Genomic DNA, 139341 nt, shown 5'->3' with positions numbered 1-139341 from the left:
TCCGTATGAACTCCACTGCGTTCATTTGGATAAAAGACATAAAGAAGCACAAAATCACATCAATCAAGTGCTAGAAGTGAAATAAAAGAAGATGAAATCCATCTTCAGCAATCTCACCATCCAAAATCATTTTTTAGCATGTCTTGGCCATTTGCAGGGGAGACACCAGGATAGCCAATTATACGCAGCAGTGGCAGCACCCAAAATGGATCACCGGCTCTTGTCCCTTCAAATTCAGCTGGTCATCCACCCAATGCCAGAGCTATACCCCGTATAATTTTTCTAGACAGCTCTGTCGACGTTTAGCATCCAAGTCACATTCAATGGACTGGAGTCAGAGATAAAGCAATAACCCAGCTAATGGTATATAATTTCACTCAAAATGCACCTGTGCAAAGGTTGACATACTCCTCCATCAATTTTTTGAAATTCGGCAGATGACTTGGCCTACAGAAGGTAACAACGTGTCATTCACACTAGGAAAGATACTTGTTACCATGTGCAGGCAGTACTCATGCTTCCATAAAAATAACAAGCTTACCAAGTATGTGAATACTAGAATGTTGTGCCTGTGTTTTTGGATGAGAGAGAGAGAGAGAGAGAGTGTGTGTGTGTGTGTGTGTGTGTGTGTGTCTGTTTGATAATATAAAAAAGTGTTAAAATTGAATTCATTCAGACATTCAGATGTTTTGGGTATTTGATAAATAAAAATTTTTCCCCTAAACTTATTAAATGGTGCTGAATTTGTATGTATTTTTTTGAACACAAGAATCATAACTGAATGTTTAATTTGATAAGAATCCAGAGATTTACTTCAATTACTTTAGCTTATATACCAAATTTATCCTTGTTTATTAATTACATTCAAAATCCTTATCTAATTAAACAACCTAATATTTTCTATTCAAAATTCTTATCTAATTAAATAACCTGACATTCTCTGTCTAATGGCTTTCTACTTCTATTTTCTTCCTATTTAATGACTTTTTTACAATTTCTCCATGTTTCTCACATCTGTTTACTCCTTATCTTTTTCCATATTTCTACTCTTTCATAATTTTGTCTTTTTTTCCTCCCATTTTTTTTATTGCTACCGTACTCACTGATCTCAAATTTATTATTTCCAATTGATTATTTGTTGTTTTGCGTCAACATTTTTCCATTGAAATAATTAAATTTCTATATAATTTGGTGTGAATTTAAAACTTGTTTATTGCAGCTTCCTTTTGCTTATATTTGGACTTTTCTTATCAAACTCTGATTTAAAAATATATTTGCACCGATATTTGAACTTTTCCATAATATATTTCTTCTTTTATAGTACTTTGATTTAAAAATAAATATTGTCATTTTCATACCTAACAATTTTAATCTAATTAAATCATAGGTTCTGTTTCCCTTTTGGATTAAAAGATAGAAGGGCAAAATTGTATAATTTAGCTATTAAGCATTAAATTATAAATGTTTATCAAATAGTATAAATATGTTCAGCATTAAGATTCAGATATTCATATATCTCTTTTCAGTGTTTAATATTCAGCAAATTAATTGTTTCAGTATTCAAAATTCAGAATTCATATTCAGTTTTAATCAAACGGAGCCTAAATTGTGATGGGTTCTCGAGCACCTTTTAATTGATAGAGTAAATATCTATATCTATATCTATATGTATTGCAGAAAGGGTTTTTAACAGAGACCTTTTCAATGACTTCCAAATTTCTCATCTTTTTTTCTAGATTTTTGTATTTATTTTAATACATAAAAAGTAGTGGGTTATAACCAACCCTATCACCTATCAAATTTAAAATTTAAAACATTTTCACTATCTATTTCATAAATCATTTATAGTTTGTTATTTATACTTTAAATTCTTTTTACTCCTTAATTAAAGACAAATGCTCATTCGTATGCTATTTTAATACAATATTACATTTTTATAATTAAGAAATATTTGTTATCACACAAACCCTATAACCACTCCTACAAATGAACTTTGCAAATTACAATTACATTTCAAAAAAATCACAAATGTGCACCTAAATGTAAAATTAAGGGGGTAAAGTGCAACTAAATGTAAAGTTAAGGAACTTACTATATTTAACCAAAAAAAAAATCCCAAGAACATAACAAGTAGTGGGTTATAGATTTTTATATTTATTTTAATACATAAAAAGTAGTGGGTTATAAACAACTCTATCACCAGTCAAATTTAAAATTTAAAATTTATCCATAATCTATTTCATAAACCGTTTATAGTTTGTTATTTATATTTTAAATTCTTTTTACTCATTAATTAAAGACAAATGCTCATTCACATGCTATTTTAATACAATTTTAATTCGCAAGCATACAATATGATCAAAAAACAGTAAAATCAATTAGAACTAGATTTTGACAAAAAAAAAATTAGACCTAGATGGCACTGGCACATTGCCGTAACTTGCGATGCCAATTAGGACTATTTAGTGTTTTTTTTTTACAAGGAGTTAGGACACTGTAAAGATTATTTAGACAAACTTTGGCTCATCGGTGATTTGAATATCAAGTTATTGAATATACTACAAATCCTATAATATCAATCTGTTACACAAAATAATATTTTATTAGCATATGGTATTTGCGTACGAAATCTCAGAGGTAAAACAAATGCTTTTACATATACTCTATATAATTTGACTAGTTTTTTAACGAATATAACTATACTATGCAGGACCATCACTTTGTACAATTGGAGCTAACAAATTGTATATCAATCACAGTTTAGATTTTGCTCGACACCTGCGCAATTGGTGAGTTACAACACTACATCAAACTTTTAATGTTGTTTCATACTTTTATCAATATGTATTTCAAAAAATTGTAGGTTTGAAAATGATACATGTGCTCGAAAGTTAGTTATGTGGTTGAAATCAAACAATTTTACAACATCACAAGTATTGTTGATAGTAAATTCAAAGAGAATATGGATATCCGAATATACAATTATGCATACGGTAAACTTACTCTATTTAATTTAATTACTGCACAAATATTTTAAATTTATAATCATAACCTATATCTTCTTTCATTCTTACTAGGTTAAATATTTTCGAATACTTGTTTACATTCAAAGCATTAACATAGAAAATATGTTCTATGAACTATGCAAAAATTGTGAATAACTATGTGAAGGTCGTTTTTCAAAAACAGTATGTATGCATTGTAATGACATAGTCGACACTGTTATTAGGTAATTAATTTCATGTATCTTTAATTTCAACAAATTTTTCTGTATTGTATATAATATTTTATTGGTCAAACAGGTACAATGTTAACATACAAATCAAAAATTTCAGTGGTAACATGCATCTTAATCTACAGGACAGACATGCACGATTCATATTTGATTGTAATACTTCTTATCTCAAAAAATTACAAAGGAAGATAGAATTTCTTGATATATGTTTATTTTTTATAATGCTATTTATAAACTATGTATAAAAAATACACTAATTTTGAATTTCACACGTACTTAATTCTCAGAACAATGGTGATAGATTGTTCAACCAACGAATCAATTCATGCAAAGATCGTGCATTTTCATTTGTAGTATGCATTCCACAAAATTCAACAGAATTAATTAAATCACCAATTTTGACTTTCGTACTAAAAGTTGATTGGTGTGAAGAGTGTTCGCACCTTCATGCAAGATTATTAAATTGAATGTATCATATTTGTAAGTATTTTATTTTAACAACATTTAATTACATTCATTTTTATTCATATATCATTCATTTTCTAATATAAATTTCTATTATTTTTTTAGGGTCTATCTTCCGAAAAAAAGATAATTTTTGAATAATATACACATTCTATCATATTTCAAATTATTGTTAGACAACTATTATATTTTAATTGTACTGGTACAATTTTTTAATCTTTTTTAATTCACTTTTTTATTTTTATTTTTTCAATAATATCAGCACCGTGCGTAGCACGGGTATTCACACTAGTTTTATATACTAATAATGTATATATAATATTATATGTGATATCCCACATCAGAGATAAGAGGTAAAAAGGAAATGATATCTATCTATATCTATTGCATAGTGGATTTTTAACAGAGACCCTCTCAATGGCTTCCAAATTTTCTATTTTTTTCTAGATTTTTGTATTTATTTTAATACATAAAATCTTATTAAAAAATTTAAAACAGTGGGTTATAACTAATTCTATCACTAGTTAAATTTAAAATTTAAAACTTTCCCACTATCTCTTTCATAAACCATTTTATAGTTTGTTATTTATGCTTGAAGTCTTTTTTACTCCTTAATTAAATAAAATATATTTGTCAAGCCAAAATTCTCAGGGATAATTGATTAGTCCCATTTTAAAATTATTTACCCTATTATATCTTTATCACTCTAACCCCTTTTGTTCCTTCATTAAAGAGGATTAATTTATTTAGCCAAATCCTCGAGATAATGTGATTAGTCATATTTTTTAGTTATTCACCCAATTATTTCTTTATCGATTTCCTTCTGGGTATAATAATCATTTGTCAAAATCTTCTAATGATATACTCGCTTACTCTTATTTTTTAATAATTTATGCTACAATTACTAAATCAATTTTCGTGCAGTCTTAAACTTATCCCTTTTTTTTTATTCAGCAAGCTTAGGGCATTTTAACAGGTTTGCTTTTTATAAATTTTATATTTTTATGTTGGATTTTATTCAGTAGGTTTGTTTTTTTAAAGTTTTAAAATTTGAATGTTGAAATTATACTCTAACATTAAATTGGAGTATGTAAATAACAATTATGACATTTTATTTGCATTTAGAATAAATTCAATATTTATATCGTGCAAGCATCTAGATGACTTTTCATTTAGCACATGTATACCAAAAAGTGCATGTAAAGAAAAATTTATGTATGAATTTTAAATTAATAAAGGTGTATTTATAAGGTTGCTTTTGGTGGTATTTTAGCAAAATTTTGATAAAAAGGTTGTATTTCACCAATTTTACATCCGAAAGTTTACTTTTTCTCGATGATTGCAATTCTAGCTTTTTATTTGATTAAAAACACTTAAAAATGAGGCAGCAACTTGGAAAAATAATTCTAACTTTTTATATATCCAAAAACACTTAAAAAAGTGAGCTGATGAATTCTAAATAGTGAAAGTATTAAAAAGATAGAACTGTAGGGTTAGCGAAGGTAAAGATTATAGGACAATTATCAAATTTGATGATTCATATGAGTCTGGGCAAGTTATAATAAGGTTAATCTATATATTCCTACTTAGTTAATGGTTCAAAATAGACGAATCATCAATGAATATAGTTTTTATATGGGTTTGGATTATCCAATCATCCATTCACAGCCCACAACCAAATTTTATTTAATTTTTCATCCATATTTTGTATAACAACAAAATAGTAATTCATATCAACATATCAAGTTAATAAATCAATTTTTATCTAAAGAAAAAGGAAAAAACATAAAAATTTGCTTAAAGGAGCCTAAAATGATCATCACAGTGAGTTTCAAATTTTATCACTATACGACAATCTAAAAATAATTTAGATATTAATGCAAACAATCAATTAATATTCACGAAATTTATGAAACTTTATGCAAGGAATTAAGGAAGTAGGATAAATTTTAAAAAATAAAATAATAGAAATTAAAGAAGAGGAAAAAAGATGAATACATCTTTGCAAAAATTAGAATATAAATATTAGAGTAATTTAGATTTACCCACTAATGATTGAGTTTGAATCTACATCTAATTTAATTAAGTCAAAATAAGTGATCCAAATCTATCAATTTCATACCCACTAATTAATGGGTTAATTTGGTCACCCATTTCAATCCAATTAAATTACACACGCAAATTCATTTGTTAATAGGTGAGCCAAATAAATAGGTTACCATTTACATTTATAAATAGATGAAAATAATAGTAGAATAGGAGACAAGTGGGTTGTAAAATTAGATACGAGATAGGATAATTGGGTAGCAACGAGATAGAGCAAAGAGAAAATAGAATTTGATAAAAATAGAAAGGTTGTAGGAATACAAAAAAATTGGGTAGGATTTCAAAGAATTACGAAAGATTGTAGGGATGCGAGGAAGTTAAATTCAGAAAATAAAAAAGAGAGTAGTGGAGAGTAGGAGGTTTAGAGGTGGAAAAAGTGGCATAAAGAAGAAGAATATGAGGGAAAAGGATAATAATGTTGTATTTGACCATATTTCTCTTCCTTCTCATATAAATCCGTGCATAGCACGGATGAAAATACTAGTTGCTATGTAAGATCAAGCCTACAAGTTATTATGTAACTCGGATTAATTGTCTTGAGCTTGTAATTCGGCTTAAAAGTTACTTAGTATGCATCAATTTGGAGCCTCAACTCCAAAAACAACCCTATCCTCGTCTGAAGAAAAGATTTGATTTTTTTGGAAGAGGGGCAAGAATGTCTACGCCGTTCCTGACAGTTCATGGTTAAGATTTGATCAAAAAAAATTAAAAGATTCAGATTTTATTTTACACCTCATTGTTTACAATATGTGTGGGATTCAAAAAATTCTGTGTCAGAGTTACATGTTATTGTAAATAAATTGTAGGTTTGTTTGGATTGTAAGTTATTTGGAATATTTTTACTGTAGCATTTTTTGTGATGTGATGTATGTGAGATAAAAAGGTAATTGGGAAGATAAAAAGGTGCGATGGAAATTGTAATGATGATGTAAGCAGATATAATTTGACAAATAATGCTCAATCCAAACAAACCCTGTATCTGTGTACAAATCGAGTTACAAAATACACGTGACCTTCCTGCCCCGGATCCGATTTTTTTCACCCATCTAAAACAGCCATAATCCCGCGGGGTCCCCGCCTCCTCCCTCCAAATAAATTGAAGGAAAAATTTCCCCACCAACTTCCTTCGCAACGGATCTTCTGTCCCACATCCTATGCCACTCTCTGTCCCATTTTTTATTATATTGCTATTTCTCCTTCACAAACATCATGTTTTAATTCCTTTTTATTTCCTTATGATCCAATAACTATTAATTGAGTAAAAAATAAATACAAAAGCTTCAAAAAACTAATATATAATAGAAAATTAAAAAATACAACAAAAAATTCATAAAAAATCTCATTTTTATGCATTTTGATTTTTTGAGTTTGTTAAATTTTGTGTATTACTCAATTAATAGTTATTAGATTTTAAGGAAATAAAAAAGAATTAAAACATGATGTTTGTGAAGGAGAAATAACAATATAATAAAAAGTGGGACAGAGAGTGACACAGAATACGGGATAGGAGATCCGTTGCGAACTTCCAGGGTGGTCATGGGCTGCGTACCCTCCCCAGCCTTCATCGCCTCCTTATGAGATTTATTAGGAAGCCACTCTGCGCCACACGTAGTATTTGCTCACAGCCGCCCAATTCATCGTATAACTTGATGGCCATCCAAAACCTAACTTCCTCTTCATCGTCAAACTGCAACGTCGCCGTCAACCAAGACGGCGGCGACGACGACGACCGCCTGTGTTCCGAACCACAAGGAGAACCAGAAGGAGAGACAGCCCATTTGGACGGCCTCCCGGCCCCAAATCCAAACGGGTACCTGAGCAGAGAGTCGCGGATCGAGAGAGCCTGGGCACACTGGAAGAAGCTTGGGCAACCTAAGTTCATAGTGGCCCCCATGGTCGACAACTCCGAGCTCCCCTTCCGCATGCTTTGCCGCAAGTACGGAGCTCAAGCTGCTTATACCCCTATGCTTCACTCTCGTATTTTTACCGAAACTGAAAAGTACCGCTCTCAAGAATTTACCACCTGCAAGGTAATTTCGGGTCTTGTTTTTAGTTACTTGTCTTATGCTTCGTGTTACTTAGTCTGTGAAGTTGTATAGTTTTGAATTTCATTAAGGAGAAGTTTGCTGAGAAATAATGACAGGAGGACCGTCCGCTATTTGTGCAATTTTGTGCGAATGATCCAGATATATTGTTGGAGGCTGCGCGGAGAGTAGAACCCTACTGCGATTATGTAGACATCAATTTGGGGTAATGCCTTCTACCCATGTTTTTCCTTCCTTGTTTAGCTACTATTGCTAACTACTGTATAAAGAGGAACTCCAGTAATGAATGACATAACGGGCATTTTCATTAAGCTGATATCGCACCTAGTGCTGCATATTTATCTCCATATTCGCTCGTACATGTATTCTAGAACAGTTTTTCCATATTGACTCTAACTATACTGATTGCTCACTTTTTGTCGTGGCTAATTCTTTCGAGTATAATTTCCTTGCAATTCCATGTAACTGGCATCTGGAAGTTGTCCTGCTGTCAGCTTGTATCATTACAATCACTTTTCGTTGAGTTTGGTTGAAAGTAGCCTTAGTTAAGCGTTGTATATTTGCCATCCGTGCAGATGTCCGCAGCGTATTGCTAGGCGAGGGAATTATGGAGCTTTCCTTATGGACAATCTTCCTTTGGTTAAATCTATGGTAGAAAAACTAGCAAACAACCTTAGTGTTCCAGTCTCCTGCAAAATACGACTTTTCGCGAATTTTGAGGACACAATCAATTATGCCAAGATGTTGGAAGATGCTGGTTGTGCTCTTTTGGCAGTACATGGTCGAACTAGGGATGAAAAAGATGGGAAGAAATTTCGTGCCAATTGGAGTGCCATCAAGGCTGTTAGAGATGTCATGAGAATCCCTGTTCTGGCTAATGGGAATATAAGATACATGGAAGATGTGCAGAGCTGTTTGGAAGAGACTGGGGTTGAGGGGGTACTTTCAGCTGAGTCTCTGCTGGAAAACCCAGCCCTTTTTGCTGGATACCGTACTGTCAAATGGGTATCAGGAAGTGATGATATCTGTGTAGATGGAAAGCTGGACCAGGCGGATTTACTAGTTGAATATTTAAAGTTTTGTGAGAGTTATCCAGTGCCATGGAGAATGATTCGTTCCCATGTGCATAAGATGCTAGGAGATTGGTTCAGGGTGCATCCAACTGTAAGAGATGACCTTAATGCACAATCAAAACTCACATTTGAGTTTCTCTACGACGTGGTTAATCGACTTAGGGATCTTGGTGTGAGGATACCACTCTATGTGAAGGATAGCAGAGTGGAGAGGGTATCTGCAAATGGATTTGCGACATGAGATTTATGGTCCTGGAAGAGATTTCATATTTGAGGCTTGCTGTTGTATAGAATTCTGCCAAAGTGGTGTCTGAGGAGGTTGAGTTACACTGTTATTCTTTCTACTGCTAGTCAATAGCTGTTAGCTTGCTACTAGTGAAAGTAATGTCCAAGTAGTTGAATGAGGAGGTTAACAGCATGAGAGTTGATTACAACACCTCAGTGTACCTCTTGATTCTTCCTGTGACATGTGATGAGGTAAGAGAAGTTACTTTATCCTTCTTCTGCCATTATTTGGCTTTTGAGCCGGAAAATTTTGTTAATCATGGTCCTAAAGTATCATGAATGTACTTCACTCTGTTGCTTGGTAATCAGCACTTTAGCTTAAAATTTTTTACAATCTTTCGCCTGAAGAGTTGCAAGCTAATGAAGAAATTTATTTGCTTGATCAGTGCTGTTGGTGAGGTAATAGTGCCTTCCAAGGGTAACTTGTTCTGAGTTGATTGTATTAGCTTTTGCATTTCTTAGACATTTGCCGGTGTGAAACACTGTTTCACTATATGCTTCCTCAGTGTCATTCTGTTCTTGGCTTCATTGAATTTGGTTAAAGATTGCTTAGTTTTCTCACCATAGCGCTCTTTGTAATCATAATGAAGTTCCATCTTCCTTCCTTTTGCAGAGTAGTGGTTTTCGTCTATCCTATCAGTAGCATTTAGACATCTCTTTGTAGACAAAAGTGCAGTAAAATCTAGTGTGTTAGCAAAACTGTGCGCGCCAGTGTCGGACAAGTTAGAAACCATACGAGTGCCACTGACAGTTGAAATTTCATGCATCACGTTTAGCTGCCTTGTTTTCTACTTTCCTCTTTTATCTTTTTGCTGCTTCACTATCTGACATAGGCTGCAGATTGGATGGTCATCATTGTTGAAGGCAAAGCTTTAGGAATTTTAAAGGAATACTTTGGTGGTGAAATTGTGCCAGAAAATTTAAATACCTTAACTTGGTGGATTCATGAACCCCTTTTTTTTTTGGCCCAAGTTTGCATTAAAATAGTAAAAGATGGAATGAAAATAGAACTCGTCCAGAGAAGACAGCAAAAAAGGGCAGTTATAGAACTGTGGGAAAGGCAGAGTGGAACCTATTGTTCCCTCTTGAAGATATTTAATTTTCCTTGGCATCTGAGTAGCCTGTAAAGATATATTAGGGGAACAGTTTGTTAGTGCAGATACAAAATTGAGTGTAAAATGTTTATGCCGGTGAGAATAGACGAATGGGGATGCACACGTCAACTGCGACACAGTAGGCCATCAAGGAGGAAGTGCACATGCACAAGATTGGAAGTAGGATGTATTGACGATTGGGATGGCTCCTCCGGAATTGCATTGGGAGGGAAATAATAGTAAGAGGACAGATCCTCGTTGAAAGGTCAATCATGCGAAGTTTTGTCCTACTGGTTACTATCCCCTACTTGCTGCGCCGTTTGTGTAGGTATTGCCTTTTGTGAAAGCGGAGCGCTGGGGCAACTGACTTTTTGGTTTTGAAAGGGAACGGATTCACAGCCGTTGCAGGTGCTAGCTAAGTGCGTCGTGTTATCGACGTATTATTCTTTCTTTTTTCTTTTTTTTTTTTTTTAAGTGAAAGTGTCGTTCTTATTTCTAAGTAGATCGGAGTAAAGATAGCTGTAGCTAATGAGTTGTAGTTTTTATTTTTTTTTTCCGGTAAATCTTAAATATTTTCGGAACGGGTGGGCAGGTTTACAATCAAAATCAAGCTTTTGAAAAAAAAAAAAAAAGACACTCTTCACGTTAAAGCAGAAAAGAAAATAGAAAGAATAAAAGACGGCCTACCTTTTTTAATAAAGAAAAAGCGGAGAACTTAGGCCTTGCTTGGATTGAAGGTTTTCGTCGGAAAATATTATCGTTTTCCGTGATCACATTTCCCTATCACCTTTTTCCCTCACATATATCAAATCGCTACAGTCATTTTTCATGCAATCCAAACATAACCTTAGCATTTGAAACGGCTGATGTCACTTTGGTGGCCTACCTTGCTACAAATAAAAATCCAATACTATCTGAGAGTAGATCACAATTGCAGAAATGGCATTTTACGATTAAAAATGCTTATTTATCAAAAAATTATTTACTTGTATTATTATAAACACATTTTTTAACATATTATTTATCTTTTCGATCTTTTTTTTTTTTTTTTTTAAATTTATGTATGTATGTGAAAGAATCTACATATTGCATGAGGACGCCTCCCCACTCATGGTGCCCAAAACAACAGAAAATGGAATATGGAGAATGCATTAAACCTCTTTATTGAAGGACCCGCATTAAGCCTCTTTATTGGCAGTATGGATCAAATCACTGAACCACCCGCATTAAACCTCACCGATCATTGGGTCCTCCATTCCCTCCCCATCAGCATATTATATATACGTTGTGCCTTCTTCCTGGTTCAATCATCAGAAGTGTTGGAATATGGAGAGGGAGAGCACTTTCTCACTCACATTTCCTCTTCTTGTCTTCTTTGTTATCCTGCACTCTTGCTGGTTTTATCAAGTCGTTGGTAATGGTACTCCACCAACTACCCCCATCAACAGGGAAACACTCCAAATCGTCATAGGGGGTGGCAGTCCTCCCTATTCCCCTGCCTACCCTCCTGACAATGGAGAATGCCAACATTGCCCACAGCCCCCTCCCCCTCCCCCTCCAAAGCCCGCATATCCTCCAATGCATCCCCCCAAGGCCAAGTGTCCACCGCCTCCGCCTCCGCCTCCACCCCCCCCTCCACCCTGTCCACCTCCACCACCTCCGCCCTGTCCTCCACCCCCGTCGCCACCGCCCCCTCCTCCTTGTCCACCACCACCCCCACCGCCGCCACCACCGCCACCACCGCCACCCCCGTCGCCACCACCCCCTCCTCCCTGTCCACCACCACCCCCGCCGCCGCCACCACCACCACCTCCGCCCCCTCCTCCCTGTCCACCACCTCCACCGCCACCGCCCCCTCCATTTACTCTTTCCAAGGAACTAAAAATGGCCATCCAAGTAATCCAAAGGTTCAAAAGGAGAATAAAGTACGACCCTTTTGGCATCACCAAAACCTGGACGGGCAAGCGCATCTGTTTCGACAATTCCAAATACAAAGGCTTCGTATGCGACAGAAGCACCAAAGACAACAAGTTTAGAGTCGTTGGCGTCAATTTCAATGGCTACAACTTTAACGGCGGACCTGGCTGCCCACTCGTTGCAACAGACTTCATTGAAGATCTCAAGGACCTGGTAATCTTCCATGTCAACTCCAACAACTTCACAGGTGACATTCCCTTTGGAATATCCAAACTTCCAAACTTCTTCGAGTTCGACCTGAGCAACAACAAGCTCGTAGGAGCTTTCCCCGCTGCAGCCCTAGGGGCAACCAACTTGACATACCTGGACGTCAGGTTCAACCAGTTAACGGGGACAATCCCGCCTCAAGCCTTCACACTAGACCTGGACGTGCTCTTCCTCAACAACAACGCATTCTGCGGAAACATCCCCGACAATCTTGGCCAAACCCCTGTACTCTATCTCACCTTTGCAAACAACGAATTAACCGGCCCAATCCCCAGGAGCATTGGCCAAACTTCCAGAAATCTCCTCGAGGTTCTTTTCTTAAACAACAGCCTCTCCGGTTGCCTACCGTGTGAGATTGGGTTTCTGAATAAAACACATATTGTGGATGTCAGCATAAACCAATTGACAGGTCCCATTCCACAATCATTCGGGTGCTTGAAGGATATTCAGCAGCTGAACTTGTCGTACAACCAATTCTACGGGGCGGTTCCAGAGAGCTTGTGCATCCTGGGCGACCTGGAGGTACTGGACCTCAAGTTCAATTACTTCACTCAAGTCGGACCAGAATGCAGGAAGTTAATCGAGAAGAAAGTCCTGAACGTAACCATGAATTGCATTCTAGACCTTCCTTGCCAAAGAAGCCCCGAGGAATGCAAGGCTTTCTTCTCAAAGCACTGGACTTGCCCGGACCCGAAATCGCTCAACTACGTGCCCTGCGGCATTAATGTTTCTAAGGGCCCACCACAGGCATCCGATCATGTGCCCAAGCGGGCAAGGCCTCCATCGCCGACATATGCTGCTTTAAAAGAGCCCGGCTCGTGAATTTCGGTGTCGGCAGCCAGCCGCCTGAATGCCTACCTTATCATTACGCTGTAATACTAGTGTGTGTATGTATTTTGTTGTCAGAAGCTGGAGGAGAAAAATCTTCCTCCGTAAGCGAAATTTTTTACAAGTGTATACAGTAAACCATCGCTGTCATTAATACATATAGTTAAAGCCTAAGCCAACCAGCTTATATTTATGTTCCAAAGTTGAAGGTGCTTTATGAATACTGATACGCCAACATAATTGCACAATTCAAGGCAAGACCAAATGAAAGAAACGGGCATCAGCTAGGTACAGAGTTCAAAAAACTCCGAGAACTTGATGAGGTCATGTCATACTGAATCAACCGACAACTTATTCCAATAAACACAGATATTATTGTACATTCTTTCAACGGCTAACAGATGAAATCCCCAAAATTCGTGAATGTGAGAGATTCAGTCGAAACAGACATAACGGGGAGAATCATTCCTCAGTATATGAAATTTGTCTGGACTTTACTGACCAAGTGTTTACTGTAAACAGCAACTTCAAACCTTGTGGTTCCACCAGTTTGTTTTACGCATGCATCCAATGGCTCTATTACAGCATCATAGTTTGGCTATTCATGTGAAAAAAACCAAGGAGATTGATTAAGAAGCTGAATCAAAATAAAAAAGGAAAATTAAGAGAGAGGATTACCTCATAAAAGTAGGCCACGCAGACCCGATAAGTGGGAGAGTTGCTAATCACCCGATGCAAAGTTGATTCATAAAGGCCATTGGATAGAATCTGAAGATTCCCAAATATTAACAACAGTTATCGGATAACAGTATGAAAACCACTGGAGAATCAATTATTGAGATGCATACCTTCAGCATGTCACCGATATTGCAAACAAATGTCCCAGGAATGGGTGGTGCTGATATCCACTCTCCGGAAACGTTTTTTACCTACAAAGGGACTAGTTTAAGAGTGCAGAGTAGTGACAATGAATAACCAGAGAAACATGCATATTTCAAGCAGAAACTAATGAAAGTTTTAAGAGTGCAGAGTGGCGTCAATGGAACACAGAGAAACATGCATATTTCAAGCAGAAACTAATGAAACAGACCCAAGTTTAACACGAAGAACTTCAGGATACACACTAATGCTAAAAAATGAAGGCAAATAAAGAAGAAAGTAGACAGGAGGGCGATACCTGAAGAGCAGTAATACCATCATCTTGATTGACTAACGTCAGCAGACCTGGTATAGAACAACAGATCATCTTCACGTATAAATAGGAACACCTCATGCTTACACCAAACAAGGATGGGGAATCTTACCATAGTCCGTATGGGCTCCACTGCATTCATTTGGATAAAAGACATAAAGAAGCACAAAATCACATCAATCAAGTGCTAGAAGTGAAATAAAAGAAGATGAAATCCATCTTCAGCAATCTCACCATCCAATATCATTTTTTGGCATGTCTTGGCCACTTGCAGGGGAGACACCAGGATAGCCAATTATACGCAGCACCCAAAATGGATCACCGGCTCTTGTCCCTTCAAATTCAACTGGTGATCCACCCAATGCCAGAGCTATTCCCCGCATAATTTTTCTAGACAGCTCTGTCGACATTTAGCTTTCAAGTCAGATTCACTGGACTGGAGTCAGAGATAAAGCAGTAACCCAGCTAATGGTATATAATTTCACTCAAAATGCACCTGTGCAAAGGTTGACATACTCCTCCATCAATTTTTTGAAATTCGGCGGATGACTTGGCCTACAGAAGGTAACAATATGTCATTCACACCAGGAAAGATACTTGTTACCATGTGCAGGCAGTACTCAATTCTTCCAGAAAAATAACAAGCTTACCAAGTATGTGAATACTAGAATGTTGTGCCTGTGGTTTTGGATGAGAGAGAGAGAGAGAGAGAGAGTAAATTGTGATAGGTTGTGGAGTTCCTTTTTTAATTTTTTTTTCTTTTTCCCTTTCTTTCTTGTTTGGATAAGCACTTGTAACCCTCAATGGTGTTTCAACTTCATGCCATATCCATAAAAGACAACAGTTTGGCTTCTCACATACCATATATTAGAACCTTGCATAGTTTCACCAAGAGCTCCATACATTCCTTTTTTGACTTCTTTATAGCACTGTTATCCAAAAGCAAAAGACTGAAAATGATCTGGAGGATTAAATTGATGAGGAAAGCTGCAAGAGCTACAAGAGCATAATGATAGCATATAAGCTAACACGAACCACATCCATATTCTTTGCTTGCAAAATATAAAGCTACAAAATATAGTTCACTATATCATTGTGATCACCACAGATATTCTCCAAAACAAAAAAAAAAAAGGAAAATGAGAAATATAGAGGTTGAAAATAAACAAAAAAAGATACAGTTTATATTATTCTAAAATTTTCCAGAACTAAGAAGCAGAAGAAAACATCTAGCTTCATTTCAGTTTTAGTCTCATTATTCATGTAATTGAGGAGCGAGTTTTATTTGATTCATGAATACAGAAAACATAATTTTCCGCATAAAAATGTTAGAAAGGAAAGATAATGCGTACTTTGAGATGTTGAATTCATGAAGACACTATGTACAACAGATGCAGCATATGTATGATGCCTAATGGCTTCAGCATGTCCCTCTCCTTCACTAATTTCAAAAAATGACCCTGGAATTATCATATAAACTTAGTACGACGCATTAAGTCGGTAACAGCTTGTTGTCAAGGAATATTCGAACCCAAGCATCCCCAGTTCTTTCCCATGGCAGTGTTTATTTGGTTTTTCACTATGATAAAAACATGTCCAAATAACATCTAGAACAGCAGGTGTAAGATAAAGTCCCCAGCACAGAAAGCCTTAATAAGGTACAGTTAGGCAGGCAAATTCAACTCAGCTTGAACTTGCACACGCATTGGCAGGACCGATTGAGTGTTCACAAGGCCCTTCATTCTACAGATAGATTACCAGATTTATAGCCAGCAAAGGTTTGTAAATATATGTTTTACAAGGTTAATGAAAGATTAAAATTTGTAATTACCAAAAATTCAAACTCAGCAAGACAAAGTACATATATAGAATAATCTCCATGATAGTATGACCTAGAGCAAAGTAAAACCTACGTCAATAGCTTCATGCATATCAGGTACTCCTTTGGTTATATTTTCTCCAACATGCTGATATCCTCTGCAATCAAAATGTTAAGTTATCCTAGTAAGAAATAAAAGGATGAAGCCTGAATCGGAACTAAAATATTGACCCTACATATACCCTACTAGATATCAAATCATTCCACAAGAAGCAAACCTGTATCCAGTTGTTGCAGAGAGTTTGATCTTGATTTTCTCCTCATAAGGTAAATCAAAGTATCTATGTGCTATGTTTCTGACCTCTTTGACAAGGGAATCAGGGATCCCATGGCCCTTCTGTGCAATCCAAAGTCAACTTTAGGCGTATATACAAACACTTAGTAGACAGAATGAGAAGCAGAGAGGTTGAAAAGAAGAGGTTGTAGGTATTCCAAGTACCTTGTGAGTGACTCAAAACTAAAGTACCGCAAAAAAAATCAAATTATACTTGTGAAGCAGTTCAAACAGGTGGAGATGAACTCTAACAGGACCATCTTCTACCTACATGCCTAGGTAAGAAACAGAGATGAAAATATTCAACTAGTAATGCAGCCTCCTAAATTCATGAACCCTAGCAGTTCTAGTTTTGCATTCGTATGCCAGTAAACTAAAATTGGTTGCCATCTAAGCCACTAAAATAAACCAGCGTAGAACAATCTAAGTGTCTCGATACTTTAATCAAGAAATGCTACATGCTTTCTTGTTATAAGTATGCATGGTCAAAGACCACGAAAATGTCATTTAAGCATAATAAATTACCACGTAAAAAAATCCTGCTTCTTTACATGCCTGACCCAACTGTCGCACAACATCGGCCACGCCTTTGTCTTGAGCCATGCTTGGATCATCCCATTTCTCCAAAAGAGGACTAACATCTAGGCAAGATTCAAACAAAGAAGCAGAAGAAGCAAACAACTTAGACGAGCAAATGTCAGTTCTCATATACTAGTAGTACTCAACCAAGTAGCGTGACCTTTATGACCAACATCCAAGAGTTTTTTTTTTTTTTTAGAGACAGAAATTGAAACTTTAGGACTTTAAATGGTGATAATACAATTTCCCTTTAAGTGAAATCGTAAAATATTCAGCAGGGATATGTTCAACAATGGCAACAAAAAGAGACCAAAATAGCAATTTGGATATTCAAAACCTTGCGCTGACAATTACAGATAAATACAACAGTCAAGATCCTTTTTCCTCCCAGGGTAACGAAGCCGGAAAACGACTGAGTATTCCCGTTCCCTGAATCCAATCAACGTAACTAAACTACTATAACATAATTAGCTTTTTCCCTGCCACTTTTGTTCTGTGTTCCTCAACTTAGGAAAGAAACTGCATAAAAGAAAACTATTAGGAAAGAAACCATGGTCATGTTTTTTCTTTAATCTCCTTATCTTTGCAGGGTGGCTAACTATAGTGAAGAAATTATGCAACAAATGGCAAAAAGAAAATGACGGGAAAAGAATTCTTGGGTTTTGTGAAAGAAATTTGTTACCTATAAGGGGGAGGGTTTTAAAGTCGGTGGTCATTGCGATGGTGTTGTTGGAGCTCTGTGGTTCTCTTTTCTATCCCCCGACTACAACTCAAGGAGAAAGATGCCAACCGAGTAAACATCGTCACTTGATCATTGGCAACACATGCCATTATGATAACGTTGCGGCCTGCAGCTTCGCACTTGTCACATAATAACTATGTGTAATTTCACTTTAACCCCCGACCTTTCCCCCTCCCCCCAAACACCCCCCAAAACCAAGGCCCCAAACTTTTAATTAACTCTTTCAATTTTTTTTTTTTTGAAAAACAACTCTTTTAAGTCCTCTCTCTCTCTCTCTCACACACACACTTGGTGGAAGAGAAGAATTAAAGAGATTTACTTATTCCTCGTGAGGGTAAACGGCATTTCTAAATTGAGCCTACTTAAAAATAAAATTTGTTATGTCACCCAATATTAGCGTAGTTACAAAAAAGGATCAATATTTATGATTCTTTGCTAACCTAGTGCCCATTGGTATTAGAAAATCAGTTCCCCATTTTTATTCACGAGGGATAAATCCACTGGAGTAACTATATCATTCTATTGGATTGAGATTCCAGAGTATTCTGGACATCTTGTAAAAGAATTGAATCGAATCCAAATTTTGAGGTATTCAAATTGAAATGTAGCCTCACAAAAAGAATTGCTCGACTCAACTTCAACAACATGTAGGAATCCCATCACATGTTTTTAAGAAGCAATTAGGCTCTGAATGGAAATGGAATGGCAGTTTGGGCCCTTGGCGGTACTGGAACGTTAAAAAAAAAAGCCCAGAAATTAATGTCTTCCAAGTTGAACTTTTAAGTCATTGGTTTTAAATCTCAACCCTACCCCTTCCCCTTCCCTTCTCAAAGGATTATGACTCCATTTGGATTGGCTGTTTTTGGAGGTAGTTTTGAAATATTTTACTGTAGCAACGTAAGTAAAAAACTTTTTGCTGTAAATGAGGTTATTTTTTAGGTTATTTTTTTGTGTTTTTGGTGTTTTTTGAGGTTATTTTTTATATTTTTGAAGTTGTTTTTTATATTTTTGATGTTGCTTTTTTTTTTTTTTATGTTTTTGGTTTTTTTTTAAAGTTGTTTTTGATGTTTTTGAGGTTGTTTTTCAAAAAATGACCAATCCAAACAGAGCTTATAGTATTCCTTGAACCTTATATATATATATAGTACCTGCGATTTGTTCAAAATAGACATTTTGTTCACAAAATGTCTATTTTGAACAAATTGCAGGTACTTCTCTAACGTACTGCCGCACCTTCTCCCCAGAGATTGTAGAGTAATATATAGGATATCAATGGATTAGGTACAGAATAATAGTAATCTGTATGCCAATCCAGGCAGCACTTTAGTAGTTTCCAAGTTTTTATCTTCCTCGAGCAGAAATTAAAACTTCCACGACACGACTCAAATTGTTGATTCCTTTCAAGTTTTCAGGTTGCATATGAAAATTATAACACAAACAATTAACATTTTACATGCCAAAAACCCAAAAAAAAAAAATTTTATTTTACATGCAACCAACAGCAGCAGCTGGTGGAGCGAGCAAAATGTCAAAATTTGAAAGATGGATAAATAGGAGTAATCTAATTGTTCGCCTCCTGATCATTGGCAAAGGACTAAACTTATTTGTGTTGACACGCACATTACCAACTAAGATGACGACGACGACGACGACGACGACGATGATGATGAAGAAGCTGGTGATGAGGTGTAATTGCTGCGACAGAACTGAAAAACATTCGCATCCGCTCTTTCCAGGACAAAATGTCCGAGCATATCTTTGGATTTCACCAAATTTTCCTTGCATAAGTACTCATAACTGGTGGTTCTGTCCACCTTTTGATTGAAATCATGCACAAAAATATGCGTTTTTGTATTCCCGCCTTTTTTGCTCCTAGCCAGAACACCTGCCGTGAAGATGGCCGACATCCGGCCAGGCGCTTCTGGCCAGTACCCTCGAGGCCCGTCTACCAAAATAACATCCCAATCAACTTCGTAAAATTGATTAGGCAGATCATTCAGCCCGAGCTTGCACTCGGAAAATAGGAGATTTTGCACCGGCCTGCATTCATTCATAACTTGTTCCTTCACTGCTGCAATCAATTCATTCGCTTCTGTTATTTTGGTAGTGTACTGCACGTCGTAGGCCTCGACTTCTGGGTATTTTTCTTCAATGTACGCAGCGTAGTACCGATTCTCATCGATGAATACTGTTCTCCCGTTGTGATTCAGGGCTTTCCAGAGAAGGGTTTCAGGAGTCAGGCCGAACACCAGGAAATTACACGGGCTCCGGCATTTCTGGAGGACATCGGATATCTGTTTGATGTCGGTGTGGGACATGTGATCGGTGTTGTTGGAGTTGGAAGCATAGTGAACAAGCGCCCTCACGACGGAACTCGACAGCGGAAGATTAATGCTGGAGCCAGTTGTAGCCGAGGCAGCCGCAGCTGTTGTAGCTGTGATGGATTCCCTGGTGTAAATCAGGGTGAGAAGGAAGGCCAGAGTGAAGAATGAAATGAATGCAAGAAGCCATAGCCTATTGGAGCTGCCCTGCTTTTGGATGTAAGGATGGAGGAGGATAAGCTTCGTGCTGCTGCTGAGATTGTTCTTCATTTCCCCTTTGTCGGTTGAGAGATTCAGACAATATATTCCAGATGGAGTTCTGAGTTCTGAATTCCTCCCCCGTGGGGATTAATGAGAGAAAGTTGTGTGATTTTAAAGATGCCGAGAACTAAAGACAGGGCGAAATAGACGTTGAAGCAAGAGGGTACATGTCAAACATGAAGATGACAGTCCAAACCCCACCCAATACAGCTAGGATTGGCGGCTATATATTTTGTATCTTTAATTGGTTCACTTTCAGTGAATTGAAGCAGATACGACTCTAGTTGATTGGGGCAATGATATAAAGTTTCACTGATTTTGACAAATGCTCTTCATCTGAGAGTGGATTAGCAGCTCCATCATCTAGATCTATGGATGTTGTGGTTTAGTGGAGGTAGAAGGAAGGGGTGGTTGGACTTTGGAGCAGGTGGAGGAGAGGAGGTATTTGGTATGGTTCTAGCGACCCGGTAACTAATTACAAGCCAAAAGTCGCTTTTCCTTGATGATTCTACCATTATTTTTCAAGAAACCTCTCTATTATAAAACGGTAGCATCATCTTATGGAGTTGTGAGGGGGACCAATGAACTGCTAGATTCCGTTTTGTCAAAGAAAACGCACGCAGGCACCTTTCATGATCTTCATCTGAGGAGTTGGAACCCGGAATTACCTGCGCTATTTTACAAATGGAAAACAGAAAAGAAGGTAAAGATTACAGAACTCATTCCAAGAATCCAAGTCTGTTAGTAGAACTTTGAAAAGGCGGGCGGGGCTGGTTTATTTATTATGCATATGGAGTGGAATCAACGAACAGATTGCCCCCGTGTGTGTGATTTTAGGTTAGCCAGTCCCATACAAAATGAAACTTGCCTAGTAATCTGAATTCAATCATGCAAAGTTACCGGAAAACAGATTTTTCCGATGGAGTTAATAAAAGGGTGTTAGTTCAGATACGAGACGTCACATCAACATAATTCTGATAGCGTTGGGTGGCTAAATTTCCGGTTAATTGCCATTAATTAGCCTGATGACCTTGAGAAGAATTCCGCCTTAAGCGATAATTGGGTTGCTCGTGTAAGTAAGCTACTCTTTGTCTCTTTCTTACTCCCCCCCCCCCCCCCCCCAAAAAAAAAAAGATAGGAGAACGATGGGATTTAAACCAAAAAAAAAAAAAAACGGAAGGAAGAAGTGGATTTAAACCTCTAAATTTTTGGAATTTTAACCTTAGTTACTAGATAAAAACTCTCTTTCTTCCTTCAGAGAATGCTTCAATTTATTATTATTATTTTTTTTAACTTTAATCTTATTTCGATCCCCACTAGGAACTTGGCGATAAAAAGAATCATTAGATAGATAGAAGTTCCAGTAGGCGCTCTTTTCCCAATGAAAGTCAAAAGAAAGGAAGAGACAGCAGCTCGCCCATTATGAAAAAAGCAAATGCCTTACAGGATGGGCGCTGGCTAGGCTGCTAAATTTGATCGTTGTACACAAATTATTGAAACCCATGAAAGTTGGTTGCTTTAGGAGAACTGGTCGTAGGAATCAGAGGAAAAAGGTTTATGCTTTACCTAATTACCTCCCAATAGTTACTTTAAGATCCAAAAACAAAGCTGAGTGATCACTTTCCTCTTTGCACCTGAATGATAAGCTTGGTCTTTTAAGGCCGGGCCATAAAAATTGCAGCCCTTTTTCTTTCTTCTTTAAGCGTTGAAAACTTTTCATTTGTCTCCCAAGTTACTTGGGAGGCAAAGTAACTTCCAACTGTTTGCTTAATTTGAAAGCCATTTTACTCTCTCTGTGTGTGTGTGTGTGTAGAGTTCCCTGATGCTCCTGATGGTATAGTTATAATACTGGTTAGGCAGATTGTTCAACAAACTTGGATTTTTTTTTGAATCAGGTATGTATATATTCAGGGATTTGAGCCCGCTCCAACAATCCGTGTTTATATGGTAGCTGAGGGGTGGTGATGCATGGAGCAACCCCGAATGATTGATTATGCTTTTTTCTGTGTGGGGTATTAATCTATCGAAAATACTTTTCAAATGTTATATTTGTGAACGTGAAATTCTAATTCTCTCCTCTTATAGAGATTAGGAATGTTGGGATCCAGGCGCGGAATAACAACTATGGAGATATCAAGTACACAACAATTTAATGAGAAACAAGTCACAAGCATGAAAGATAAATGACACACAATATTTAACGTGGTTCGGCTTCACCATTGAGCCTACATCCACGGAGAGAAACCTGTTCTTTATTATGAGAGGAAAACCCTATACAATAATACAACTTGAACCCAAACCCAACCCTTGTATACCATCTCTCATCTCCCAAGAACCCTCTCTCACACCCCATGTATAAGGCTACATGATGCCTCTTGTGTCCCTTGTGTGTCCTCGTGTCTCCTTGTGTGGTATGCCAACCCATCTATTTATAGGGAACATTACTGCCAAAAAATCAAATAAAATTGGAAACAAATATTATTTCCTAAACTAAATAGAATTTCTTGGCTACTATTTCAAGTAACTAAAACCAATTAGGAAACTAGTTACTTCCACACAAAATAAGAAATCTACCTAAAAGAATTTAAGCCAATTTCCTAACAAATCTCCACCTTGGCGAAAATTTCTTTTAGCAACCATTTGTCTTCAACTACCAAATAATATGGTACCAAACTACACACCTGAATCAATACAGCCCTGACACCAAATTGATTCAATCGGCAAATGAACATGTGTAGTTACCCCGAGTCCAACCTCCAGTTGACTCGTGAGAAGGTGCATCAATTCACCATTTCCCTTTGCAGGATTTCTTCTCACCACCACTTGCAATCTGGGATTCCCTTCTGTGAGCTCTAACCCTAACCATTGAGGCAATCAAGTGGTAAAGTCACCATACTTCTTCCCATCCTCAGGACTGCCTCGCCACATGTGGTTTCCAAGACTCCACCTAAAACGAAAAACTCGTACCTGTCAGAGTCTTCTGGCGCATAGAAATTAGATCTCCTTATTTCTTTGGGACACGTGCCACACCACCCAAAAAACATAACCAAAATCTAAAATCCACCGGGATGAAGAATCAACCGTTGGAGGTGTGAGAAAGTCTCCACCGATTCACGTCCAAAATCAACATTGGACTCCACCTTTTCCTTGACCCTTGAATCACCTGCTTAGATTCACTGTCAAGCATTTCCATGCTTTTCGACTTCCCATCCTTCACCATTACTGGTTTTTCCCAAGCCATTGAAACAAGGATACCACCTATTAAATTGTTCAATTGGTGACAACTACCAATCCACTTGATCTCAATAGTTAACTAGGATCCAACTATGAACCTTAAGCAGCCCAGTCTCACAACCAAACTCTGATACCACTTGTTGGGATCCAGGCGCGGAATAACAACTATTGAGATATCAAGTACACAACAATTTAATGAGAAACAAGTCACAAGCATGAAAGATAAATGACACACAATATTTAACGTGGTTCGACTTCACCATTGAGCCTACATCCACGGAGAGAAACCTGTTCTTTATTATGAGAGGAAAACCCTATACAAGAATACAATTTGAACCCAAGTCCAACCCTTGTATACCATCTCTCATCTCCCAAGAACCCTCTCTCACACCCCATGTATAAGGCTACATGATGCCTCTTGTGTCCATTGTGTGTCCTCGTGTCTCCTTGTGTGGTATGCCAACCCATCTATTTATAGGGAACATTACTGCCAAAAAACCAAATAAAATTGGAAATCAATATTATTTCCTAAACTAAATAGAATTTCTTGGCTACTATTTCAAGTAACTAAAACCAATTAGGAAACTAGTTACTTCCACACAAAATAAGAAATCTACCTAAAAGTTTTTAAGCCAATTTCCTAACAAGGAACGTGTTCTTAAGTTTAAGAATTGGTCTCGAAAAATATATAGTACATGGAGCACTTCTTTCGTCACTGGCCATTTGGTTCAGTGATCATCACCCTCTTCAGTGATGCTGGAGGTCAGAGTTCAACCTCTGCCTCCCTCAAATTTGCCACAATACCCCTTCCCATTTCCCGTACTTTGACATTGAACATGATCGTCAAAAGACAACAAGAAGGGAAAATTGAGAAGGAAAGTGGCAGCGTGCTTCTTAAAAGAGAAATTTGTTTAAATAAAGGCAAAAAAATAAAATCAGTGATACGCCTTATGCATACGTATAGGATTATAAAGATGAACATGCATTACAGATAAAAAAGATACACATGATTGTCTGAACCTTTTCATTTGGACACTCATCTGATTGAACTTCGCTATTTTCAAAAAAAAAAAATTAATATTTGAAACTCATGTTAAACATTAGATTAATTCCAAAATTATGGAATTGTCAAAAAATTTAATAGCCTACCGTACAATATGATACAGAAAATGGTTAAAGTACAATCTTACTATGAGGGTAATATACAATAAATCACATGATTATATATATTTTTTTATAGGTTTTTCTAGTAAGTGCTCTATGGGAATTCGTAGTATAAGTAAATCACATCTAACTTATTTTCAAGATTCAATTCAACTCGTAAGATCCATGGCTTGACTCTCAAACACTTTTCATTCTCCTTATAATTGTGAATTCACACACTTTTAATTATTTTCATCTCATGAATTTATACTATTTAATTTTATTTTTTAAAAAATGTAATGTCTAAACTGCATTTCGATGGTTCTCACTAGACACTTGTTAAACAAAACCCTTTTCTTATAGCATAATGTTTAATATTGCTACCTATCCGTTCAAGAAGCTCTCTAATGTGCACAAAGCAAGCACGAGTTAAGAAGGAAATTTATGCATTTTGTGAAAATTTTGAAATTAAGTAGGAAAGGGTTTCTCTACTAAGCACCATTAGGTACATGTCCATATGCCTAATTTACATCTATTTTATCAATTTAATGGATATACTTATGTATAATGTTTCTCTTTGTATTTAAACACTTACTAGATATAATTTCACTCTTGGCAAACACTCAAAACCTATTTTAGATCATGTTGATTGGGCATCCATGGAAAATGGCTAAGTTTAAGAGCAAATGTGAATGTGTCTATTTAAATACTGAATTAGATGCAAATTAGAAGTATTAACAAGTGGAAATTAGGTATTCGTTAAACAATTATTTATCAAATAATATGCATAGTTTATTTATACTTTGAACAAATTATCCGAATGGCCACTAAACTTTTAGAATTGTCAAATTTTGGTCATTGAACTATCTAAAGTTTAAATTTCGGACAATTTCATTAGATTTGATCATTAACCATGCCAAATCTGAGTGCCCGTACGATTCACGAGACAAAAGAAAGAGACATAGTTAATAATTAAATCTAACAGAACAACCCGAAATTTAAACTTAAAATTGTTTAGTGGTCAAAGCCAGATTTTTAATAGGTCAGTGGTTAAAATTTGATGATTCCAAAAGTTTAGGGGTCATCCTAATAATTTTGCTTTTATACTTTTCCAATTTGGAAGTACCCTTGCTTACCGTTCCATAACCAAGAGCCACCCTGCAAATAATAGAGAAAGAATAGCAGTAGTATGTTGACAACTTTTTCCCTTTTTTTTGGGGGGGTGGGTGAGGGGGGTTTATTTCCGAGAAAAACGCTCAGCTGTCAAGAAAGAAATGAAAATGTTCATAACAATTGATTTAGTTTTAGGCAACGCTTAAATAATTAAGAAAAAAAAAAGCAATCCAACTTGATAGGGTAGTGTCGGTAGAAGCGTAGAATTAGGAGAGAGGGCATTAGTAGAAGACACAGAGAATGAAACTCATTCCCTTTCCCAATTTGTAATTGAGGAAATTGGACGGGAGACAAACGTAGATATATTTATATACACAGTTTCAGCGTCCGTGTTAGTGCGAATTTAGACAATAAAACCGACGAAAATACAAGAAGTTGACAATGACATGACATGGCATCTTGTGGAACCGGTACTTAGTAGTAGTTTTATATGCTGGGACTTTCCAACTTTTAACAAAATATGCATCAGGAATGGATTGAGGTTGATCAAAGTATGCATGAGGTATGGATTGAGGTTGATGAGCAGAGCAGAAATTCGATGCTTCCTGAGGTGTAATAATAGTATGTGGATTTTGCGTTGGACGGTGTCCTCTGCCACCCAAGGATTTTGTGTTTTCAGTCAAAACCAAAATTAACAGCAGCAATCAGACTGGGTGGCGGTGGCCGGCGGGGTGCCTATATTGGACAGTGGAAGACAACCATCTATAATCCCAGGAAGGCACGGCATGTAACATGGAATCATGGATAAGAGGAAGGAAACTGGCTGAAGACTGCTGCTGTGTCCAGAGCTCACATGATCGATCAACTGGTAACTCTGACAATATATATGTTAATAATGTCGGGGATATTATATAAGTTTTGACGGCAGGTCGCAAATAGCACTGCAACTTGAAATTGATGAGCAGAAGAACAAGAAAAAGTGAAAAGAGACCCAGCCAAGGAACAACGGACAAATTCAGCAGCTGCAGGATCCTCCTTCCTCACCAGTAGAACTACGACTCTTTTGACATATGCTAGTGGGGTTTCTTAACAAGGCAAAGCAGGTAGGCCACGGTTACAAATGCAAGCCATACCTACATCCTTCTTTTTGAGCTTTTGGATTCGGCTAGCCCGTTTACCACACTGCATCCTGATTGACTTCCCCTCCTCCTCCTCCTCCTCCTCCTCCTCCTTCCCGCCACCAACCCACCCCCCACACAATACCAAAAAAAAAAAAAATAAAAAAAAATTCTTCAGGAGAATGCCAAAAAAAGAAAAAGAAAAAAGAATAGTACAATTTACATTTGGCTTCCAAATGAGAATCAATTCCTTCCATGCTGAACGCTGTAGTTCTATCTATGTCTCTGCATCATCCTAAAGTCATAACTTATAGCTTAGAGGAAGAAGAAAAATTAGTGCTGCGAGGCCTTGGCCACCACCTCGACGAACAAATACCCTGTTTCTCAAATGTGGCTATCCCATATTATTTTTGGCCTCGACATGGTGAAGCTGGGACAAGGGGCACGAACGGTTGCAGGTGCAACTGTTTCTGTCGGTTGTGTGCATTTTTTACTGTGCGTAATTTTGATTGTATATGGTATAACTTTTTTTGCACACGACGTAATTTTAAAACAAATTTTTATGAATCTCACATACCACGTGAAAATTGAGTTATAAGATGTGATCCCATTTCCGGTGGAGCTGCACATCTAGTCATATTGTGGTTGACACATTATTCAGCCGCTTGATGTGATAGCAATCCGAAATTATCAGTCACCCTGATTTTCCGAAAGCCGTACTAATACTTGGAGTATAAACGCCTCCCATTTTCACAATCAAAAGTAACAAATTCTTATCTGCCTCCTATCTCATCTAGACTCCCAAACAAAAGTCATTTTGAGAGAATCTCGAGGCTGGACCTGGTGCCTTCTATTTCCCCTTGTGGTCGCAGGCAAGAAGCTCGACGGGGACAACTCTCGGCTCTGTTATCTTGCCCGCACAAGCACTATTTAGGTAACTTTTCCAGCACCTGCAGCGAATTTGGAGGATAATTAATGATTCGTAAAACCACAGATTACTATTGATTTGTAAACACGTTAAAAAGCTAAAAGTACGTAAACCCAAAAAAAATATTTTTTTTTTAAAGCTTTGCAGATTTTTGTGTACGTATTGACTTTAGCAAACAGGTGACCATGGGAGAGGGGCAGGAACTAGTGCGGCACACGTCCTACAAGGAAAGGAAAGAGACACAAAAGCCCAAATGCATTTCTATTTTCTCCCCCTGATTTGCCTGTAAGTTTCAACCCTGCTTTCACGTGACACTGACCCATGATATGCTACTGGTATTTCACTACTATTACAGCCCAGCCAGCAGCCAGCTGCTTCCCATTTCGCTTTCTTCTTCTCTTTCCCCCCTCTTTTCCTCCACAGCTAGTCTTCTGCTCCCACCACCAGTCCACCCCTCCGCCACCATCAGCAGTCCCACTCCCCGCCACCCAAGTTCTCCTCCCTTTCCTCAGCTCCAATGGATCGAAGTTTCAAACTCCGGTCCCCGTTGTCAAACCACAAATACACCATCAAATCAGATGAAAACGAAACACTCTACTACTCGTAGTCCAATAACCAGTCCCACGCCTCTTCTCCAGCAACAAGAACAACAGCAACAGCATGCATACTCTAATAAAACAATGTGGGAATCTTCTCCTCCGTTGTTTTCTACTCTTTACTAGTAGTGCTACTTTATTCTCTGCCACTACCATTTCTATTTCCACGACGCCCTCTCCATCCTTGGTCCTACTCCCTTCCGACGCCGTTTCACTGCTCTCATTCAAGTCTAAAGCTGACCTGGACAACCACCTTCTCTACGCTATTCACGAACGTTTTGACTACTGTTCGTGGCAAGGAGTTAAATGCGGACAAGGCCGAGTCGTCCGTTATGTCCTCCAAGGTTTTGGCCTCCGCGGCCAGTTTCCCCCCGACACTCTGACTCACCTCGACCAGCTCCGAGTCTTGAGTCTCAAGAACAACTCGCTCACCGGTCCGATTCCTGACCTTTCTCCCCTCCTCAACCTCAAGTCCCTATTCCTCGACCACAACTCCTTCTCCGCTACTTTCCCTCCTTCTCTCCTCTCTCTTCACCGCCTCCTTATCCTCGACCTCTCTCACAACAACTTCACCGGTCCAATCCCCAGTGATTTGACCGTTCTGGACCGCCTCAACTATCTTCGGCTCGATTCCAACCGGTTCAACGGCTCAATCCCTCCATTGAACCAGACCGCGCTAGCAATCTTCAACGTCTCCAATAACAACCTAACCGGACCAGTACCCGTCACTCCCACTCTAAAAAAATTCACCATTTCTTCATTCTTATGGAACCCTGGTCTCTGTGGAGATGTCATCAACAGACCATGCCGCGCTACTCCCTTCTTCGACGCTGTTCCGGTAGCCGGAGACGCCGCTGCCCCGCCTGCACCGCTCCTCCAGAGCTCGCAGTCCCAGGGAGAAGTGCTGATCCCTTCTCCGTCGCAGAAAAAAAGGCACAAAAGAGTTGGCGTGATCCTAGGGGTTATAATAGGAGTATTTATCGTGATTGCAGCAGTTTTATGCATTTTCGCTTACTTCAAAACGCCAAAGGAGGAAGAACAAGCTGATGCAAAGAAAAGAGCATTGTCACCGGAGATGGGTCGTAACAATGCGGAGATATCTACGCAAATTGGAAATGTCGAGGATGGAATTGTGAAAGAGAAGAAAATATATCAAGTACATGAAACTAACAGTCATGGTATCAAGCAGGTGAAGAGTGGGAATTTGGTGTTTTGTAATGGAGAGGCGGAGTTGTACACGCTGGAGCTGCTAATGAGGGCGTCAGCTGAGTTGCTGGGGAGGGGAACCATTGGAACTACGTATAAAGCTGTGTTGGATAACCAGTTAATTGTATCGGTGAAGAGACTGGATGCTTGCAAGACTGCTATTACCACTGCGGAGGCCTTTGAGCAGCATATGGATGCCGTTGGTGTGCTTCGGCATCCCAATTTGGTTCCAGTCAGGGCTTATTTTCAAGCTAAACAAGAAAGGCTGATTGTCTTTGATTATCAGCCCAATGGCAGTCTCTTCAATCTCATTCATGGTAAGCTCGCCTCCCCCCCCCCCCCCCCAAATTTTTTTAAAATTTTATTGTTATACTTAAATTGTACTCCTTCTACTACTGGTTTTTGTTTTTGTTGTCTTGGCTTTTAGTGCCAAGCGTTTGAGCTGTAGCTGTGGGGTGAGTCGTGTTGGGGGGTTTTTTGCGATGACAAGTTGTCGGCTGCCAGAGCTTTTTATGGTTGTAGGTTTTTGTTCAGTTGGTTAGTGTTGCAGAGAAGTGAGAACCCCTTCTGAGCGGAGCTAGGTTCCCACCGCCGTATTGCCGATCATCTCGGTGGTTCCCACTTTTAGTCAACACTGGTCTATGGCTAACAGGTCACCAACAAATAACAATATGGTTGTTTGGATAAGAAATTATCTCAAATAATATTTCGCTTGCATCATAAATACATTTTTAATTCACCTTTTTATATTTTCAACCATCATTATATCATTATATCATGCTACGGTAATTATTTCAAATAATATCCGCCCAAACTGTAAATATGGTTTGTTTTGGCAGTTTCCAGTTCCCAGTTTGGCATCTGTCTGTTAGTGTAAGTAGGTTTGGTTAAATTAATATTCAGTCCTCTGCTCACCGATGACCTCTAACGAGTCAATTGCTTGGCTTATTCCATTTCCACCAATTGGGCTTGGCCCGCTTGGGGAATCAGTGAATATGGAGAGTCGAGAATGCGAGCTTCGGTACATAATGATGGGACAATAATTGAGACGTTTATTATGGTTGTTATCGCGGAGGCCTTAAAGCTTATGTACGTTGGGTCAGATTTGTGGCTGTCATTTAATGATGGACTTGGTACTCGCAGCACATTCATCTAGGAGTATTTTATTTTCTTCAGTTATCTGTAGTTTTTAATAAGCTAGTTCCGTTAAACATTTCCCCTTCGGACTACCCTTAGGCACAGGAAGAATTGAAATTGTAGGTACTGTGTAGTAGTAGCAGCATCACTCCATCAACAATGACGTGATAGGTCAAACTTCTCGTTCAAAAATGGTGGTGGCAGCTGGAAACTCACACTAATAGCTAGACTAGCATCCGTGCCCGGGATGCTCAAGTTGGGGAACTATGCACTTGCTAAACTCAAATTAGAATTAGATGTGTTCTATGTACTTCTGGTATTGCAGACCAAGGGCAATATTAGATGCCTCGGGGAACCATGCATGCTACACAGTGATCACTTACTGGTATCTCATAGCTGAATTACGATAGTAGTGAATAACGGGGTGTCTATCAGTTTAGAATTGCTTTCCCTGCTTTTCTGTTTGGCACCGGTGACAGCAAACTGATTGCTGTACTATTAATTGTCTTGCTTCTGTACTGAGATTATATCCCCTCTCATATCGTCTGTATCTGATGTTTTTCATAAGTTTGATGAGCTGTTTTCTCCGTTGTTAGAAGTAGATGCTACATTTTCCCATTGAATTGATGCATGTGTTCTCTCTTTGATGTCCTTTTCCCATTAACACATTGATGCAAATGAAGCTAGATAATGACTCTTTCATGGGTACAGAAAAGAACAGTGTCCATGGCCAATATAAATCTGAGAATGCATTGCACGTTCCTTTCTTTAGAAAGGCAAAAGTAATTGTCTTCGATTTATTCTTATTTACTTTGCCATATCTCGTTGGTAAGGTTCAAGATCAACAAGGGCTAAACCTCTTCACTGGACATCGTGCGTGAAGATTGCAGAGGATGTGGCTCAGGGCCTTGCTTACATCCATCAAGCATCAAAGCTCATTCATGGCAACCTGAAATCCTCCAATGTCCTTCTTGGTTCTGATTTTGAGGCCTGTCTAACCGACTACTCCCTGTCCATCCTTGCTGATAGTTCTTTAATTGATGATCCAGAATCTGCAGGATACAAAGCACCTGAGATATGCAAGTCTGTTCGTCGAGCCTCTTCAAAATCTGATGTATATGCCTTTGGCATCCTCTTATTAGAGCTTCTGACTGGTAAACCTCCATCTCAGCATCCGTTCCTTGCTGCCCCTGATGTGCCGAATTGGGTCAGAGCAATGAGGGATGACGATTCTGAGGAAGAAAAATGGGTCGGAATGCTAGTTGAGATTGCTAGTTTGTGTAGTGTGACTTCACCCGAACAGAGGCCAACGATCCGGCAAACACTGAAGATGATACAAAATATAAAAGACACTGCAATGGTAGACAACAGCGCAAGGGATTCGTACAATGGATATTCATAGTTTCCAATTACATCTACAAAGCATGGATATTGGATGGAGCATAAATTTTAATGGATTTCGTACTGAAAGCCACGCTGGAATGGGATTAGCATTTGTGGAATAAGCACGCTTCCCTCGTGGGATTTGAAGCGATTGGCGTGAGTATGTTCATTCACTTTGTTAGGAGGACGGGCTTAGATGATTAAAAAAAAAAAATGGTGCATTTGATGTCCACTAACCTGTATCTGATGAAGTTGTGAACTTCAGGAGCGCCAGTTCTTGTAAATGATTAGGTAAAAGTTAAATTGAGCTGAGATTAACCTATCCTGAACGCGGTTCTTGAATCATTTTGTGTTAGTAGCATGTTGTGCGAGTTGAAGGTAGTGTAGTATCTTGATAGGGTTTCTGGCGAGAAATTGGGAGAAATGCATTTTGTTTTGTCATATCTTTCTAGACCTATCAAAACAATTTCTTAAACGCCATGTTTGATCTTCAAAGCAGTTTTGTACATTCGGTTTAGAGAGGGTTAACTGCGTTGGAAACAAACACATAAAACTTCTGCTGAAAGGGAAAAGAAACTTCTTCCATCCCCGCTGCGAATTGTCTTTTTGATTTAATTTTTGGTGTATATTAAGATAGATCGAGCTGGCTTCACAAGATTTCTTTTAAGAATTCTCATAAATTTCCGGCTACCAGATGTCCGGAACAGGGTATGAAGCTGATTTGAAGGATTAAAAGAGCTACCCATCTCTCTTCTTTTCTCTACTGAAACTGAAAGGGGGAAAAGAACTCTACATTCCTGAAGGCTAATATCTAGGGATGTAAACGAACCTACTCGCGAGCAGCTCGGTCAAAAGTTTGACTCAAACTCGGTCAAATTCAATTCGAGTCGAATTCAAGCAGCTCGATAAGGTTATTGAGTCGAGTTCGAGCATTCAGAAGCGATGCTCGAAGGCTCGACGAGCCTTATCGAGCATTTTAATTTTAATTATTTAATATATTATTATTATAAAATTACCCTTATACCCAAAAAAATTGTCGAATTTATGAAATATTTCAAGTCATATAAAAATTTTAAAAGGGCAATAATGTCTTTTCGCTCAAAAATTATCAAGAAAATGAATTTTAATAACTCGAGCTCGACCGAACTCAAGTATTACGAGCAAGCTTCGAACTCGAGCTCAAGCTCCAATAATACTACTCACTCGAGCTCGAGCTCAAACACCATATCTATATGTCGAGTCGAGCTCGAGTATGGTGATACTCGAGCTCGACTCGATTACAGCCCTACTAATTTTTCATTTTGGAACAAAAAACAAGAAGGCTCGTTTTCACATTTGTCTCAAAAAAATAAAGTGGCTGACACGTCCTCAAGCTTATGGCCAAATTAAGCTATTAAACCCATAGATGGAACATATCTCATTAGTGATCATAATCCTATATAGCATATGTTAGGTACAAATTAATTGTTTGAAATCTGAGTTTTAACATAATGAACTTTAGTCTCGTAAAATTATCATGCTTAGCTTAGGGCCTTGGGCCAATCGACGTACGTCGAACGCTGTCATTGACCAAGTGCCTCGTGTGAATAAATTATACAAAGTGTGGACTATGGAAAGAAGCTCATGGAACATTTTTCAAAACATGTATAATTTTTTTTTAAAAAAAAAAGGAATAATTTCACATAACTCCACTGAGATTTTTGATAATCACAGAAAGCTCCCCTCAATTTTTAAAAATTATGCATACCTCCCCTATTTTCATTGTTTAAGCAACATTTTAGGTCTAAAAGGCTAGACTTTTTCTCAAAAATCCTATAACGCCCTTGATGTATAATTAATAGCAAAAATAAAAGGAAAAAAGTAGTTCATAGTTTATATTTCATTCATTCTTACTTGCTATCACTACTACCTATCCATCAACATCCAAATCACCATTAAATAAATACTTATCTTTGTTTTAATGTTTATTTTTTACCTAAAAATTTTTTATGCAAATCATTATATCAATTATAAACACTACATCAGATATCCAAAAATTTACTTATAGTTTCATATCAATATTAGATTTTGCATAATACACGACAATATACATCGATATCTCTAAATTTTAATTCCATGGCTATCACTTTTTGAATACAAAATAATTTAAGGCATCACTACTATTATCAATGTCTAATATACTCTATTGGCACAAAGTTCAAAATCAATCAAATTTTCTCTATAGGAATAACATTAATAATTGTAAATAAAAAATAGAAACACAATGCAGTTATAAATATACTGAGAACATTTTTTTTTCATAACAACCATAATAGTATAATCTATATTTAGTTCCTATTACACTTCCTATTCTTAATTTTTATTTTTCTATCACTGCTACTGTTTTTATCTCCATCTAGTTTAATAATGAAATTATCATTCAATTTGTCATTTGACAATTTTAATTTGCTAATGCCTATCAAAAATTGAAAACAAATATGGGGGTAAGAAAACTATTTAATAATAATGATGAAAAGGGAGAATTGGGAATAGACACCAAAATAAGTAAGCATTGGTAGTTTTGGTGTCTATGGTGGTTTTATTATGGGCAAAAAATTGCAGCGGTCACTAAACTATTGGTCGGATCATGTTTTGACCATTAAACTACCTTTCATCAATAATTGGCTACTAAACAACTTAATCAGAAAACTCATGGTCATTTGATCAATAATTACTCTTAATTTGTGATATTAGCAATACACGTGGCAAAATACGGTGGCAATTTTGTATAGCACCTACGCAACCCATTCCTAATCCCTGCACTTGTCCATATCCGCCATCAGCTGGGCAGTATAACCTCCGCTCCTCTTCATGTTTCCGGAATAAGCAGCAAATGGATCCCCCGTTTGTGGCATCGACTGATAGCTCGCAACATTGGTAGAAAGTACCACTGTAAGGCGGTTACTGCTGTTGAGGCAGCGGCGGTAGCGGCGCTTGAGTCTATTCTCGTACCACCCCTACTCTAACTAAGAAGCCTACCAAAGTCATTTCCCCAAATGTGATCTGCTGCTGCTGAGAGGAGCCTGTATTTTGCGGATTGATGCTATTACTCTGGGGCTTGTATTCTTATTGAGACTTGTGAATCTCTGCCCACACCTCCCCAACTGTTTTTCGCAATAAAGGTCCTGGAAGTGTGAGAGAGCCTTGCCTTGGGAGGGTTGGTCATGATGCCCTTCTGATCTATCGAAGCATCGTTGGCTTCACTAGCCATTGGTTCCCAAGGAACAGGCCCAAGCAACCACGATTTGGGGAGCTCCCTGGGAACCACGACTTTCCCTTCTCTTCCATCTGCAAAACACTAAACCTTGAGATCCCAAATTATTTACAACAAATTTGGAAAATGGAAGTTTAATAGGTTTACACTTCTTTTTTTCTTTACTTCGATGGGTTTATGAAAATTGAGTTATAGGATTGCGTAGTTGTTGGACAAAATTGCCCCCGCACTTTTCCACGTGTATTGTTAATTTTTCAGATTAAGAGCAATTACCAACTAAATGGTCATGAATTTACTGATTAAGTTGTTTAGTGGCTAATTATTGACGAAAAATAGTTTGATGGTCAAAACATAATCCGATCAATAGTTTAGTGACCGTTGAGATTTTTTACCCTTTTATTATTGGCGATAGTACACATTTGGTTGATAAGAATAAATACATGAGTTTGGCAGGAAATCAGATGTAAAAGAAAGGGGATAGAGAGTTAAATGAGAAAATCATAGTTTGAGTTATTGGTTGACAATAATTGAGAGAACTTTAATATTTAGGAGGGTTTTTTTAATGAGTTGACAATTAATGAAGGTATTATTGTCTTTTTATCATGTTAAGGGAGGTCATTGTAATTATGTAAATCTCAAGGGAATTGAGTGAAATTATCAAAAATCTCAAGGCAAGTTTTTGAAATTATCCCTAAAAAAAAAAAAAGAAAACTCAACTTAAAGCATGATTGAATTGGAATTTGTATAGTATGAAAAGTAAGAATCGGTACGGAATGTAAGAGGTCGTTGAGTTGCAAGTTTCAAGAGTTCGGGACAAAAAAGCAGCACTGTTGCATTGTATTTTTGTAGAACGTTATATAGATAAAATAAAAAAGTCATCGAAAATGTGTAAAGCGAGGTTTGGGAGCGGCGTCCCAGAAAATTTACTCATTCTTTCTCATTTTCGTGGGGGCCACAAAAAATATATATTTTTTTGGTAGAGCCACAGCCACCTAAGGACCGGTTGGCAGTTGGCACGCATTTTCCACGTGAGGACATGAATGGCGTGGAATTCACGCTATAGGCTGGGAATAAAGAATCCATTTGACTTCCTATCCCCTGAAATCCCAATATTCTAACCTATCAAAAATCCATTATTAGACTAATCATAGTTATTAATTAATTTTTTAAAGCCCAATTGTTGGTTGGTCGATTGTGATCAGTACAGTCAAGTTGATGATCCTTAAAATAAAAATGATAAGAGAGAAAAAAAATAAAGCATTAATTAGATCGGTACTCCAAATACACGATCGCACGGGCACTCTCAGTCCCCAGGCCTCCTTCTCTCCCTCTCTAGTCGTCTCGTCGTCTACGGTAGCCGTGAAATCCGAAGGCTACTCATTTTCTCTTCTTTTTTTGGTAAAACAGAAATCTTTTCGGAGGTTTCAATTGGCAAAATTGCGCGGAAATGTCGGGAGGTATAGCGCGTGGACGTCTCACCGAGGAACGCAAAGCCTGGCGTAAAAATCACCCCCATGTTTGATCATGCTCCCTCTGTTTGAGTCCTTTTTTTTTTGCCTCCTCCCTGTTATCCTTATACGCAGCATAATATGAAAATTTAATATTTATATTAGCGATAAATTCACGTCTTGAATTGTTTTTTGCTCAACAGAATAATTAGAGCTCTAATTATGTTTATTTTTACTGGTTTAGGGTTTCGTGGCCAAGCCGGAGACACTTCCAGATGGTTCCGTTAATTTGATGGTTTGGCACTGCACCATTCCTGGTAAGCCTGGGGTAAGTTTCTTAACCTAGAATCACTTTTTATTTTGTAAATTAAATTTCGTATTCTTTTTGTAATACTGGACAAGAGTTAAAACTAATGACCAGTGCTGTGGCGAAGAGTTGTTGCTCTTTTTTTTTTTTTTTTTGCCTGATTTATTAATCTCTCTCTCTCTCTCTCTCTCTCTCTGCTATAGCACAACTTTGTTGTGTATTATTGCCTGTACCTTCTTCTTTTGTTTTATAAGCTTCTTTGATGAAATTTTAATGTCTTTGGTGTCTAAGCATTGTTATGGTCTTATGGGTAATTTGGCTACGAAGATTAAAATGGGGCGAGTTTTTGCTTTGCAGTCGATCTTAACTTGGGCGTTGGTCCACCAAAATGACACTTCTAGCTAGGAAAAAATGAATGGATGATAATTCTGAAGATCTAGCTTGAACTTAGTGATGTCTGTAGCTATATTGCTGGAATTTAGGATTCTTACCATGCGTTTTACTCGAAGCACACTATCATCAGCAATTAACTAGAAAAGAATCCATTCTGTTTTCTCTAATGAAGCAAGTTTATTGGGAAATTATATGATCGATAAAACAAGCAGTGCAACACTTCTTTGTTTCCCATCGTTATAGATGAAATATCTTTCTTCAGAATGGAAATAAACCTTAACTCTGGTTTGTCTCGTTTGTAATAGCTACTTAAAAATTTCTGAGTAGAGGTGAAAGGGCACTATTGAACCATTAGTTGCTCTCCTTCTCTATGTAGTAATAACTTTTCTATCTGATCCTCCTTTGAAAGGTATGTTCAGACATGGCAGTTACTAGAAGTGATGGAAACTGGGTTTTAAATTCCTTTCGATCGCATTATCAAGGCTTATTGAATGTTGGATGTCACTGAAGCAGTGTTTAGTGGATCAATTCAGTGCAAGTTTATAATGGTTAATATGTTTATATGTTAGCTGCTTTACTGTTTCGACCCGTGAAGCTACTTTATCTCAAATGATCATGATTCTTATTGCAAATTGAGTATCATAAATCTTGTATTACCAATATTGGCTGCAGACTGACTGGGAAGGTGGTTCTTATCCACTTACGCTTCACTTCAGTGAAGACTATCCGAGTAAACCACCAAAGTGTAAATTCCCTCAAGGTTTCTTTCACCCTAATGTCTATCCTTCTGGGACCGTTTGCCTCTCAATCCTCAATGAAGATAGTGTATGTACCATTCTGCTTGGCATATCAATCAAATCTTTTACACGTGACTTTTGGCTCCATTATAAGTTGATGCATGCTTTTTGTCATCTCCAGGGTTGGAGACCAGCCATTACAGTGAAGCAAATCCTAGTAGGTATCCAGGACTTGTTGGATCAACCGAATCCTGCTGATCCTGCGCAAACTGATGGTTACCACCTATTTATACAGGTGACTTGTCTTCTCTGGAAGCTGAATTTGCAAGTTTTTCTCTCTTTTAGGATCTTCTTCTGTTAACTGGATACCTTTGACCAAAGAACATCAAAGTATAGCGGTGCTCCATTGGTATTGACATTGTTGTAGGATATTCGCTTTATTGAGAAAAGTAACATTTTGAAACTGCATGGTTCATCTCTTCTTTTGATGTCGCAGGTAATTTAACATATTAAAAAAATAATCATTCATAGCCACTCCATCATATTTTCCATGAATTTGTTTGGCCAGGCTCAATATTTTAGTTAGAGTTGAAGATAAGTCATGATCAAATAAGATGGCTGAAATATGTCAGCCACTGTGTTGCTTTCTCTTCAATTTATTAATTACAGATGTGCTGAAGTGGATTCAAGGGTATGTGTTACGGAGCTAGGTTTTGCTAAATTTTGCGGCCATTGGTTGCATTTTACGTCTAATCAGATGGTGACCTAACTTACAGTTCTTAGAAATTATATAGTCGTTTGATTTAATGTATTCTGGTGGGAGCATAGCTGCTTTGAAAAGGTAAAGATACAAATGCTGAATATAATAAGATGCCACCTGTATTTGCAGGATGCTCTGGAGTATAAGAAGAGAGTGCGACAGCAGGCAAAGCAATACCCACCTCTTATCTAAATAGCTTGCGCATTTTGGTTCTTGATGATTGTTTCAGTTGTTTTGATGCAAACTGCATTCTGAAGTGTTCTGTTTGGACTTCACTAATATCGAAATGTGGAAGTGTTCCAGTCAGCCAATATGCTCATTGGTAGTTCTTCTCATGATAAAGCACATTTCATCGTGTATCTGAACCTACTCGTTGACGTTCTTGTGTCACAAATTTGTGTAGACAAGCTGACATTAAATTCGTTTGCTGTTAAAAGATCCTGTTTGCTGGCTAATTTCTTGAATGTGTAGTGTTGCTTTAACCTGATGATTGAGGTCTCTTTTGGTTGTGGGTAGAGTTTCATCTCAGGGCATTGGGCAGATGGCCTTGGATTTCAAGACTTTCTCCTTTTGGTGATCAGAGCAAGATTCGAGTAAACCGTTGCTAGTGAAATTTCAGTCATCATGCCTTCTTTCCACCTTAATTGATTTGATTTTGAACTCAATGAGCTTGCCCATTCGACTAGTGGACATTCGGCAAAGCAGTCTTTCGAACAATTTTCCATTCAATAGTGTGAGTGGTCAGACTTTGATGTCAACTAGTTGAATTGGGCCTGACGCAAAGTGTGAGGCTGCCCAGATTTTATGTGATGTGTGCTTTTGAATTTTTTTGTTAGATGATAATTTAAATGGTAATATAAGTATGAGAGGATATTACAACTTGGAAGTATGTATAAAATAGTAGAGGAGGCTTTGGTCCAGGTCCTAGGACTTAGAGGTCTGTGTTTAAATCTCCCTCCCCTTTTTTCGCTTCTTAAATCTTACTCTTCTTTTGTTAGAAATTTCTTTTCCAAAAAACTTATATATAAAAGTTTACTACAACGCAAGATGAAGCTGTTCAATTCTAAGCTTTACCACATTGCAAAAGAAGTGCATGGAAATCAATAGCCTCATTTGGATTATCAAGATGTAGCAGCATTAGTTCCCATGGCATTTTAGTCTCCATAACCGAACTTGACCACTTTCGCAGAGAAAGCACGGGGGCTGTTGGTAAAATCTTTTATCTAGGAGGAATGTATACGTTTTCTTCCTTGTCATTGGGCATGGTAGGAACTCAAATGATTAACGCTACTTCAGGATTGAGAACAAGTGGCCGTTTTAGTATTTGGAACAGAAGGGTTCCTTACTGAAAACTAAAAGGGAAACGCAGTACGTATATAGCAACAAAAAATTAACAATTTCAACATTTAAGCCATGAGTTTTCATTATAGGTGAATTTTGACTACGAGTCGACCAAACATTTGATTGCTCGACCTCTAGTGGAGAGCAATTAACATTGATAGTGCCGAAGCTAATTGTAAGACGAAATTTAACATTAGTGGTGTGGATGAACCAATCCAACTTATAGAGGCCAGTCAAAGGTTTCTGGATTTTGGTAGTATTAATGTTGCCATTGCATCTCCCGGGAAGACGAGTATTAGTTTCTTTGAATCTATGTAATCTAGTTAATGATGCATTATCTGCATGACGAAATCTAGCATTTTCGTTTTGATTGAACAAAATGGTATTACAAGTATTCATGATCTTCCACATGATATTCATTTATTTTATTCTCCCCTTTCTCGTCGCATCCTTTCCGTTCCTAACTCTCAGATACAGAATTCAAACCAGAAACGTGACAGTAAAAAATATTTCAAACCCATTCACTCGTTCACTTTTATATTTAATCAACCAATTTATCCAATTACTTTATAAGAATCAAATTGACTTTTTTTTTTTTTATGGTAACAGTTGCACAAGGAGCCTGTTCTCGTGGAAAATTGAATTATCTCGATGGGGGTGGTGAGGCTGATCCAAAATCTATTGTCATTATTGTTTCGCACGAGCTGCAAACGTGCACGTAACTTGGCTTCGTAATATTTGTCATTTTTTGTCGCTTTAGAGACTTATTGTAAATGCTTCAAATCCAAAACTTGCCTCACCCATAAGTCTTCCAAACAGAAACCGCCATTTTCCATGTAAAATGCAGAACTAACTCTACAAGTATGTCGTCTCTATCTCGTACCCATCCATTGATCTAATCTGAGTTTTTATCTAACACTCTCGCTCGCAAACTTTGAGTAGCATTTTTCTTTTCTTCTCTTGGTCCCTCCCCGAATATAGGCGGCAACAATCGTGGCGATCTTCCAAGATAAGCAAACTGAGTTGGGGATTAAAAAAAAAATAGTTAGTAGAGAATATATTACGAACAAATAAAAAGCGAAGAAAGCTACCTAAAAATAAAAAGGGAAAGAGGAAGAACCAAAAAAAAAAAAAAAAAAAAAAGCGAAGAGAGCTACCTAAAGAAAAAAGAAAAAAAAAGCCCATCTGAAAACCCGAAAAAGCCCATATGAATCCTTTCGCCTATTGGGCCCAAAAGCATCCACCACTGGCCGACTTCCTAGCTTAGTAAATGAAAACGCTAAGCTCGTATTCAGAAAAATCACAGTATAGGAAAAAACCAGGCCTCATCGAAGTCTCTCCTTGGACGACGTCGTCGTCATGGCGGCATACTACCCTCCTCCGCCTGCCCACTACCAATATTACGAAGCTCCACCACCACCTCCTCCAGGAGCCGCTGCCCATCCTGCTCATCCTGCGGTAGCTCAGCCGCTACACCACCAGCAATACCTACCTCCTCAAACCCAATTCGTCAATTACGCTCCGCCGCTTTACCCTCAATCCTCGCACGACGAGGTCCGTACTCTCTTCATAGCTGGACTTCCTGAAGATGTCAAGGCTCGAGAAATCTACAACCTATTTCGCGAGTTCCCTGGTTACGAGTCCTCTCATCTTCGTACAACAGCCAGTACTCAGGTGATTTTTTTTCCCTCATTTTCTCAATTATTTGTTTGTTTTTATGTTTATCGGATTAGTTGATGGTCTCTCAGGCGTTTCAGTCTGTTTAATGTATGCATATATGCATTCTTATATGTTCTTTCTTTGGTGGTTGTTTACAGCCATTTGCTTTTGCTGTTTTTGTGGATCAGCAGTCAGCTGTTATGGCATTACACACGCTCAATGTAAGGACATCTTTCTTTGCATTTGTTACTAGTTCTAAGTTACTGAGCTCCTAGTAACTGTGGTCAAACACTCTAGTATTTTAGACGGGTTCGGTTGATTTGAAATGAATCGATCATCAATAATGATGTGGAGGCCGGCAAGTAAGTCGGTTTTCTGTTTTCAAAAATTTGAAAAACTTACCGGACGGGTTTAGAGCCTGGCGGGAGCACCTGCCCTTCCCACAAAGGAAAACATAATTATAAATCCCATTTTGGAATGGCTTTGCTACTCACTGATCCTTAGTTCATGCAATTCTAGGATCGTCTCTCATTCTTACAACTTGTTGATTTTAATGTTGTGGGTTTGTGTTGTGTATGACTAAAAATTGGAATGGTGGGGTTTTCCCTAAATTCTGTATCTTTATATTGTAATTGTTATCTGTTTCTGCATAAATTAGCATTCTTGCCTTATGTAGTTGGCTCCCTTCATTTTCATATTCACATCTTTGGTTTTACTGAGAAAATATCCTCAGCACTTGTTGATTTTAATCCTTTTTTTTCTTTTTTTTTTTCTTCCCAGGGAATGGTATTTGACCTTGAGAAAGGTTCCACATTATATATTGATCTTGCAAAATCTAATCCCAGGTCTAAGCGCTTAAGAACAGGTACTTTTGCAACATTTTTCCTGCCTGTCATGCCTTGTGTCCTGCTTTTTTTAACCATTGTGTTTGACTTGCAACAACCAGATGATGAGAGTGCTGCATCAGAGAAGAGGATGAAATCTTCTGCTTCTTCCAGGGGCACAGATTCGGGTAAGGTTTTTGCCTTAGTTTTCCTGTGCATATTGTGGATGAAAATATCTCTACAAGCAGTCTCTATCTTCTGCTTCTTCCAAGGGCACGATGTTTAATTGTGTTTTTATGCTTTTTTTTTAAATCCAAATTAGTCACATGATACCTACTTGATCTCTTACAAAGAATATTAGCTAGTCAGCCAAGCGGAGAGCACGTTAATATAAAAGCTCACCTTGCACATGTTTTGCACTGTTGGGCACTAGCAGGTGTTGGCAGCATTCACATGCCTGGAACGGGTAATTCCGCTCACAACACGATTGGTTATTCATCCACACAAAGGTCATCTGCACTACTTAAGCACACTTTAATTATTTGGAAGTGCTTACTTCTTGCCGATATGCACGTTTAATTTACTCATATTTGATTACTTCTGGCTGAAAGGTCAAGGGCCACATTGAAGCAGTCACTATATGCCCTATTCCCTGAAGTTAGAGAACTTTATCAGTTACAATGTTACTGAAAAATCTTATCTGATTTCCATTTTCTTTTTTCTCACAATGTAGTGAGGGAAGCTTTGATGAGAGGGCTGCAAATGACTCTAGTAAAAAATTGGTAAGATGTTCTTGTCCCTGAAATTTTATTTAATGATACAGTATTTTACAAACTATTTCATAATTTTTGTTTGGCTCTTTAAAATTTTAGAATTTAACTCCTGCTTTGGCTCATGATTTTCGAGCTAGAAATGTTAGTTTTCTCCTTAAGCTTTTGAAAACCTGGGCCTTTTCATGAGAGAGGCTATCCATTCCAAATTGTCCTTGATATGGTAAAGTCTTTATGAATATACGAACTGAATACTGATTCTGAGTATTTTGTATAGCATTTATTTAAGGCATGAGTTAGGGTGTGTTTGATAAAATTGAAGCCTGAATTCGTTAAGTTACTGAATTGTTAAGGACTAAATTTGATACACTTGAGTGTATATATCATATTAAGTGATAATTGAATAGCTCATCACTTTTTTTGGGAGCAAATTTTGCCTAGAAAATTTAGTGCCACTTAATTTTCTTCAGATGTTCTATTTTTGGTTATCAAATGCATCTGAACATGTTAAGATCTGAACCTATGAAATTTAAGTGGTAAATTGAGTTATCAAACAGGGCCTTAGTCTTGCTCCTGCACTAGTTTCAGCGTGTTGGAACGATTACAGTTATTGTTCACTTGCTTGCTTTAGATTATTACTTGACAAATCTTATCTACTGACTCCCTTTTCAAGTTCATATAGTGATCTTTTATGTGGTAGATTAATTAATCCATTTTGGCTGTACACCCGCTTGACTTCAGCTCCGTGTTTCACAGAATTCCACCCCATGTCCAACACTTTTTGTAGCTAATCTGGGTCCAACTTGTTCAGAACAGGAGCTCATTCAAGTTTTTTCAAGGTTCAGGAGAACAGTCTTCTTCATCATTCATCATAAAAATTGTTGTGGCTGCACTAACTTGGTGCCTGCTTTCTACTTAGATGTCCTGGATTTCTGAAATTGAAGATGCAGAGCACATATGGGGCTCCTGTTGCATTTGTTGATTTCCAGGTATATTTCTTACTTTGTTCTTCTGGAACACTATTTTTGCAAGTCTGGTCTAAAAGCATGAAAGCTTAACGTAGTGGATTTCCTTTTGTTTGTTGTACATTTGCATAGTCCCTTTTCTCTTGTTGGAATTTTGAACAAAATTAGGATCTTTTCTAGATTCATTCAGAGTCTAATCTTCTTTATTTAGTTTTGGTTGTCAACTTGAGTCACTCCGTTGGTTGGACTGGAAAATGTGGAGCATTTGCTGCTCAGCTTTGATACTAGTCTCCATGGGATTAAGGGTGGTTACTGGAAGTTTTGTTCAATTGTTTTTGTTGTTGCACCTGTACCTGGCTATCTTTTACATGGAGAAATGTTTCACTTTGTAGCATATATTCTGCTCAACCTTTTTCCATCTCGTATAGGTAGGTATGCTGTTAACTGTGTCACCTGTACTACCAACTGCTTGTCCTTACCTATCTAAACCTCTCCTGTGAAACCAAAAGCTGGACGATTTTTCTCACCTTTTTGTTATGATACGGAGAACCCAGCATTTATTGGCACATGCCCAACATTTCCATTTTGACCCAGAGCCATGGTTCAGTCCTGTGCTTTCCGTCTCATTAATCTTTTAGTAAAACGCTCCTGTCTGCATCTGATGGTTTAATTTGTAGGATTCTGCTACTTCAAGTGAGGCTCTAAATCATCTACAAGGCACAGTTCTGTACTCATCACCATCTGGTCAGGGCATGCGGTTGGAGTATCCTTTACTAAGATTGAGTCTAATTTTGTGATTACCATTGTATTATTCGGTTTTCTTCCCATGATTTCATTGGTTTTTCTGTAGTTTGGACTTGACAAAATATTTAGGTATGCAAAATCAAGGATGGGATTGCGTAGTAAGAAGTCAAGGTGAATGCAAACGATAGATTGTGCAAAGTGTCAATGCTGCATCATACTTGGTTTGCACCATGAAATGTATGAATTGTGCTGAATTAGGATCCGCAATTAGCTTTTTATTTACTTCCTTCTCTTTCCATTGGTTCGGATGGTAAAAAATTTAACAGCAATAAATTGTAATTATGAACTTTTCAGCATTTGTTATGGTTTTTAAAACAAAATTATTTTAAGGGTAATCTTTTCAGAGTTCTACTTAATGCTCATCACTCTGCTTGCTTTACGTAATTTGTGGAGAAGGACGTAAAATCCTTGTGATAGTATTGAGGATTGCAGATCTCTCGGTTTGTTGATTCCTCTGGGGCTGCTGTATATCGTTCGATCTATCGTGAAACGGGCTGGAAATCACCTGTTAACTTCTGGATTTCTGCCTTAGTCAATAGGTTACCCTTGCACGATGACGACCAGTAGGTCTGTTGCACAAGCAAAGCAGCATCAACTTGGCACGGTTCTGGTGTAAGAAGATCTCTAAAGCCTAATGTGCTGGGCGCTAATGGAAACTGGCTAGGCTAATCTGAAGTTCATTAATTGAAAGCTTTTGTTGAGGGAATTTGGGGGAGTGACATCGCGTAATGGGTTGAAATTTTTGCTGAAGAATTTCTTCTAAATGAGTGTTCTTTTTTTTTTTTTTTTTTTTCCTATTTCAATCCCCTCATCATGCTGAGGCAATTTTGCTACAGACTCTCAGGCCAAGTTGCAGGATTGAGATTTTATTTAATTATTCAGCCTGTATACTGTATTAAAACTGTGATCATATCACGGATGAAATCACTTAATAATTTGTCATGGACTCTGCCTTAACCGACCACTTCTGATATTTGCAGTTTTCTACGTAGGATGTGACACAAAAAAAAAAAAAAAAAAAAAGTGGAATACAATATTATTATTGTGGCCGGGCGGGGGTTGGAGGGCAAGGGTCAACAGAAGTGAAAAAACAAATACGAAACCGCCTTCGTTTTCCTCACCAACTTTTGACTTTTGTTTCTTATTGTTTGGACGGCTGGAGTTACTGTTGTGTGCATCTTCCATTGGTGATGGAAATGCAAGCAGAGAGTCTTCATCGCGAGAATGTATTAGTTAATCATGACATTGACCTCCAAAGATTTTTTCTTTCTTGTCCACTCATAGCGGTGACTGACTTCGCCGTCGCATGACCAAATGCAACTAACCCAAAAAATCAGCTACATCTTCAAAGATCATACCTTCAATGTAACATCTGGTCACCGATTTCTTGACTTTTTTCAGGATTCCTCTTTTGTTTGTGTTTTGGGGGGGGGGGGGGGGGGCGGCTGCTGTAGGATGGCAGACTTCTCCTCTCGAGTCCAAAGTTAGCTAGCAAAGGCCCCTTCACTCCCTCGCTCTCAAGCAAACAATAACAAAACACTACTGAGTGGTACTTATATTAAGCAGCAAGCAGCAGCAGTGATAATTATAAATTATGGGATCCGCACTGTTTGTCCACGTAACTGGTGTTTGCTTTGCGTGCCACGTAACTTCAGCCCATATATTATACGCTGTGCGTGCTGCTTTTGCTTGGAGGGACAAAATTTCGCAGTCAAATAATGATAATAATAATTTGTTTTCTAAAATTTTTCTAACTTATTGTAGAATTAACCAGTTTCCTTCCTCTCCTAAGATCCTCAAATCACAAATCTGTGAGAGCCATCGTCATCATCTGTGGCTACTTGGACATCCGTGTGATGAATTGTCCACATTTGTTCACTCCACGTCCACGGTGGGCGTGGTTTCAACTTTCCAAGTAAGAACAGAACACATTCTGCTGGGTGGTTGTATTTAGCAGTAGATGTTAGTATTGAATTGCTTCGATCGAATTGGGCATTATCCCATCTTGGCTTGGATTTGTTAGATGGAAATCGCCCACAGCAGCAGCATTATAGGTTTTCAAAAAAGAAAAGAGGCAAAGGTGCAGAACGGATAGAGAAAGGAATGAAACAGTAGCACCTCTCTCTCTCTCTAATCATGGAGCGCTTAAAAAATGATGCAGAAGCTGGCATCCACTGCTGCCTACCATTAGCAGCTGAAAAAAAAACACAAATTTCAAATACTACTGCAGAATAAGCTCGTTCCGGTGATGCCCTTAAAGCTATTAGTAATAATTTGGAAGGAAAAGCCATCCCATTGTTGAATGGCACTACTAAAGTACAAAGAAAGTTGGGCAGACCGACCCAAAAACTTGCGTATTTTTAACCGTTCCAAACAGAAATTCTATGTATGTTTACTTGGACACAGAGGCAACGCTGCTGATTCTGCATTTAACCACCGAAGATAGATATGGATATAGCAGTAAAATGTATTCTAATGGCTATTTGATGCTACTTTCCTCTAATCTTTTGGAAAGAAAAATAAATGAGTAAAAAAAGATACTCCATTATCTAGGGTCCATTTATCGAACATCTTACTCGCCGGGTTTAGCTGCTTAATGCATGTTTAATTGGCAATCATGTAAGAAAAAGGAAGGTGGATCAACTCCTGCTTTTTCTTTCTCCCTTCTCAATAATTAAGAGCCTAAACGAGGAGGTCAACCGGCGGGGCTCTTCTTTGTTCTTCCAGCTGGGGCAAAAAAAAAAATTTGCAGGGGAGGGAGGGGGGGGCATTGTTTCAGGTTGAAGGCAAGCGTGCCCGCGGGCCCCCAAAAACCCACCAAAACGATACGTCGGGCCAAAAGCCAGAAAACAAAAGCGTATGACAGTGTCTAATAATGGATATCGTTATTGTCGGGGAGGGAAGCAAAGTCAAGTCACAACGGTATCTATCCATCCAGCCATCCACCGACCACCGACCTACCTTCCACCTCTCCCTAATTAAGTACTACTAGTAAAACCTTTCTTTTTTTTTTCTTCAAAAAAATAAAAATTCTAGTCTGCAATGACAATGACAATTAGCGTTTGATGATAGCACTCATTAATAATCATCATTATCACTTGCTGTTCCAATATCTCGCCCTCGCCTCCCCCAATATCTCGCTCTCCCTTCTTCCCCTCCCCGTCCACCCGCCCCTATAAGAATTAAAGAAAGAGACTCTCTCTCCCCCTCCATCAAACCTCCTCTGTACAATAGTGGAGTACCAAACGACAGCTGCTCTTTTCAACACACAGACTGTACAATTAGCCCGCAAAAACAAAAAGACGGCCCATCCCCATTACTGCTACCATTTATTTCGAGCCAAACAAAACTCAATCCAATTGCCAATTGCAAATTGCAAATTGCAAATTGCAGCAGATGAGAGGAAAAAAATGCGTCTGTACCTGCACTCGAGTACAGCCCCCTTGCTTATATGCGTTCGTGTACATGGCGGCCAACCACTATTTTGCATATGAGGTAATGTTTAAGCTTTTTTCAAAAAGTTAAAGTGGAAAGTAAAGAAAAACACAGTAGTACAAGTAGTCCTCCTCTTCCTTTCAGTGCTCCTACTTTAACCTTCTTATTATTAGTACTACTCCCCAATTTGTTGTAGACAGATATAGAAAAAGGTGAAGGGAAGAGAGAGAGAGAGAGAGAGAGAGGGGGTGGTGTCGGTGCATTTAGTTACCACTAGTACTATATTATAGCAGCCGGGGAGTTTTAGTGTATTCTCTTCTTTTTTTTTAAGAAAACCAAAAAACCAGCGTGGAAGCTTTACTCAAATGACAAATGAACCTTCTTAGTACCCAAGTAGTAGTAGTAGCAGTAGTACTAATCCGGCACTTGTAATTGTTTCTACTTCTTCTGCTTGTTTCTTTCTTCTTCTTTTTTTTTTTTTTTGGGTGCCCTTTTGGTTGGTCCGATATCAAAAACCGAAGCCAAAATCCCAGCCCTCCCCTTCAACTCTCCGCATCTATCTTAATTTCTTTTCATGGGTTTTCCTTTTCTCTCTATAATCTCTTCTTCGAGCTAGCTATAGGTCCATTCAGATTATAGAGAGAAAACAATACACATATAGATAGATATATATATTACCGCCTCCATACTCCTATTCTAGAAAAGGGGGATAAGAGATGGAGGGAGGTGGAGGAATTGGGGCCGGAGCAGGGAAGAAAAAAAGCGAGAGGTTATACAAAGGAATAAGGATGAGGAAGTGGGGCAAATGGGTGGCGGAGATTAGAGAGCCTAACAAGAGGTCTAGGATATGGCTAGGCTCTTATTCCACGCCCGTGGCCGCTGCCAGAGCCTATGACACCGCCGTGTATTATCTGCGCGGGCCGACGGCGAGGCTCAACTTCCCGGAGCTCTTAGTGGGCGATACTACTGCTGCTAATGGTGGTGACCTGTCCGCTGCTGCTATTCGCAAGAAAGCAATAGAGGTGGGTTCGAGAGTTGATGCCGTTCAAAGTTCCATCGCCACCCATGACCACCACGACGACGGCCGCAGCCACCACCACCGCCACCATGACCATGCAACACCGACTCAGCTGAAGCCCTGTTGGTTTCAAGAAAAGCCCGACTTGAATGAGAAGCCCGAGCCCGAGGATCCGGATGTTGACTATTGGTGAGTGGGCTCTGCCTGCAGGGAAAAGGGGCCCAAAAAAAAAAAAAAAGAGTATCACAGTATATATTTATATCCACTGTATTCCCGAGGGTGCTTGGTAACGTGCACTCGATGGCTGGCTTCAAATCCTTAAAGAAGCACCTAATTCTATTTTTTCTATCTCTCTTTTTCTTTTTTTTCAAATTTTTACCCCTTTATATGATAATAATAATAGAGAGTATCAAGTTTTGGAGCTGATAACAACGAATTAATGTAAATATTTTTGCCCTGATTAGTAACCTTTTCTTTGTTCCGAGTTTCACCTGTGGATGATATCAAAAAATATATCAATCACTATGTATTACTTCATGGCCTTTCTACCACTAGTCTACTACTCTACTAGTAGTAGAATACTTATAATTGTGCGCTTTGCAATCGCTTGCATTTTATTTTATTTTATTTTATTTATTTTTGGAGGATCGGTGGTGGTGGTGGTGGTGGTGGTGGTGTAATTGGTGTTTGGGCTTGGACTGTGGGGGTGTAGCAGCTGGTAAGTACAGTAAATCCAAGTTGGTTTGGGGTGGGGAAGGGCGGTGAGGTCGAGGGAACATGTATGGTCCTACGTTTGCTCGAGTTTGGTGCAAGTGGTTGCTGTTTGCTAACAACTACTAATAAAAGTGATAAGGTTCCATTTTTGACTCCACGGAGTTAGGTATTTTTCTGCGTTGTTTTTAATGACTCGAGAAATTAATTCATTTGGACACACCGATTTTTCATTTGGACTTGTTCACAGTAGTACATATTAACGATGGCGATACAGTTTTATAGCAGTACCCATCAGGTGATGCATCGCCTAGGACTAAGGTAATCGGGATTCTACGTAGGATCGATTTTAGTTTCACAGATTGCAATTCTTTGATAAATTATAAATATATCACAAATATTTTCATTTACTTGTAAAATTGAGCTTCGTATTTCACAAATTTATAAAAAAATTGTAGGATCCTACACGATCCTATCGATTCTGCTACGATTCTATGTGATCCTACAGAGATTAATATGATTTGCGACTCTGAATACGATTCGAATCGATTTTGATTATCCGGATACGATTCGGAGCGATTTTGACAACTATGCCTAAGACTAGTTGATTTATTTTCCATACTTTGTGGGCATGTGCTATAAGTAAGGCTACTAGGACGGTCAAAAGTTGAACAGGGTTTGTAGTTTCTCCTTTGATGAGGTGCAGTTAAACAGGAGCCTTGTTTGGAAGATAAGTTTTTTTTGTCTGTTATAAGTTTTTTAAAACTTGAGTTACAATAATTTTAAAAAAAATATCAAAATTTTTAAACTGTATATTTCAATATATTCAAAAAAAAAATACACTTCAAAAAATTTCTATAATGAATTACAGTAAAATTTTAGATAAACATCCAAAAAATTCACGTGTCAAAAAAGTCCTGACAGGGGTTGTTCTAGCTTTATTGCAGGTAGTGGTGGGGTTTTTCCTTCAAGTTAGATTTGACTATTAGTACTTTCTTCGTTTGTCTTGTCGCGAAAGAACGGGTTATTATTTAACGTGGGGGTGGCCATGCTCCAAGCTTGAATTGGAATCGGACTGAAATGAAATCAGACCAGCAGTTTATTGAATCGGAATTTGGGAAATTAAACCAAAATTGAAACCGTAATCGTGATTAAAGATTTAGGTTCAGAGTCATAACAATTTTGAATCAGAACCAGAACCGACAGACTAGAATCGGATCAAATCGTTTTAAAAAATATTTATTATGTAAATCTATTTAGTCGGTATAGACTTTAATAATAATAATAATAGTGACAGCCTCAATTCTAATCTAACAATTTATTATTCTATTCCATTAGTAAGTCTAGAACTTGTATTCAAGCTCGAACTTGAGCTGAGGTCTTTGAATGGTAAGGCGTATAATTTTTGTCCTAGAATATAGTTTTATGTAATTTAACAATTATACTACATAATATACACACGCACACAATGAACTGGAGTAGTTGGAGTTCAACTCAACTTTGAGATTATGACTGATTTATTCGCGAGTTGATCAGTTTGTTGGCACCCCCCCCCCCCCCCCCCCGCCCTAGTAGCTGAGTTCAAGCTGGGCTATTGCCCCCCTCAACTCTTGAAAAATTACAAAATTGTTAAAAAAACACCTATCTTATTTTCGATGCTATAATGGCCAAACAACTCGGACAGGAAGATTACTCAATACCGAAATAAGCAAAACAACGACGCCCTCCAAATTTGATATCTATGCACTTCACGCGCGCTCCAACTCGCAGATTGACGACGTGAAAGTGATGCAAAGCACGTAGTATTTGATATTTTGGAGTTGCAAATGACACTTGCGTCCGTGCATCTTGCATGGAGTATAATGATGAATGGCAGGCATGCATGGGACGGGAGGGCTACCCGAGTTCTAGGGCTGGATGGCGCTCCGCTTTGGGCTCCGTAAAGGCATTATGACTGTCCTTGTTAATCGAATAACGCGTTCAGCAGGTGACATTGGCTTTTCTTTAATTGGCTAAACAAATCAATGCATAGAGCATGTGGCATCACCATACCATTAATTAACCACTTCCCCTTCCCTTCATTAAACAGAAGATGAATGGCCTATGGCCCTGCAGCTTTGTAGCAGTGGAAAAGGTGTTCTTCATATGGTTAATGATGAAATTTGGGATGTAATCCGTGACGACGCTCCATCGGGTAGATATTCATGAGGTTCAGTCGTACAAGAGCAAGTACGATAATCCGAGATTTAAAGATCCATCGGGTAGATGTTCAGCGTTATATTTCCACGACACAAAATGAAAATAGTAAACATGTATCCCTCTGCCTAAACCCCACCCCAAAACCCCAATACAGAAGGGGAGAGTTCAATTCTAAGACATTTTACATACTCAATGCTGTTAAAATCACCCAGCCGACAATCTCAGCTGTGAGACTGCGAAGAATTCCTATAACCCATCTGAGGCCCAATTCTTTCTTAGTCCAACACTCATTCATCCTCATCCTGGAATTTCTGTGTGTAACCCCTTTCCATATTTTCTCTTCTAATCCGACAGCAAAAACTTTGACAAATTTCATTGAAATGTACTATAATATTGCAGGCAGTTGGAATCAGTGAGGCTCTTGGAGATACGCAACGACATTCCCGCCTAAGCTTCACGGTACTTCCCCAAGTGAATACCATCCAAGGTCACGCCTTGTTCTCCATTTCTCGTTTTATTTGAAGGGCAGCCCTTACAACATTACCTCTTGTGACAATTCCAACCTTAACAAGGGAAACAATTTTAGAATTATGAAAACCTTGGAAGAAACACACAATCAAAGGACAGAGTAACTGGCTCTTACCAGCCTACCATCAGCATCCACAACCGGAAGTCGTCGGTATTTTGTCTCGAGTAACAACCTGAAGTTGAAAAATAGCAACAAAAGGGCTAAATATATTAGCCTTGCCACTTTACAAGACACAAAAATACTGCAGTCAGAGACGCTAGCTTAAATCAAGTAAAGAACAACAGAACCTTGCAGCATCCTCCAGATTGGTGGATTCACGAACCACCAGTGGAGCTGGTGTCATTAGATCACCAACTACTTGACCATTGGTTTTGCTAAGTAACTTCTGTATCTCATTAAATGTCTGTGACAAATTTTCAGGATCAGAGATGTCAGAACATGTTAAATCGAAACACCAGTGCGGCCAGTGAACACATTCATGAGTTCTGCACGCATGCGTGCCAGAGAGAGAGACTGACCAGAAAACAGAAATGTTTAACTGTGAAAGTGGATTCACCGAGTTCTATTATTTCAAGAATTATGCTCCTTTATGGTTTGGATTGGATTAGGCATCCCCTCTACCACGTTAATCATATAAATCTACAATCTGCATTCTCCATGTTTTCACATGCTTTTCTAAATGAATTATTGAATTACATACAAGGCATCAGAATTCTCCTATTCTTTTCCCCAAGTTTTCACCAGGAAAATATCATCGATTGGGATAACATATCACCAAGATGAAACAAAAAGATTCACAAGGGACGAGCAAAAGTACTGGCACAGGATCCTTGGCTAACTGCACTCCTGACCATGGGAACAACAGTCGAGAAAGAGTGCAAGAACAGAGACTGTGCAACAAGCAAGATATGTACACCTGACCACAGGAAATGCTTTGAAGTTGTGAAATAAAGGTCTGACAAGTCAAGGTACCGATCCGTAAGTGGAAGCCTGAGATTATTATTAAAAATAAAAAATTACATTTAGGAGGAATGCTAGTAATTCCACCTTCAGAAACATATACAGAGACAATCTAGAGAAACTAAAACTTCTGAAAGAGTAGAGTACAGGAATAAAAGGGACAAAGGATGCTCTACTGATTCTTGCATTTTTTGGCCTATTTAATTAAAATGAGAAAAATCAAGAAAAGAGGCATAGTAAAATGCACATTTGTCGCGGTGACAGACAACATTAAAAGAAAATAATGATCTCTTACGTACTTTCCATGTGCTGTCAACTTCTGGAAATATGTCTACATCACTTTTTGCAGTACCTGATCAAAATATCGGAGCTTCTTATATCATGTGAGGTATTTACTAATATGATTGGAGAATGAAATATACGCAAGGATAAAGGGTAACAGTTTTAAACTTGACAAAATGAACCGTGCCAGGAGGAGTTACATAAGCACATAATCAGTAAGCTTTGTTGCAAGTAGCCTCTGCGAAATGAAATGTGATATAAAACTTCATATTTCAATACTAGTTATCGGAAAAACAGATGACTCATTTAGTAAGATGGATCCTTAGCTATCCCCAATAATAGATCAATTATATCTTCTCCATCTCAGTTTGCTTCTTTGCTTGCCCCAGACAAAATGTCAACTGAAGGATTGCAATTAAAAATAAAGTAGGAAGACCACATCAACAGGGAAATGGGCCATATTAGCACATGATTGTAAACTCCACTATGATGAGCAGAGAGGTTCATAATATCTAAGGCCTACAGGACAAGGTACAAACATCCGCAAAAGATTCTAGAGAAACAGTCAGATGGGGAGGTGGATTTAATGTAACTTGAAATTTTTGAATTTCTACCTGATATAGAATCCAAAGCTAACAAATCATAATCTGAAACAAGGCCAACCTGCAGCAATAAAGAACTTCTTAATGCTATAAAAAAGCAGCAACCTTTGCCTAATAATATCCAGACCTTGAACTACTTAAATAGAAGGGCCCCAAACCAGTTACAACACATTAGCTGATGAAGTTTGATGATTTTAGTAAAGTAGCAAATCAAGGCATAAAATGCCACGAATTTAGAATTAGTTTCAAAGTTATCGAAGAAATCACGTCAGCCTAGGTGATGCAGAGGTAAATTAAGGAGAAATCTGTCGAAATCCCAAGCTCGAGAGTGTGGCAACTTTGGTAGCATTTCTAATGACCTATTTGCTACCAGGGAGATGGAAAACAACATTTATAAACTAATTAAGAGAGGAAAAAAAATAAGAGAGAGACGTACCAGTTTCCAGTCATCATCAATGACAGGAAAACCAGTTATCCTGTATTTCACAAGAGCTTCCAAGGCTGTTGGACGAAAACAATGTGTAAGGAATAGTTGTAAATGCAGAAGTAATATTTTCGTGTAAGAATTTGAGCTGCACTCTAGAATACCTTCGTCAACAGTTGTTGTTGGCTTTACCACCTGTAGCTCCTCTTTTCTAGTCATGAAATCACCAACAGTATATATACCATTTCTTGCCTGCAAACAGGCAGGGGATATCTTGAATATAGAACTCAAATTTAAAGAATGTACAGGTAAACAAGTGCTAAAATGCGTAAATAAACTCAGTCTCCCAACACGAACTAGAAATCCAACAAAATATTCGGTTTCAACACGTGTTCAAAAATCAAATTTACAGCTTTTTCTAATCAATTGATCTGCTTATCAAGAAAACAAAAAAAAAAAAAAATTTTGGTGGAATAAAATCAACTTAACCACCACAATTGCAAACAAGAAACGGCCTGACAATCATTCTTACTGGGAAAGCCACAAAAAATAACAACAATAATAAATCCAAAAATAAAAGGCCAAGTGGATAAAAAAGCGGTTGGTCATACCGGTACGGAATTGGCGGTCAAGGTGCTGCCGGCTGCAACAGTGAAGGGCTTGTGGGAGCTTAACTGATGGACTGAACTGAGGTAGGTTCTGGAGGGTTTAGGGCCGGCCTGAGGTAACAATAGGGACGGCAGCTGGCGATGGAAGGCGGGGGACTTGTTGATGGCGATGCTGGTGCGCAAGGGAGAAGAGAGCGGTAAGAGATCCAAAGGAGAAATTGAGCTCATCTTCAGAAGATTTGATGCTGCTGCTATCTTCCTTGAAGCAGGTGGCGGTGGAGGGATGACGGCAGCGGTGGCGGAGATTCTGAGGGAGCAAAGGTGAGTTGGTTACTTTTGCGGCGCCACCACCACCACAAGCGGTATCCAAGCGACAGCCCACATGCGCTGATATGATAGCAAAAAGAAAAGTGAAAAACCACTCCCCGAAATTAATTATTACGATTACTCCTTGCTCCTTCTCTCTCTTCTCTCATTCGTCCGTCACGCCAAAAAAGAGAGGAAAAAAAAAAGAAAAAGAAAAAGAAAAAGAAAACTCTTTCCTTTATTTTCTTTTCCAGTTTTAGAAATTCTCTTCTTCTTTTTCGGATATTTATTTTTTATGAGTTTTATTAAAGGTGCTTGATATGCATTTATTAATATACCTAAATTCCATTTGACATGTTATGTGTATACATATACTAAACTTTTTTTTTTTTTTGCTCCACATACTAATCATTATTACCTTCCCCTAATCTTATATTTTAAAAAATCTAACACTAAAGCATATTTTAATTAATATCTATTGAACATTCGTTAGACAAATTCTTATTTTATTCGACAGTAAAAATGAATGTGATAGATCGGTCATTCTTTTAGGTTGATTTAGAAATTAATACTATCATAGTTTGGTGAATATATGATGAGCTAAGATACTTTCTAACTAACTGAAGGAAATATCAAATATATATATATATATATATATAGTTGCCTAAAATACTACTACTATATCAACGAGACATAAAAAATTCTTACTTTACATATACTCTGCAGATTTATTGAACTATTCTATTGTAGCTTCCTTTTCTTTTCTAATAGTGGGAACGTATTGTATTCTATTCTATTGTAGCTTCCTTGTTTGGATTGTAAATTATTAGAGATATTTTTACTATAGCACTTTTTTTGATGTGATGTATGTGAGATAAAAAGGTGTGTTGAAAATTGTAATGATGATGTAAGCAAATATATTTTGGTAAATAAATCGCAATCCAAACAAACCCTATGATTTACACTTTATATATTGATTTACACTTTATGCTACCGGCTCTACTGCTGAGTTTTGTGATCATGCGGTCCGAAGCAATTCATCTAAATAAATTATTCCATCAACTATTTCAACAATAAAGGAACCTTGAAAACAGCAGCTAATATCTAGTATGCATTAGATTATTTGTAATCGAATTCACCTAAAATTTTTCCTTATCAAACAAACAAACAAACAAAAAGTGTGAATTTGTGTTTACATTTTAGGAAGGCAAGTAGTAGCTGTCAAAGCTGCACCTATCCATGCCCCCAACCCAAGAAGTGGAAATTTTGATCACGCCTCAAACTAGCTGGCCGATCATTGCGTATGCACAGAACACTTGGAGTTTGGGTTGGGCTCCTTTCGTCGAATAACAAAATTGGATTGTTGGGCCTAGCTCTGTGGAACAAAAGATACCATTTCAGCTGATGATGTTCTGCCCACGCGTGGATCTGTTCTTCAGAAGTGAAAAACCCAACGTTGGCCGGCCCCTTCTAAGGAGACCAGGCTGGCTGGCTATGGATAAATTACTTTTCCGAGCTTCTCGAACGAGATATTTTCATGTCGCAGCATTGCTATTTCTCCTACGAAGAAATGGAAAGCCAAATAAGCAAGGCTGTGCACTTTACCTTCAGAAGACCGATTTAATTTCACCCAGCCATGTTAAGAAAACTTCTGCTTAGTACTCGAAGAGGTTCGGATAAAAAATTTTCTTCCGATCACTAATAGAGAAGAAGTCGGGGGCAAAAACCACTTGGCACAATTACACCACGGTCCGAAAATACATGTTCAGTACAATTATATGTGGTTATTGCGTTGCTTCCCTCTCAATGGATATATGCATATAATTTTGACCAGTTCATCGCAGCCATCACTTCTGGCAGAGGGCCAATACAAGCCATATGCTAAAATTACAAGCTCACGAGTTTGGAATATCATCAGTCATTGCTGGTTGATGATTTGCCTAGCTAACATTTTCAGATTTATTTACATTTTTTGTGCTACTGATTGGTTAGACAACACTTTCTTAGTTCAAGAGTCATTTGCTTTTCACCGCGCAGATTCTAAATATAGCAGCTAGCGGCCGTTTTTGTCAACCAGAGATGTATATATAGTGCACAAAAATGGCACAGAAGAAAGAGACGAAATTCTACAGCTGGTCGCAAAATCATGGGTAAAAAGGCAGCTTATACAAGTGTTAGATAGCTTTTGTTGATCATCCGTTTGAATGAAGACAAGCACACCGTTAATAATTAATGGATACGAAGAATGAACCGACACTCGTATGCTGATTGCTGAGCTGAGTTTGTAATATTCATGTGTGCGATTGTGTTCTACAAGCATAACTCGATAGAAAACTAGAGCAGCACGTTTTTAGGTGAAAGGTTTTAGCAGCTGTCCAGAATTACAAGGAGAATTGAAGCTGCCCCCTCCCGATCGATACATCTCCGTCTCTGGAGCCCAAAGCCAAAGGGCCACCAATGCCAGGCCACCTGTTTCAGCAAAGCAACCATCTGACTTCCTCGTATTTATTAATCCAAGTGTAGCCTTCCAATCATATTAATTACAGCCACACAGGCACAGCCTATATGGCATGAAAAACGCAACCAAAAAAGTTTGGAACCCATGGCAAGAAATTGAATTGAATGCAGGAGCATGTGAAAATCGCCCTAAACTTCAACGAAGTCGTGGCGTTTTTCCGTCAGAGGCAGAGATGACCGTCAATATCATCATCAAAGCTGCGTAAATGCTCATTCTCAACGCATTGGCGCGGGGGGGGGGGGGGGTGTCTGGTCCCCCAACCTCGGCCTCAACACTTTGCCTCTTTTACTCGTGAAAAATTGACAAAACAATAATGGGTGTTGCGAAGAAATAGATAGAAAACAAGCAACATTTACCTTTACATCTCTGCCACTTTCCATTTGCGAACTCTTGTTGTTATCTCTCTGGTTACTGGGCTTGCAGGAAACCTTTTTCCAAAGATACCAATTCATAACATTTGCGTACGTGCTTTGCGAAAATAAACAAGCAACGTATCATTTTTTTCATCAAGTTGCAGGATTAGAATACGAGAGAGGAAAGCTTTGGGTTTGATGTTTCGGGACCATTTTGTGCTGCTAAATTTTTTAAGGGACCACTGTTTGGGCACCGGATGAAGAAGCATTTAGATCTGACTTACATGCCAACACCATTTAATTATTAGTCCGTGTAACCTACGACACCACCATGAATTTTCCCCATCCTCCTTTTACTATATCTCTTCTTTTTTTTTTAAAAAAAAAAAAAAATCCTATTCATCAATTTCGAAAAGGCATAATAATGTTGAAATATTTCAGGTAACATTTTATTATTATTGACTTCACCAGAATAACCACTAATCACAAGTGCTTTCCCTTGTTTCTTAAATTTCCTGTGAATCTTGATGCCAGTAAGGCATGAACAAAGACAAAGCTAAAAGGGTCGTGCGGGGATGATAAAGTTGACAAGGAGGGTTTTAGTCACGTTGTCAGGAGATAACCGCAGACCTATCAAAGGTTGACAAGGAGATAATCAAGATCAACCACCGAGGAAGATTTTAGAGAATAATTAACGCCTTAAAGAATTTCACACACAGTTATAATTAAGAAAGTCAAGATCTGTTTTGAGAAAATATATTTTAATTCATGGTGTAGTTTAAGTTGTATTGAAAACTAAAATAATCTCTTCATATGTGTGAATTTTTTAAGGTGTAAATTTTTCTTTTGTTCCAATACAAGTAAAATAAATAGTTTACGTCAAGAAATTTACACCTTATAAAAGTTTAACCTCATTTTATTTTTTATTGGTGTTATAAATTTCATGATTAGGATAATATAAGGGTAGTATTGGAACAAAAGTTGTATCTTTCTTGTATTTCCTCCAAATGGGTTAAAATATTACAAAATGTCAATTTAAGGGAGATAAGTGAGATTTTAAAAAATTTATGGGAGCTGAGTGATATTAATAAGAAACCTGGGGAAGGTTTCTGAAGTTATCCCTAAATTTTAACGTTGTCCGGTCTGCGGAAGTACAGTAGTATAGAAAAATTCAACGGAGATCACAAAAAAGAAAAAACTACGCGCGTGGAAGTACGTAGCAGTAACATGTAGCTGCACCAAACTCTTCACCGGAAAAGAAAAGAAATGAAAAGAGAACCTTGTCGACTAATTTATTAAATAAATAATTAAAACACTTGGCTGACGTGGCGGCTTGTCTGAAATTAAGGTGCACGTTGCCTTGGTACAAAAGTGAAAAGTGCGTGCACTTCTTTGCCACCTGATTTTAAGTAGTAGTATATGTTTTTCTGGTGTTCTTATCCAGACGTCCTTGTTGATTCCTGATTGTCGACAAAAGTAAAGTTTGAACTCGATAATAAAACCTAGAAAGAACTATAAGTTACGGACGGAATGAATTCGAAGGCATTTGCTTCCCAGCAGATGGTACTAGTGTGTTGATGCTTCCTCGTCTAAACTTTCATTTCGATCACACATTCCATAACCAGTAAGCAAGCGCCCATTGCACCGGTTGTTTTTTTTTTTTGGGGTTTGGAGAGGGGAGGGCGGGGAAGGGTTGGATGTTGAATACTAATATTTACCACTTAAAAAGCCGCCCCTAATCACTTGTCTCCCGTCTCTTCAACTCCATGACCATGTGTTTAAAGTTTATAAAGGGGAGGGAAAATGGGTCGCAACAATTTTCACATTTCATCACTCACTTTTAAAATGATAACTTTTACATCTGTTACAAAATCAAGTTCATAAAATTTGATCCCAACTTATGGTGTGTTTGGATTGCAAGTTTTTAAAGAAAAATTCCTATGTCTTTCATGGACAAATTTTCTAATCATATTTTTACCTCACATATATCAAATCGCTACAATAATTTTTCTACAAAAAAATTCAGAAAAATGCAATTCAAACAAGGCTATATTTTAGATTATTTTTTACTCTAAATCCATCGCGTGACTCGTGTATGGTAATTTTTTTTTTTGAAGCAAAAAAAGTTAAATCCTATTTGTAGTTAAACAAATAACATAATCTGTATTTATTTTTGCTTTTAAAAAAGTAAGATTTGACCGAATCATTCTTTTTTCCTAAGAAAGTGGAATCTAATCAATTTATATTCATTTTTTACCACCAAAAAAATGACATTTAATATTTTTTGGACATAAAAAAATGAGTACATATGGGTCACATAGTGATTTCAGGTTAAAATTTTAGATTGAAATCAAATTTTGATAATATGAATTTGTACGGAACGTAAAATTAATATTTTAAAAATAAAAAATATTTAATAAAATATGAGCCAACGTTTTGAATAATTTTTCCTCGTAAAAACCAATATGTAAATCCTAATTTACATATGATCGCACAGGAATGAAGCCTCACAACAACCCTGTACTTTCTTGTGTTTTGGGTTTTGCCCAACACACCTAAATCAAGTATAGGTGCTTTAAAAAAAAAAGGCATTTTATTCTGCATATTCCGCTAAATCCGTGCACCAAATGTCATTACACATTTATTTGTTGGTATATTAGTGTAGTCTTATGTCTAATTTTCGGTTCTTGTTGTCTTAAGTTGTCAATTTTATGAGCGGCATTTAACCGTTCTTTCTTGGCCTTTTTATATTTGTCATGGATGGTGGTTGTTTGACACATAAAGCTCTTTATCTCCTAAAAATCAAGTAATCTAACCACGCTTGCTGCTAATAATTGTTGACTTCAACCACGTTTCCATCGCTATGGAAAATTTTTCGTTTAAAAAGAAAACTTTCAGGTACCCATTAAAAAAAAAAAAAAAGGGTAAAGGCATCATGTAAGGGGCACATGGAGGTACAGCAAAATGCATGCAAACTTGGTACGGCAAGATTTGTGCCCAAAATAGGATTTTTTTTTTTTTTAATTCAAGAAATGGGTGTATCTCAAGGTTCTTAATTCTTATGCATTTTATTCTTAACTCTGTTTAGGGGCATCAAAATGAGTGGGTTTGATAGGTTTGGATGGGTCATAATTGGATCAACTGATTTATATCCAATTAATTTAAATAAATGAGCATAAATTAGTATTCATTTATACCAATTTATTTAAATGGGTATGGATACGTTGCCATTTATGACTCACTTAAAAATTCTACTTTTTTTTTTTGCATGTTATTTAACAAGAAATAACGATATTTTATTGTTATTAGATTGTTAATAAATTTAAATTTATTTGCTTAATACCTGTTAAAAATTGAGTTTAAATGTATAATTATTTTTAAGTGAGTATAAATATGTTGTTAGAGTCCGCCAACTATTCATCAATTAAATGGGTTTAATTTGGTACCCATTTAAACTCATTCAAAATTAATGATGAATTTGAGCGGATTACCATAACTGTGTTGTGATTAACACATCTAATTTTGTTGTTATTTTTGCATTGACGGTAAAACTATTAATCCTGTTGTTATGTATGTACCAATACAACCTAGTACTCATCATAATCAACCATTTTCAGTTTTGTCGTGAAGGGGTTGTATTAGACTGTTAAAGCATGACAGATGGGCAAAATTAGATGGTAATGAATTAAGTGTGCAACTGTGCCTAGCTACCTGAGGTTTGAAACTAGGGTACCATGTGTATAACATCGTACGCAACTATGTGTGAATAAGGCACCCATACCCACAAGGGTGGCGGGCAGTAAATACAAAATGTAACCTTCTTGACTAAGAGGCGAGAGAACATCGTATCGGTACATGGAACATAATTACTGTCAACGAGCGAATGGAACGCAAGTTAGAGAAAGGCCGGCCTGGACTTTGAATGAATTTATAATCGGTGGGGAGTGTGAGGTATAATGGCCCACTTTTCAGGACTGTTTCCACATGTGGTAAACCACCACTTGAACCACACCCTCGTCACACTTCCACTATTGGAAGGTTTGTCTTAGGAACATCCTACTGGAAAATATTGATGATAGTATTTGGAATATAAAAAATTTGTCGAGAAAAACAAAAAACAACTCTAACTCAAGAAAAAAAAAGAAAAGGGTTGAAATATATGAGATAATTTCATAAACCTTCCTTGAATTTTCTAACTATTTCACCGATCCCTCCAGATATCAAAAATTATACTAATCTCTTTGAGATTAATTATCTTATAATATTAAAATTTAACCAACAATTAAAATGTGATATTACGAGAGAGAAGATAGCATAATTTCACTGTTATCCCTCATCTACTAAATTATTTTGTTAATTTAATTCCAACTCACTCATTAAAGAAAAATGCTAAAATTTGCTGTTTATCATTAGAAATCAAATCATATATAATATCAAAAAAAATGGTATATCATTTTATATTCTTCAATTAATGCAAAATTTAAATTATTCTTTTCAGTTATATACCCATTATCAAACATGACCAGCAACAAATAATCAAAAAAAAAATTGTAACAGAAAGTGAACTTTAACATCATGAATATCTTTACCAGCATATTAAGATTAGTCGTTGAGATTTTTATGGTATTAAAGTTCACTCTATGTAATGTTTTGGTTATAGATTTTTTTGATTATTTGTTGTTAATTATATTTGACAATAGGTCTGTAATTGAAACGAGTAATTTAGATCTATCATTAAGTGAAATAAATAGAATGATAAACTATTTTTTGGTACCTCGTGTGATTTGATCTCTGATAATAAATAGTAAATTTAAGTGTTTTTCTTTAATGTGTAGGTTGGTATTAAATTAAATAAATAATGTAATAGATAAGGGGCAATAGTGAAATTGTATTATTTTCTCTCTTTTAATATCACTTTTTAATTATTTATTGAATCTAAATGTCATAAAATAATAAATTTCAAAAGATATTCGTGTAATTTTTAAAACTTAATGGAAAATCAGTGAAATAATAAGCAATCTTATGGGAGGTTTATGAAATTATCCCGAAATATATAGTTGAGGGAACTGTTTGGAATTTTGTCTGGTGCGTTGTGACGTGGCCAGTTTTTTTCTCTACCTTGATTTTCCCTTAATAACCCTTAAAGTCACTGGGCTCCACTTTATTTATTTATTTCTTTATTTTCCTACGATGTCCTTTTATGTGTATTTGGTTCTGACACGACCTCTCCGCCCCCAGCTTCTTTATTGGGTAATTTTTTTTTTTGAAATTTTAATAGTGGTAATTCTAAATTATTCCTATGGTGCGAATGATGTCAAGCATGATGATATGTTAATCTACGAATCTAGCGATCAATCTATCCTCTGCTCCAGTTGGCTTCTCTAGTTTTTACCCAACAGTCCGTTCCACGCTCTCCATCTCGCTTTGTTTAACACAGGCACAGAACAGTGCTTTAAAAAAAAAATTTTAAATCGTACGCTTATTATATACTCTTTGGATTAATCTTCTATATACTCACAGTATATATACTTTTATTATTAGATATATGACACATAATTCGAATTTAAATTTGAAATTTAAATTTTATATATGTGTCGTATATTTAACTGTGATAATATATATACGTCAGTGTATATAAGATTTACTCATTTTTTTTAATTTTCTTTTCCTACATATGTACACTAAATATTATCAATAATACATACTAGAAATAAGTGGCCTAATAAACTTTTTAACCTCTAAAACTTACATCTATATGGCGATATAACTCAATGAACTCCTAATGTGTTTATAACAAAACAATGGCTGCGTTTGGATTGAGTGTTTTTGCACCTGTTTTTGAAAAACTGTTTTTCACATTCCAAATGCTACAGTAATGTGTATTTCAAAAACAACTTCAAAAACACCATATCCAAACAATATATCAAAAACAACTCCAAATATATTTCAATTACGTATATTTAATTTGTATATTTTAATTATGTATTTTAATATGTATATTTCAATTATATTTTAATATATTTTAATATGTATATTTCAATTATGTATTTTAATATGTATATTTCAATTATGTATATTATATATATATTATATTAATATAAATATATTTATTTCAATTATGTATAATATTATATATATTATATCAATTGAAATAAATATTATATATTTATATAAATACATTTATTTATATATAAATTTATAAATATATTTATTCAATTTTGTTTTATAATATATATTAATATGTATATTTCAATTATGTATATTATACATAAATTATATTAATAATAATGTATATTATATATAATATACATTTCTAATATTATATATTTATACATACATATTATAAATATTTTATTTTATTTATAATATATTTTTATATATTTATAATATATTTACATAAATATTATATGTTATATAAATTATATATAATATAATGTATAATATATTATACATTTATATAAATGTACATTTATACATAATATATAAATATTTATGTATATTTATAATATACATTTATATTATGTATAATATATAATATAATACATTTATACATTTGTATTAATATACATAATATTAATTTTACATTTATTCATAATATTAATACATGTATACATTTATATTAATTATATTAATACATTTCTACATAATATTAATATATATTTATAATTTATTAATTTATACATTTATATAATATTCATTTATAATTTATACATTTTTAATAATATACACTTATACATTTAAATATACATGTATATTATGTATTATATATATTAATACATTTATACATTTATATTAATATACATAATATTAATTTTACATTTATACATAATATCAATACATATATACATTTATATTAATTATATAAATACATTTCTACATAATATTAATATATATTTATAGTATAATATATTAATTTATACATTTATAATAATATACACTTATAATTTATAATATATTTATAATATTCATTTATAATTTATACATTTATAATAATATACACTTATACATTTATAAATATATTTATATTATGTATTATATATAATATAATACATTTATATATTTTTATATGAATATATAAATAGATTTATTTATAAATATCTATAAATGTATTATAAATGCATAAATGCATATTTATATAAAAATATAAAATTTATACATTTATACATTTATACATTTATATAATATTTATTTATAATTTATTCATTTATAATAATATACATGTATACATTTGTAAATATAAATGGATTATAAATGCATAAATGTATATTTATATAAAAATATAAAAATTATAATATTCTAAAAATACTCGAAAATATGTTTCAAAAATGCCTCTAAAAATAATCCAAAAAAATCTACGGTAAAAGTTTTTCATATAGTTTTTGAAAAACAACCCAAAAAACAACTAATCCAAACGGACTTGTTTTTCAGATTCAAAATGCTACAGTGGTGTTTTTGAAAAACAAACCCAAAAACAGCTAATCCAAACGGAGCCAATAATATCGCTCCATATGTATATGAAATTGTACACAATAATTTATTTTCTGGTTAGTAAGGGAGGCAATCTTTCCTCTACATAGATATATACAAAATTCATGTAAGCCCTGTAATAGTATGAAAACAAAAATAGTTTATAAAAGATTTTCATATAAACAACTAGTCCCCTACGTTTAATTGGTTATTAAATGTCCAAATAGTAACTAAATTTACTTATTTGATTCTTTTGTTGTAGCCATGAAAAATCTAATAGTTTGTTGATAAAAAGTGGATTAACTCATATTTTTACAACTTTTCTAATATTAATTGGCTATTAATGGCTTTCATTGTGAAGTGATATAAGGGTTTCTCCGATAGGTAGTCAGTGAACATTTATTATTACAACTAAATCATACAATATAGTATGTAAATGTGTAGACTCGCAATTATTACTTCGCGTTCCTTCATGTAATTTTATAATTTAACTTTGTTATTCCAAAAATTAATACATAAACTCCATCTCAACGAGTGCCTGCCGAACATTTATTGGACCCATTATACTTTATATGCAATTGACTAACGAAGCTCAAGTGAAAGACAACATCTATAAGAGGTAAAATTGCTAAACTTGCAATGTTTTTTTTAGTAAAACAAAATACCAAGGAGCATTAAAAGCGGAAGACAACTTCCATTCATGAAGATTATCTTTTTCTTCCGTATGGATATAGTAAACATTAACTTGTAGTAACTAAAATTTTCAATTTTATAAGTATTTGTTGATAATTCAACTATTTTTTATTGTGTTTTGATATTACACCATAACTAATTAAGTATTAACTTAACTTGGTTTTTTCTACAAAACACAAAAAGACCTAGTTGAATAATTGGATTAAAGATATAACCCTAAACCAATGATACTTAACTTTTTATTAGCCAACTATTTTTGTAAACATAATTTTCTTTTTGTTTTCCAACATTTTTTTTACCATATTCACTTCTAGACATAGACGTTACTTGTATAAATTTTTTGTCTAAAATTAAGAATTTCTAGTATTTTATATTAACATTTGACACATTAACAACTGGCACGTTACTCTTTCTGGGCCACAAAAGGCATACTTACGTAGCCATTATGCTGTTTTAACTACAAATTCAAATAATGGTTAAAAAAATATAGGAAGCTATTAAACTATTCTCATCATTAAATAATGGTTTATAAATGAATGAACTCATGGTCAATTTTTTTCATTTTACCCATTAAAGTTTCTTCAACGTGGTTAAGTGACTTTTTATGTCCATACTTAATGTTTTAAGAAAACAAAAACAAAAGAAAGAGCAACCTCGTGGTATTAATTATTGTATTTGTTATTTATTTTCATTATTTCTCAAGCATTGCCATGAGGGAAGTATTAGGTTGGATGGTAAGATAAGAAAAATTGTAAATAAGAGGTCCACTTGGATTCAAAATTTCTCACTTAAAAAAAAAAAAGAAGCATTGCTCTAGGATAAATGGTAGGTTTTTTTCCTTTTTATTTTGTAAATCATTATTTATATACATAAAAGTCCCTAAGCTTAATAGAATCAAAAATATTAATCTGCAAATATTGATATAATGACATAATTTAAGAAATTTTAAAATTGAGTGAGTTATTTGATATATTTAATAATTATGTTGTCAAATCCTTTAAGATTAAAAAAGTTTAATGGCTTTCTAGACAGCTAGGCGAAATGAAATTTAAGAAGATTAGCGTACACATTTACATACTCTTCTACCTAAAAACGAAAAGGTTTATGTTCACGATATAAACGACCAAAATAATGCCCAAGTTAATATTATACCCTTGAAGAACTCTTCAAAATATAGCATGAAAAACTATCCAACTTTGTAAAAATCGTATATGCAACAAACTAAGGTTGTGTTTGGATTGCATATTCCGTCATTTTTCATGAAAAATTACTGTAGCGATTTGATATATGTGAGGAAAAATGTGATAGGAAAATGTGATCACGAAAAACGATAATATTTTCCGACAGAAACAAGCAATCCAAACAAGGCCTAACACTAACGTCAACAGCGAAGTAATATGTTCAAAGAGAGAGAGACATCAAGAATTACAACGGAGTGCAGAGGTAGCAGTAGTATAGTAGTATTAATAAAAGCAGAAAAAGGGGCGAGAAAGGGACAAAGGGTGCGCATGAGGATGCGTGCGTAAATTTGGGACAAAGGGAGAAGACCAAGTTGAATAATCCTAAACCAATAATACTTAACTTTAGCTTAGCCAACCATGATATTATTGTATTGTAAGCCTAATTTTCTCTTGTTTTCCAACAAATTTTTGTTTTTTGTTTTTTTTACCATAATCACCTAAAATTACGACGGGATGGTACTAAAAATCTGTCAGGGTTGTCCACGCGCTGTGAAAGTGAGAGTGGTGCAAAGGCGGAGTTATACAAATACGAGGTACATGTTCAGAAGGGCATTGGTCGCTGGGAGAACAAAAGAGGCAAATGGTGGCCCTCTTCCCGTACTCTTGGATTGGACTTTTCTGGAAAGTTTTTCCTTTTATTGCTATTATTCCCATTTCCTTTTCTGAGACCAAACCCTCCTGCCCCTCTGCCGTGGCCCTGACTCATAATAATTCCTCACAACATTATCCCCAAAATGCCCTCCTGTCTTGTTCCTATTCACTCGTAGTCCTTTTTAACTTTTGTCCAAATGGTAAAAGCAAGGTGAAATAAAAGGTGAATGTGAGCCGGGTAGTACCAGACTAGTACATTTGTTGCAGTAAATTTTCTGTCTTCAATTTATTACTATCCTTTTCTTCCCCCTTCCAGCCATAATATGTCTCTCTCTCTCTCTCCCTCTCCCTCTCGTGTGCTTCGACGTGTTGAATAGTTAGTACTTAGTAGTGTGTGTGTGTGTGAGAGAGAGAGAGATTAACGGTGACGTGAGAGTGAATGAACGAAAGGGAAACGATAATTAGAGTTACTAATAAAGGCAGTTGAGTAAAGAAGTCATCCTTGTGGGCTTGGAGCTGTCCATTTCCATTGGTGGGAAAGTAGAGAGGGAGTGGGAGAGAAAGAGAGAGAATGCTTTTCGATTTGGTTAACGTCGGAAAGTTGCGTAAGAAAGAGATGTTCTTTGTTTTACCATTTCCCTCTTTGAACAAATCGTCAATCAGAAAAGAGAGAAAAAGGAAAATGTATGGAGAGGGCAGGACCAACACCAAAGCTGAGAAGAGAGAGAGAGAGAGAGAGAGAGAAGTAGATAGATTTTGAGATCAGTAAAGTAGCAGTACGAGCATAGCAACAGTATGGTTGTAGTAATAGTTGTAGTACATTTTTAAGGAAAAGAAAAAAAAGAGAGAGAAGCTAAATGGAGAAGCTAGCCAGGGCAGGCATAAATAAATATGGAAACAGAAGAGTTAGAAACTGTCAAACCATTTATGAATGATTGAAACACACATCATACAACAACACACATGGAGATATATATAGAATCGAAGAAGGGTTTTTTTTTTTTTTTTTTTTTTTTTTGTGTGTGGGGCTGGGGATGGGAGGGGCTAGAGGGAGGTTTCCTTGACATTTATGAAGTCTTTGAAACTAAAGAATGCCACTTGGAATGAAAATGAATGAGTAGAGAGAGTTTTAGAATGAGAAAACAACCAGCACTTGCAAAAACTGGTATTTACTATAGGCTGAGATGAGATAGATAGATACATATAGATGGATGGATGGATGGAGAAATTAATAAGGAGTGGTGGCTGCTTTCGGCCTAGTCTTCTCAAACTGCCCTCGTCTATGCTGTATTGGGCAGCTAGATGGGGATACGCGAGATCTAGTGAAATATAGTGCAAACTAACATATTAACAATAACAACAATAACAGCATCTCCCCTCTTAAAATCTTTTTATCTCTTCTCCCTTCCCTATATACCAAGTACTAGTACTAGTGCCTTTTTCCTTCCTCAACAACAACAACAACAACAACAGCCAGCAGCGGCAGCAACAACAACAACAGCCACAACAAAAAATCTCTCCTCCACTCTCTCGTACCCCGCCCCACCCCCCCACCCCAGCCTTTTAAGTCGTAGGTTTCAATGTTCTTTATTTCTGGGCAAGTCAGCCAGCAACTTGCAAAGCTCACACTTGCCCTTTTTTTTTTTTATTATTCTATTCCTCCACCACCACCACCCTTAGAAGGCCTCCTCAACAAATATATATCCTAGTACACAAAGAATCATATACAACAACAAGAAAGACAAAGAGAGAAGAAGGGCCGAATAAAGCCAGCTGCACAATACTGTTGCTTGCTGCCCTCCCGAAATTTCGGCTCCTTCTGATAATCTTGGTACCTAGCTTCAAAGCTGATCATTCCATACTCCTTCGGGGTTATTTTGGAGCCGAACCCAGCACGGAGAAATGTGGGATCTAAATGATTCACCGGATCAAAGATGGGATGATGAATCAGAAGGCTGTTCCTCGCCGGTTGACGGCGAAGATGATAAGGGAAAGCGGGTCGGATCGGTCTCAAATTCGAGCTCGTCTGCTGTAGTAATCGAGGATGGTTACTCGGATGAAGAAGTTGGAGAATTACGAGGAGGTAGCAGAAAGAGAGGTACTTCCACCAGTAGAATCTTTGGGTTCGCTGTGTCGGCTCATAACGACGACAACTGCTCGTCGGAGAGCGACCAGCCACCGGTGACGCGTCAGTTCTTTCCGGTGGATGAGTCGGATATGGGAGTTGGCACCTCATCCGGCGGCTGCAACGAAGGTGCGAGTAGTGGTTCTGGAGTGCCTGATTTGCCCAGGGCTCCCTGGGTTGGAGTAAAATTCTGCCAGTCGGAGCCACTTGGCGGCGGCGTCTTGGGGAAGTCCACGGAGGTTTCTCAGCCTCTGAAAAAGAGCCGCCGGGGACCGAGGTCTAGAAGTTCCCAATATCGTGGGGTTACCTTTTACCGGAGGACTGGCCGGTGGGAATCCCACATATGGTAAGCTCATTTTTTCTGCATAGATCAGTTCTTTTGATTAATTTTTTTCCCTCCCTCTTTTTAAACCTTCATTTTTCTTTCCTTTTCTTCAACCTCCTCTCACTCATCAATCGTCGTCTTTCTTACCTTATTCTCGCATTTCATGATCCAGGGATTGCGGAAAGCAAGTTTATCTTGGTAAGTGGGTGCTACCAAAATATTGTTGCTTTGCTCAGTTGTTACTATTACTGCTACCAGCTTAGTTTTGTGTTCAATTTCCTTTTATGCTTCCGTTTACTTGACATTTAATGGTCAAATGGGGTTTTTCTTGAATATGGGATATAGGTGGATTTGACACGGCACATGCCGCAGCACGGTGAGTCACTGAAACTTTCACTGCTACTTCTACCGTTCTTCTAGTAGTATTTATCATAGCTCAGTCAAGGAATTACGCTTCTGGGGATTAATTACTTCCAAACAGTACAATCTTGAAATATTTTCCAAGCGACCTCAAATTTGGAAATGTGTGTTTTACAGTGCGTATGATAGGGCAGCCATTAAGTTTCGAGGAGTTGAGGCAGACATCAACTTTAGTCTAGCGGATTATGAAGATGACTTGAAACAGGTAGGTCATCCATCTCTTCTCTTCTAAAGAGAGAGAGAGCCAGAGACTAAAAGAAAGGAATGGAGAGACATGTTGTTGAACTTTTACCCAGTTCATGATGACCTCATCTTCTAGCTTTGGTGCTTCCTTATCTTAAATTGTTGCTCCATGCGTCCTCTACACAACGGGGAAAAAAGGAAAGTGGTATATATATGTATGCAAGTAATATGATTCAATTGGTGTTGCAACAGATGAGCAATCTAACCAAAGAAGAATTTGTTCATGTACTTCGGAGACAAAGCACTGGTTTCCCTCGAGGAAGTTCCAAATATAGAGGTGTGACTTTGCACAAATGCGGTAGATGGGAAGCTAGGATGGGCCAGTTTTTAGGCAAAAAGTAAATACTACCATCCCTACTTGTACTGCTGCTGCTGCTGCCATTCCTCATTTTCAGTCTTTCGGTTTCATTTTAGTTTATTACCTAGAAAATACTTGTAGTGCTAAATATAAACATATTATGATCTCATGGTGACATAATTGTGATTTAATATTCATGGTCTTTTTGTTGGTATCTAATTAATTGAACGATACAGGTATGTTTATTTGGGGCTGTTCGATACTGAAATTGAAGCTGCCAGGTATGTTGTTTTTAGTTTTCGGTTAGATTTTGTTGCCTTATAAAGGATCAAGCATTCGAAGCAACAAGTTGCATATTGAATGTTAATTGTACTGAAGATGGCCAAAAGTTTTTAAAAAAATTTCCCGGTTCCATGCTGCTAGGGCTTACGATAAAGCTGCCATAAAGTGTAACGGGAAGGATGCTGTTACCAACTTTGATCCCAGCATTTATGAAGATGAACTCAACTCTAGTGGTAAATCAGCAACGCGACAAATTCTGCTAAAAATTTTCGCATTTATGTCAAAAGTGGACTGCAGCTAGTGTTTCCCTTTTATACAACATATGTTGGCATCAAAATAATTCAAGAAATGTTTAAATCGTCCCAGAATCTGGCGGTGGTGCCGCAGACCACAATCTCGATTTGAGCTTGGGCAATTCGGCTTCAAAGTTAAGCAGCAGCCATCGAGGGATGGCTCCGAATGTTGATCCTTCTAAGGACCAACATTCTGCCTCGATGCATTTCCAAGTTGATTGGCGACGACACCATGACCATGGGTTCAGGTCCAAGGTAATTATTTAACGGATGCTGTAATTATATATATATGTTTTTTACCAAAGCCCAGTTCTGAATCTGCCTTGTGAATATCTATCTATCTTATGGCTCAAGTTCTTTATTGATCTCCAGCAGGAGAATAATCCCAATGATGTCGAATCCTCGAGACGGGATGGGTACAGTGAGGCAGAAGCGGCGCAACTCCTCAGTCAAACACACCTGCATTCTCCCGGCTCGATGAAGCCTAAGGAAATCCAAAAATATGGGCAATTCAGGAGAGGCGGTGAATCCCACATCTTCCAAATGTTGCCACCGCAGTTCAATTCATCAAATTATCATGTATGTCATGGAAACTACGGCACCCCCTTTAATTTTACTCTTTCTTCTAAAGCCTACTTGCATTTTACTTAATCAAACTGCCACTGGTGTGAATGAATGTTGTTGCAGTTTCAGTTTCCAAGCAGCAGCAATGGAGGCCTAATTGGAGCTAGCGGAGACCTTTCTCTTTCCACCAGCGATCCACACTGGCAATACAACCCTCCTCATTTTTACGGCACTGCTGCAGCATCATCAGGATTCCCACAGCAGATAGTAAGACCTCAAGATTGGACTCAGAAAAATGGGTTTCACCACCATCTCATGAGACCCTCGTGACCCCCCTTTCCTTTTATTATTTCCCCCCCCCCCCTACCATAATATCATATTTTGATTTTCTGCTGATCTGCCCTCCCTCAAAGCTCCTAATGTTTTGCAAGCTTGTAAAGAGATCAAAATGCTTTGAGAGGTTCTTTAATCTCTACCAAGGCCAACCCCCGCTCCCCTTCTCCCGGGGGGAACTGTCCAGACACGCATATAGTACATTTGCCGGTACCTAGCCTGGGGGTTCTGATTGGAACCACGAAAGAAAGTAGAAAGGGATATTTGAGATTTTCTACTGTGGCTAAATGTTGTATTAGTACACTAGTCTAGTCATGACTAACAAACTCCGATGTTGTAGCTTAGATTCTAACATCAAATGTGTCGCAAGAAAACATGTCTTTGTTACCCTCCTCATTATGTATGTAGAAAATCAAAATGGTTGTCGAGACTCTCTCTTCTCAGGTCAAGTCCTGTGGTTGCGCTACTAATACATGCTGAATTAATCTTCTTTGTTATAGTTTCCACGTTCGAGTGATTTTTGCCTGCGTCGTCGACTGATCCGGAGCGATTCTTGTTCTTCTACTATTTAATTAGTCTCTCTCGAGCATGCAAGAAAAGCCTTTTCTTGTGTTCTCTAGCAAACTCTCCTACTGATCTTTTTGATCCAACGAGGGTGTGGAAGGGCATGGGGGTGTTTCTTTTTGGGTTAATTTTGCTACCATATTTAACGTGCAGCAGAGACAGAGAACGTAGGTTTTTTTCTTTGGTTTTCTTCTTGGGGGAGGTGAAAAGAGATCGAGGTAGAAAATGGGATTTTTACGGGAAATAACACCGTACAGTGATGAATTGTCACAATCGTCGGTGTCCTTTGAATCAGTTCTCCTCTCATGACTAAAAGCAGTAGGACAGACAGACATGGCTATTATGACGAGAGGGACTTGACCAAACCGAAAACTGTTTCCAAAAGCTTTCTCAACCAAGGGCGTTTGGGGAGAGAACAAAAACAGTGGAGGCCGATGGCTGACTTGTTTCTTTTTCTTTTTCTTTTTTTTTCTTGACAACATATATTAATTATTATTGTTTTCTCTGAACACTTACTTGAACATTATTATTATTATTATGATGATACTATACTACCACATTGTACTTGCGGGGGAAGGTAAAGGGGGGGGGGGTGAATGTGAATTTAATATTAGGGGTGAGATTTCATCATCTGGGGCGTCAGCATCGATTATAATAGTACCGCGGGCACACCCTTCCGTTTTTGTTTATTCTGCCTTTTGCATTCCCAATATTTTATTCCTACTTCTGTTGCAGCATTATATGTTGATGTGGGCGCTAGTGCTAACATTTATGAGACACGGGTATTACAATAGTACTGCTACGACAACCATTAGCAGTATTAGACCTTTCCAACACCAATCATTCAATTAAACTATGGTTTTAATTTTATGATACGCAATCCGGTTTTGAAATTTTTGAAGTTTGCGAAGATTAAGACAGATGATTTGTGGAGCGCAGCGGAAGAGTCAAAAGAATCATACCTTTTGTTTGTTTGTTTGTTTTTTTTTTTTTTGGTTTGAACTTTTTTATTTATATATATATAAAAAAAACCAATAAGGTTGTATCTGCTTTTGTCCATTGCTTTTTGACCGCACAAAACTAGGGATGGCAATGGAGGCGGGGGCACCCGCCCCGCGGGGGGCTCTCGGGGTGGGGGTTGGGGCGGGGGCGGGGGGGGGGGGAATTTTTTCCCCCCGCTTAGAAACGGGACGGGGGACGGGGGAGTATACCCCCGCCCCATCCTCCGCCCCGCCACCCACAAAAAATATATATATAATATATAAGTTAATTAGTTATAAACTTATGATAATGATATTATTAGTTAGATGTATTATGTAATGTATAGTAGTTTATGTAATATAATTGATATTATCAATTATATGAATAATTATACATGTCTACTAATAAATTTATTAATTAGTTATACTAAATTTACTAATACATTTATACTAAATTTCTAATTACACTTAATAGAATAACACTTTTTTCTCAAAAAAAAAAAGTACAAACACAATAATGAATTAGTGATTGCATTTGTACTAAAAGTGAAAACTTGACTATTTTAGTTATATTTATTTCATCATATTGGATTGTATTCAATAACTTCTGTTTGATTGTTTTTATGAGTTTCAATTGTAAAATTACAATGAATAATAATTTGGTGATGTGTTGATATTTTAGTACTTGATTATTTATTAAAATTTAATTATAATAAAATTTTATTAACCCCGCGGGGACACCCGCGGGGGAAGCGTAGGGCTGTCAACGGGCCAGGTCCGGGCCGGAATTCATTATTCCGGACCCGGACCCGAATTACTATGCCGGACCCGGACCCGACCCGTTCTCCTAGGCCTGTCAACGGGTCGGGTCTAGACCCGGATCCGGACCGGATCCGTGAAAGTATTGTGGGTATGGGTAGGGATTTAATTCCGTTTTTCGGATCCGGATCCAGATCCGTTTTGTCAAACAAAAAAACGGGTCGGATACGGAATATAGTATTCCGACCCGTATTAGACCCGGATCCGGATATAAATGAATTAATAATTTTAAAAATATATATTTATCAATATAATTTGATTAGAATGATGTATTTTAATAAAGTTAATTTGATTTCTTTTCTTATTTGGTTTTTTCTTTGCATTAGTTAAAAATTAGTTTACAAATATATTTTTTTTCATTTTTATTAGAATTTATAAATTTTGCTAAATTTGTTCGGGTAGACCCGGATCCGGATCCGGGACCCGCCGGACCCGCCGGATCCGGATCCGGAACATAGAATAAAAGACCCGTCGGGTAAACGGGTCGGGTCCGGGTCCGGCATAGTAATTCGGGTCCGGGTCCGGAATAATGAATTCCGGCCCGGACCCGGCCCGTTGACAGCCCTACGTTCTCCGCCCTGTGCTTTAAAATCTCCCTCCACTCTCGCCTCATTCTCCGCTTTTTCTACCCCTGCGCCGCTCTATAACCCCTTGGAGTGCCCTAAGGTTGTGTAATTATATTTTTTTGTTTTGACATTATTGTTTTATATATATATATATAACATCCACAACAACATTATTATAAATCACTTTTTTAGATTCTTAACTAACTAAATATCTAATGTGAAATCAAGGATAAAAATCACTTTTAATTCATTTCTCTATTTTTAATAACAAATCTAAACTCATAATCATCATATTTGTCTAACCAACTTACAACATGTAAAAAAAAAAATTGAAGTAAACTAAAAATAAAAAATAATCATATTTATTATACAAATTATAAAAATTGACTCCTCCCACAGGCACCCCATCGGCGTTGCCATTCATATCAAAGGAGTCAATGTATTACAATTAGAAGAAATAACACATTATCATTAATTTACACTATCCTTTTGTTTTGGTAATTTTTCTAACAATATTAATGATTTAAAATAGACAAATCAAGAACGATGTATTGTGAAGGTGTCAAAAGGAGCTGAGGGACCGCAACCAAAACAAAAGGGTTTTTATCAGTTTACCCCCTTAAACTACATCCCAACTATCTGTTTAGTCCCTAACGTTAATTTTTAGTCACTTAAGTCCTTGGACTAACGGTCAAATGAAAAGGCATTTTATAATTCACGTAAAAAGACATGTTTAGATCCAACTTAATTATAAATGGACAAATATACCCATAAATTGCCCTGCTGATATGTGAGAATTGCTTCAATTTGGAAAAACTCGCATGTTCTTATAATTTGGAAAATTATGAAAAGAAAGGGACCACTAGGGAAATTTTTTTAGTAACATATCACTTGAGAAAAAATAGACCTTATAATGGAATAACTATAAAATTTTCCTTCTAAGATTGTCTTTGCTTGATGACGTGCAAACAGGTTATGAAATCCTACACTTCGATATCATCATATTTGCAATGTCTTGACAAGGTATTGCGCAAAATAAAAAATTTTGTAAACAATTTAAGAAAATAGAGGAGAGAAAAGCTTTCTAATCCTTGTTTTATACTTAAAGCACAAGGAGAGGGTATTTTTTATCATAAAATTTTTCACCAAACTTTAGTTAGTTAGCAGGGCAATTTATGGATATATTTGTCCATTTATAATTAAGTTGGATCTAAACATATCTTTTTACGTGAATTATAATATGGGATTTATATCAGTTTACCCCCTTAAACTATATCTCAACTATCAGTTTAGTCCCTAACATTAACTTTTAGTCACTTAAATCATTGGACTAACAGTCAAACAGTTAGTTCAAGGACTTAAGTGACTAAAAATTAACGTTAGGGACTAAACTGATAGTTGAGGTATAGTTTAAGGGGATAAACTGAAAAAAATCCAAAACAAAATTGTACACTGTCATCAAATCAATTTACACAGCCCTTTATCACGTGATATTTAGGGTAGAAAGTGTTCAAAATTGAAATTTAGAATGCAAAGTGAAAAGCGGTACAAGTTCTAAGGTGCAAAATGGAACTAGTCCTAAAAGAAACAGTTGGATGCCGCATCCTCTTCAAATATTTTGCACAAGCAGCTTGTTTATGGACCGTCATATTTTCATGACCCGTGCCATGATCCCTGTCTGTATTTGTTGGCCGATAACTGAAATTAAATCCCAGCAAGCTCGGGGTTAAAAACATAAAAGGCTCATTCACCGTATCCAACTTGCATTAATCCCTTCTTCCTCTTCCTCCATCTCCTTTTGAAACAAACAATCAAGAGAAAGAAGAAGCAAAGCTTTATCATCCCGGGCGGTCCAAAATCTGTGTATTCCCCAAGTACATACCGCGCGCCTTAAAACTCAAGTAGTCCAAGAAACTCAAAACCGTGGCTCGTGTCTGGTAGGTAACACAACAATGCTGCTATTACTATAGGCCAACGTATGAAGACAGCAGACTCACACTGCAGAGAGTTTTCGAGGCTGTATGCAATGGGGTCGATCAGGCTCAGGACCAGCTTCCTTCCTTAGATTCTTAACGAAACATCCCGCGATTAATTTCCATGGTCATGGTTTTGTTTAATTCGCAATTGCATCATTGTATGGGTCACAAGTCACATGTGGAGGCCCGGTTTGTAGGTGGTGGAAAACAATAAAGAAAGACAGATGTATGAAAGCGAAGGAATCAATCAAATAAGGCAAGGTGGCACGCGTTGTCTAGATTGCTTTGCGCACATTTAAGATGGCTGTTTCCCGATTTAGAAGTTCTTTTTCAACGGTTCAAAACTGATTCCAGTGTAACAATGCCACGGGCAGCTGAATATAGTCTCATCTTCAATTTTTGTTTTCTTTTGATAAATAACCAACCATTTCAATGGAATCATGGGAGCAGAGCATATGCACGAGTGTAAGACAAGTCCCTATTCTATTCACCGAAGGTGGTCCTTTGTATGTTTTCATCCCTTTGTACGTTCTCAGTTGCGCTATCCGAAGAAACAGTTTCGAAGAATTAAAGAATGGAAGGGAGCTGTGGGAGATAGGCATGCGTAGATTTAATCATAATTAACATCCCTAATTTAGAGCATCTTCCCATCTTCTTCTGGCAGGATTGAAAGTTAGAAAGGGTTGATTTTGTGGGTGAAAATATTTTGGAACGTGACATTTGTATGAAAAGAATTATATATTTGTCCTCCTAGGACACGTCTCAGTTTTAAGTTTGGTAGAGGACCATTAACCGGAGGAATAAAATGTTACTATTTTGCACTCTCAAAAAAAGAAAACGATTCGCTTAGTACAGATACTTGGCCCGAAACGCATTCAAAAGTGTATGCAACGCCGCGAACATGTTGCATGCTTTTTTGTGGTAACCTGTGATTGGGTCTATTCTCATGTTTACTGCGCCGGCCGTCCCCAATTCCCCACTCAACTCGCCACACCGGCTACTACGGCCAATTTGTCATGTCTCCCAGCTCCGGACGTCACAGAGAATTTAAAAGCTACCAGTTGCCACTTTCTGCTGGTCCCTAGGCTTTTCTTTTCCATCCACAGCACTCCACCCGTCCATCCGCCCCAAGCTCACAGCTAGATGAAGGAACAAAGCATAGGCCTCCACTACCCGTGCCAACTGCCTATTTGTTCCGTGTTTTCATTTTTTCAAAACTTGGATATCGACACATATATATATACGAGTCCCTTGTATTTAGTGGAGACACACAGGGGGAGGATTGACTTAGGTAGTGTGCGCACGATTTGTTGGGAGTAAATTTGCTAGTGTGCTGCAGGATTATTACGTCTTAGGAATGAGTTAAAAAGGCTGTTGAGACTTTTGTAAGAATGCACGGCTTAGAAAATTTGTCAGGTCTCCTCCTAGGATTAAGAAAGCAAATTTCGAAAGAAATAGCCACACACAATTGCAATATTATATATAGATATATGCATGTACGATGTGACAGACACACAGTAAGCTTTCGAAATGTTTTGCTTTCCTCCATTTGTCTCTCCTGCAAATTACCACTCTTTTTAACATAGCAAAAGAAAGTTGGAATATACAGCATGCATGTGCAGGAATAGGATACTTTTTAACCTCATCCTTAGCAAGAACATGGTTAAACCTTGGACTTTCCCTCTCGACAAAATTCGAGAGGTCGTAGATTCTTGGCCATATCCCTTTACCGCTAGGTTGAAACTTTAAAGACACAGTCCACGTTTCGATTCACCGGGAAAAGCTTGCTATTCTGTCGGTTTAGCCGACGAAGTGCTGAGAATCAGAATAAGTACATAATGGAACGATTCTTCTCTTGCAGCGGGAAAGTAGTACGCGCGTCTTGGAGCACTTGTGCAGTAAATATTCGCGCGTTTAATAAAAATGTCCCTAATCAAATTATATGCAAAGCTAGCTAGTTTCTGCTCATCTTCTTCTTACTATTGAACATGGAGATCAACACGGACAGAAAATGAATAGGTTAACCCCGCCCGGCCCGGCCTGAAAACTGATTACATTTACATGTACGTACTCGCTGTCTTTCTCAGCCTGCAGCGTATCCGACACGTGTAAAAAAAAAAAAAAAAGTACAAGCCTCGCGTAACAACAAACTTCAAAGCCCTGTTTAGATGATTGCTGTTTCTAAGAGTTTTAATATGTATGTATATACTATAAGATTAAAATGTGATTTAGAACCGTGTAGTACAACGTAAAAACAACCACCTAAAATTTTACTTTGAAATGTAGCAATCGATCCGTTGAGCTGGCAAAGGCTGTTGCGGCCTATACATGGCACGTTTGTTCTTCGCATTCACGTAGTGCTGCGATTTTAATCAGCAGCAGTGCCATAATTATTACTGGAAGACAAAAGAGAATGAAAGGGTGGCTCAAGTAAATGGTTGTTTGATAATGCTAACTGTTAGTAACTGTGTGCAGAGCTACAAATGGAGGCGATGAGGATTGATGTGGTTTATTTATTTATTTACGTTTCTTCCTTCCTTTCTTTTTTTGGGAGAGAGAAGGATGGATGTGCTCGTAAGCTTTTCATACCTGATTGTGACTGAAAAGCTTAACTTTTAGAAAATGGAGGACAGATGAGATGAGTCATGAGAGCGAATATAAATGGGGAAAATAATCAAGGAAAAAGATGGGAGGTGGGAAAGGAGTGGGGAGGTATTCTTGTTTTGTCGTAGTATTCGTTCCCATCCAACGTTTGTTTCCAAGACTTTCCATGTTTGGAAAGATTGACGACAATTGATGCATACAAAATTATATCTATGGGGTTTCTGAGTGGCCACGACGATGCTTATCATTCTAACCATTCCTTCCCTTTGCGTGGTGTTAATGTTAGATGGTAGAAACGAGAAAGGCAGCTGACGATAAGATCCATACTGTCCCCGTTAGGTAAAGCCTCGCCTCCTTCCTTCTCTGTCGATTTCCTTCACCTTCATTATCACATATGCCCATTACATGGTCCCCATTTTATGGGGGGGGGGGGGGGGTTTTCCCACAATAATTTATAACATGATTATTGTTGAAAAAGTTTCAGTCTGGTGTTTAAGATTAAAACTCCAGAAATTTAATTTTTTAAATTCTACATCTGCCTTTCTTTTAGGGAAAAAAAAAAACAAATAGGCATAGCTGCCTTATCAACTTAGTGGTTTACGTAGTACTTGATCAAATGTTTGACAAAGATGAGGTTGTCGAGGCAAGCGGAGAGGTTGTAGATTCAAGCTTCAGTAAAATTTATGTAGCAGTTCTTTTTTCAATTCTTTTTTTTTTTAATTTATGTAGCAAATAGAAACTTAATGACAATTGTAAAATAGGTTTACCATATGAATTGCGCCCCATAGCCAAAATTCTTTAAAATGAACATTCTCTTGACTAATATATGTAAAAAGAATGACACTCATGTATTTTCTTTTCTTTTTTGCTAATAAATTTGTTACGTACAATAAGACAACAAAGGCGCACCCCCCCCCCCCCGCCCCAAAAAAAAGAAAAAATGAAGCCTTTCATAGTTAACAGTACCAAATGCATCTTTCACTTTTCTTGCCGTGAAGTGAAGGGCTGATTTTCTCCATCAAGGTCTTCCTCACTCTTGTCATGCAATTCCAGGTGAACTATCTTACCATTTGAATAGGGATACATTGTCACGATCTTCTTTGAGTACAATGCGAATCTTTATTGAGAAAAATGCCCCTAATATATTGGCCTTTTCTTTTTATTATTCCCATTTCTCTTGCTTATTCTCTATTTTTTTATTTGTTTTTTTTTTTTTTGTTTTTGGGTTATGGGGTTTACTCTTTTTCCCTCTCCTGGTACGCTCTAAGGAAAAATGAAAAGGTCAAAGAAAAGATTAGAAAGATATATCTTTGAACCAATATCTATCACTTTGGCAAGGATTAAATGGCTACTGAAGAAGTTTAAGAGAAGAAAAATCATAATTATTTCAAGAGTTTTTAGGGTTATTTTAGCCATCTCATATACCACTATTGATACTACGCCCCCCCCCCCCATCTTCATGACTTTCTTTTGCTCGGCCTCCACCACCTGGTCCACCTCCATGCTCATAATGGCAAACGAAATTCTACCGAGATTGGTGTAGATCTCTGATGATTTATCACATTCCCAAAAACCAACTTGTCCACTAACATTTCCATTAATGTATACTGCTTCGTTACCTTTCTTAATCTCTTTGGGTCTTTGCTGCTTTTGCAAATATGTTAACAGTTTTCAACAACCAGAGATGACCGCGAATTTCCAGTTAAGGAAACCGGACGATGCTTTATTGTCTAATGATTGCGACAAAGCCTGGAGGAATCTTCAATGTTTTGTGCCTGCTGCCTCTGGAGTTCGACACTGGACTAAAAACGTCAGCTACCGATTCAACCCCGCATAAATAAGAGGAGACAACAACGTGGTTTTCTAGAATTGCGCACGTTTTGGTCTTCCAATCCCGACATTTTTCGCTCTCTTTCTTTTGGCTCTTCAATCTGTCAATTTGCAATTCTCCTCTCTTCCGCGGAAATCTCTGCGATTGACTCCTGTAGCGGAAATTTCTGCGATTGGAAATTAACTCCAGGACTTTCTTAATTAGGGAGTCCCTTTGTCATTGCCATTTTAATAGCAAGGGTTTTTTTTTTTTTGCGTCCTATAAAAAGAATTTTAATTTTAGTCTTCCTTGTTCTGACTTCTTTTTTCCTATCCTTTTCCATTTCTACAAAAACCATCCCTTAACTAATAATATGGGCGCAATAATTTCCTAAGAAAATTTTTTGAAAAAGAATTTGTGCAATGTAAAAGGCATTATTATTCCTTATAAGGATGGTTTTGAGCAATTTAACAAACCAACACCTAATCTTCCCTACTAAATTGCTAAAAATCCATCTAGATGGGCAAAGAGAAGCGTTTAATAAACTTCTCAAAAGGAAGCGTACATCTCGACTCCGGGCATCGGATTTCAACACTATCTGTTACCCTTGGAAAATGAAATGATGAGGGAAGGTCGTTTCACGTATACAAGAAATCTACTAGATGAGATAATCCACAAAAAAAAAAAAAGTTAAAAAAATACAACCGCAAAATCATGCGATATTGGCATTGGGAAGAAGGCTAGATCAGGATAAAACAGAATTTGAGAGGACAGAATTTGGTCCAAATGGCGGGATAGATTCATTTTCCTCTGAAGGCTGGAATGCTATAGACATCTCGCTATCAGCTAAGCAATCTCTTCCTTGCGCTGTTGCCCAGCAAAGGTACGTGTGATCCAGATTCGGCCTTTATTGTCACTTGTCCTGAGGTCCCAAAGCATTACACAAGTATTCCAATTAATTAGCGCACCATGAACCTGGATAGGAAAAAGTAAATAAAATCAGCAAATTTGTCATTTCAATAGCAGACCGTTTAAGGCTTAAAAAATGAGGGACGGCTGAAGGTATTAAAAGAACGTGGCCATATGGCAATATTTTACAAGCTGCCTCTGAAACTGATCCAGCCAAAATCAACAAAAATTCAAATTCCCATGTGAGTTCTTACAATGATTGTATGGAACTTTAACGTCGGCAATATCTAATAAACTGGCAGCTGGAATACCTTGGATAGAACAAATGATACTCTCAGGAATTACCATCCTTCAATAACATTCAGAAATATCAACACTCCCAAAAATTTGGATATGGATGCACACGGACTCTTTTCATGAGCAGCATGCTTAGCTCTAATGCTACGAATTATTCAACACAGGTTACTGGACACTATTAAATCATACAGAAATGGTGCAGTGGCAAAATACCTGAAAAAGAAACTCATATGCAAAGTGCACGCGTATCAGGTAGCCCTCCTTCAGATTGATCATGATTCAAATTATATTTTGAATTATACAACACAGGTTACCGGACACTATTACATCATACAGAAATAATGCAGTGGCAAAATACCTGAAAAAAGAAGCTCATATGCAAAGTGCACCCATATCAGGCAGCCCTCCTTCAGATCGATCATGATTCAAAACATTTTTTGGTGCTTTCTTGCGTTGCTTTTTGTCTTTTCTATCATTGCCATCATCAACTGATTGTTTTCTGAAAAGATAATATGTGATCAGCGTTAGGAAAGGAAAGGCAGGTTTATGCTGCATGGAGAGGGGTGAAGAAGAGTTCCTGGAAAGAATATATTTCGCTCCTCATTTCCTTGGATTTTGAAATACTGTAATTATGTTTCGGATGACATCTGAGTTTAGACATATTTACACCCGGTTGCACGTCCTCAGCTCAATTTTATACTTATGAGTTCATGAATACTCTTCGTCCATTAAGCTTTATATACCTAACAGTTAAGCAATGACCAGCTGTGTTCTCCACAATGAAATGGCTGTCCTTCAAAATCTTCTCTTTAGTTCTTAAAGTATATGAATATCACAGAAGAAACCAATGTCATTCTTCACTAGCCTAAAAATGCTTTAATCAACAAGTCTAGCATTCCTGCGAAAGATTAAGCCTGAGTTTTCAAATCATCCTGATTTAAGTTTATAGACCCCTTGCATCTTCCCTTGTGTATTTCTGGGCAGACTAAAATTTCACATATGCACTTCCACTTCTACTAAACCTTCTGCCTTGCTCTAATAAACTGACTTCTATTTCAACTTTAAATACCGATTACTTCTATGAAATGAATTCCATATATATCAATCTCAAATATGACGCATTTACCTGCAAACATAGTACCACCATACATAAATCCATTAATTTTTGGAGAGTTGTAGGATGAATACTCATCCAAAGGTCAAAGTTCAAGTATGAAAGATGGCATGCAACAGAACGAACATGGTGCACGTAGTCCAGCTAAAACAGAATAGGTACATTGCAGGACTGCTGAAGTGTTCCGTAATGATAATGTTGCAATAAACCATCCAAACTAGATTGTAACAAGATTCCCCTCTAGAGCCAAGTTGCCTGATGATTTACTTCCAAAGGAAGAATGGCAGCCATTGCACTGCATAGTATCCTAGAACTCGAAGAAGCAACTTTGACCAAACTCATAACACGAACCAATTTATGGCTTTTGGCTTTTAAGTACCCAAAATTTTGATTTTGTAGGAAAATCCAGAAAAACTAATTAAGCGGTATTCAGGAAGCATACCCCGAAAATCTAGCAGAAGATTTTCCAGCAACTGATCCACAGCAAGACTTGTATTTCTTTTTTGAACCACAAGGGCATGCCTTGTTTCTTGGAATTTTCTACAAAAATATCAATGGAAAGAAATGTACCCTTCAAATGTAGCATAAGAAGGAGAAGGGAGAGCATTAAGAATCCCAATTCTTATAACCAAAAAGTAATGAAACCTTGTCATCCAACGATAAGCTATTCTCAATCTGAGTCATTTGTGTATTTCCAGTCTTTTTTTCATTTTGCATGCTTTGCTGCTCAAGTATTTCACTGTCATGCTCACCTGGCCATGTGAAAATGTAATAGTGCAGCACAAAAGGAGGTTCTTAGCTAATAAGACAAACCAACTGAAAAAGAAAAAGTATAAGGGAGAGAGATGACTTGTTAAAAATGGATATCTGTGTAAGTTTCTAAATCCATTTTCTTCTTCCTTTTTCCCTTTTAGTATTTGTAAGTTTGGGCAGGGAAGGAAGGTCAAGTGAATTCAACAAACAGAGGAATTGTTTGGCAGTGCAGTAGTAAAAATTAGGATGAATACTATTGAAAACTTCAATGCAATACGCCAAACAGAAGTCTGTCCCAATAATACTAGCTGATGCTAAAAGTAAGGCTGCAATAGCTTTAGACCAGACACAGAATAAAAGAAGAACAACAAAAGGATTTCGGAAATGCGAGGCCTACTGGGCTGGATACAAGATATGATCAGAAGGGTTACATTAAAAAGGGAACTAACTGGCCATTACCATGAACAGTGTTTTCTGAAATATAAAGCTGAACATTTTCTTGTAAACTCTCTTCAGAATTTTGTTGAGCTATTAGATACTCAATTGCAGCATCAGCATCGCCACCTACTTCTTGTAAAACCTGGGTTTTAGCTGATATTAGAAGGAGGGAAAGATTTCCCTGAAGCTCCATGAACTTAAAAAGTAATTAGTAGAAGCAAGATAGGAGCGGCAATGCATGCTTATGAAGTACGCAAAGCTACAAGGTAGAACTTCTTCCCAATTATTACCTTTTTAACCTTTTCAACATCTTCACATCCACTTCCTGTCACGACCATTTTAAGACACCTTGGCTGAACATTATTACCAGCAATGTCTCCCATAGATTTCGTGGTGGCACTTTTTGCATGATGAGATGTCGCTGAAAGATCAGCATCAGCCTTTCATATACTAGAGGTTATCAGACTTCTAGGAAAGATGTCAAAGAGACAGGGCAAAAAGGGCATCCAGGTCATATGGATCAAATTATGAATTTTCATAACAGAGGAAAAACAATGAAACTAAAGATGATAATGACAGAAACCTTGATTACAATTGGCCTTGCTGGTCCAGCACAAGTGTCATCCTTTGATCTGACACTGTTGTAATGCTCTCCATCATGATAAGAACTGCAAACAGATACACAAGTTATGCTGCCGATACCAAGTATCTCTCAACAATCAACACGGATAAAGCATGTTTTCTGTTATCTCATGGAATAAGTAAATGAAGATATGCCTAATGGAACAATTAAAACGAAAACAATCCTAACTAGTGGCTTTTTGGAATCTTCAAGGTCAGAGTTGGGATTACACACTGCTGCCAGCCAAATGGAGATCAGGATGTGAAAGAAAGGCAAGGAAACACAAAAGTTAGAGACCTTAATTTCTTCTACCAGAATGTAAAAGCCCCAACAAAGAAATTAAACAGATTAATGTCAGAAACAACTTTCATCCAACCAATTTATAACAGATAATGTGATTAAGTAACGAAGGAGTTACTTCTTCTCTCTTTACATTTTTGCTCTGGTAAGACTTGTTGCTTGTGGCGCTTTACGAATCCATCTAATTATCATTAACTTGTCATGCATGTCACCTCCCACTTGCTTCTGGCATGATTGAATTTAATATGTTAAAATTAACTGTCCGGCGGCAAAAGATTTTTTTTTTTTTTTGGATGGAACTTAAGTCAATATTAATCATTACTTTTTGGCATAGTAATAAAATATTAATCTTTGAATATAACTTATTGAGTAGATACTAGTCTAGACTTGAACAACAATCATGCGTGCAACCAGAAAGTAAAGAAAAGCACATCCTTGCAATCCAAGTATATTCAGCACTGGATATAGACTATTTCGAAAAGTGAAGAATATATAACCAACAAAATACTTTTTGCATAAAAACCCAACAAAACCAATTCCAACCCCAGGCACTCTGCATTGCAGGTTTGCATTGATAATAGAGATTGGCTTGTCTATAAATTTATTCCCCAATTCAAGAAACATTGACAAGCAGTACCTTTGACTCCTCACCAAAAAAAAAAAAAACGAAGAAATACTTTTGCTAACAATGGCTTGAAGGTCCTGCATAGATTGGGCAAAGGTAGCATCTGAAAATCATGCTTGTGCTTACAGATGGATCATTTTGGCTTCACAATTGTCAAAATTCTGTATGTACCAGCGAGGAGAAATATGCTGCAAAACACATGAAGGTTAATCAGAAATCTGCTCATAAAGTACTAGGAAATAACTTGTGACAACTTTGACCCAAGGCACCACTCAAATGCAGATCAAGTGATGGTAGGTAAACTTTTTTCATTGCCTGTGGTCATGGAAAAACTTTAACAATCTGTGGAAGAAGAAGAGAGTTTACTCGGTGAATGCATATATTACAATGAGTGACAAGCGAAGCAGCTTGCAATTCCATATGTCCTGCCCAAGTCCCATCCTTTTCCATTGACTGACAATATTCATCAAATGGTACCTCATCCTCAATAAAAGGCTCGAACATTTCTCGATTTTTCTGTTAAATATAGCTCCACTAGTTAGTTAGGTACAATAACTTCTAGGTTCAGAGCCTATGGAATGTAACAGTGGACCAGGCAGAGCAAGAAAAGCCTACAATAAAGATGCCCAAAGAACATGAAAGCAGGTTTACTCAAACATCAAATAAACAGAATGCTACCTAACTAACAACCCAAATCTACAAAACATACACAAAATAAGTGTGATATTTGACATCATTATAAAAACAAAGAGTCTCACAAATTGAAAAAAATTATACTGACATCCTTTTCGACGTAAGATTCAGTTAGCCTCAGCTTAAAATCATTTAAAGGAAAATTTCAAGGCAATTGAGAACACCTAATACAACTACTAGCTTATAAAAAATATAACCAGCTGAGTTTGAGCTGTTGAGAACGAAATATATGACAAAAACATAAATTGTGTATCCTAAGTAACCATAAATGGAACAATTCTTTAGTGTAATTTCTCCAAATGACCTACTTGATTAGGATGAGAAACATTTAGATACCGTTTAAAAAAGCAGTCAAAGCATAATGTTCTCAGTCCAATTTTAAAAGCAAGACAAGACTAAACAAGCAATCCAGCAACAGGTCCAGAAATTTTTCAAGCCCTAACTCAACGCTCAAGTATTAATTTTGTTTCTTTAAGCGATGGATATTAAGAAATTAAAGGCATCGGTAAAATACTATACCATTATAAAACGGACTACCATATTCCGATATTTCTCATGCTCTTCCTCATTGCCTTCCAATTGATCCGCTAATGCTCTGCCCAAACAGCAACTACTTTCTCAAGTTACCACAATTACAATTACCAATAAATGAATACTGACAAGGGGAAAAGATAGGATACCAAGAAGATTATCAAATTATCGCACACCTGAAGAAACAATTACCATCTGCAGTGACTTGAATTATTTTTAGGCCCAAAGCATCCAGCTGCTGCTTAAATTCAGATATATCAGCTTGCTTTCCAGCCTTTTTTATCTGTTGCCAAAAATTAGGAAAAAAAATATGGAATTAGAAAACTAAAGAGCATTAGGGTTTTAATCAGAGCATTTCAATCAAAGTTCAAATTAGACTGGTTATATGAAATACCGGGGGACTTTATCACTTACGTGGGCAGATTTGGCAGTTGGTTTAGATTTTTGGTGCTTTGTTTTAATCATACTTTCTTAACTAAAAAAAAAAATTTGGCGCGTTTATGATGCAATTTTCCCAAATATTGATTCTGGAAGCTTTTAAAATTTAGGGCGGAGCAGAAAATGGAGAATTGAGAGGGTGAATTTTGTGTTTCCGAACCAGACGTCCGGTTTAATTCCGTTTATCTTTGATGCCAGAATGGCGCGACGGCTGTCTTCTCGTTTTCAGGACATCATCACCTCTAAGCCCTGTTGTACACGACTAACAAGTTACTTTGGGCTTTCGCTAATTCTTTGGGGCCAAAGGCCCAATTGGTTTAGCGAAAATTGAAGTGGTCATCATATAAGTAATTTAACCCCAAAAAGATTTTTTTTTTATACTATTTACGTGCCCTAATATAATAAAAAAAAACTTGGCACACAGTTTTAAAAATTTAGTAAATTAACCTATTGCGTGTACTTTCGTCAAAGGGCGTGCAAGAGTCTCCCATAACCCAAAGTCCATCGATAAGAACATATTATTATATGACTATAATTGGACTTTTAAACGCTTCTCCTTTTCCTTTTCTCCTTGGCCTTATACAAAATTTAAAATCTTCCTTGAACTTAAAAAAGGGGAAAAAAGAGAAAGAAAAATAGAGTGTATATTCAAAGGATGCGTGAATCTAAATATATCTAAATAGTACTTACTGTATATTAAATTTCTTAAGGGAGCTGCAAATGGGCCTGTTCAACAAGGCCGAGTAGTAAATAAGGTTGGGCTGAGTTAACCAAAAATCTAGGTTCTGCCCCTTCGAAGTCCAGCCCGTCTACTAATAGTGAATTAATTATGTACTGGCAGAAGAGGCACACTTTAGGGGTGAGTAAATCGAAAACCGAGTTTCTTTTTCACAATAAAATGGTAGGATTTTTTTTTTTGTCGGTAAATATAGAAGTTATTAATACAGAGTTTAATTTGCAGAGAGAGAGAGAGGCAAGTTATTGGAATTTTTTTTTTTTTGAAAGGAGGTTATTAGAAGTTAGAATAAAAGAAGTTGTTGAAATTGGATAAGTACTATTAGTTTGTTTGTGGTGATTTTATGCACTATAAATTTTTACTTATTTGGATGTAAAACTGAAATAACAAATAATGACAAAAAAAAAATTTAAAACACCAAAGGAAAGGCAATGCTCATACTTTATATGTGGAGGAAAGACATGTTAAGTATAATTGAGAACGTAAGAGTAATGAATAAAACAAATGACTATAGTAATGGGAGGTGGTTGATGATGGGTACTTGGTAACACATTCCCCAACTATCTGCAACAAATTTGTCTATTATATGCCAGGTACACCTCGGTAGGTACTAGGTAGGTTCTCTATTCAGGTTTCTTGATTTCTGATTAATATTCGTACTTGAATTGGAAAATCATGTTTAGAGTAGGATTTCATTGAAAACAAAGTATGGTAACTTAGAGCTTGCTACTTCATCAGTTAAATAATGGTTAGACTGTCATTTTCCCAAAACTAAAACGGTGGCTGCTGCGCTTTCATGTGTGATTTATCCTCCAATTTTGCAAGACACTGGCCTGTCTTCTGGGCCAAAAAACCCTTACATTCTCTAGATATTTTATGATGCTCATTGAGTCATTTTGAACTGACACTAATTTAACAACTACTAATTTAATTACACACTAATTCACCGTCTAACTTTTTTTTTTTTTTTTTTTTTACGGGGGTAAGGGTAATGGGTTCAATCATTGCATCCCACCGGTCACTATTTATGACTTTCTCCTCTTAGATTAATCTAGAATAGGTTATACAAACTGTTATCGTTGCCGATAAAGAAAAGATGCTACTGTTTCCTTGCTAAATAGTACACTGTGTTTCACCAACTCACCGGAATTACAGTAAAATTTTTAACCCCAGTAGTTGGTTGATCCAAGAGAGACAACCGCTCAACCGCCCTGCCAACAAGGTCTTTGTTGGCTAAGCATGGAGTTCTTTTCGCCTGTGACTGTGAAAATTACCGCGCAACGTTTTTTTTTCATCATTTATCTCACAAAATGTCGAAAGGAATCAGTCAGACGACAGAAGAAAAGTATACTTAACAACATCGGTTCTGAATTTTGCTAATAATGTGGTTCTTATTTTTTTTTTTTTTTTTTAAGGCGATTCGACAAATATCGACTGGACTACTTATATGCAGAGGTGAATTATGAATGGTTCTTATTTGATAATCAACTAAGGTGGTGGTAGAACAATCCTTAAGTAGAAAATTCGACAAAAATTAGCTAAGTACAAAGAGAGATGCCCAAATGGTACGTTGGATCGCGGAAGAGTGGAACAGAAGCATGCCAAAAGATTATTGTCAGTGTCACATAATAAAGTTTTTGAGTCACCAAAAGAAGCGAAGAAAAAGGGGCCCCGGCCGTCTGCAGAGTCAATTACTATCGTGATTGATAAAAAGGTTAAGGAAGACTCCAAAAGCGGAACGAGCAAAGCGAACAAACATTGACAATGGATTAAGGCTGAAAGCATCTGTCGGAAAGGCAATCAATTGTCGAACCACCAACAGCAAAGTCGAATTGATGGCATAACTTTTGCTTGGACCTAAACCTTGAGGCCTAATGATGATAATTAAAAGCTCAGCTGCACAGCCTGTTTTTAAGTTTTCAAACCATTGCTCAAAAAAAGAAAAAAACTCTCAAACCATGGATATGTATTGCGGAATTTCACATCAGTAGGCCCTAGCATCTCAATCACCACACTCATCCAAGTTTGTTGAAGCTATCATGAAATCGGATGTAACGTTACTTGATGCTTTTAAAGAAACCCCAACAATCCTTTAAAAAAATAAAAAAGAAACGCTAACAATTAAAGAAAAAGGTTCATTTTTTTATGGAGTAAATTGAACAACGATCCCCAAACTATTATTTTATACGTTTTTAACCCTTAAACTATATCATGCATCATTTAAATCCATAAACAAATTAGTATGTAAGTTTTTGGCCTTTATGTTAATTTTTGCTATTTGAGCTAAGTGAATGGAGGGAGAGAGGAAGAAGAGGCAATAGGTAGTCTGTCCTTTCTCTGCCTTTTTTTTTAAAGGTTTGTCCCTCCATTCTTTTATATATATATGTATATATATATATATAATATTTCTTTAAAGCGCAAATAGGAGGTCTTAAATCCAAAATCTCTTACTTACGTCCGTTCTAAAACTCTAAAAACTTACTTATTAACTTGTTTAATAGGATAAACAATATAGAGTAATACAGTTTAAGGGTGAAAAGTGTATAAAAGTAATAATTTAGTGGCCGACTAGACAATTTACTTATTTTATTTGGTAATGTGAGCACTTTGTTTTTTTGTCTTTATCAAGTGTAAGCATTGCACTTCTAGACGACTAAAGCCATATTCTATTTTTTTTTAATTAATTAGGAGAAGCTGCGATTGGTTGGTTAACAAAAATTATGAATTAAAGGAAAAAAAAGAGAAGAAACACTATAAACTTTGGTTTATGAGTAATCTTATATACACTTCCAGTGTATACACTATCACTGTTAGATTCATGACATATGTGTAAGAGTTAAATTTAATACACTGACAGTATGCTGCAATATTTTAACCATAAGTATTGCCCACCTTCCATGTATGAGTTGTACGTAATTTATGACTATTTTTTTTTTGGAAAAATATAATTTACGACTTTATGTATCTATCAAAGAATTAGACTACAATTTACTACATTATTGGGTTAAAAAAAAAAAGAGAATGAGACTATACAGCTTAACCAATCAAAAACGAGACTGGTTTACAAGTATTTAGCTCAGAATACATAAAGCAGTTTGCAATAAAAGTACGCGCATATGCAGATATTTGCATAACCGCCACTTCTCTAAGAGTAGGTGCTCTATTATTTTATCTAAAATCTTGACAGCACCGACACAGGATATTTTCACCAACTTAATGCTCTCTTTTTTGTTACAAAACTAAAAACTTGGACTTGGCAGGGACGGTTGTCCGATCGATGTCCCAGAGCAGTACAACTCCCTCCGTAGAAATTGTAATTCCTTCTAACTACTTTTACATATTTATAGTAAATGGTACGATATTCTGTTACTGTTTGTGTGAATTTTCTATATAATCATTGCATGTTTGTTGGGAAATTTTATAAATAATTCAAGTAGAATTACAAATTATTCGATGAAGTTACATTTTATTTAAGAACGACTGATTTGACAATCTTCTTTGCCCCAAATCCTTGAGGCGTGGGATAATGAGTGTGTTTGAATAGTAAATTATTTGGAATAATTTTTTAAAAATAATAATATTTTTTTAATATAATACATATGAAATAAAAAGATAATTAAAAAATATTTGATGATGCAAGGCAAATAAATTTTGACAAAAAATACTAGTAGTTAAAGATTGCTCCAGAGGTCAAGGGTTCAAATCTTGTCTCCCATCAAGGTGTTTCAATATGAGTTTTATTCTAAATCCGTACGTGCATCCGTCTTATTTGATGGTGATTCAGTTTCTATCATATTTTCCTGACTAGATTCCCCTTCCCCGTTCCTTAGAAATAAGAGTAGGTTAGACATGCGACCGTTGCGACAAAAAATGAAAAGAAAAGGTGGCTCTAGAACTAGTAGCATCTGATTAAATAATTACACGTGAGAAAGTATTCTCCTTTTTTGAATTACTCAAATACTAGTTAGGTGGTTTGATCAGGACAGATACAGTACACATGAATCATGTCAGAATTGACAAGGACATGGACTCCCCCTCTCGGTGTCCGTTAAACCAAAGCAACCCTCGGAAAACAGCCCTTCTTCTTTGGGTTAATTTGTTTTTGGCGCTCCAACGTAGCCAAATATCCCACTTCACCCCTGAAAAGTGGAAAAGCTAATCTCATCTCCCGGCCAATTTTTTTTTTTTTTTTTTTTGTTTAAAGCAGACCTGTCGTTTATTTTGATAGTTAATACAAGTCCTTTCTCCAATATATAGACAATATACATGTACTACACCCTTTTTCAGTTTAAATGGTTTTCTTTCTCTACTCTTTTCTTATTATGTAATTCAATTGGGTAGGAAGGATAAATGGGCTATTTTTGTTGTGTACTCTACTTACCTAAATTGGAGCCTAGTATGGAGGCATTTTTGTCGTTTGAAGGGTCAAATTACAACTCTTTCGTCGAGGACAATTACAACTGTTGATGGGCTAAAAATAGAATAAAATAAAAATGGACCCTTCATCCCAGGTACCTCGGACCGACCCGCATCATTTCCGGTTCAATCCTAAGCTAAAGAGGACTGGACTGTCCCTCTCACCGCCACCAATAAACGCCAAGCTTTACTTGTACTCTCTCTCTCTCGATAAAGTAGTGAAGTGTGCATTTATTTACTCCATTGCTCCCTTTCTCTTAAGTCTCAACCACTTGTACGTACTTTACTTTCTTCAGTTTGGTTGACAATCTTCGCGAATGCTTTCCTCTTCCGAAACTGTTGTTGGTTAAGATGATCGCATTGCTACGAATCGTGAGTATCTACATATTGTCTATCTATGGCGCTTGATGAAATAGGCAGCTTCTCACTTATTTTTTGTTCCTTAAATTCATAAAAATAGGAACTGTTGTCTTTTGCCTCGGGCATTACCTTTCCTTTTTCTTCTAATCTTAGCTTGATTTGATCTGCGTCTTGTTATTTTCAACTACTAAGTTTTTTTTTTTTCGTTGGCGTCATGTTTTCAGGTATTTGTTTAGTTTATATCTTCTTGACGTGTGCTTAATTAGTCTGGACGAAAACTGCCTCTGCAACATTTTATTTAGCGAAGGTGATGCTTCGCTGGGTGTTTTTTTTTGGGGGGGGGGGGTGGTGGGGTTTGATGTTCTGACTTGCTCTAAATAATGAAACGCGCTTTGTTGAGTTTTAATTGTTCTTACATTTTTGCATCCGCGCGGAAATTACGCTTTCTGGAATGGTTCGTATGCTTATACTTAAGAGAAAATAATGTTGGAAAACTGTTTCTGGTCAGAACAACATGAAGCTGCTAGCATCTAAATAAGATTGAATTCTAGTAATTACCCTCTTTTAGATACGAGTAAAAGTTACTAGAAGACCTTCAATAATTTGTGACTACGGCCTTTTATTTTATGTCCTTCAATTCTGATAGAAGGAGCAACATTTTATTTATTCGTTTGCTTATATCTGTAGACGTTTAAATTTAACGTTCATAAGGACTATATGTGGATTGTATTTTCTCAGTCGCCCCCTTTATAATGTTTTACTGCTCGTGCAGATCAGAGATTTTTATTCCAGGTCTATATAGTCCAGGAAGTTAACTCAACTCAAGCACTCAACCCTTTCATTATGCTGGGAAAGGTAATGCTGGACCATGGAGATTGTAGGCTCCATTTTGGGCAGAATTTGATACATTTTCTTATGCCATTGCAGTGCTGAACACTTTATCAAGTACAATGGATCATAAATCATGGCTTTGGAAGAGAAGATCTACTGAGAAGACCATAATTTCCGATGACAAGACAAACCTTTCTTTGAGCAGAGGTGAAGAGGAGGTAAATGTGTCATGATTTCTTCGATTAGTTTGCTTCTATCTCATGTCATTGTCTATCACCTATATCAGTATATCCAAATGATATTGAACAAACACATAAGCCATTCTGATCATTATATTTATGCAGTATTAAAATACGTAAGTGCTAGACAAAGCGTTGGCAGATATGGAAAGAACCCTCCTTAGCCTATAAAGAAGCTTGTGACTGTAATCTTTGGTGGAATTCTTTGTATGCTAACTTTCAATTTGCTGATTAAGAACAATACCAGGCACAATTTCCTTTTTCTCTGGGGTGCAATGGGAGCTGGATCTTTAGAGCCCTATGAAGTTTCTAAGTTTTTCGTAGAAAAACAATTGATTTCATGACCTTAGGATGTAGCTACCCCTCTTATACATACATGCCAGAGTTGACTAGCAGGTTGAGACTTACTGTTCAATTATTTTTTATAGCATCCCTAATAATTCATGGTTGATAAAAGTATCCGCCATTAGTCTCCTAGACGGACAAGCAGCTTACCAAAATGCTTATATTCGACCTCGAGATGCTTAACAATGCATATGTTTAACCAAAAGATCTAGTTTTGTACTTGAGTCAGTTGGAGAGAAACGATTATACTTTTTGCAAAACTTATCCTCTTTAATGTTCTATCAAGATTTGCCTGAAAAGTCAAGGCTTTATTCATAGTAGTAGTCGTCAATAATATTAGGCTGGAAAAGAAGAAAAAAAAAAGAAAAGAAGAAGCTCTGTCTCATTGGAGTTCAGGTAGTTCAGCAAGATTTTAGGGGAATCATGTGATAATATTTGACTAACTAACTTGCATAATGTAGATTAAATCCAGGAGAAAATGTCAAACCGGAAAATTTGTAGATAGAACTTGGCCTGGATGCTACAGTATTTTGCAAGTATCCACTTGCCTTATTCAATTAGTTACCCATGCTCAATCAGTTGCTGATCAAAAGTGTTGCATCTGAACTATGAAGTCATTTTAGCGGACTATCCCACCTTTCCTATCTAATGCCTTTCCAGAAGAGAATGGTTGGGGGCCTGGACTGTAGCTATTCTTTTAAGAAGAAACTGTTTGCTGATCACATAGTTTTTGCTTATGCAGACACTTTTGAGTGACAAAGCACAGCTTGAACTAGATCTGAAAATTTTGAATCACAAGCTTTCTTCTGCCATCTCTGAGTGCAACAACAAAGATGATTTTGCAAAGCAACAGGCAAAAATTGCTCAGGAGGCCATTGCAGGTGAGCTCGCTCATAATAGCCATTGGATTTCCAACTGTGTACATTCTTCAGTCATACAAGTCTGGGTATTGTATACTTCGCTGCAATTTTTCTAGCTCACTGATAAAAGAGTCATTTAGGCTGGGAGAAGACAGAGACAGAAGCATTATCTTTGAAGCAAGAACTTGAGAAAGCTTTACAGCAAAGATCAGTTTCTGAAGAAAGGTTACTTCATCTGGATGCAGCTCTGAAGGAATGTATGCAGCAGTTACGTTTTGTTCGAGAAGAGCAGGAGAAAAGAATTCATGATGCTGTTATGAAAACATCAAAAGAATTCGAAAGTACAAGATTTGTACTGGATCAAAAGTTAGTGGAGGCCAATAAAAGACTTGCCAAAGTGGATGGTGAAAATGGTCAGCTCAGCAAGGCACTCTTGGCTAAGGAAAAAGCGATTGAAGAATTACATAAGCATACAACACAGATGGAGGTAGACTTTAGTTCCCTCGTGACCAGACTAGAATCCACAGAAAAAGAAAATGTTTCTCTGAAATATGAGGTTCGTGTGCTTGAGAAGGAACTTGAGATTCGAAATGAGGAGAGAGAATTTAATCGCCGAACTGCTGAGGTTGCACACAAGCAACATCTTGAAAGTGTGAAGAAAATTGCAAAGTTGGAATCAGAATGCCAAAGCCTACGCATCCTTGTCCGTAAGAGGTTGCCAGGCCCTGCTGCCTTGGCAAAAATGAAGAATGAAGTGGAAATGTTGGGCAGGAATCAAGCTGAAACAAGGAGAAGAAAGTCCAACCCTTCTCCAGTCAGTCCAATGGATATTTCGGCGGATATGGCTTCTGATACCCTCAGGCAAAGGATCAGTTTCTTGACTGAGCAATTGTGTTTTATGGAAGAAGAAAATAGGACTCTGAAAGAAGCCCTTAACAAAAGATTGAGTGAACTTGAATCACCAGAGCAGCTTGAAGGACACGAGACAGCAGAACCAGAGAAGAACAAGCACTACCTACACACTTTCTCTGTGGCGTCCATGTCTGATATGGGCAGTGATGACAAAACCAGCTGTACTGAATCTTCGGCTTCTGCTTTCATATTGGAGCTGGAGCAATTAAGAAGTGGAAAACAAATGGGCACACCATCCAGCAGAACAGTTGGAGCTTCTGACATGAGTTTGATGGATGATTTTGTTGAGATGGAAAAGTTAGCTGTTGTATCAGCAGAAGATCCACCTGGAGCTAGTAATCGTCTAGCGGAAAATGATGCAACCCAGAGTCCCTTGAGAACTCAGCCTAATGGTGCAATGATTCCAGTATGTCATCTGTCTAACCTATCAGTGCCCAGCCACCAAATCCTGTCTCAAAATGTATCACCGAATAAAGCTCATATTTTGTTCGAAAGCATAATACAAATTGTTTTGGAGCAAAGCCAAGTGTTGAAGAGAAAACCAAGTGAAATACTTGATGAGATCAAAGCTGGTTTGCCACAATTCTGTCATCCAAATTTTCAGCTCACTGACAAAAAGGAAAGCTCAAATCAAGATGATGCTTTATGTGTCACAAAAGACATGTCTGAGAGATCTAGTAATGTTCTAGAGGAAGATTCTTCTGACAAAGGAACTTGCAATACTACAGCAACAAAGAGCAGCCAGAAAGTGCAGCTTAATTTAAACAAATCATTACATAAGATCATTGAACTCATTGAAGGGATCAGTATTCCACCCCTGGATAATGGTAACACAGAGTTGTTGTCAAGAAACTATGACAATTTATTACATTTTAAGGATACAGAGACTCCTACAGGCTATATTGGTCGTGTGTTCCAGTGGAAAGCTTCTGAACTCTCAACCACTTTAAAGCAGTTTGTTCAGACTTGCAGTGATTTGTTAAATGGAAAGTCTGGTCTTGAAACATTTGCGGAACAATTAGCATGTACTTTGGAATGGATCATGAACCATTGCTTTTCTCTTCAAGATGTTTCAAGCATGAAGGATGCAATCAGAAGTTATTTTGATTGGGATGAATCAAGAAGCGAAAGTGAAGCTGATAGTGGAGCAACTAATCATGTCTCAGAGTCCAACAAATTGAACATCCAAAATGGAGAGAAGTGCACCTTGCCCCTTGTTTCTGCTTCAAACGACGAGCACAGTCATTTTCAAGTTGAAGAAGTTCTGCCTAATTTTAGAAAAGAATTTAGAAGGTTGAAAGATGAATTGCCGAATAAAGAATCAGCAGAGAATGATTTCGAAGGGAGACTCCAATTAGAGGCTATTAAGAATGAATCCCTGATTAATCAACTTCAGGAATCAAATAAAACAAGCAAGACTTTGCAGGTGGAGGTAGAATCTCCTAAGCCCATGAAGGAAAAAACAAGTCATCAAAACCAAAAGCATAAGCAGGTAAAGGAAGCACTTGAGAGACAGCTCATGGAGACCAAAAATGAATTGAAGGAAGCTTGCGAAAAGCTCATGTATACAGAGAAGGAGCTGCCAAACCAAAAAAGTTCTTGTCAAAAATTGAATGGGACATATGACGATCAAGAGCTTCCCATGGAAAGGTACAGCATTTTTTTTCCTTTAATGTGAGAAATTATTACTTGTAGGGCCTCTCAGAGTTGTGAAATGTGCAATTTGCAGCATGGTTGAAAAGGGAACTGTTGATGGTATCGCCAACCATGGAAGAGAACTTCGAACTGTAAGTTCCTACCCTCAGAAATGATGATTGTGTCTTGTAATTATCTTAGCTTACATGAGCTTTCTCTGAAAGTATTTAGGACTTCTGCACTGATAGATAAGTTATTGCAAGTTAACAAGTTGGAAAGGTCATCAAGTGTGTGTGTGTAAGTTTTAAGGAGTCTTTTGATGTCATCTTTTCGGATAACTGTAGTCAAAATAGTGAGACCCTGTAACTTCTTGGAGCAGTATTATAGAAGCAGAAAAGATGAAAATCAAAAGCATGTCCAGAGTTACTAGAATTTCAAAAAGCAAAATAAATTATAAGTGTTCTTGCAGTTATCTCATTGAGAATAACAGATTTCTATGTTTAGTTCTCTTTCTGGTTTTCCTTCTCATAATTAGGTTGAGCTTGGCAACCTCGTAAACATTATGAGAGCTCTTATTCTGTCCAACGCAACAGCAGTAAATAGGAGTAAGATTAAGTTAGCTTGTTGAACTGTTTTGAGATCTTTCCATAATTCATAGATGGTGGCATAATCTTTACTCAGTCATTTCTCTCCTAGTAATAAACTGGAAAATATCGTGATTCATGAATTTCCTTTGTTGCTTTGAATTTGTAGGATTGGGAGATTGTAGCAGCTTCAGAAAAGCTGGCGGAATGCCAAGAAACTATCTTAAACTTGGGGAAGCAGTTAAAGGCATTGGCTTCACCCATGGAGGCTGCCCTTTTTGATAAGGTCGTCTCTAGCCCTTCTAATCCTGTTGTTGCGACCATGACAACTCCTAAGAAGAATACTCGCCAGCGGTCATCTCTCCTAGATAAAATGCTAGCTGAAGACAAATATGAGACCGAGGATCTCAAGTCTCCTAAAACCAAGGAAATTATTCTAGAGGGTAATAGCTATTCTGTCTTTGGCCCGAATTGGACAATAGAACCTCCAGAGAAAGTGGCAAGTTCAAATGGTGTTAATTATTCAAATAATGAAGCTGAGATTGGTTCTTTGGCTATTGTTCCCAGTAAGAAAAGGGGAAGTGGAGGATTGCTAAAGAAGCTGTTAAGGAGAGGGAGAAACAGCAGTTGCAAGAAAATAGTTTCATAAGCTGGACTAATGCTGAAATTGAAGGGCGGAATCCAGTAACAGTGAAAATTGGTTTAATTTTTTTGGCTAGAATACTACAGTGTGATTTTTGCCTTGCATATCTGTGTGTGAGAGAGATGGTGGGTGTCTCTTTGTTACTTCTATTGTATATAAATTCAAAAGAATACATTTCAATTGAATTAAAATTAAATTTTTTTATTTTACCAAGAATACAGCAATTTTGAGAGGAGGAATAATTCAGATCATCTATGTTCAACACAAGAACTTGCATGGATAGAGCATTCACCGAAGAGAGTATTCAAATCTTAAGTTGGTCATCGGACAGAGAGAGAGAGTTTGCTCTCTATAAGTGGTTTTAGGACTTTTGCAGAACTCAGAGCCAAAGGCCTGCTTGTGCAGTTGACTTGGGAAGACACAGAAACTTGGTCTTGAATTCAATTGAATGTTATAATCAACGTCATAACATAAATCCAAAATATCATCCTCGGATGTAATTCCGGAATTGTAGGCGACGGCAGATTACAAAATTGGAAATGTACATGAAAGCAAGATATGCATATGCCAAAATCAACTTCAGTTCAATTTCTGTATAGCACAAATTTGGCAATTTCATGGAGCCCAGCTTCCTGATAACATTCAGCAATCCGCTCCAAATTGTCATCCCAGGTGCCTTCCACAGAAGCCAAATCCAACAAGAAAGCTGCTTCATCCAGAGCAACCTGTAAATGACGGAAGGTGTATACACACACTGAAGCACACGCTGCCAAAAGGTGAAAGAGATATGTGAACTAAAACAACACAATACGGATCTAGAACCGTTTCAGGTTTTACCTGAGCGGGTTCCTTTCCCCTTTTTATATCTTCTTGTCTTCCCTCTTTGGTCACTCTCTCTTTAATGTACTCAATTTGTTCATCATCCCACCGGGCAATGCTCGCAACTTCCTGAATAGGGTGAAAGTAGGCAAACATGCTCGTAGAGTTTCAATCAAATGTCAAAACATATCAGCAGTATATGCCATATAGAAGATAGAATAGTCAAATATTGGGATACAAGTATAACTGACACTTACATGGTAGTTGCAGCCTAGAGTCCACCATGGTGATTTCAAAGCCACCCTTGCAGAATCTTTAGCTTCTAGGTTCCGTCCAACCCTGCGATATGAATGCAAGTCCCTTACACAGAAAGAATAATGCGCTGAAAGAAGCAAGGCATGAAAGAAATATACAGACTTCAACAGCACTTCAGAATTGACAACAAAGGGCCGTCCAAATCCTGGAAAATGCTCCCTTTTGGTATAGAATTCCCCAGTCACCAATGCTGAAACCTTCCACCATCATATTCACATCAGCAAGTATGTCAAAGAAACATGCAGTGAGACTGAGCAGCAAAAACGATTTTCTTACATGGTCCCCCTTCTGGAAATGATGCTTGATTTTGCGTTCTAAAATGTCTGGAAACAAGCCAACCTGGAAAAGAATATCCAGTTAGCACCCTTTGTCAATTCTACCATTCTTGTAGCATGACAGATGCGTGGTGCTACCTTCTTCATAAGATATGTATCCACACTCGAAAGCCCAGATGCAGCAAAGTCACCCTTCTGGTAGAGTTTCACTCCAGCACCAACAGAGACATGAAATAACTCATCATTCCTTTCTTGGGGACCTTTAATGTCTTCTTCTGCCAAGAGTCTGTGAATGTATTGATCCACCTGTATTTGGACAGATAACAAAGCAAATGAAGGGAAGCACAATAATGCAATCTTGAAGACCTAAAGCTAATGAATACGACAATAACATGTAAAGCAACATACTGTCCCCAGTTGAGGATGTGTAACATCTCAGACTTACATTCTTGGCTAGAAGCCATACCCCATACTTCTGTACTTGTATCACAGGCATCTCCATCCTAAGGATGCTACAAATTGAGATCAAGTAATCTAAGAAGAACATCTCAGCAAAGAAGATTTGAGTTACTTTACCCAGTCGGGGCAGTAGGCCATCGCAGCAAAGCAGTTACAGAACCTATACACAAGCAGCAATGTGTAAAGATAGAACATTGGTCTCAAATCAATATATTTGGTTTATTTTTTTCTTTTTAACTCAAACACAAGCCTTATTCACACCTGAGGTGTTTTCAGACAGAGGTATAGCAAGAGGAATCAACCCTCGCTTGGCTCCCGGAGAGATTATTGAATCGCCTGCTACCAGTCAATACATCAGCCTGAAAATTTCTTAGTGAAAAATATCCGCAATCCATTAAATCACGGATTACCAAAAACTATGATTCACAAGCCAAAATTTAGCCTGATGGCCCCATTTAAGCATGAAAAAGTGTCTGATGAAAATATTACCTTACCTCTAACCTTAAGCATTCTGAGTAGATTACTCAAATGCTGTGGAGGTTGAGTGGCTGCTACTTCTTTAATAAATGAAACATGGTCTGCAGTAGAAAGCAAATAAAAAACTATTTAAGCTGCTTAATCATAGCACTACAACTACGAACTGTGTATTAACCAAAGCCCCTTTTTATGTTTTGGTTTTCTGTAACTGTACCGGGAGAGGAAGAGGTGTAGCACCGATATGTGGGGCTGCAGCGATCAACGAGCATAGGTCCAATTGCGGCGGCGCGTGGACCTCCGAAAGGCAATCCGCCGCTGGCCTTCATATCCCTCCTCCGGCCACGACGGAATATCGGTGGGTCGCGTTTCTGCTCTTGAGCTTCCAATCCGTTATTCCGTGTAGTTTTGGATAAGGCTAACATCTTCTGGGCCTGATATTGATTTTTAACGTCTACACAGGTGGCCCAATTTCTCTTCGGATGTGATCCCAGTTCTGGTTCCTCATTCCTGACATCCTTTGTTGCACAATACGACATAGAGGATAGTGTACTATTTATATCAAACTAGTAATTTGATCCCGTGCTATGCACGGATTATATTTCATATCAAAATAATATTATATATATTTATATATTATGGTACAGAATAATATATATATAATAAATATTTTAAAGAAGTGTATGCTTAACATGTTGCAAAAAATTTAATTTATAATGATTTACATGATAAAGGAATTGTTAACGCATTTAAGGAAAGGGTTAAGTTGGATAGTAAGGTAAGAAGAGTTTTCTTAAAAAAATTAATTTATCAGTACCAGATAAAACATATTATATTATACCCATATATCAAAACTTATAATATAAAAAAATAAATTATAACCAATTTATTTTTTTCCATTTTTAGAAAAAAAATCTTTCTCCTGCTTTGTATCGCTAAAATTGTTGACTACATTTAGATTAGCATTTTTCATAAATTTTAACATATATTTAAAAAAAATCTATGTAATATACTCCCTTCGTCCCCACTTTGATAGTCCTGTATTCCTTTTTCATCTGTCCCAAATTGTAGTCCACTTTCCAATTGAATAATATAGTTATATTTTAATTTTCCTAAAATACCCTTATTCAATGTAAGTAGTTGTTACTATAAACCTACCCCATTTAATGAGAGTTGATTTTTTTTTTACCATTAATTCAAATTCCCATAAAATTGTACCATATTTAATGTGAGGGTATTTTAGAAAAATAGCAATCTAAATTTACTTTTCCAACAAAATTAACTATTTTTTCTTAAACTGTATGAAAAAAGAAACGGAACTATTAAAGTGGGGTGGAGGGAGTATGTTTTTAAATTTCTCAAAATTATTAAAAATCACAATCATTTCCCTCTTCTCTTATCCGCCAGTTAGTCATGAGATGCCTCCTACGACTTTTGTATCTTCTATCATGATACCACTCTCTCTATTATTTTTTTTTGTCATCTCTGTCATATCTCTACAATCCTTTTCTTTTTCTCTTCCTTCTCCGCCTATACCTATAACCCATATTTCTTCTTCAATTTTTTTCGTCACTTTTCAATTCTTCACCATTTTCTTCCCTCCCTCCTTCTCCCATACCCAACCTCTAAATTCACATCCCTGTGACCCAATATATTTAACTTTACCTATCATAATGAAAATATAAAATTGAAAATTGATTACAATGGTTGCAATTATTATTATCTAAAAATGGAAATGAAAAACTGATAATCTCTATAATATCCTCAAGTACTATAATCAATATGTATATATATATATATATATATTTGACATAGCAAATACATATTTACATATGAAGACAGCAATAAGAATACATAAAATAATTAATGATACCGAAAGTTATCCTTAATGTTTGGGTTTTGCACTCTTATTCAAATCTGATCAGAGTTAAATTTGGGTCAGACATATACAAATTAAATAGTATTTTAGGGTCGAATGTTCTATATTTTTCCCTTAAACTATAATGTTACTTTTTTAAAAATTTTTAGTAGAACTGGTGTTGTTATTCTTATTATTTTTTATCAAAAATGAATATTTCAAAAAAAAAATCCACGTTAAAAGGCCAGTACTACTTTGTTTTTTATTTAGTGGTTTCATAATTTAAATTCCATGAATGGTACCATTCTTGATTTTTTAAATCCACGACATTATTTTTTTTTATTTTTTATTTAATTTTGCTCTTTTACTTAGGATTACTAAGTTAAAAGATAAAATATTATCATTTACTTTTACTAAGTTTGGAAATATTTTTTTCTTTATTTACTCTCCCACTAATAAACTCCAAACCAAATTCCTATATAAGTAGAGTCACTTCTTACTTTTTTAAATAAGAAAGACATGGAAGTCACTTCTTACCTAGGAAAATGTGATTTGCACTCTATTTTTTATTATTTACAATTTCACCATTTGTTTTATCATATAGTTTAATTAATAAAAACTACATGATTAAAATGATTATTACAGCGTGAGTAACAAAAATGGAGTGTAAATAATCTTACTTATTTAAATTAATAAGAGAGCATGAAAGGATGTTATATTTGTTATCTCTTGTTATAGTTTTATAGAAGTTTTAATTGGAGTAGAATCATAAATAATACAAGGCAATCGGAAATGTGATAGGTTGAAGTTCAAATAAGATAACATGCACATGAACCAAAAATTTTAAATGAAATGATTTTAAAAAGTAATCAAAAATTTCAAATGTGAATGGTAGATGTGGAAGTTAAGAGAATTATATTTTATAAATTAAATTAAATGTGAAATGCTAGAAAAATAGAACTGATAGTGGAAAGATGTGTGGAGGCTTGTTGCTAAAAATTTATTTTCAAATTTATATAGATATAGATTTACCCAAAAAAAATAAAGGAACGAAAACAAAAGGGAAAACGAGAACATGTCCTGTCCAGAACTTGGACCATTTTCTTTTGCTCCCAAAGCAAACAGCGACACGTCGGGAATAATTCAAAATATTGGGCCAAGCATCAGGTTTTCCCCCCAAAATTACTCTGTCCTTGACCCAACCTACCGAAGTTCGCACCGAACAAGATGAAAAAAAAAAAATACTAACAAAAAAGGGAAGAGAAGCCGGTCTCACCCTCCGGTTTTATTGCTCACTGTATTTCTGCTACTGCACATATTTCCGTTCCCCGAACGACAACATTACCCTTGGAAACCCAATAAACGCGATAGTTTTTCATGCTCAAATGGAAGTGTCCTATCAAAATTTGTCTCCACTAACCCTTTTATAAGAATTTTTGGTGTGCCAATGATTTGGAAATCAATTTGAATAGATAGTCTTTGGTAAGATGACTTGAGGATTCAGTTTTCGCTCCATTCAATTGTAACAATAATTAAAAAAAGTAAGTTTAAGGGATAAAGAACTAAAAAATTATAATTGCATAAGAAATGAATCACATGTAAAACAGTGAACGACACAGGTAGACCTGGCAATTATACCCAAAACCCAAAAACCCACCCAATCAATCCACTAATTTCAGAAGTTGGGTTGGGTAAATTATATAAACATGATGGAATGATTAATCTTGTCCATTAGCACAAAATAAAGAGAAATATGAAGTGCTTATTAAAAAAAAAATAAAAGTATTGATAACTTATCTCGATAAAAAAAAACTACATAATATATATATATATATATATATATATATATATATATATATATATATATATATAAAGTTTAAGAAGCATATGTAAGATATGATCGGTTTGACTTGCGAAACGTGTGCCTTTAAAATTCTGTAATTTTTATAAAAAGGAAAAAAAAATAAGAGAAAGGGTTAGAAGAATTGTTATCTTTCTAGATCTTATTGGAAATAGGACTACGGTTTCCATACAATCCAGATATACCCAATCCAGTTGCATGTCTTTTCTTTGATGGACAACTAAATACACACAGGAAGTTTTCAAAAGGGCAATGTTGTATTTCCGCAAACAAATTGCTCTGGCAGGATTAAGTTTGTCCTGTCAATATCACCTAACCTCAGTTTTAAATTCATTATCCTTACGCCTTCGGCCCTTCCTGATTGGAATTTTAATTCAATGAAAAAAAAATGAAATCCTAATCATCGCATTCAGAAAACGGCCGCTGGGAATAGAATAGTTGACAATATTAGTAAAAGACGAAAAAAGAGCGAAAAAGATAACCAGAATTCTTCCTTTATGGTCCCCCGACATCCCTCTCTTAAAATTCAGCATGGCCTAGGGTTTTAAGTTTAACTTTCAGCCCACCAAATCCAAAAATTTCCTGCCGCATTGGTCTTGGCGTTGAATGAATCGGATCTTTGTTTGGAGCTCCATTGCAGGATCCTGCTCAACGTCGGCGGACAACTTTGCCACCGGCAATGTCGGCATCCAAGGCATCCACCTCCTCTTCCCCCTCCGGATCCGACTCTCTCACCGAACATCCTTCCGTAATGCTTCGTCCCATCGTAGATAATTTCCTTCTCATACTGCATTAAAGTTCTCATTATCGCCAATGAGATATTAGATATTTATCTTTATATATTTTCTAAAGGCGTGCGTGCATTTTTGCAATCTGGGAAGGCTTGCTAATCGATTTTTCCTTTCTGTTTTTCTTCGGCATAAGGTTGGATTGTGATCATTCATGATTAATGTTGATCAGGTGTGTTGAACAAGTAGAATTGTTAGCATTTGTAATTAGGTTGTTATCTTAAATGTGATGTATATTGGTTAACTTCTAGTGTTACTTAATAAAAATTACAAGCTGTTTACTTTTTCCTTTTTCTGTGTCATGGCCACGCCTGCGTTTTTAGGGTTTGAGCTGAACTTAACTACGTGTATTGATTTATACGGAAGGCTCACTTACAAGCACCGACCAACAGCATGCTAATTTGGAAATGTTTTAATATGTTTTCTTTGTTAAGTTATTCAGAGGAGAATGTGCTTGAAGCTATGTTCAAATCCAGATTAACCTAAGCTTAGAATTGTTGATGAATTTCCATTGCTTGTTCAAACATTACATGCAACATCTCAGAATTTAACCTATATTCGCTCAAGGGAGGAAGAGTGAGAGCAGAATGTGAACTCATCTAAACGTCAAACCATGTCTCGAAGCCCATCCTTTTCATCTAAAGTGCTTGTGACATTTCTTATATTTTACCTCAGGTTTAGGCATTTCCTTACATGTTTATTATTTTATAAAATTTGTGGTTATCCCCTTGTAATACAAAAAATTTTTGAGTGCATAACAACCAGAATTGCTGCTAGCAAAAAATAAAAGACATGCAAAGTGGCTGCTAAAGACTATCATTCGGTCTTTGCCGAGCTAATAACCATAAATACATTCTTATTCTTTATTCCATTCTGGATTTCTCAATCCCTATGAAATTGTCTTTCAAGTTCGTCAATCTGACCTGAAGTTTCAACTCCAAACTGGAATGAGAGAAAATTTTCTTTCAATTTTTTTCTCGCTGGAAAATTTGTTCTACCAACTTTTGCATGAGATAGATCTCTCTTTAGAGCTGCAGGCTAGTTTAAGTTGAAGAAGAACTAAAGAAACGATAAGTTATCCATAAAAATGGAAGGACAAGGGTGATCATTCAGTTTATTGGGATAGAAATAGACTATAAAAATGATAAAATGGGTAACTTAGATTCATTTCCCCTGATAGTCATTATATATTTCAGAAAAGTGTCCTTTGAGTGTTTGAAATGATTTTTCTTGCTATCCTTTTCAAGCTATTCCATGCTTTTCTGCCGCTTATGTTTTACTCTCCATCATATATGACTCTCTACTATTCTACAAAAATAGATTTAGAATAGCAAGTGTTAATTATGTTGATTTCATAATGTACGGGAAGTGTATGTAACTTATCTAAAGGTCTAAAAAGAAAAAGGAAAAAGTGAGGCGTACGTAACGTTATTCATGATATGAAACTGGAAGGTTGGTCACTGTAATTTAGAAACCTTGAAAATATGCTTATTTCTGTGCAAGAAACCTTGCTAGAGGCACTACAAACATTAAAAGAAGGCCAAATCTTTATTTTCAAAAAGGGAGAGTATAGAAAGGCAAAGTTGGTAAGGGTAGTTAAACTATTAAGAGGTTCATTAGTCTCTCTTTCCTTTCATTGTTATCTGTCAACTTTTAGACAGAAAAGAAGGGTTAGACATTAAAGGTTCAAATAATGCCTCAAAGCTAAGTCAGCACATAGAACTTAAGTCCATCATTTCCTTTTCTTTTTGTTGCAAATGTATTAATGTAACCATTTGCTAGTTTTAGGCTGATGGCCAACGTTAGTTTACTTGTGTATTTTGATAGTCTTGGTATCCATGATGTTTCTGTACTCCTATTATCGTGTTTGACCCTCCTAATGGTTTCTCACAGCAATTATTTTTCATTCATCATGCTTTTAGATGTACTTAACTTCTGTTCTCATCAACATGTTTGAGATCTAACTCCATTTCTTTTCAATTGAAGGTTGTTGTCACCATGCAATCTGTTACAAGAGCAATGCTTCAAAAAACAGAATGTGTACTATTTTAAACTATCATAAAAACTTGAATGGATCCTATTCAGATTCTTTTACTATCTTAATCATGTAAAAACTCAAATCTGTTATTTTACATGTGGCCATTGTTGACTAGTTTAAGCGGTCACCATATTTTCCACTGCTCCAGTTGTCAAAAAAAAGACAAAAAGAAAAAGTGAGGGAGAGAGAGAAGAGAAAGAAGAAGATGCAAAACACTCGATTGTAGCTTTATGTTTGTATGAGAATATCCTTTTGATTCTTTCTGTTCCAGGTTCTCTTTATTGTCACTTAGTTTGTAATTTTTGCTACTCATGTTTTTTGAGCTATTTATTTAGTGATGGTGTTGCCATCATTGACTACACTTAACCCCTTCACGAATATTGATGATATAAATATCACTTTTCGGGCTGCCCAAAGAAGGAAAAGAATTTCAAAAAAAAAGAAGAGGAAAACTAAATGAGTTTTAGTTGATATATGTTTGTATGAGCCTATTCTTATGATTATTTTTATTCAAAGTTTTCCTTGCCCTCATCCAGCTGTTACACGTAAATGCACATTCTTGGTAGTCCTCTCTCTCTTTTGATACAAACATAAATAATCCTTGTCAGATTTGGAACTGATGTAACGCAAAATTAAATAAAAAGGTAAAATGGGATTTTGTCATAATTGCCCTTGCTAAGATTATATATTAAAGCAGCATCTTCCTCCTGCAAGCCCCCAACACCATCTTGCCGTCTGTGCCCTAAAGATTGGAAGTCTATCTTGCCAAATCAGATCTGTGGCTCTCTTGCTCAGATCCTTTATGCATTTTAACTTGGATTTTAGATTGATGATTGTCTAAGATAGATCTATGTCAATTGTTTCAATTAGAGGCGGATCTGAAGGTTGATTCACAACCTTCAGCGTTGGCAATGCCAGCTTTTATGGCATCTGCCACTGTTTCTGCCCACCTATCTGACCTTCCTAATTACGTTCAAGGGTCTGGCCATCATAATGACCCTCCGAATGAGACTCAACGATCTGGTGCTTCTGATGACCCTTCCCATGGCATTCACCCCTCAGACCTGCCTGATGACCCTCCCAAAGATGCTTGGCGATCTGACCCTGATGATGACCCTCCTGATAACCCTTTAGCAGTAATACAAAATGTTTATCTAACCACCTTGTTTTGTAAATGCTTCACGTACTTTTGTTTTGGTTATATGCAACATGATTGTTTATATGTCTATTTTGGTAAACCTATGCATGGTGTCTTTTTCCATCTACACATTTTTTCTCTTGCTTTGGTCCCTGCCTTCTGTCTGTCTGTCCATCTCTCCCAATTTTTCTATAGTTCTTGTATTGCGGGATAGAATATTAGGAGCACAGGCACTGAAATTTAAGGAGCTAAACAACAATTATCAGCTGGTGTTGGAATTGTAGTCTATTTCAACTTTAGATTATTGCTTAAGATTTGTTGGCATGTATTCTATTGGATACATTTGATTATTGCTTGATGAAATTGGCATAATTTTGCATGCAGCTTTTACTTGTTCACATGTGATCTTTTACTTGTTACTGTCCATGGTGTTTCAGCAGTTTTTGACAATGAGTATCACCTCTAAAGTAGTCATGCTTGAGTTCCTTCCTCCTCCACTCCTCATTCAAGATTTACCATGGACACTTTCTTTGTTTTCCTTTCCAAACTAGAAACTTAGTTTTTTAGTCTTAAGTGTTTGTGTGTGTGCATTTTTTCTTTTGAGTTATTGCCATGGAAGACTATTGTCTAATCTGTTGCATATATCTGTTGCATGTCTCCTTATATCATCCTATGAGCAATCTTTTTTTAATGATTTTTTATATCCATAGTGTAGCACATGGAAATTTATCATTTCAAGAATCCTGATCTTTTGTTTAATAAACAGATTGTGCTGGTTGATGCAAAGACTCCAGCTGCTCTGGAAATACAGGCAATCATTGATGTTTTAAAGGAACAAGTAGCCTCTGAACGCACTGTTTTTGTAAAGGTGCAACATTGATTACTTTAAAATATTGATTAAACTTTTTAGTCTTTTGAGTAAAAGATTGAGAAACATTCTTGTCAAATTGTGCTTTTCCAGAGACGAATGGAAGAAAATACACAAAAATTATTCGATGTAACAAAAAATCTATTTAAGCTGTCAGCAGAACGGAATCCTAAGATTAATGGCACAGATCAAGCTGTAGATTTGTTGGCCAAGAGGCAGAAAGATGCAATTGATATGCAAAATGGAATCAGTACCAGCAGTGGAGATAGTGATGGTAACAGTCCCCAAGAAGATGGATATGCTTCTTCAGCAATTCTCTTAGGATCAAGTATTGCAGTCAAGAATGCAGTCCGTCCTATTAAACTACCTGAAGTGAAAAGATTACCTCCTTATACCACCTGGATTTTCTTGGACAGGTGTGGTAAGATTGTCTTTTGCAGGAAAGAGGCAGTGTCCATGTATAATTGTGCTTAATCCTTTTCGTTTTCCAACACTCTTTCAATTGAGAGAAGTTCTTTTCCTCTTTTCTTGTTATTCACAAGATGGTAACAGAGAATGAACAACTTTTTCTTTTTCTTTTTGTTTTCCTTTTCTCTTTTTTGGGGAAATTTTAAGTTTAAGCAGTCTATAACAATTTTGAAGTATAATTTGAGTCACTTAGGGATTTTTCATCATACTCATCTTGTTTTGATTCTGCTGCAAGTCATTGATTTTGGTGGTAACTGGTACTTGTAGCTTTTCCAAGCTCCTGCTGGACAATATTTGAGTGCTTTTTGCCATATGACTGTAGTAGTTGAAATGAGTTGACTGTTCTATGTCACTCAATAAGTAGAACGTCCAGATCTTCTGTAGTTAATGCAATTATTTTGTGGTGCCTGACATGCCCTGTTTTTCTGATTTCGGAACTCTCTCAAGATCGATTTGTGCTTAGAGATATCTGCTTATTGTGTTACATGCTGCATGTGCTTTTTGAGGTGCAGCTTTTTTTTCCTTCACCTTTAATGACTTCATAGCTACTTAACTGTCTTACAGTTAGATCCGAGTCCAAGTTGCACTATCTTAGTATGGAGCATAGAGGAGGCCTCATTTGTTTTAATTAAGATTGTAATTTTTACATGTTTTTAGGCGTATTTATGAACAATATGGGATTAAAAGCATTGTCATCTTATATGCCTTCTCCACTGTCATGCAACAAATGGCTGGGCATGCAATGCTTTTATTTCCTGTCAGCCATTGGTTCGATTATTTGGCTGTCTATGCGTCTCTGTCTGTGTATGATTGTGGATGCTTATCGAAGCAGACTGTGAAAGGGTTGTACTTTCTGATATTATCTTTCATCATTGTGTAAATTTTTTTTTTTTTTGTAGTTTAGGGTGCCACTCTATTGTTGCACAATTATCTTTTTTGTGTTCTGAATGTTGCTTCTTCTTCTTTGAACTTCTGTGCTAAAATTTGATGTAGAAATCAGAGAATGACAGAGGATCAGTCTGTAGTTGGTAGAAGGAGAATTTACTATGACCAGAATGGTGGCGAAGCCCTAATTTGCAGTGATAGTGAGGAAGATGCTATCGAGGAAGAAGATGAAAAGAAAGAGTTCACAGAGTCTGAAGATTATATTTTGCGGTTGGTCTTTATGAATTATCTGATATTAATTGCACAATCTCAATATGCTGTTATAGACTTTGTGATTGTAACTTACATCAAATATATTGCTTACATTTCATTTTAATATGCATTAGCCATGGTTTTGACTTTTACTGGGGACAAGATGCTGAAAATTGTTTTCCATTTAACTGCTAATAGTGTAATCTTTTAATTCCAATTATCTTTCTTCCAATGCACTTAGACAGCAGGGCAGGACGGAAGGCCCAATTTCTGCAGTAATAAATCTCACACTGCTTTTCATTGTGTACTTTATGGAAATATTTGCAGCTTTTTAGCTGTTTTTATGAAATGGAATCCATCTCGCCTCGTTAACAGGTCCTAGAAGGAGAAAAGGTTTGGAAAAGATTAACCGTTTCAATTTTAAAAAGAATCTGCGTCTTTAAATTTTCTGTTGAGCTCTACACTTTCTTAATTAGGTGCAGAATTTGGGGAAAGAAAGCTGAGCTCATGAATAGTTTAAGCTGCCCTTTTTGGAACCTGCTTAGAGTAGTTGATTTCCAACCTGGAGTTATTTCCTGTCAAACTGCAGCTCTGAAGTCGTTTCTTACTGACAAAATGCATTGTTGTGAAATCTATCTTGCTGTTTTTATGATAGATATTATAAGAGGTGCTGATATGTCTTTTTTCCCACGCTTTACCAGAATGACTGTCAAACAATTTGGATTTTCCGATGTTATCTTGGATTTGCTGGCTCAGTGCTTTTCTAGGAAGCCTGATGAAATAAAGGTATGTGCTGGACGTGCGAGATGGGTTCTTAGTCCTAGTTTAATTGGGCTTCTTTAAGATCCAATTGTCTAACTGAAACTGGTCATAGTGCAAACTTTGGTCCAGCTGTTTCCCATTTGTTTTCTGCTTGCTTTTTACAGAGATAAACCACCATCAAACATCTTGTACAGGCAAGACATGAAGATCTTGTTAAAGAAGGGAATGATATGGGTTTTACTAGCAATGTGAATGTCGATGGGTCTATAAGTTCATATCTCGACAAGAATCTTGATGCTGCTTTGGATTCCTTTGACAATCTATTTTGTCGTCGATGTCTTGTATGCATCTTGTTTAACTGTTCTCAAATAATGGCTCTTTAACTAATCATTGGATTGCCTACTCCTTAATTAGGCTACTAAATGTGATTTCTTCTTGTTCTTTTTCTACCTTCAGGTCTTTGATTGTAGATTGCATGGATGTTCACAGGATCTAATATTTCCTGTAAGTGAATATATCAACATCTCATTTTTGTGACCCTTCCAATACCAACATAATTATCTCATTGCTTACTCCTGTAATTAGGCTGAGAACCACCTACATCTGATTTTTGTAACCCTTCCAATACCAACATAATTATCTCATTGCTTACTCCTGTAATTAGGCTGAGAAACCACCTCCATCATGCTGTCCAGATGCAGAAAAGGATCCCTGTGGTGCAAACTGCTATCGGCTGGTTATTCTCTCTCTCTCTCTCTCTCTCTCTCTCTCAGTTCCCTTAAATTTTGTCTAGGCACGTATGTTATCCTGTAGTTAATCTTTACAACATGTCTGTTACCATTTGTTACCAGTAATTTTTATTCGCTTCAGGTTTTAAAATTGGAAAGTGATGCATCTATAAGATCTCCAGGACAGGGAACTTCTGAAGAACATCTGTTCCCGCCATCTGATGCCAGTGCTCAGATGCCTAGGAGGAAGAATTTGGGCCTATCTGTGAAAATGAGAACAAAATCATCACAAAGTGATGGTACTTCATCAAATGCAAAAAATATATGTGAAAGCAGTGACTCTGAGATTAGACCTCCAATTGAGGTTGCAGATGCTCAGCCTTCTTCATCGCCACCGAAGAATAAGCTTGTCAAGAGAGGTGGTACACAGAAAAGGAATAGCAAGCGGATAGCTGAGCACATGCTAGTTTCCATGAGGAAGAGGCAGAAGAAAATGTTAGCTTCTGATTCTGATCCTCTTGAAAGTGGAACTCTGGGTTTTAAAGATTTAAGCCTTCAATCTAATTCGCGGAAGGAAAATGGAGATGAAAGTTCATCTTCCCTGAAGTTGAAATCTCCAAATGCAAGAAGGCCTCGCCGGATATCTCCGGCTTTGGACAACTGCAAACCTCTGCAGATTGAGACTTCTGGTTGCCCACCAAATTTGGTTATGGATAACCAGCCTGTCATAAGAAAGGATGATACCTCCAGGAAAAATGACTTGCTTGCTTTGGGCTTGTATCAACATGAAGTTAACGATGATAAATCCTGGAAACCAATTGAAAAGGCCTTGTATGAGAAGGGTCTAGAGATCTTTGGCCGGAACAGGTTGGTAAATTCAACTCAAGTATTTGATATTTTTTAATATCTATTTTCTACCTCTTGCGTATCTTTTCTCAAGCTAAACTTGGAAGGTTTCTTGTGTTCTTGTATTTTCTTGTGTTTGGGACTCTATTTCCTGGACTTATATGGCATAAGAAAGTATAATTCAAATTTTTTGTGCTCCTTTTATTCTGGGGATACTGAGAATCTTTAAACTAGCAAGACATTTCTGCAGCGTGTCTTATGGTGAATAGTCAAGTGTCTTGAAGGAAATGATTTTTTTTCCAAATGGAGCTAGTTGCAGTAAATAATAGCTAATCTGTGTGTTTTACTCCACCCACTATGCGGTAAGTGAATGACGAATCTTTCTTGTGGTGGGTTCTTGAAATTGATATGTTTATCTGTAGTTGTCAAATTAGAATACTTTGAGGTCATTCATTTGTTTGTTGTGGAGTTTATCTTTTAGCTTCTAATGGTTTATGTCTAGGAGATTGCATTCTTTATTTTATTAATTCTCTGATGCATCTTTGATTTGTCACAGTTGTTTGATTGCTAGAAATCTGATGAATGGTTTGAAGACGTGTTCTGAAGTTTTCCTGTATATGAATAGCTATGATAATAAGCTAATCTCTCAATCTGGTGATGGAGCAAATGCTCTAATTGATGGTTATTACAAGGTTGATGGCAAAGAAACCATGGTTAGTACTTTCGCTTTTGCTCATCTCAATGTTGTATAACATTCTCCAGCCTATCATAAAATGTTTACCATATTGAGTCTGGAAAATGAAATAGGGTAATGGAGTTCGGAGAAGGTCAAAATTCTTGCGTAGGAGAGGTAGAGTTCGACGCTTAAAGTATACTTGGAAATCTGCTGGATACCATTCAATTAGGAAGCGAATTTCTGAGAGGAAGGATCAACCTTGTCGTCAGTACAACCCATGTGGATGTCAATCTCCCTGTGGAAAAGAGTGTCCCTGCCTTGTAAATGGAACATGTTGTGAAAAATACTGTGGGTGAGTTGTTTTTCCTCTGCAAAATTCTTAAGCACTCTGTTAAGGATGAATGGGCAAGTCAATTCTTATTCATACCTGTCAACAAACAGATAAATTACAAAAAAGAAGAAAACATGCCCAACTTCTTCCTCCTCAGCATGAGCTGTTGGTGAGCTACTCCACTAGGGTAGATGTCCTTGTCAAGTGTGGATGCTGTGCATTATAGTAGGCTTTTTTGCTTGACTTATTAAAATTTATCAACTTGTGGAGAATACAAGGCAATTGATTATATGGCATAAAATATTTGGGTTAGATTCTTATCAGACAGTACAGATATTTAGGAAATGAGATTTACCTTGTTCTATCCTATGTAGTGCAAGGTTTAATTCCAGGTAACATTATTCTTGCTGATATATTTCACATTACAATGAATCCTGTGGATGATATACAATTATTTTCTATTCCAGATGCCCAAAGAGTTGTAAAAACCGATTCAGAGGGTGTCATTGTGCTAAAAGTCAGTGCCGAAGTCGTCAATGTCCTTGTTTTGCTGCAGATAGGGAATGTGATCCTGATGTCTGCCGAAATTGCTGGATCAGGTTAGCATCTGATTGTTGGGTGATTATGCTTTGACTAATGTCAAATATAATTATTGCATAGAACTTCATCTGTCCACTAAAGTGGCACAAAATGGACATATGGTGGGTGCTTGTCTTTTGTATGTTAGTTTTGCTGGTAATTGGTTATTGGGACAACGATTTTTGTTTGGCTTATTAGAAGCTCAAAATCTAACTATTGTGGACAACATCACATGATGCACCTCATGGATGATGTAAATACCAGGACAACCGCTAAGAAACTTGCATTTTTTGTATGAGAGCAAGTATTGTACAAAAATGAAGTGTCATTTTAATAATGTGCTGCCCCCTGAAAGTTCAGTTGCTAGTGCCATATTTAACTTTTGCATCAGTGTGTGGAAGACTCGTTTCTTCCTGATCTGTTTGTTAAGCAGTGATCAACATTGACATCTTTTCAGCAGCCATTGTCACTGACTCATTACCATGGAAATACTGCTGTACCTCTAAATGGTAAATGTTTATTCAGTAATTTATGGGTAGATACTGAAGTGGGGATGACAAAATGACTTATTTGGATTGATAGAATGACTTTAAGCTGCCTTCCTTCTGAATTCTGTATTACCAATTAAATTTCTGTGATTTGTCACAACTACAAGTTTCTCTTCGAGACAAAATGACTTATTTGGATTGATAGAATGACTTTAAGCTCCCTTCCTTCTGAATTCTGTATTACCAATTAAATTTCTGTGATTTGTCACAACTACAAGTTTCTCTTCCAGTTTGTGGGTGTGAAGTGATCTCTTTAGTCACCGTTCCACATTTGACTCCTATCTAAGTCACTTCAGTTTGCCTTGCAGTTGTGGTGACGGTACTCTTGGGGTTCCTTCCCAAAGGGGTGATAATTATGAATGCAGGAATATGAAACTTCTGCTGAAACAACAACAAAGGGTAATTATGACTTAAATTTCATTTTCATGTGTGTACGTATGTGTAATGAGCACACACAATATACGTGGTTGTCATTTTATCTGACTTTTTACCAGAAATTGTTGAGGGAGAAACATTTCAAACATGATGCTTGAAACAATTATTCTCTCCTAAGGCCGTTGATCAAGCTTCCGCTCAATCTTACCTTATTCTTATTCTACGTCAATCATGATTTAGGGGGTGCTAAGTCTAGAAAACTAATCTTTTTGGACATGTCTATTATTGATGTTGCTGTTATTAGACTTGCTGCTGCTACTATTAAATTCTTTCCTAGTTATCATCTTAGTGTCCTGATTGAGGGAGTACATGGTTCCCATAGACTTGCTACTACTAGAGGTGTCAATCGTACTTACTATTGGTTTCTCCTTTTTCTTCTTCTGAGTTGTTCTTCACTGACTGCTTTAGAGTTCTGGTTGCAGATCTATTTGTTGCTTATTTTGGTGGCAAGTCTGAAGGATGTTATTCACCAATAGTAATCTGCTGCCTAGGAAAAATTATTGAATTGAATAATCTGTCATTAGTTCATTTATTGTGAAGCATTATGATAAACTTGAACCAGAGTACGTTCACCCAAAATAGTTTTCAAAGATATATATTTTATTGTCGTCTCAGATATATCTAGACTTCTTGGGGATATGGGACATATTGCACCATCAAGTTTGCTTGACTCATTAATCAGCATAACTGGTACCATTTTGTTGATTATTATAGGTTTTACTTGGAAGATCTGATGTATCTGGCTGGGGAGCATTCCTGAAGGTACTATCTTGGCATATGACTTTTTTGTCATCTTATTTTTATTGGACTTACCATCATTTGCATTTCAGAATAATGTTGCAAAACATGAATACCTTGGGGAATACACTGGTGAATTAATTTCACATCGGGAAGCTGATAAGCGCGGGAAGATATATGATCGTGAAAACTCATCTTTTCTTTTCAATCTCAATGATCAGGCATGACTTCTGGTGTCCCCTTCAAATCTAAAATTTTTGTGGAAGGATTCTATCAGTAAATTGTTTCCTTTCTGGAAAGAGCATAAACTAATATTGTTTGTTTTCAGTTTGTGCTTGATGCTTTTAGGAAAGGTGACAAGTTGAAGTTTGCCAATCATTCTCCCGATCCTAATTGTTATGCAAAAGTAAGGGTGAAAAGTAAATGCTTGAGGGCAGAGGGAGTGACTGAGTTGTGATGTATTGTATATATCCTGCTCTATTGATTTGTTAATTCTTTGGCAGGTCATTATGGTGGCTGGAGATCACAGAGTTGGTATATTTGCCAAAGAACGGATCAGTGCCGGAGAGGAACTCTTTTATGACTATCGTTATGAGCCAGACAGAGCTCCTGCATGGGCAAAAAAGCCCGAGACATCTGATTTTAAAAAAGAGGATGGCGGTCCTTCAAGTGGCCGTGCTAAGAAACATACATAGTAAAGCATTCGTTTAACTTGTGCAAATTGGGATTTTTGTCATTCTTTTCCTGACAGAAACATCATATCCGGAGCAGGCCTAGGTGCAACTTCTGATCTTTGCTGGCGAGACTTTTGACTGGCATCTGCTGGATTACCTTAACAGATCATTTTTTGAACATGACTACCCTAATGAGAGAGAGTATAGGCTTACTGAATCAGTCCGTCTCTTCTTGTTAGATTAGGTTTTTGTGTAGAGAGCAAATGCTCTATGCAACTCATTTGATGTATTTTTTTCCCTCATATTTGAGGATGTTCTTGGTCAAAAGGAAAAGAAATTTCAAAAGCAGGAATCCTTGTGCAATTGCAGACTTTGTTATAGTAATTTCGGCATCAGGACTTGACAGCTGATAAAGTAATAGTTTTTGGTTGCTCCGCGGTTTTGGTGTTTTTGGTTGCTGCCATGTTGTGCTGGTAATGTTTTCCATGCGGCATGCTTTGCGGTGGGCTGAGTTTTGACATCGTTTAGGTTTCAGATGCAGCGAACTTTCGTTCAACACAATGACAAATGTTCGATGGCAGTACATCCACAATGTCAACGTTTAGGTTTCAGTTGTTGTTATGAAGGTGGCATCATTTCATTTAATTTACGGTCGTAACGAGAAGCGGCCCCGTAACTGTGATAACGGGTCCCACTGCTTGAAAGAAAAGCAGTAACAAGGCAGGTGATTGGTGGTGACGGACCCTCGCGACGGCGTGCTGCTATATCTTTTCCATTTAATGGTTTCTTTCCTTTGCCAAGTTCCCGGAGAGGGAAAGGGTTGGAGATGATCGTTCTCCTCTCCACCTGTCCTTTGTAAAACTTGGCAGCCAACATTTTCATTTTCTTGATCAGTTGTATAAGCCTATTCGGTGTCTTGTTTCTTCAATCTTCGCTGGGTCTGATATTTTGTAGTTCATCTAAAGAACCGATCGAAAATAGAATTTCTAACTAATGAAGGATTCAACGTAGAAGCTAGAAGTGGACTACTAAACACAGGATTTTGGCTGTTGATTATTTAACAGTTTCTGAAGTAGTGCACAAGGGAAGAGCTAAATTCATAGTTTCGTCGCAGCCATTAATGACTTGTAATATTAGTGCTGAAATTCGTCAATTTAGAGTGAAATCATGTAGATTTGAGCATTTCCCGCTGTACAATTCTATGATAACCATAAAAATGTTATAGTGACTAAATGAAATATATGGAGACTTTGTGATAGGGACTTCGGTCTTGTGCTATCCTATCCGATCATTAGCTGTATGAGGTAAATCAATTCCTAGAAAGTAAACCATTCTACGGTACCAGGCTGACCATAATTCCACTTTACTTGTTTTAATGCCAAAACTAGTTTTATTAAGATAATAAATTAACCCTCTTCGAAGCAACCCAGTATAGTTGCCATTTGCGAACATAAAAACTTGCAATTGCAGTAAAATAAGTACGGTAGAAAATATTATTTGACATATTATATCCAAAAAAAAAAAGAAAAAGAAAAAGAAAGAAAGAAAGAAAAAGAAAGGGAATCCTAGAAAGTAGAAATTAGACATTGGGCAATGATGAAACTAAAGCCAAGCCAAGCCTGCCACCTGAATGCAAAATATGGCGCATCACACGTGAAATACCAAACAACTACTGGATGGTAAAATCAACTATAGGCTGTAGCTTTGCCGGTACCTTGACTGTAGCTTTTAATCTTTTTTATGTCTGTAAAGAATCTCTGTCAGCGTCGCATGCTGGCATGTTTCGGAGTAATTCTACTGTCACAGTATCAGTATGAGGAAGAGATGCAGCAACATCAACTTCATCAGCGGCAGCAGGAGAGCTCTTAAATCCTTCGCTGTTACGGGAACCCAAAACCATCCGTTTTATCTTTTACTGGTGATACTAATTGTCCCTGTCGCCTTTATCCCCGCTACTGCTTGCTCCACCGGCAATTGCCAGGTTTAGTTAGTCCCTGCTTTTGTTTTCTTCACTATATGGAAGTGTGACTGTACAGATCCGTACAAGTTCAGCTTTGCCTTTCAGAATTTTAGCTGAATTTTGCAAAATTTGACAGCTCCTGGACTCTTGTACCTCTGCAACTGATTGTGGGCCTGGCTTATATTGTGGAAACTGTCCAGCAGTGGGAAAGACTCAACCTTTCTGCACCAGAGGACAAGCTACCATCCCTACTTCAATTGTAATGATCCAATGCCTTATCCCTTTGTTTCTCTCTTTTCAAGACTCTAGCAATTATGTTTTCTAATTTAACATTACCTGTTATCTTGTACAATCTGATTAGATCAATGGGCTGCCATTTAATAAATACACATGGCTGGTGACCCACAATTCATTCTCAATTGTGGATGCCCCATCTTTAACGGGTGCTCAAAGGATCACATTTTACAATCAAGAGGATACAGTTACTAATCAACTCAGAGTATGCTCTTATCTTATTTCTTGCTCATTCTTCACTTGGATTAAAAATCAGATTGTTATTACTGCATCTGGATTTTAATTTGTGGGTCTTGTGTTTTTTCCTGCTGGTCTTTAGAATGGAGTGAGGGGATTGATGTTGGACATGTACGATTTCGAGGATGACATCTGGCTCTGCCACTCGTTTCGTGGCCAGTGTTATAACTTCACTGCCTTTGTAAATCTGTGGATACTCTGTTCATGATTTGAATGGTTTTGTTTAGTGTTGATTATATATCTTGTAATGGGATCTCTTTTATTTCTTTTAGGAGCCCGCGATTGACACCTTAAAGGAAGTGGAAGCATTCTTGAATGAGAACCCAACTGAAATCGTTACCATCATAATTGAGGACTATGTCCATGCCCCCAAAGGCTTGACAAAGGTATTCTCGAATGCTGGGTTGGACAAATATTGGTTTCCGCTTTCCAAGATGCCCAAGAAGGGTGAGGACTGGCCCACTGTTACTGACATGATAAAAGACAATCACCGGTTGCTAGTTTTCACTTCTGATTCCTCCAAAGAAGCTACTGAAGGAATTGCTTATCAGTGGAAGCACATGGTGGAAAATGAAGGTATGATGTTGCATGTGGCTTTCACTTCTGATTCCTTGTGAATGCTGTTTGCACTTGCTCCGTGTACTAGCAATTTACTAATTCGTTATGGTTTCAGCCGGAGATCCTGGTGTGGTGCCTGGTTCATGCCCAAACAGAAAGGAATCAAAGCCACTCAACTCGAAAAGTGCATCCCTTTTTCTACAAAATTACTTCCCTACTATTCCAGACCAAAATCAGGCTTGTAAAGAACATTCAGTTGCCCTTATTGATATGATTAACACCTGTTACAAAGCAGCCAGCAATGTCATACCAAATTTTTTGGCTGTCAACTTTTACATGGTACAGAATATTTAATTTAGGGAATTTTTTTAATTCTGATAGAGAACTAAACATTCTAACTGGAGCTGCTGCAGAGGAGTGATGGCGGAGGTGTTTTCGATGCTGTGGATAGGATGAATGGCCAAGCATTATGTGGATGCACTGTTATCACTGCTTGTCAGGTTTGATATCATAATTTCTGCAGAAGGTCATTGTTTCCTTTATGAAAACAGTAATAAGTTCAGGGAATACACACATTTCACTCGTTCAAGTATTGATTTGGTTATCAGACTTGCAAATCAATTATATTGATAATTGGGCTGTCAAAAATATTAGGAGACTTATTTTATCCCTTCACAAACACTTCATAGACCAAATATCTTAATTCAACATGACCAGAGTTTAAAACCATCGTTTTGAATTTTTGGTGATGCTGAGATAGGGAAATTTCAACAAGACATTACAATTTATCATGTGCACTCAGTTGCTAATGTAGCATCCTTAATTCTGCTACCCCTATAGCTCTGAAACTGAAAGATCTGAAAATTGCAAACCCCTTGCAGGCAGGGGCATCTTTTGGAAGTTGCAAGAATGTTCCCGCGTCTAATACAACTCCAGCTACTACCAGTCCTGCTGGAAGTTTTTCTGGGTCTGTGCAGTTAACAGGAGCTGTTGCAGCAATCCAGCCCTCCCGTGTTATGTCTACATGCATCTATTCCATGTCCATCTTGTTGTTGCTATTATGACCAGACAGAACATTTGTTTGGTGTATTAGCTAATGCAGGGGCATTGGCTTCTACTTTACTAGCCTTAAAATAGGAGTATACTGCAAGTTGTATTATAGAGGGGAAGACCACAGGAACTCTTTCAAGAAAATATTTTAAAGAACCAAGGAGTCAGCTTTAGAAAGAACAGCAGAGAATCCTGGTATGTTTATTATTACTTGACCTCAAAATATTTCAACTGAGGCTTTTCCATTAATATCTTGTGGATCATTGACTGGACTCTGCAGCTTTCAATTGTGGTATGTTTTGGATAACCAAAGTTTGCTCAAGTGTTTGTTTCACTTAATTACATTGTTTTCATTCTCTGTTTGACTCTGCTTGCTTACATAATAGTTTGATTTGAATGTAAAGTATGATTATGAATTGATGTGTTCATCATATCAAATTCCTGTATTCTTCAATCTTTAAAGATCTCATGCATAAAACACTGCCAACTTGCAGCAATGGACAGAAAATACTGTGTACAGGAAAACATAATTCGTGTGTGCTTAAGATTTTAGATCCTTGACTTCCAGAAGATGGTCTATGGCCAAAAACTTAGGGCCCAGGGCAGCAAGGTGACCTTTGAATATCAAAGGAACTACAGTGAAAGGACATTTTACTATATGAGGAGGAGATTTTGATTCCTGGCATACTCTGAAATTCTAAAATTCTCTTGCGTATATCTTTCTTGAAGTCTTTTAATCCTTCTATTTTTGGTTCAACTTGTGGTCCTGACATGCTCTGAAACTTGTTATGCTTCTCCACTGGAGCCAGTTTTGGAGGACAAATGTAGAACATCTTTTCATGTTAACCTTGGATTGATACACCAACAGGGTCAAGCCCATTCATCTAGTTCATGCTCTTCTTAGCGCATTAAGCAACATAAAATGGTTGAGTTAATCAGGTCATTTCCTTATAAATTCAGCAAATTGTGGTCCTTTCTTGTCTGTGACCTTTAGCGACTAATATAAACAAAATTCGGGTTCATTTCTAGATATATGCTTCATTCTTTTACTATAGGTGGAACTTATTGCTTAATCTATCCCAAGAAAGCACTTTTGTTTATAATTTGTAAACTTTTCTCGTACAGCAACCTTAAGAACGGTCTTCTCTGTCATTGTACATCACTCGCATGTTTTTCGGATGTATTTTTTTTTTTTCATAAAATATCAAGTATATTTGCATGGAATTGCTGTATTTTCTGGAGAATATCTCCCCTGAATGAATTCTTTTCATTTTCAGGCTTTTGTTTGGGGCAGTCCCGATGTAGTTGCAGAATTTGATAGGACGTGAGTTTAATGGAACCTCTTATCTGCTGAGTTCTTTTCCAGTGGTAGGATTTCCGCTGTCTATAGGTCTCCTAGCCTGCAACCATTTTCTCAGCTTGGGTGATTATTTTGCGCGTTTTTTCTTATTATTCTTCTTCTTCTTTTTTCCCCTCTTTAATACGGTGGTGCATTTCAACATAATCACCTCACTTCGGGCATGCTTGTCATAAAATATGGAGGATTGCCTGCACTTTTATTGTCTGTCCACTTGAAATCTTCTTCTGGAGAGCTGCATACGGTCAATTGAAAAGGTCAACGTAACAGTGAACGCTGACTTCCTTCGTACGAATTTCTTTTCTACGCGCGATGACGGGGGATCTGAAGTTCATCATCAACTGTATATGCAGACAAGTTTTAGGAATCTATCTGAATTTTAATCTCCGACTTCCCTCTTATTTAGTCCTTGTACGGGAAGATTATTTACTATTTAGCATGCATCTTCGCCCTCCATTCGGTTTCCAGTCGCCACCGGATTCTTTGATTTCGCATGGTAGGTGTCGTATGGTGACTCCAACCTCATAGCGTTGAGCGGGACGAGACAAGTAAGTCGTGTAATCTGTGTTTAATACTTTAATATTTGGTAGGGTTTTAATAAAACTTCCAAGGGACCAGCACGGCCGCGCTCCGGCAGGTGGAGGGCAATCAAATTTAAACTCAAGATCTCTATAATAATCCTTAGGATCTCAACCTTAAATCAAAGTTTGCTCGGCTCCTGAATAGTTAACTGAGAGGGCAAATTATCTTATTGGCCCTTTAACTCTTTGTCCAGGTAAAATTAAGCCCCTCAACTATTTTTTGATGACTTTAAGCCCTTGAACCTGTAAAAGTGGAAAATCGTGGCCCTTTTACCCAATTTCTCCGGTTTTGCAACCGGAGGACCAATTCACACGCATGCAAGTGTGCTTCTTCAAAGGGCATTTTTGTCCGCCTGTTCTAATGGCGTGCGATGGGGGCGCGCGATGGGTTTAGTCGAGCGAAATGGCGGCGGGCTGCTCGCGCGAAGGGAGAGGGGGCTCGCGACTGTGGCTTTGGGAGTGAGCGGCGGCGGCACAGAGGCTGGGGCGCGGCCGGCTGGGGTTGCTGGTGAGATGGCGGCGCGCGACTGGTCAGCGGCAGAGGAGCAACAGCAGATGCAGGGGGTTCGTGGGAGCAGCAGATCTGGTGGCGGAAGAGTTTAGCTGGGGCAGAGGTGGCGTCTGGAGTGATGTCGAGCTGGTGGTGGGGAGAGCGAAGCGCGAGATCGATTTGGAGCTGGCGGCGAGCACGGGCGGCGGCACAGAGCAAAACAGAGGCAGCGGGAAGAAGAAAGAAGAAAGAAAAGAAGAAGAAGAAGGAGGAAGGAGTTGTGCCCTTTTTGTTTAGAACAGGCGGACAAAAATGCCGTTTGAAGAAGCACACTTGCATGCGTGTGAATTGGTCCTCCGGTTGCAAAACCGGAGAAATTGGGTAAAAGGGCCACGATTTTCCACTTTTACAGGTTCAAGGGCTTAAAGTCATCAAAAAATAGTTGAGGGGCTTAATTTTACCTGGACAAAGAGTTAAAGGGCCAATCAGATAATTTGCCCTAACTGAGAAGCAGTTGGTGTCCATGTACTTGCACCATTTGCCAGATGTCAAATCAGAGAGGTGTGACAAGATAGCAGACCACCCCACAACAAAAACACAAAAAGGAACAGGTCCCATGCATGGTTAACTGAGAAGCAGTTAGTGTCCACCATGTATTTGCCAGATGTCAAAGAATATGATGCAATGGCATGAAGATTGCATTCGTTCCCGTATTTCAAAGCAAAAGAACAGTCCCCAAGGAATTTAAGGATTCCTGTACTAGGAGACTCTCCATACCTGATCCCTTTGGGGGCTCATTCCTCGCACATATCATAATGCATAAAATTAGAAGATAATCACATCCCAAATCTTCAATTTTGTCTGGAGCAAACAATCATTAAATACAATTCACTGGCGGGCCAATGCCATGTTTATTAAACTCAGAAGATTACAAAGACAAGTAATCTGTACGACATTGTATAAGTTGTAGGACAGACAATCATTACACACTTGTATCCCCGCATCCAGTCGCTTCACCTTAAAAGACAGGCCACATAGAAACTCTCTCAACGTTCACCATTCCTTTGGGTCGTATCTGAAGAGCAGGACTTATGGTAAGCAAACCAACAAAGCAATCCAATGGAACCCTCAGACCCCAAACATTTATGGACTCCAGCTTGCGACATTTATTTACAAGGACTACAAGTCCCTCCTCAGTCACATGGCGGCAGCCCCACAGGACAATAGTCTGAAAAGTATTTAGACACGAAAATGACATTAGGTAGCTCCTAACTTTGAAGAATGGTTCCGCCCTAAATGCATATGAGGCGGAAGCTCAAATCTTACAAGCCGGTGACCTACTTCATTTTGTTTACTTCTTCTTTTTTTTTCCTTTTTTTCTTTTTCTGCACTTCTATGTGCATGTTTGTGTGTTTTAGTGTGTCTCTGAGGCCTATTGTGGACGGGTCAATGAGAACAGATTTTGTGGCTTTACCTTCAATTCTTGACAGCTATCTGCAACAGCAAATAAGGATGTATCTGTGATAAATGTACCACCTATATTTAGGTGTTGTAAAGAAGTAGCTCTGGAAATCTGCAAAAAGAAGATCAAATATCGAATTTGATGCACAAACATGAGATGCAGAAAGATAGAAACACCTATTGCAATGCCATTAGCACCATTATCCAAACGTTGACAGCCTGAAACACAATCAACCAGACAGCAAAAGCCTACAGAGTTTATCTAAGGGCATCAAAAGCCTATCTATCTTTACTTAGTAGAACTCTCCAGATCAACACAACAAAGGGAATCAGATAAGAAAAAGGCGAAGAATAAACAATAGATAAAGTGAGGAAGCCACCGAATATAATTACACAGTTATAAGAGATTATAAATGAAATGCATTATTTCTAACTCAAAGAGAACCATAACTTGAGTCTGTCCCACAGTGGTATTGAAGTCAAGCAGATGGAAGGGGCGTCTGACAATGATAAGCACAGTACGTTTTAATTGAAACCCTCATGGTGTCAAATGCAAGACAATGCACCATACCAGGTGATGTCCTAATGTCACACAAGGTGCCACTCTGGACATGCAAATGTTGACAGCATATGAGATTCCAAATTTTTAAGCAACTGAAGATTAATATATGGACAATGGTCAAATTTATTCCCGCATCACCTTTAACGCCATTCAGATCAGATTTTTTCCCCAAGCATTTTTCCCCTACCTGCTGTCTGTTGTTTCATTGGACAGTAAGCACAGTTTTGAAGCCAGATGAAGATAAGGATCACCGCTCTCTGCAGCTACTCCTGTGCTAAGCACATAATTAATTCTCTAAGCCATTGTAATTCAGAAGACTAGATTACTACTTCTGAAAGGAAGGTGCATTGTTTTCCCCTACTGCAGTGACACTAGCTGAAATCCCTCCAGTAATCCCAGCTGATTTTAAAGACAACTCAACAGAAGCGCAATCTCCATTTAACATTTAGAACTTCACAGTTTCTTGTTGCTATACCTACTCGGTTTAAATCCAAAAACTATAATCGGAGATCAATCAGCCAAGAAAATAAGCTTTTTCTAGTAACAGCAATAACAACTACCGCAACAATATTCGAGATGACAGAAGCAGATTTCTATACAGCATCACATGTAATATGGTGATTATTCCATATCAACTGAGAATAACTACTACTTCCAATAAATGAGAAAGAATTTACCCACCAGTTGGATAACACCTCTATCTGTGATTCCTGTTGAACCCCACAAAGATATCGAGGATAGGTTGCTAATGCACTTTGCAGTAGCTAATTGGTAAAGCCCTTGGTCGGTTATCTGGCAGCCCCATCGGCTCCTAGAACTGAGGACGTTAAATAATTATAAATTTTGTCAAACTGCATTGTTTTTTAGGTAAACAATGAGATGTTTGTACAAACAAGAATTCTAAGCAAATACTACTGCATGATATAAAATTTTGATTGCATTGCCCAAGAATAATTTTTTTCCTTGTCTGTTCCTAGGATTAAAGCACCAATTGCAGCCTAATGCCAGACCATTAAATGAAAATCAAGCTAGCAACTTACTTCATCATTTGTAAACACGGACATCAACAAACTGTAGTAATTATTACAAGTAAACCAATTACAGTTGCGACGAGGGATGGGTCGGGTGGCAGGAGGAAAGAGTATAAGTGAGAGGTATCGGGTTCGAGACCTCCCACCTACGTGTAAAAGGAGAAAAAAAAAACCAATTACAGTTTATGTGAGTAAATTTTTCACAATAAAAAACAAATATCCAAGAAAAACCCAGAACAGGCAATCATCATTGTCAGCAAGCGCACAACTCTTATTATGTCCCTACTTTCCATCACCCAAAAAAACGGTTCCTACTTGAATTACCCATTCCAATCTTCTTACAACTGGAGAATTTGCACGCAACAAAGATTACCGCCGGTGGGGGGGGGGGGGGGGGGTGGGGGGGGAAGATAAGGAAGATGTACTCTACATGTCAAGCTCCTTGAGACTGAAAGCAAGGCAAACGACGCGTGTGGTGGAATCGTCGTCCATTTTCCAACCTGAAAAGCTCAGCTTATCCCTCCTCGCCAGCGATTCCTTCACCCCCTGCCTCCATTTCCGGCTCACACTGCTCGCCCTACTCAACCAACCCCACATTCCACACATATAAAGTCAACAAATACGAGTAAGTGCCTTTCTTTTCCTTGTTCTTTTTTCCCAGTTAAAGAAAAAATGCAAGAAGAAAGAATCCAAGAAAATTACGCTAGCAAAATTCAAAGGGGGGGGGCGTGGGGGAAAGGACATACTGAGCCAAATCTTTGAAGCAAGTGATGAGGGTAAATATGTGAGCCAACAAGTCAATCGGCAGCCGATCAATCTCCCCCTCCTTCTCCACCTCCATTTCACCAATCCCCTCCAACGACGACGACGACGACGACGCTGTAATCAAACAAGTTTTGAAATACGTGGACGAGAGAATTGAGAAACCCGGGAAATTGTATTGTCCAGCTGTATCTTACAAAAAAAGTATATAGCAAATGCAGGCGCTGGCACTTTCCAAGTTCAGATACGTACACGTCAGGAAATAAAAGAAGAGAGAGAAAGGGAAAAACTGTAAGGTGTGGTCATGTTTCCGTCATCTACTTTCCAGTTTCCATGCGAGAGCAGTAGCTTTGATACTTTTCTTCTTTCTTTGACCAGAAAAGGTTAATTAGATTTACCTTCCCCTTAAGTTTGATCAAGCTACAATTCGAACCTTGAGGTTTGGTCAAATAACACATAGCCCCTTCTCTCAGACGGGATAGAGGGATGAAGTAAACAGAAGTGTTTAAAAGACATAAACACCCTGATACTTAATTGAATGAACAACAAACAAATATTGTAAAAGAAAAAAAGAACACAAATATTAGAAATTCATCAAGCTTTCTATCCATGGGCAAAATGTTTCCTAAAGTGATGATCTTTTGCATTTTCATGCTTTAGCATTGCCTCACACCTAATCTAAAAACAGCCTAAAAATACGGGAAAATGCCGATTTTCATCCTCAAATTTTGGGATAATGACACATTTCGTCCCTCAATTTTTGTTTGGATAGTGAACTTATCCCAAATAATATTTCACTTGCATCATAAACAAATTTTTCAACATACCTTTTTATATTTTCAACCATCTTTTTATCTCACATACATCACATCACAAAAAGTGTTACAGTAATTATTCCAAATAATTTTCAAATAATACCCTATCCAAACACTCCCGTAACATTCTTTTTTCTGATCAACTACGCAAGACCCAAAAAAGAAATAGAACATATCCAACGAACCAAACAAAGTTAAACAAAAGAAAATTTCTCTAACTATCTTGTATTCATGATAAAACATGCTCGATTTGAAAATTAGCATGTTTTTGTCTATTATCATGTCTGTTTATTTTTAATTTATGTTTTTAAAAAAAATTAACAATATACCACTATGATGTAGTAATCAGTTTGGTATAGATTAAATGGAGAAATACAGCATATAGACAATAGTGATGGGAGAAACTGATGGAGAAAAAAAGCAAAATAACATATGATTGATGGAGGGAGTATAGATTATGGGTTTTAACAATGCCCATGGAAAAAAATATTATTTAGCTATTAAGATTCTAGAATTGAATGAAGGTAGGTTTGATCACTTGACTATAATTTTGGATGGCATCAGTAACACTTTTATCGTCGTTTGACATCGGGGGGTTATTTGTTGAAAGTTCATCCATTCAAAGGGATGGATCATAATTCGGTCAAATCTAAAGGTTAAATCTGTAATTTAGATAGACCTCAAGGGAGGTAACTACAATTAATTAGTCCAAAAAAAGGACTTTTTATTTCATATCTTTCCTCTGTTGGTTATTAATACTAGTATTAGTAATTTTCAATTATCATTTCAGCTTTGCATCATTAATAGAGGTTTGAACTGGTTTGTTCATGAAGTTAGTCTTAGTTTTGTTTGGGAAAAATGATATATTAGCACTCTTAAAAATTTTTCTAACACTTTATCCTTTCCACCCTTGCTTTAAAATTACAAAGGGAACGGAGGATGGAGTCGGTGAGACTTTTCTTGAGAGTGTCAATAGCATCACCCTTCCCTTCTTATCTGCAAGGATTTCCTCGTGACGACATTTTGCTGGCTTCGAAAAGTTTCTTCCATAGTTTCGTGTTGTAATATGCACGTCATCTGTGCCGACATGATGACTGGTTCAAAGTTTTGGTAAATTAGCTAAAACATTTCCTACTCCCTCCGTCCCACTTTGATAGTCATATTTTCCATTTTCATCTGTCTCAAATTGTAGTTCACTTTCCAATTGAAGAATGTGATTGTATTTTAATTTTTCAAAAATACCCTTTTTAATGTTAGTTATTGTTACTATAAACCTACCATATTTAATGAGAGTTTATTCTTTTTTTTACCATCAATTCAAGTTCTCATAAAGTTGTACTCTAATTAATGTAAGAGTATTTTAGAAAAATAGTTACATAAATTAATTATTTCAATAAAATTAATTACTTTTTATTAAACTGTGTGAAAAAGAAACCAAAACTATCGAGAGACTGAGAGGGTATTATTTATTACTACACGAACTAGGCTCCTGAATTTAGGTTCACAATATTTCACTTTCCTATTAATCTACGAATTTAATGCTTACCAGCCTACCCCAAATCGCTAGTTAAATCCATTCAATTTGGGTTCTATCTACATTCTACATATACACGTGTACTGTTTTTTAACAATTTCTCCGCGCCCTTCTTTATGAAATTGCTGCGTCAAAGAATAATCAAAACACAATTGGAAATCCCAATGGACGGGACAGCTCCGTCATCTAAATTCATTAATGATGATTACAATGCCATTCTTTCAGACCTTAGGCATTAAGATTAGCACTAGTTAAAAATGATAAGAATCATTTAAGTTACTCCCTCTGTCCCACTTTGTTAGTCTTATTTTTCTTTTTCGTCCGTCCCAAATTGTAGTCCACTTTCCCATTAAGAAATGTAGTAATCTTTCAAATTGTCTAAAATACCCTTATTAAATATCTTGTTATTAATACATTGTTATTAAATACTAACCCATTACATTGAATACATTGAGTTTTTCCAATACATTGAATACATTGACTACATTGATTAGCATAAGGGTATTTTAGGAAATTATTAATCTAAATTTATGTTTCCAACCAAATTAATTACACTTTCTTAATCTGTGTGGAAAAAAAACCAAGACTAAGAAAACGGGACGGAAGGAGTATAAGATTAGCATTTATGCCTTACGACATCATACTAGATGAGGAACACTTGCTTTCTCAATAACGAGTATACTGAATGTAAAGTTAACTAGAGTCTTTGCTTGCAATTGTATATCTTTTGAAAGCAATATAATCAAATATCGTTTCTAGGGAAAAAAAATTACAATGCCATTCTTTGCTTAGTAAACTCTTCTGATCATCTGCTGCTACAAACCGATTAAGATGAAACTACGAATGTTCAGCCTGTTTTTAGTTTTCGGGTTTTTGTTCAGCTTTTTGTCACACATCCTTTCAGACCAACCACTTCAACTTCGGGTTTAGATTTTAACTAGGGATGGCAATGGGGGCGGGTGCCCGCGGGTGCCCGCCCCGTGGGGGGCTCACGGGGCGGGGGCGGGGGGGAATTTTTTCCCCCCGCTTAGAAACGGGGCGGGGGACGGGAGTATACTCTCCCGTCCCATCCCCCGCCCCGCCACCCGCAAAAAAAAAATATATATATATATATAAATGACTATATATTATATGTAACTTAATTAGTTATAAACTTATGATAATGATATTATTAGTTAGATGTATTATATAATGTATATTAGTTTATGTAATATAATTGATATTATCAATTATATGAATAATTATACATGTCTACTAATAGAATTTATTAATTAGTTATACTAAATTTACTAATACATTTATACTAAATTTCTAATTACACTTAATAGAATAACACTTTTTTCTCAAAAAAAAGCACAAACACAATGATGAATTAGTGATTGCATTTGTAGTAAAAGTGAAAATTTGACTATTTTAGTTATATTTATTTCATCATATTAGATTGTATTCAAATAACTTCTGTTTGATTGTTTTTATGAGTTTCAATTGTAAAATTACAATGAATAATAATTTGATGATGTGTTGATATTTTAGTACTTGATTATTTATTAAAATTTAATTATAATAAAATTTTATTAACCCCCGCGGGGGAAGCGGGGCAAGGCGGGGCGGGACGGGGGGAGCGGGAGGCGGGGGACGGGGGGAACTAATAGGCAACGGGGCGGGGGACGGAGGAGGGGTCCCCCGCCCCAACCCCGCCCCGTTGTCATCCCTAATTTTAACCCATTTAACTAAATTGTGGTACATCTTCAGTGGGGATTGAAAATGGATGCCGGGATCAAATTTTTTAAGTTAAAAAAAAAAAGTTTGAGAATTATACTCCAAACACACACAATTTTGTTTTAGAATTTAATTTTCCTAGTGACGGTGTATGCATTAGTGTGTCTAAATGTATAACAAAAAATGTAAATTTTGAATTGAACATTCAAACCGATAAATATATACATTGAAAGTGTAGGAAAGTATCATCCTCTGTATTAAATATTTTTTTTTTAGAATTCCCGAAAGGCCGGATTAATTATTAGACAAAATTTTTTTGATTTAAATATACGGTGTTACACCAGGATCTAAATGAAGATAGAAGTAGTAAGTTTATAGAATTAACAATAAATCTTTTCTTCAGGTAAACATCGTTTGGGCTGGTTCCTCCGGAAGATTGAAATAATCAAGCTGACAATTGTTGAGAGGTAGATTAACCTGGACCTGCTAGCTACGGTTAGATTTGAAGTTGGGCTGGCCTACTGCAAACTAACTCTTATTCCATCCGTGGCTAGGTGGCATAGTTCCTTAAAGCCCATGATTTGCTGAGTACGATGTTGACCCCACGGTTGTAAGAGCAGTCAAACTCTATTGCTCTACGCTCTCGCCGGTCGCGTGATATGTCTAGCGTTCCCTGTGAAAGTCAGAGCCCACGAGGAAGACGATGGTACATCCAGCAATCAAAGCGTACAATCTACCCAAATAAGATCAGCCGTTGATCTTCTTCCCTACTCTTCCTAGAGATCGTCACAATTCAATCTCGATGGAGTGTTTCCGCAATAAGCCAAGGCAAAAGTACAAGCGGGACATGACACGTCACCCACCAAACCCATCATCGGAAGTGCACAATTTCAAACTTTCCACCAAAGAACCAATCATATCAACCTGTGAGATCAGAGACGAGACTTGAACCAATCCTACGCCGTCCGATCACAAATAGTGTGGTCCGTGGCCACACATCTCGAGGCACTCGCGGTGTTACACTATCGACACGTCATTTAATTCTTTTACCAAATACTGACGACTTTGGATGGCTGCTGCTTACCGTTGAGGAATTGGCATTAATATATGACGTTTGATGATGAGACGTAGATACTCTGATGGTCTCGCCTGTAGGGGGGGATTTGAGATCCTCAAACCCAATGGCATACTGCCACGTAGGTATTCTGTTGCAAAAGGCTGCCAAGAAGATACTCATTAAAATAGAACGTACAAATTGTTACCGTCTGCTTAAGGTGACGTTTGATCGGACGGCATAGGCAGGGTTGGGGTGTTTAAAGTTCCGGAAAAATTTTTTTTTTTAACGGCAGATCTCGCCAAATGAATAGTACTTTTTTTTCTTTTAAGTCTATTGAATATTTATACCATCCAATTCTACCGCTCAGGGAAACATATGGCCGGTTTGGAACCTGAGTTTTTTGGGAGTTTGTCTAAAACTTTACTGTAGTGCACTGTAAAAGTTTTTGAAAAAATTTTGTAGAAGTTTTTGTAAGGTGAAAAATTTTGTAGAAGTTTTTGTAAGGTGAAAAACTTTTTTTTTCTATTTTTTTTCTCTACCCTTTCCCTTTCTTTTTCTTTTTCTTTCTTTCCTCTTTCTTTTCTTTCTTCTCTTTTTCTTTTTCTTTTTCTTTCTTTCCTCTTTCTTTTCTTTCTTCTCTTTTTCTTCTTCTTCTTCTTCTTCTTCCCCGTTACCTCCGCCACCCCCAGCAGCCTGCCAGCAACCGCCACCCCTCTCCTCCCCTCCCCCCGCCGCCCCCTCTGCCCCGCCTTCCCCCTCCCCCCGCAGCCCCTCTCTGCCCCTTCCCTCTCCCCCCGCCTTCCGCCTTCCCCCTGCCCCTGCCCCTCCCTGCCCTGGCCCTCTCCCCCCGCCGCCCCCCCCGTCCCTTCCCCCTCCCCCCGCCTTCCGCCTTCCCCCTGCCCCTTCCCACTCCCCCCGCCTTCCCCCTCCCCCCGCCGCCCCCCTCTGCCCCTTCCCCCTCTCCCCGCCTTCCCTGTCCCCTTCCCACTTCTCACCCTCTTTCTTTTCTTTCTTTTTTTTTTCCCACAGAGAGGTAGGAATGGTGCCGGACGTAGAGAGAAAAAAAAAAAAAAAAAGACAAGAGAGGATGATGGCAGGGGAGGAAGAGGGAAAAAAGAGGGAAAAAAAGAAGACCGGCACCGGCACCGGGAATTGACGCGGGAATTGGCGACGGAGCCGGCAATGGAGGTGGTGGTGGTAGAGGAAAAAGAAGAAAAGGGGATGAGAATTTTTTTTTTTTGTGTTTTGGATATTTTAAGTGTGTAGGTTAAAAACTTTGGTGAGTTTTTGGGGGTTCCTGTAGCACAAGTTGTTAAAAAACTAGTTTTATACAAACTTGGTAAAAAACCAAGCTTCCAAACAGGGCCATAATTGGGCAATATATGGGGCTAGAGAGAAGATAGAAGGATAACTTAATTAGGTTATATGAAGTGTTAAGAGTGAAGACAGCACCTCATTTATAGCAAAGAATGTTTTGGCACATTTTTTGGATTTCCTAAAGAGATGTTTTAAATTCCTTCTAGTGATTAACTTGACTAAGGATGCATTTAATTAAACAGAAATTTGAAACCTAAAACCTAAATCAATTGAATTACTGAATTGTTAAGTACTAAATCTGATATGTTTTTTAGTGTGTATCATATTAAATGATAAGTCAATAATTTATCCCTTATGTTTATGAGCAAGTTATGCTAAGAAAATTCGACATCATATAACCAATTCAGATATTTTATTTTTTTATCATCAAATGCGTGTGTATATATTAAGATTTGAATTCATTAAATTTAAGTATTCAATTGGATTATCAAACAGGAACTAAAACAAGTTGATTCATCAAAATGAATATCTGATATTGGCAATACTATCTAATCTTCATTCTTATTTCAAATTATCGGCTAGATTATTAAATTTTATATATTGACACTATATTGTATAAATGGTAATCTACTAATAATTCGTGTTATAAGTCATAATTTACAACTTATGTTGTTATAAATATATTATTGAAAATTAATTTATTTTATTTTTAACTTGATGATGAGACAAAAAAAAAACAATATTTTAGCTTACTTTTAAAATTAAAAGAATGCCAAATTATCAATTATCTAGCCAAAATCTAATTATGGATATTTGATTTGTCAAATTTAAAAGTTTAGACGGCAATAAGATTTTAGTCTTATAGAAAAATAGAAATTTTAATCACATTATAAGTTATGAGGGTGGTAGTTGATAGAGATAAAAAAAGGGCACGAACTTCACTCCATATTTAATTTAACAACAAAGATTAGCTCAAATTTTAATGGTTATGTACAACATTTTCGTGTGTAATTAGCAAAACATGTGTGTTGTAACCACTTTACAGTATATATAACAGAGTGATTGAACTGTCCCGCTACAAAATGGTCCAATTCTTTGTTTTTTTTAATAGAGAGAGTATCCCAACCTTTGGCCAAAGTAATCTTCCTGCACTTGTGTACCCCGTCCTCCAAGAATACACAATATGGTAGAAGGAGTCAAACGCGACCATACAGTATCAGGACTTAACTAGACAACCCCAACACCAGTCGAGCCAATTTCGAGGGGCCAAAATGGTCCAATCCGCTGATCAACAAATGAATCATGCTAGACGCGGGAACAACCAAGAATCGTGGTGGTCGAGCAAAAGGCTATAAGATTTTATCCACCTACTGCACCATTTGTACGAGCAATTTCCATCAATTGTCAGTTATTCAGCAGTATCACCAGCCGGTCCTAAGAATAAAACATTGCTAAATTAAATAAATAGTCTAATTAATACTCATTCCATCACTCGTATTGCCAAGTGCCAACTTGACCGAAAACAACGCGTCCACGCCTACCAGCATCGCTCTGCTTCTATTCTATGTTGAACAAACTGCAAGTAGCTTAACCAACAAAATATTTATCCCCCTTAACAAACATTTTCAAGGTCGACCAA

At 37.0% G+C, this 139341-nt stretch overlaps 16 protein-coding genes and 1 pseudogene across 32 annotated transcripts; 10 read left to right on the top strand and 7 right to left on the bottom strand.

Annotated features, from left to right (window-relative positions):
• The window catches only part of LOC113698931 (homoarginine-6-hydroxylase 2-ODD-C23-like), an 8244-nt pseudogene extending 7728 nt beyond the window's left edge, over positions 1–516 (bottom strand).
• Positions 517–7304: 6788 nt separating this feature from the next.
• On the top strand, positions 7305–9594 carry LOC113699083 (uncharacterized). Its single transcript, XM_027219172.2, has 3 exons — positions 7305–7836; positions 7950–8056; positions 8427–9594. Exons 1-3 carry the CDS (start codon positions 7381–7383, stop codon positions 9163–9165), a joined length of 1302 nt encoding a protein of 433 aa, XP_027074973.1. The 5' UTR covers positions 7305–7380; the 3' UTR covers positions 9166–9594.
• Positions 9595–11564: 1970 nt separating this feature from the next.
• LOC113698929 (uncharacterized protein At4g06744-like) lies at positions 11565–13489 on the top strand. The gene has a single exon (XM_027218907.2). The coding sequence runs from the start codon at positions 11630–11632 to the stop codon at positions 13307–13309; it is 1680 nt and encodes a 559-aa protein (XP_027074708.1). The 5' UTR covers positions 11565–11629; the 3' UTR covers positions 13310–13489.
• Positions 13490–13611: 122 nt separating this feature from the next.
• LOC113699084 (homoarginine-6-hydroxylase 2-ODD-C23-like) lies at positions 13612–18069 on the bottom strand. 2 transcript variants are annotated; one of them, XM_027219173.2, is made up of 12 exons: positions 17922–18069; positions 17186–17301; positions 16605–16723; positions 16421–16484; positions 15369–15436; positions 15004–15062; positions 14742–14907; positions 14620–14639; positions 14493–14539; positions 14164–14244; positions 13994–14083; positions 13612–13913 (listed from the first exon to the last, which is right to left on the bottom strand). In XM_027219173.2, the coding sequence occupies exons 1-12, from the start codon at positions 17953–17955 to the stop codon at positions 13785–13787; spliced, it is 993 nt and encodes a 330-aa protein (XP_027074974.1). In that variant the 5' UTR covers positions 17956–18069; the 3' UTR covers positions 13612–13784. The 2 variants fall into 2 exon arrangements, with proteins under 2 accessions (XP_027074974.1, XP_027074975.1); XM_027219174.2 differs by having other exon boundaries at positions 17216–17301.
• Positions 18070–19349: 1280 nt separating this feature from the next.
• On the bottom strand, positions 19350–21048 carry LOC113698113 (protein IRX15-LIKE-like). Its single transcript, XM_027217809.2, has one exon. The coding sequence runs from the start codon at positions 20570–20572 to the stop codon at positions 19610–19612; it is 963 nt and encodes a 320-aa protein (XP_027073610.1). The 5' UTR covers positions 20573–21048; the 3' UTR covers positions 19350–19609.
• Positions 21049–28269: 7221 nt separating this feature from the next.
• On the top strand, positions 28270–32862 carry LOC113698928 (probable inactive receptor kinase At5g67200). The gene is made up of 2 exons (XM_027218906.2): positions 28270–30218; positions 31872–32862. The coding sequence occupies exons 1-2, from the start codon at positions 28760–28762 to the stop codon at positions 32438–32440; spliced, it is 2028 nt and encodes a 675-aa protein (XP_027074707.1). The 5' UTR covers positions 28270–28759; the 3' UTR covers positions 32441–32862.
• Positions 32863–36930: 4068 nt separating this feature from the next.
• Positions 36931–39774, top strand: LOC113699294 (SUMO-conjugating enzyme SCE1-like). Its single transcript, XM_027219547.2, has 5 exons — positions 36931–37190; positions 37367–37450; positions 38495–38647; positions 38741–38854; positions 39449–39774. Exons 1-5 carry the CDS (start codon positions 37122–37124, stop codon positions 39509–39511), a joined length of 483 nt encoding a protein of 160 aa, XP_027075348.1. The 5' UTR covers positions 36931–37121; the 3' UTR covers positions 39512–39774.
• Positions 39775–41943: 2169 nt separating this feature from the next.
• On the top strand, positions 41944–45978 carry LOC113697897 (uncharacterized). 2 transcript variants are annotated; one of them, XM_027217499.2, is made up of 10 exons: positions 41944–42334; positions 42478–42540; positions 43100–43184; positions 43266–43331; positions 43580–43652; positions 43877–43925; positions 44670–44752; positions 44833–44902; positions 45556–45641; positions 45752–45978. In XM_027217499.2, the coding sequence occupies exons 1-10, from the start codon at positions 42020–42022 to the stop codon at positions 45795–45797; spliced, it is 936 nt and encodes a 311-aa protein (XP_027073300.1). In that variant the 5' UTR covers positions 41944–42019; the 3' UTR covers positions 45798–45978. The 2 variants fall into 2 exon arrangements, with proteins under 2 accessions (XP_027073300.1, XP_027073299.1); XM_027217498.2 differs by having other exon boundaries at positions 43577–43652.
• A 2828-nt stretch (positions 45979–48806) lies between these two features.
• Positions 48807–50672, top strand: LOC113697825 (ethylene-responsive transcription factor ERF011-like). Its single transcript, XM_027217414.2, has one exon. The coding sequence runs from the start codon at positions 49834–49836 to the stop codon at positions 50326–50328; it is 495 nt and encodes a 164-aa protein (XP_027073215.2). The 5' UTR covers positions 48807–49833; the 3' UTR covers positions 50329–50672.
• Positions 50673–53076: 2404 nt separating this feature from the next.
• On the bottom strand, positions 53077–56912 carry LOC113699100 (CBS domain-containing protein CBSX1, chloroplastic). Of its 2 annotated transcripts, XM_027219198.2 has the most exons (9): positions 56454–56829; positions 56007–56094; positions 55855–55919; positions 55431–55479; positions 54834–54886; positions 54547–54564; positions 53862–53977; positions 53689–53746; positions 53077–53608 (listed from the first exon to the last, which is right to left on the bottom strand). In XM_027219198.2, exons 1-9 carry the CDS (start codon positions 56676–56678, stop codon positions 53534–53536), a joined length of 747 nt encoding a protein of 248 aa, XP_027074999.1. In that variant the 5' UTR covers positions 56679–56829; the 3' UTR covers positions 53077–53533. The 2 variants fall into 2 exon arrangements, with proteins under 2 accessions (XP_027074999.1, XP_027075000.1); XM_027219199.2 differs by lacking the exon at positions 54547–54564 and having other exon boundaries at positions 56454–56912.
• A 13937-nt stretch (positions 56913–70849) lies between these two features.
• Positions 70850–74932, top strand: LOC113699317 (floral homeotic protein APETALA 2). Of its 3 annotated transcripts, none has more exons than XM_027219602.2 (10): positions 70850–72090; positions 72242–72267; positions 72415–72445; positions 72607–72694; positions 72925–73070; positions 73267–73311; positions 73454–73545; positions 73679–73860; positions 73978–74184; positions 74293–74932. In XM_027219602.2, exons 1-10 carry the CDS (start codon positions 71522–71524, stop codon positions 74497–74499), a joined length of 1593 nt encoding a protein of 530 aa, XP_027075403.1. In that variant the 5' UTR covers positions 70850–71521; the 3' UTR covers positions 74500–74932. The 3 variants fall into 3 exon arrangements, with proteins under 3 accessions (XP_027075403.1, XP_027075404.1, XP_071913342.1); XM_027219603.2 differs by having other exon boundaries at positions 71382–72090; positions 73981–74184; positions 74293–74777; XM_072057241.1 differs by having other exon boundaries at positions 71382–72090; positions 73960–74184; positions 74293–74777.
• Positions 74933–84341: 9409 nt separating this feature from the next.
• On the bottom strand, positions 84342–90786 carry LOC113697748 (OVARIAN TUMOR DOMAIN-containing deubiquitinating enzyme 7). Of its 8 annotated transcripts, XR_003449976.2 has the most exons (13): positions 90518–90781; positions 90280–90386; positions 90092–90182; positions 89246–89395; positions 89006–89067; positions 87916–88000; positions 87623–87772; positions 87354–87474; positions 86787–86893; positions 86584–86681; positions 85386–85526; positions 85241–85288; positions 84342–84796 (listed from the first exon to the last, which is right to left on the bottom strand). XR_003449976.2 is itself a non-coding variant. In XM_072057237.1 (12 exons), the coding sequence occupies exons 1-11, from the start codon at positions 90566–90568 to the stop codon at positions 85400–85402; spliced, it is 1149 nt and encodes a 382-aa protein (XP_071913338.1). In that variant the 5' UTR covers positions 90569–90781; the 3' UTR covers positions 84342–85288; positions 85386–85399. The 8 variants fall into 8 exon arrangements, 7 of the variants coding, with proteins under 7 accessions (XP_071913338.1, XP_027073126.1, XP_027073127.1 ...); XM_072057237.1 differs by having other exon boundaries at positions 84342–85288; XM_027217325.2 differs by lacking the exon at positions 85241–85288 and having other exon boundaries at positions 90518–90780.
• A 5064-nt stretch (positions 90787–95850) lies between these two features.
• LOC113698174 (filament-like plant protein 7) lies at positions 95851–102306 on the top strand. Its single transcript, XM_027217887.2, has 7 exons — positions 95851–96065; positions 96826–96908; positions 96981–97102; positions 98211–98349; positions 98469–100890; positions 100970–101027; positions 101629–102306. The coding sequence occupies exons 3-7, from the start codon at positions 97004–97006 to the stop codon at positions 102106–102108; spliced, it is 3198 nt and encodes a 1065-aa protein (XP_027073688.1). The 5' UTR covers positions 95851–96065; positions 96826–96908; positions 96981–97003; the 3' UTR covers positions 102109–102306.
• A 213-nt stretch (positions 102307–102519) lies between these two features.
• On the bottom strand, positions 102520–105019 carry LOC113698175 (protein IN CHLOROPLAST ATPASE BIOGENESIS, chloroplastic). 3 transcript variants are annotated; one of them, XM_072057236.1, is made up of 11 exons: positions 104662–105019; positions 104465–104548; positions 104232–104306; positions 104088–104130; positions 103957–104014; positions 103650–103817; positions 103513–103575; positions 103339–103433; positions 103179–103281; positions 102940–103050; positions 102520–102827 (listed from the first exon to the last, which is right to left on the bottom strand). In XM_072057236.1, the coding sequence occupies exons 1-11, from the start codon at positions 104981–104983 to the stop codon at positions 102687–102689; spliced, it is 1263 nt and encodes a 420-aa protein (XP_071913337.1). In that variant the 5' UTR covers positions 104984–105019; the 3' UTR covers positions 102520–102686. The 3 variants fall into 3 exon arrangements, with proteins under 3 accessions (XP_071913337.1, XP_027073689.2, XP_071913336.1); XM_027217888.2 differs by having other exon boundaries at positions 103179–103260; XM_072057235.1 differs by having other exon boundaries at positions 103179–103433.
• A 3484-nt stretch (positions 105020–108503) lies between these two features.
• On the top strand, positions 108504–121845 carry LOC113699074 (histone-lysine N-methyltransferase CLF-like). Of its 3 annotated transcripts, none has more exons than XM_072057234.1 (17): positions 108504–108911; positions 112894–112995; positions 113089–113411; positions 114457–114618; positions 115302–115386; positions 115557–115703; positions 115819–115866; positions 116027–116098; positions 116233–116957; positions 117493–117649; positions 117744–117964; positions 118411–118542; positions 119367–119469; positions 120220–120267; positions 120336–120464; positions 120572–120649; positions 120747–121845. In XM_072057234.1, exons 1-17 carry the CDS (start codon positions 108843–108845, stop codon positions 120936–120938), a joined length of 2793 nt encoding a protein of 930 aa, XP_071913335.1. In that variant the 5' UTR covers positions 108504–108842; the 3' UTR covers positions 120939–121845. The 3 variants fall into 3 exon arrangements, with proteins under 3 accessions (XP_071913335.1, XP_071913333.1, XP_071913334.1); XM_072057232.1 differs by lacking the exon at positions 108504–108911 and adding an exon at positions 111701–112125; XM_072057233.1 differs by lacking the exon at positions 108504–108911 and adding an exon at positions 111703–112125 and having other exon boundaries at positions 119379–119469.
• A 677-nt stretch (positions 121846–122522) lies between these two features.
• Positions 122523–126829, top strand: LOC113698655 (PI-PLC X domain-containing protein At5g67130). The gene is made up of 9 exons (XM_072057231.1): positions 122523–122898; positions 123014–123136; positions 123239–123376; positions 123491–123589; positions 123681–123984; positions 124082–124305; positions 124380–124466; positions 124848–125211; positions 126294–126829. The coding sequence occupies exons 1-8, from the start codon at positions 122731–122733 to the stop codon at positions 125028–125030; spliced, it is 1326 nt and encodes a 441-aa protein (XP_071913332.1). The 5' UTR covers positions 122523–122730; the 3' UTR covers positions 125031–125211; positions 126294–126829.
• Positions 126830–128285: 1456 nt separating this feature from the next.
• Positions 128286–131527, bottom strand: LOC113698656 (F-box protein At5g67140-like). Its single transcript, XM_027218542.2, has 5 exons — positions 131245–131527; positions 130929–131075; positions 130149–130284; positions 128919–129017; positions 128286–128672 (listed from the first exon to the last, which is right to left on the bottom strand). Exons 1-5 carry the CDS (start codon positions 131337–131339, stop codon positions 128463–128465), a joined length of 687 nt encoding a protein of 228 aa, XP_027074343.1. The 5' UTR covers positions 131340–131527; the 3' UTR covers positions 128286–128462.
• Positions 131528–139341: the final 7814 nt, after the last annotated feature.

The sequence above is a fragment of the Coffea arabica genome, chromosome 7c, assembly GCF_036785885.1.
Source record: "Coffea arabica cultivar ET-39 chromosome 7c, Coffea Arabica ET-39 HiFi, whole genome shotgun sequence".
NCBI lineage: Eukaryota > Viridiplantae > Streptophyta > Magnoliopsida > Gentianales > Rubiaceae > Coffea > Coffea arabica.
The sequence above is the reverse complement of the archived record's forward strand: the minus strand, read 5'-3'. Positions and strand labels throughout refer to the sequence as shown.

Coding starts and splice junctions, on each gene's coding strand:
- LOC113698175 (XM_072057235.1), bottom strand. CDS start 104,983: ATGTCGTATTGTGCAACAAAGGATGTCAGGAATGAGGAACCAGAACTG. Junction 104,549..104,661: donor CTACACCTCTTCCTCTCCCG/GTACAGTTACAG, acceptor TTTCTACTGCAG/ACCATGTTTCATTTATTAAA. Junction 104,131..104,231: donor TCTGTCTGAAAACACCTCAG/GTGTGAATAAGG, acceptor GCTTGTGTATAG/GTTCTGTAACTGCTTTGCTG.
- LOC113697748 (XM_072057237.1), bottom strand. CDS start 90,568: ATGATTAAAACAAAGCACCAAAAATCTAAACCAACTGCCAAATCTGCC. Junction 89,396..90,091: donor TGGTAGTCCGTTTTATAATG/GTATAGTATTTT, acceptor TATATTTAACAG/AAAAATCGAGAAATGTTCGA. Junction 89,068..89,245: donor GTAATATATGCATTCACCGA/GTAAACTCTCTT, acceptor TGTGTTTTGCAG/CATATTTCTCCTCGCTGGTA.
- LOC113699083 (XM_027219172.2), top strand. CDS start 7,381: ATGAGATTTATTAGGAAGCCACTCTGCGCCACACGTAGTATTTGCTCA. Junction 7,837..7,949: donor AAGAATTTACCACCTGCAAG/GTAATTTCGGGT, acceptor AAATAATGACAG/GAGGACCGTCCGCTATTTGT. Junction 8,057..8,426: donor TATGTAGACATCAATTTGGG/GTAATGCCTTCT, acceptor CCATCCGTGCAG/ATGTCCGCAGCGTATTGCTA.
- LOC113698929 (XM_027218907.2), top strand. CDS start 11,630: ATGGAGAGGGAGAGCACTTTCTCACTCACATTTCCTCTTCTTGTCTTC.
- LOC113698655 (XM_072057231.1), top strand. CDS start 122,731: ATGAGGAAGAGATGCAGCAACATCAACTTCATCAGCGGCAGCAGGAGA. Junction 123,377..123,490: donor CAGTTACTAATCAACTCAGA/GTATGCTCTTAT, acceptor GCTGGTCTTTAG/AATGGAGTGAGGGGATTGAT. Junction 124,467..124,847: donor CTGTTATCACTGCTTGTCAG/GTTTGATATCAT, acceptor AACCCCTTGCAG/GCAGGGGCATCTTTTGGAAG.
- LOC113698174 (XM_027217887.2), top strand. CDS start 97,004: ATGGATCATAAATCATGGCTTTGGAAGAGAAGATCTACTGAGAAGACC. Junction 97,103..98,210: donor TGAGCAGAGGTGAAGAGGAG/GTAAATGTGTCA, acceptor TTGCTTATGCAG/ACACTTTTGAGTGACAAAGC. Junction 100,891..100,969: donor CAAGAGCTTCCCATGGAAAG/GTACAGCATTTT, acceptor TGCAATTTGCAG/CATGGTTGAAAAGGGAACTG.
- LOC113699100 (XM_027219198.2), bottom strand. CDS start 56,678: ATGAGCTCAATTTCTCCTTTGGATCTCTTACCGCTCTCTTCTCCCTTG. Junction 55,920..56,006: donor AACAACAACTGTTGACGAAG/GTATTCTAGAGT, acceptor TTCGTCCAACAG/CCTTGGAAGCTCTTGTGAAA. Junction 55,480..55,854: donor TTGATGATGACTGGAAACTG/GTACGTCTCTCT, acceptor TTATTGCTGCAG/GTTGGCCTTGTTTCAGATTA.
- LOC113699294 (XM_027219547.2), top strand. CDS start 37,122: ATGTCGGGAGGTATAGCGCGTGGACGTCTCACCGAGGAACGCAAAGCC. Junction 37,191..37,366: donor GGCGTAAAAATCACCCCCAT/GTTTGATCATGC, acceptor TTACTGGTTTAG/GGTTTCGTGGCCAAGCCGGA. Junction 38,648..38,740: donor CAATCCTCAATGAAGATAGT/GTATGTACCATT, acceptor TGTCATCTCCAG/GGTTGGAGACCAGCCATTAC.
- LOC113699317 (XM_072057241.1), top strand. CDS start 71,522: ATGTGGGATCTAAATGATTCACCGGATCAAAGATGGGATGATGAATCA. Junction 73,071..73,266: donor GGCCAGTTTTTAGGCAAAAA/GTAAATACTACC, acceptor TGAACGATACAG/GTATGTTTATTTGGGGCTGT. Junction 74,185..74,292: donor TCAATTCATCAAATTATCAT/GTATGTCATGGA, acceptor ATGTTGTTGCAG/TTTCAGTTTCCAAGCAGCAG.
- LOC113698113 (XM_027217809.2), bottom strand. CDS start 20,572: ATGAAGAACAATCTCAGCAGCAGCACGAAGCTTATCCTCCTCCATCCT.
- LOC113697825 (XM_027217414.2), top strand. CDS start 49,834: ATGGAGGGAGGTGGAGGAATTGGGGCCGGAGCAGGGAAGAAAAAAAGC.
- LOC113699074 (XM_072057232.1), top strand. CDS start 111,901: ATGCCAGCTTTTATGGCATCTGCCACTGTTTCTGCCCACCTATCTGAC. Junction 112,126..112,893: donor CTCCTGATAACCCTTTAGCA/GTAATACAAAAT, acceptor TTTAATAAACAG/ATTGTGCTGGTTGATGCAAA. Junction 113,412..114,456: donor ACCTGGATTTTCTTGGACAG/GTGTGGTAAGAT, acceptor AATTTGATGTAG/AAATCAGAGAATGACAGAGG.
- LOC113698656 (XM_027218542.2), bottom strand. CDS start 131,339: ATGGAGGTGGAGAAGGAGGGGGAGATTGATCGGCTGCCGATTGACTTG. Junction 131,076..131,244: donor TGCTTCAAAGATTTGGCTCA/GTATGTCCTTTC, acceptor TTGGTTGAGTAG/GGCGAGCAGTGTGAGCCGGA. Junction 128,673..128,918: donor ATAGCTGTCAAGAATTGAAG/GTAAAGCCACAA, acceptor AATACTTTTCAG/ACTATTGTCCTGTGGGGCTG.
- LOC113698928 (XM_027218906.2), top strand. CDS start 28,760: ATGCATACTCTAATAAAACAATGTGGGAATCTTCTCCTCCGTTGTTTT. Junction 30,219..31,871: donor TCTCTTCAATCTCATTCATG/GTAAGCTCGCCT, acceptor CTCGTTGGTAAG/GTTCAAGATCAACAAGGGCT.
- LOC113697897 (XM_027217498.2), top strand. CDS start 42,020: ATGGCGGCATACTACCCTCCTCCGCCTGCCCACTACCAATATTACGAA. Junction 44,753..44,832: donor CTCATTCAAGTTTTTTCAAG/GTTCAGGAGAAC, acceptor CTTTCTACTTAG/ATGTCCTGGATTTCTGAAAT. Junction 45,642..45,751: donor GGTCAGGGCATGCGGTTGGA/GTATCCTTTACT, acceptor CAAAATATTTAG/GTATGCAAAATCAAGGATGG.
- LOC113699084 (XM_027219173.2), bottom strand. CDS start 17,955: ATGACCACCGACTTTAAAACCCTCCCCCTTATAG. Junction 16,485..16,604: donor TCTGCAACAACTGGATACAG/GTTTGCTTCTTG, acceptor TTTTGATTGCAG/AGGATATCAGCATGTTGGAG. Junction 14,245..14,492: donor ATGGTATTACTGCTCTTCAG/GTATCGCCCTCC, acceptor GTCCCTTTGTAG/GTAAAAAACGTTTCCGGAGA.